Raw genomic sequence first — 144,179 nt, 5'->3', positions numbered from 1 at the left:
ATTAAATGTCAGCTAAATTAAAAACTAAAATGTGTTGATTGCACAAGTTGATTTGCTGTCTTTGCTATGAAAAATGTAAATTGGCCCAGGTGCAGAAAATTACTTAGATGACTATATTTCGTTTTTGGTTAAAAATAAGAATTAAAGCGTGAGCAGCTTATCTATTTCAACCAAACTTGACGTCATTGGAAGGGAGTGAATACTTTTACACAGCGCTGTATATTGTTCTGTTTTTTAAACAAATAAAAATGTTTAATTTTCTTGGCAGTACTTGTCTTTCCTTGTGCCTGCCAGACCAATTCCCTCTCTGTATATCCCGGTTGAAGTGGTGTCGCGCTGTTTGCTTATACAACAGAAGATCAATATGAAAGCCTGCTGGTCTGGACTTTTGGCCAGATTGTGCTTCCAGACCACTTTGGCCATTTCTGTAGGTGCACAGCTAATACAGAATAAGGGGTTTGTTTTGTTCGGCAAGTACTGTATCAAAACTCCCCTAAGCATCAAAAGAAACATCATGTGGAACTGCAGCAAATTCACAAAATGATTATCAGCATGACAATAAGATCTTGCTGTATACCATACTGACATTTTAATGAACGGAAGGTATTTTCCTGACGCTGATTAAAACTAGTCATCAACAGGTTTGATTAACAAGGTGTCTGCTGTGACATTCGCAGGCAATGAGTGACCACTGTTGGAAACAATACGAGCTGCACATCAGTAAAAATGTATCGCACCAGGGATTCTGTCACATTCCTCATGTAGAGCCTGGACAAGCATGAGGACGTGGGCTGTCCCTCTGGAATGATTTCATTTCAGGACAATCCTGTTGGATGGGCAGCAGGTGAGGTTGCAGGACCTGACCAGTGTAGTGGCATGCAGTCAGGCTGCCAGCAATCACTCTAAGAGGAGATCTCAGGTGAATAGACACTGCTCAGACCTTCACCTTTGGACTTCACATTCCCTGTTGATCTCGATGAAATGTTGCGATCTGTGTTGCCCACATCGTCTCTCATCATTGATCGAGATCGTTTAGTGAGGTGAGAAATTGCAGGTTATGAAAACACCCATCTGTGCTGCTTTATTCCAGCCTCCAGCATACTGATGGTATTGTTCTTATTATATGTGGGGTATATTGGTTCCTTTCTGTATTTTTCTTTCATTTACCAGGCTTGATATTCAACATTCCACCATCACCACTGCCCCTTCAACTCTCTCTAGTCAGTCAATTAATCAAAATGATACCGAAACATTTAGTCAATTTCTGTATAATTTATCTAAAAACAGACATGCATATGTATAAATTATGTGTTTTTGGGGCTGGTGGGTACAGTATATCTGAGGATTTTTTGGTTATTGCTATATATCTGTTTAAATCTCCACACAAATGCAGTTTGAAGTGCTAAACCTAAGTGTACTGGCTCTTTTACTGTAGCTCAATTTTTTGTACATTGGACTCAAATGCACAGGACCTACATTCACAGTTCAGGCTTCAAAGCAAAAGCATACAGTAGGTGGTGTCTGACCATCCCTCTCCTCCAAGTCAGTTGCAATGCTGAATATGCCCAGTGGTCAGTGCATTTCTAAAGAGACAAATTGCTTAGCAGTCTGAACTAATCTTAAGGCTTCATGAGCTCCGAACTCACCAGGATGTCTGGGATACCTCAAGCTGGTTACTTTAAGTCGCTTTTCCACAGGCCGACGTGGGGAGAAAACATAATTTGAAATATATTGCTCTTCTCCTTCAGAAGTAAAACCTCAAAATGGAGGATGCTTCTGAATGAATGAGAGTCATTTGTTTCTCTGCAATCCATCTTGTTGCTAATCTCTTATAGATGGAGTTCCAGCTGTGCTGGGTTTTGTCTGGCTCTGGGGAGAATGTGATGAATGCTGGGTAAAACTCCTTTTTACAGCTGTGCTAGGCAGGGTGGCTCATTTAGGATAGCAGGAGTGGTTGTGAGTCCAAAGGGCTGAGGTTATCTTTCCCCCTCGTCTACTGTTTTATTGCTGTGAATCTCTTTCCAATCCTTCTATGGGGACTTGAGCTGGAGACTGAAACTGATAACCACACCATTGAGCTGAAACAAAGCCTTCTTCGCATCCTTGACACAGTCACTGGCTTCGGAGGACTGTATCTTCTAAGCTGAACAAACAACCACTATGAAAATGAAAAAAAAAAGCAAAAATCTATTTTTTTTCCCTACAAAATGAAATGGGCTGGAAAAGCAGTGGTTTCCTGAAGGAGAAGAAGCTATTGGATCCCATTACTAATCCAGTAAGCCCCCTTTCTAGACCAGTGTTTGAACAATGAAAGGATAAGGCCCATCTCTTTAGTTTGCTTTTTTCAATTCCAGCCTTTATTCCTTGAAATGAAAGAAAGGGAATCAAAATTCAGCTGCCACACTTGTGTAGCACAAAAGAAAAGCAGAAAAAAAAAATCTTATCATCCCAGCTTACAATGGCAACATTTATATGGATGTGACAGTAACTGATCTATTTTATCTCTTCCTCTTTTTGTGCATCTGGTAATAGACCTTATGCTTGTCAGCTGCTATTTATGCACAGGCTTTGTCCTTTCTTAGGATATGGCTATTGAAGACCAATGTCCATCATCCTGCTCATTTATCCTTCATTGTTAAGCTCTCCTGTACCTTATTGGTTTCCCAGAAGGCAGAGAGGTTATGTGCATATTTCTTTCTTTGTGTATAGTTTTTTTTTACACTTCATCTGCACGGAGAAATGCAATTTATTTTAAAAAAAGGTAAAATCAATGTTATCCCTTAGAAAAAGGCAATTGGAGAATGCATTGTGCAGTTTGGGTTGATTGGTATTTGGATTCTATACCTGGTACGGAAAAGTGGAATTATCAGATATTATTAACTCCACATGAAACATTATATATAAATATATTCTGTTATATACAGGTAATGTATTTGTGACTGTTCTCACTGCGTGCAATCAGAATGTCAGAGCAAAGTTGCTATTCTCAAGAATGTGCAAGGAGTTTGTCGTTTGGAAGGGAGTTTGACACCTCACATCTTTGGAGTTATGCCAAAACTGTGATTTGAAAACAAGGTCTGACTGCTTATTTCACATATTCATAGTGTACGGCGGTGTATCTTATTTTGTGCATTGTCGGGCGCAGGATTACAAGAGGATTTACAAGCATACCTTTTAACTTTTGAATTCTGCTGACTGAAAGGCTGCAGTCAGAAGAGTTAGGAGTTAGTTCACGTTTGCGTTGAAGTGAAAGCCATTGACTGGGATTGTTAATATTCATTTTATAGGGCTTTCTGGGCTACTATTATAGGCTGCAGCAAAAAGTATTGAATGTGATCTGAATTGCAGACTTCAAATGTTGAAAAACCATTTCAATAAAAAAATTCCCAAGAAAAAAAAGATAAATGCTATTAAAAATCAGCATATTAAAAATCAGAACCTCACCACCTTTTAAATACACGTTTTAGTTGTCACATCCTCTCCTCTTCTTCCTCATTAGATCTTTTATCCCAAACATCATTTTCCATTCAGCGTTTGGAACATTTAAGCGGGATTCAAGCTCCAGCTTAGCCAACATGCAACAAGAAAGCAAAGCTATCGGAAACGGTACAGAGGTGTGTGTTGCTGAACCAAAAGAAAGGTATGAATGTACTAGTTGAGATCCTTACTGACCTAGTAAGCTAAAAACTAAAGCAATCATATTATCAATGATCTGTTACTTTTGTAATGTTTGGAACCACTAACCAATGACAGATTGAGGTAATACACAGAGGCTATCTATTTTAAGTTAATAGGTGGTTCTGGAAGTTGTGTTTGTTTAATTAGATGTTAAATGGAGAACATTATTTATATGCATGCTTATTCCTTTTTTTTTCTTCCCTTAGCTTACTTTTGAATGAAGTGTACTTTGTGGTCTGTAGTGAGGGAAAAATGGTGTTAAAAGACTGAGAAACCATAGAACCATTACCTCCTTTCCTCCAGAAGATGTTCTAAGAAAGAAATTAGAAGGCAATAATGACCCCACTCAGTTATTTTTATAGCCATCAGAAGGAAGGCACAGTAAGAAAGATGGAGTGTCTCATCCTTTCTTTTTGTGTTGCATTTTATTGCATGAAACTTTTTTATATCCAGTCTAGATTAAAATTTGCTCTTCAAGGAGACGTCTTTTGTAATATTTTTTTTCTCTCCAATATCCAGCATAATTTTTCCTCCTCCTTATCTTATATTTTCTGAGCTCCTTGATGGAGGCCTCACAATAATATTAATAATAAGAATGAATAGGGCCATTATCTCAGATTAGTGCGTACGTGGAAGTTTGACAGCCCAGAAAGCTGAGACAATTGCTCCTGTTTGCCGCCACTACCCAATATTCCACGAAGACACGATAAGATCTCTTACAGTCAGGTGCTAATCAAAAGAACAATAATTTGTTGGGGGAGTCAATAAGCTGTCCCAGACTCCATCGTTTTCAAGCCATATACAGTTTCTCACCTGTCAGAAACATCTAGCGTGTGATTAGATCACAAACACGCATTAACACATGTTGGAAAGGTGAAAGGAGAAGAACCTCTGGACCGTGGGTCAAGGAAGAAACATGTAGTGGCTGGCCTTTTTATCTAGAACACTAAGTTAACACCTTCATGTTTCCTCTTAACGTAATAGATCATGCAGTCATTAACAACACTTGGCTATTACAGGTTGGCACAAGCCAGTGGTCAGTCACTGTTTTGACAGTAACTATTAACACTCCTAATGATGCTTAGTAAGTAATGTCATCACTTATTCAATGGGTCTGATTACAAATGTATGGATAGTACTGAGTTGGGTAAAGTGTATCCATCTGGCCTTTGTCACCTCACTGTCCTGTGTGGTCTCTGAGTGTCTATATCAGGGCCTATATGATATGCGCTCAGCCTAGCTCAGAGCCCTGGTCCTAGACAACCTCTGAACCTTTAGTTTTAATTTCAACTTAGCTTTTAAATAATAAACTTTCTTGAACTCTAAGTGAACTTTACATTGCAGCTCTTGAATAATAATACATTGGAAATTAGCATTGGGGTTCAGACGTTGTCCCTTGTTCAGGTTTATAGTTTCAAGGTGGAATTGAAACAATGGGTTATATAGCACTAAGAAAGCTTATAATTGTAGGTTCAGGAGAAACAGAATACCTAAAGACAGAATGGAAGTTTGAAGTTATTCTGAGATTGAGAGCAATGACAGCTGAGTACCTAAAAATATATATACAGTATATATATTTTACAATTTGTGTTTTTGTATGCACTATTATTACTTAACAACACCAGCTGCTTGAGAACAAGAGGAACTGTAATAGCAATGACTAATTTTCAGCATATGACTAAAGAAAAAAAATGAAATACTGGTGAAAACAAATTGTTTACAGATGCGGCTTAGCTCCTTTTAGTTTGGAATCCTCTGTCATGATGACATATTCAACATAATGATCATTCAACAATAATCAAGCTATCAGTTTACCTGATAATTACTTTCAAGCTCAGAGCAGCATCCGATGGAAAATTCCACTCTGGCTCAACGTGTTCACTTTCTCTGGAGTCTAAAAATCCCCTTTAATGCAGGTGTGTGATATAGTAACCTTCCCCTCTCTGTATCTTAATTGATCCATTCATTTTTGACCACTTTATCTAACACAGGGTCAAGGGGGAGCTGGCTACTATTAGTGCAAGCAACAAGCACAAGGCAGGATACAGCCTGGATGGTATGTCCAATCACTCGCAGGGCACACACATACGCAGACACATACTCACACCACAGCCAATTTTCCCAGAAGCCAGTTAACCTGCCATGTCTGTCTTTAGATTGTGGGAGGAAACCAGACCACCTGGAGAAAACCCCCATGAACACAGGGACAACATACAAATTCCAGGTAGATAACACCCCAGAATATACAGGACATTTATAACAGACGGTGCTTGAGGGAAGCTCTAAGCATCATAAAAGACCCCACACACCCCAGCTACAGACTGTATGACCCGCTACCATCTGAAAAAACGGTACCGAAGCATTCGGGCCCGGACTACCAGACTCAGAGACAGTTTTTACCCCCGCACTATCAAACTATTAAACTCCCAGCCTCTCTCACTCTCACCTCACCTCTCACCTATGATCTGAACCTCACAGTGCCTTCTTTCTTACCAAAGACTCAAACACACATCTGTTGATGCATGTTTTTGCATATCTGATGTTGTTTTGCACATTACTGTTACCTTTTTGTTGTTTTGCACAATTCCTGTTGTTGTTTTTGCAACTGTCTTTCTTTTATTATACAATTGTATTGTTGTTTTTTTGTACTACTTACCATCTGAGAGCTAGCTAAATAGCATTTTGTTATACCATATACCTGTATATGAGTATAATGACAATAAACTTGAACTTGAAATTGTACCAAGGGTTCCAGCACTGCAAGGTAGCAATACTAACCCCTGCGCCACCATGCCCCCCTTTGCAAAAATCTCTAATCGCTAATCAATGAGCTCAGCTATTGTAGGAAGCAACCAGCCAAAATCGACATGGTGTTTCGTTTGCAACATGTCTTGAAAACAGCAAAACTACAGGAGATTATTTCCGTAATTATTTGGAGACCTGGGTGCAGTTAAAACTGTTAAAAATCAAGCAGCTGGTCAATTACATTTTCAATCGGCTTAATATGTCAGTAGATTGTTTGAAACAAATACCAGATGGGACTGAGCAACACAGGTACTTCTGCATTTGTGTCTGCTGTGCATTATGGTTGTATTCTGTACAAATCATCCCTATGCCAGTTCTGTTCATTGTAATATTGGGCTCTGTAAATGATTCAAGAGCAACCTAAGAGCACATCTATAGAAGACATTTTTGCAGCTAAATGAAAACAACTGATTCCTGGGCATAATTTCCATTGCTCAACAATGTAAGCCTTTCAGTCCTATGGCGTGTGAATTGTCCTGTTTATTTTGTGTTTCCAGTGAGCTGAAACCACATAGGCTGTGGTCTGTTCCCCTTTACACGGAAGTAGCTTGATAAAGAATTCATTTTTAAATCAGTCCTGCTTGTTCCAACAAGGCAGGATAAAGGTGAAGTCCTTTGCAGTCTTTGGACGCTGACAGGACTTGGGTTGATCATGGGTTTTGAAGCATTAATCCAACTGAAAGAGCAGGGTCCCACTCTGGCTGGGTTACCTCATTAATGGAACCTAAGCAATTGAGGCAGAGGAGACTTGAGCCACATGTGCAGTGTTAGTGGGGGGCATTGCTACACTTTGGGGAATAATGAGTCCCCAAAATTAAAGTCATCCACATACACATGCGTAAACATGGCTCAGTGGAGGAGAATTGAACGCCATTCTGGAATTAACTATTGATACAATTGATATTAATACAATGTTTTTCTTTTCAATTTCAATGTTTTGACTGTAATATGTAATGACTGTAATATGATTGAAATGAATGATGATAAATGCTATTATTTGTATCTCTAGTGAAAATGTGCATACACGAGATTTTAATGCGAGATATCTGTAAGTATATATACACAATGTTTTGGAAATCTTTGTACCTTGTTGTATTTGTTGGTGGGCTTGCGAATGGAAAGAAAAATGACCAAAATTAAGGTGCAAAACAACTGTGGCAGGGGCCGAGAATAGTGTACACATCACATTAACATTAACCAAGTTAAAGCAATACCCCACCGGAGTTTCTGAAGACTTGGTGCATACAGCTTGATCCCATCATCCATTGCTAATGTGTAATGGGCAGAGAACTCAAAACTAGCATATGACTGTTTTTTCCACACAATTTGTCTTTCTTTCTACACAAGTCGGGTTGCAACAGCACCTCTCTTTCAATACCAACTGCAGCACACAAGCACTCGGGAGCAAAGAGCTGGATAACACCGATAATCGAACCAATTCATTTTTTAGTTAGGCGTAACGAAGTCTCCTGTCTGCTCTATTTCATTTTGCAGCTGCAAACCATCTCTAAAATCTAGAAATATTCAGCAGGACACTGGGTGTTTTTGTTTTTTCAGCTCATCGCATAGTGACAGCAATCCCGCCATTTAGTGAACTATTCATCCCTCTCAACGTCTGGGTGAGCCAGTGCAAATTGAATGATCTGTAATTCAGCATCATAAAAGTCAGGAACTTGGCGAGTTGCCACTGAATTGTCGTCGCTAATTCGGGATAGGAGCAGGCAAGTACAGTATAATTGGGAAACTGGTGGAAGAAGGATTATCTGTCTTGTGCCCCCCGAGTTTACAGACACTGATTTCAAGTTGCTGACAGACAGAGTACTCAGAGACAGTTCACAAATGACCGGTCTTATTTCAGGCAAACCAGTCTGGTGCTTCTCTGATTATGTACAGCTCAGTGGAGGGCAGTGCGACACCACAAATCAAACAGCTATTTCTCATCCCTGGGGCTTAGTTACATGCTGAATGCTCCTCCATCTTCTTTGCTTTACATGAAATGGGCAATAAGACACACTGAAGTATGTGTTGGAGAGTCCCGACACATTGTTCAGAGACACAGTGAGATAAAAGGTCACGGAACTGGCTAACAGACAGTAACGATCATTTAGGAAAACAACAAGGTGGCTAATTTTAACACCCCAAGAAGGTTCCACATCTGAAATGCTGTGTCTTTGCTCCCTCTGTCTGCTTCTCAGCAGAGTCATCCTTAACCTCTTCCTGTGCCTGTACTGCTCCCCAGACTCAACATAATTGTGTGAATGACAGCCCTTCTCCCTCCCAACGTTGTCTCTTAGTGGATCGGAGCTTGTAAAGTTTCACAATTACTTTCAGAAAATGTAATGTGAATTTTTTTCTCTGCAGTGCCGACCTTTGACAACCAGCCGCTAAGGTTTTTCTAAGATAGCTTTTCTGCAACCCTCTAAAACTATTAATTCTCCACATAGCTGTGGCACATAGATCCTTTGCACCTTTGGGTCACCAGGATGACTTAATCTTGGCATCCACTGTGTAAGACAGCTAAGAACCAATGAAATATTTCAGGTTGAGTGTGGTCTTCCCTGCCTTTGGGAAAAGTCTGAGGTTGAACTTGCGCAGTGCTGATAAGAACATAAAGAAGCTTTCTTGCTCGTTAGTAGTTTATTGATCCACAGATCTTTCCCAGACATTTCTGTAAGGATCCCAGAGAGTCAGGTTCAACAACAGGGCAGCTAGTGTGTTCTGTCCTCTCCAGCTTCCAAAACTACTGTCTATTCTTCTTAGCTGAAATTTTCCTTCCTGTACGCTTATATTTGTGTTTCCGCACGAAGTCTAAAACAGTCAGTTAAGTCGGCTTTGTCTATACCTTTCAGGATGTTGAATGTTTATGTCCAGACTCCCTCTCATCTTTGTTCAAGGGATTTGCAAGCATGTATACACACAGAAGAACTATTTTCATATGTTGGCGGAATACACAGCCCCCGTTGCAGATGCACAGATTTAATTGTAGGCAGTTTATTGGCAGTTTGTGACTGTAATGTAGCAATATGAAGAGATCAACCTTTTTAAAAGGAGTTTTATTTTATTTTATTTGCCTCTCCTTGCCGATCTTTAGGGAGCACCACACATACCTGTGCATTTAATACATCAATAACATCTCTAATAATAATACTGTAGTAATCTGTTTCATGTAATACTCTGTAGTTCATCTGTAATTTGGCCATCTACACGTGAGAGGGGAAGTTATAGGTGTATGATCCTATTGATATAAGTGAGGAATGCAGTGTTTTGTGAGGGTTTTGATACCATGTGAACCTATTCATTCATTTTCAACAACCGCTTAATGCAACACAGCGTCACAGAGAGCTGTATCTTAAACTGGCCCGACAATGGGCTCAAGACAGGATACAACCTGGAGAGGGCGCCAGCCCATCTCAGGATTACAGGGGCCATTTACCTAGACAGCATGTGGACCGTGCACCCAGAGAAACCCTGCATGGTTGTAAGCAGAACAGGCTCGGAAGCCACCCCAGACGGAAATCGAATGCAGGAGACAAGGGCTGTGATGTGGCTACGCTAACTACCACACTGCGTGTGCGAATCCCTGTCTTTAGAGGTCCTACACGGAATATGACCACTTCTGTAGCACCTCTTGCAGCTGTACATACAGTATGATTAGCTCTTGCTAGCTCTTAATTGTTTCTGTCTCGTCTTTCATTTGCAGCCCAGTAGAACAGTTCCGATCAGAAGAGCAGCGAAACGATTTAATTGTCCAGGCTAAGAAAAGAAAATTGAGCCCTGCCAACACATAACATCAGAGAGTAATATGTATCATTTGGAGAAGTCAATATGCAACGCAAGCTGGAAACTATTAAATGAATTCATATGAATGTAAACATGATTCATATACTATGTAGACAGCATTGCTTTGGAGTGCCGAATACTCTGCAGCATTTTGATGTTTTTTTGTTTTCAGGACCTTGAATTATTGTTGGGCAAGTTTTTGTCAGAGGAACTTGGTCTCTATAGCATTTCTGCAAACATTTATTACACTCCGTATTCACCGTTACATCAACAATCACCACTGCAGTCGCTACAGAAAATTAAATATATTTCACCTTTGGTTTCGTGCAGACTAATATTTCAAATTGAAGTTCTGCCAACTTTATAGTGATATGGAACACCTCAAATGATCTAGCTTGTCAAGACGTTTGCTAGCCACATTCACAAAGATGCATCAGGACGTTTCACTGGAAATCTTTGCTTTAGTCATTTGAAGACAGGAGGTCAGCTCTTTATGACTTTAATTTGATATGTATTGTGTTACAGTGCTTGAAAATGAGCCTCCTGAGTTTTGGTCTTAGATGTTAATGACCGCGTACAGTTGGCCTCACATACACCGCACAGTAATTTATTATGAGAACAAAGACCTTAAAAAGTGCGAATAATAAAATTTGGAGTTTTATCCTGCCTTCTGAAGATTTTGAAGAACTCCTGTTTAGGACCCATTCCTGATGAGTAAATGCCCCACTCCTGAAATGTAGAAAAATGAAGCTGATGTTACAGCTCCTTGTTGTACAAAATACTTGTGAATTCTACTCCCACCTCAAAATTCTTGTCTTTGTTTGTGTTTTGCTACATGTTTCCTCACACATGACAGTACAATGCATAGAGGATGGCATCTCTCACAACTTTCTACGGTACATTTATCACTGAAGGAGCACACCTGCTGTTTTTATATGGGTTGGTGCTTCTTGATTTCCAATTGCTCATTACAGAAATCAGTGATCCAAAAGATTTTCACCTGAAAATACCACTGTCTCATACTTTTGTGATACCGGTTCTACCGTGGAAAAAAAAAAAGATCATTCCCTTTAAATGGCCAAACTTGACTGATGATATTGCAGAGAATGAAAAAAGATTCTTTTGAATTGTGTTTTTACTTGGTCACACACCGTTTGCTGAAAGAGAAAAGAAATCCCATCAAATAATAGTTTCTGAGGCACAGACAGAAAGAAAATCAATTTTCATACCACTTTAGAGATAAAGCTATCAGGAAGGAAGTGTTGGATCCTAGCGTTAATTAAGGAAATACCACAAATCCAAAAAGTAGGGTTTAAAGGACTTGACAGCATTAAAATAAATCCAGAAAATTTACCTTAAGTTCATTTAGCATTAACTATTCAGATTTGAATTCCTGCTGACAATGCAGTAATACAGCCACAGTAAGCACGCGGATGTAGATTTTTTTTGCCTTGCTACGAATACTGTTTGTGAGCTTACTGTTGATTTTCTCCCGTCTGGTGGACATCTGTAATGCATCTGTAGTCTAACATTACAGGTAAGCAGGTAAGCAGGTGTGGGGGTATGTCTTCTTTTGGGTCAATCTCTTCATCTAGGAAGATGTCATCCATGAACCGTCATGAGTGCCACGAGAGAGGAATTCCCAACATCCAGACAACCCTCTGTAGCTTCTGTTTTTCTTCATTCTGAGGCATGTTCTGTTAATTTAATTCCTTCTGAATGCCGGTAAGTGAATTACGCCACAAGCAGTCAGGAAACTTTATTTTAATTATTGTGCATGTGCATTGTTATTGAAGATAAAGGTGGAAAATGCAAACATAGTCCACAACGGAAGTAAAGATGTCTAATTCCTGTTTTTTTGTGATGAGTCAATGAATTTCAGGTCAAACACAAAAGTTGCACGTGAAGGATGAGCTACTTTTTTTTTGCGAGGTGAATCATCAGGGAAGTGTGCTTTGAGTCCCAAATGCTTAATAAGTTCATGTATTAAATTGCAGCAAACATCCTCCATTCATGTCAGGATTTACATCCATATGTGTATCTATAAACTATATTTAAATAAAAATAAATAAGCATTCAATAATATGATTAGAGACTTTTTTTTTCTCAGGGCATGAAGTTGAACCCACGCTTTCCTCCAGACCTAAAGCTCCAGACCAAGACCCTGCCTGAGATATTGAGGGGCTGTGCTATAGAGGACACTATCTGCTTGATAAAACATTAACCGGTAGTTTTTACTACCTGCCATTAGAGATCTAGGCTTCCTAAATTTTCTAGTATATTTTGCTATGTACAGTAATCTCTATCATCAGAGAAGCTGACTCTCCAGGGTACTGACTTTTGGAACAAAAACATTTTATAAAGGCAAGGTGTTATTGGTACTATCTGCTAAATGTGCAAAACAGGAGATAAGACAAATAGAAAATCCTTGAATGTTCAGAAAAGTTGATAACATAACTTAATATCTGAAAATTCACCCTCATTTCTGGCGACTGCCTGCTTTGTGAGATGATTAAAAGAGCAAATAAGTCATTTATAAAACCAAGCAATAAACAGATCTCTTGTGCCAATAGTGCGATCATTCATTAACCATCCCTTGTAATACAACAGGACAGGTCTCACGTTGTGCTAAGGCGCCATATTGCTGATTCTAAATGGTGTAAAGATACCAAGTTGGATCTCGGTATCGTTTGACTGTTTTAAGAATAGAATGCAGTTTTCAAATTCCCTTTCCCAGGCGGGTCTTAGCATGTCTGTTGTTCATTGTACCTGAAGAGGATAAGGAAAGTGTTGTATTCCCTCACACCAGCCCCTTCTCACAAATGCTGTATCTCTCCCATCAAATAAGGTGTCATCGCCTTATCTCACTCTTGTTTTGCCTTTCATGGGCATGCATCCATTTTCTAAGCGCTTGATCCAATACAGGGTCGCAGGGGAGCTGGAGCTTATTCCTGCATGCAACAGGCACAAGGCAGGATACACCCTGGAATGGACACCAGTGCATCAAAGGGCACACATGTACACACTCACACTGGTGCCAGTTTTCCCAGAAGCCATTTCAGCTACCAGCATGTCTTTGAACTGTCGGAGGAAATTGGAGCACCTGGAGGAAATCCATGTGAACATGTGGAGAACGTACAAACCCCACCCATATAGCACCAAAAGAATTGAACCCAGGGCCTGAGCGCTGTGAGGCAGCAATGCTAACCACTGCACTGCCCTGCTTCCCACCTTTCATGGACAAATAAAAGGAAAGATCGAATCTTACATTCTCACAGCAATCTTTTTGGTTTCAATATGAAGGTTTGCCACTAATTGCTCACAAGGTCTATGCAATCAAAAAGTCATGAGATCTACTGTATGAAATCGTCATTTTCAAAAGCAGAAGAAAAAGGGATTTTGCTAGGTATTTACTGCTTGGCAAAAATGCCAACAACAGCACTGAGAGCAAAACTACCACATTCTTGTCAGGTCTTAGAAGTTGAACAAGGCTGGGCCTGGTCAGTGCTGAAATGCGAGACCACCACTAAAAAACCAGGTTGCTGTAAGAGGTGTTATGCTTTGGATGAGAGGTTTAACCAAAGTCCTCATCAAAGATGACATACAGTACTATTTGTAAGTGTACAGGTGTTGATAGTATCTTGGTCCCCCTGTATAGTAGAAGTCCTGGATTCATGACGGCTCCCACACATCAAATATGAGGGCACTGTACCTCAGTTCTTCAGTGGGTGCAGTGCTTTTGGATTGGGATTTTTACAGTGCTTTAGGATCATTTGAGATTAAAATGCTATACATGTGCAATTGCTTATTATGAAAATGGCAATTATAATTAAACGGGTCATTCCTGTGTTACTCAGGTGATAGTTGAACAAAGTCAGCTGAGAGAACGGTAATCCCACTGTAACGTACAGCCTTTTAATTCGTGTTCGTAAAAGTTGGCAGATCTTCTTTAGAAATAGCTTCACCTAATTTACTTTCTGTCCCCCCTCTGTTTCTCCTTGGGGAATCTTGCAACCTTACACAAGGAGTTGAAATGGAAACCCTTGAACCTGTTTAGAATGGCTTATTTTGCTCACTGGTAATTCAGAAGCCCATCCTGAAGAGATCATCTGCCAGGAGTAAATTATTTAGTCTTTCCCTGTGCCCATCTGCATCTAGGCTTTAAATCAAATTTTAATACTAGACCAAATTCACAGATGTATCGATACACTCCCAGAAGCAATATACAGTAATGTGCTTTTATTTAGTCTTCTTATTTGGAATGCAACTGAAATGACAAGGGATCTGTGTTCTGTACAATGGGACATGGATAGCAGGCTGTCACATATTCTTTCACAGTATTTTGTATTGAAATAGGTCTGAGATTTCTAAACTGCACTTTTTCTGACCTTACTCACTGCTAATGTTGCAAGGTAGGTGCTAATAATCCCTCTTAAAAGCAATTAACCTCTCCTTTCTGTCACATATTATCGTATCAGGATTGTTTGTTGTTTTTTGGTTTCAACTTACTGTATATTAATGTCTATATCAGTGATGGCCATTTCTGGCTCTGCAGAATCCAATAGGCACTATAGCTCATGCATACATTATATACTGTATATGTTGATCAGTTGTGTTTTAACAACTTAAGAACATATTGTATTAAGTGATTCAAAGATCATCTAGAATGAAAAGAAATCCCTTATTTTTAAAGTTTGCCAAATGTTACACCAGGCATATTTAAGAATTTGAATGGGATTGAACTAATTTCTTGCTAAATGGATCTTAAGCATTTTCTGTAAAAAAGTGATGACTAATAAATCTCTGCAAGCCCCAGGCTAGAAATATCTGTCTGATAAATGTGTAAGGAGACCTAGAACTTTGTTATTGAACTGCAATGTCTATGAATACATTATAATAAGCGGTAAAGCACTAACAGATGACCATTCTGCAAAGTAAAGATGAAACGGACTATAATACATACTCGGAAATCCATTTTAGTTCTTGGGAATATATAAATTTTAACATTTGCTAGGTAATTTGAAATACATTCATTAGCATTCAATATTTAATCTGGATAAATGAGCTGGTCCAGGCCAGATGAATGTGACTGTGATTAATGTTTAAAAATAAATCAGTAATTTACCATAAACTGCAAGACAAAATACTTCAATTTGATTTCTACTTTCCCTATATTTTTAGAAGCTGGAACATGTGGCCTTATATCCTTGTACAGATAATTTAGGAATAAGGAGCACTATGACACTATGATTTTACACAGAACGGCACAAGTTCCAGGAATTCATTGACTGGAAGAGTGACACCCACACTGATGGCAGTGAAGATGGGAGTTGTGGGTGTTTGGCCTGTTGCGATTTGACAGCGAATGCAATAAACTAGAACTCGCTGCTGATACTTCACAAATGTCTGAGCTTCCACAGCCTAGAGTGAGTAACCATTTAATAAAGTTTTAAAAGAACGTTCAGGAGAAGGTCAGCCTCTCCCTACATATAAACATCAAGTTTCCTGCTGACTCATTTGCTCATTTCCTTTTGCATCCCTCCCTCCATCCCATCTTCACCCTTGAAGCAGCTCCCTGGCTCATTCCTCATAAAAGGGGAAGGGGTTTTCTAACAGACTAATCCTCATAGACAGATTGTAGTGGCTCCTTAGTCATGTGAGGTAACCCAATATTATATACAGTATATATAACCCAATACTCATTTGAATTATTCCCCTACTCCTTGCTCTTAGTAAGGTTTGGCCTTACTAATGAAATAACAATAATAATAAAAAGAATAAAGGAGGAACAATATCTCTGGGAGAAACGTTTGGTGAACTTTGGACTATGCTTTTCCTTTACAGATAATTTCTAAGTCCGTGTTTAGCTTGTGAGATCTGTGGAGATCTGTATCTATGTTCCTTAGGCTCAAATTTCTTTATCCCCGTGAACAGAGGCCAACCAATGAACACATTTCTAAAGCCGGGCTTGGTGTAATCTTTGTGAGAAAGTAACAGCCTGCCTTATTCTGTGAGCTGACACTGAGCTCATTCGCACTAGTCACAAACCCCTGATGTAAACAAGGGCTGTTTAATGTAAACAGTCACTTTGGAGACTTTCTTTGCACTTTTTTGTGAAGAGTGTTTTAATTTGTTTTTTCTTGTCTAACCGGCAAAGTGGGGAAAGATTTAAATGTGTTTGTCTTGTGGTCCATCACGATTGACTACATTCTGGTGGAAATGAAAGAAAAAGTGTGAAATAATACAACCCAGTTCATACTTTTAGTTTTGGACCTGTTTACAGTTTTGCTTTGGGGGGACTGGGGAAACATATTTTCACACCAGTCCTGACTGACCATCTTTTATTCTCATTTCACCAGTTTTTGTGCAGAAATTCTCTGCCCTGCCTAAATTTGGACAAAACAACGAAGAGTTTGAATGTTATGTCAATGCTTGGAGTACTTGATGAGAAAAGTCTCTCTTAATCTACTTGGTTAATGGGTAGCCTCCTGGCCTTTAGATGAGAAGGCTCGAACCCCTTTCAGATTGAGTGAACCAAGGGGCAGCTTGAAGGTGGAGACAGGGTGCAGGAAGGAAGCTTGAGATGAGTAAAAAGGAAAGCGTCTGGGTTCAGTATACGTAGCTAATTTCAAAATGATGGTGATTACGTACAGCGGTGTGAGATTGATTTGTCATTGTTATCCCTACCGTCAGTTAATAATTTCCATTTATCAGTGCTGATGGACTTCTTGAGGGTGGTAGTGCTTGGAGCTCTGTACATGTAGGGGGAAGGTTGTGGGATCACATCCTGAATGGGGCATTGCTGGTGTGCTTTTGTGCAAGGAACTTCACCTGGACGGCTTTAGTAAAACACTCAGCTATGTAAACGGGTACAACTGCAAGTCGCTTTGGATAAGAGCATCAGATGGATGAATAATTAATGTGTCTATGCCTTTCGTGGCCCTGTTTACCAAGCGTTTTTAAAGATTCATGAAACAGCAGTTGAAACACAGAGCTTCAGGGAAAGCTATGATTTAGGGGTGTCACAGCTGGCCGTGTGTTAAAAAAAGCCAGTGGTGGCTCAGTTCATACTCAATGGCTGGTCTTTATTACTTTAGAGCACATACCCGGTTACAGTTTTGAAAATTGCCTTCGAAATAGAATGAAAAAAGCAACACATCTCATTGAATTTTTTCTTCTGCAATGGTTGCATGAAACAAACCACTCACAGTTCAGATTTTTGAGGGTTATTCTGAAGCCTTAAAAGTTTTTTTTTTTGGAATTCCTGTATAGTCTTTCCAGTTCTAGAACCGCTCAAGTTTTAGATTACATGGAAAGAGCATTAAAGCAATCCTAGCGAATGCGGCAGAAATTTAAGTGCATTCTTTTTAAAAGAAGGAATTTGTCGGTCTGACTTGTTGCTTCTCTTTGCCTAGCGTCTTGTATTTGGTCCGCTGCCACGTTTTGAGATGGTGCCATTTGAGAAGCCGCCACAAGCGCATAAACAAACTCCTGAGCTCAGCAGTTCTCAGATTTATGACTTGCTAAAACGCGTACGTGATGTGAGGCTCAATCGCAGCTTTAATGAGTGGCTCTCATTGAAAGCCAGGAGAGGCAAATTTGCTGCTTCCTCCTGGGGAAATTTCGGATAATGCTTCCAAAGTGTTCTCCACATCCCAGCCTAAAACAGGACAAGGCAATGGGTTCAGTGATAGATGGTATACACTAAGCACCAATAAGCGTGTTCTCCTTAATACATGCTCTACCAATTGTTCTGGGTTCTTACACCATAGGCTGTGCTAATTGTCACAGAAAAAACCCAAACCTCTTTTGAGGCCAGTGACTTTGTAAAGTCAAAAATCAACAACTGGAAGATGCCATGAACATTTTTATACATTTCATTAGTCTAGTACTGTTCATCTGAATGTTATGAGTCATTAATGATATCTATAAGCTGTAATGGTGTCCCCTTTATAATGATCATAGTAGTCGCTATATCTGCTGCGCTTCCAAAGAAGACAATAATTTGCCACTCAGTGCCTATTAAGTCATAATTGTCAGTGCTCACTGCATTTCACATTATTACATTCCAACAAAGATGCTTTGAAGAAAGTTGTGAAATCCTGAGATGGATAGAGTAAAGTTTAATCATGATACCCTGTGTAACTTCATACTTCATACTATTCATACCTATGGGAGAGAGTCTCAGCTTAGCAGGCCTGCCCTCAATCATCAATTTCTATTGGCCCTTGGGATTCTTATGTTTAGAGATCATTTGTAAATAATTAGCATTATAATCATTGCTTCTATTCTGTCTCTCACTTTGCAAGAGGGATTCCACTTCTTTCACCTCTGAAATAGCAACCCCACTGCACAGCCAATCAGATGGAGAAGTGAGAGATTATTCCAATACCATAGTATTGAAAATGTGAACATGCCCTTGTGTTGACAAAACCAGCCATTACTGACAGAGTTGAACAGTGAAAAAGTGATATTGGTTCAAATGCACATCTCGTTTGTTTGTCCCTACACCTTGCTACAGAAGGACGTATAATCTTCAACCTTCTCTTTCTTCCAGGTTCATGGATCGTAAACCCCATTTTAATAAAAATTGGAACTCATCCGAGAAATTCATGCATATGAAACAACTACAGGTTTTGTAATTTTGAAGAGAACAAAATGATGTGCTAGTTTTGCTCGTGTGTTATACCCAGTGAGATTGTGATTTTACAGATTACATATGGAATATATGAGGCATGTCAGGAACTGCTTCAGCCTCCAAAGACATTAGTGAAGGCAGTGACAGAAGATTTGATTCAATGTCTTGGATCAATTGCTTTGTGTGCTCTGTGTAGGAGAAAAAGCTGGACTTCACTGATGGAGTTGTCATTGCTGTTTTCTGAGCCATAAGAGTAAATAAAAGGACCATGTTGATCGAATGGCAAAATAAGTCCACAGTGAGATTGAGGTGGGGGATGTGAAGCTGATAGGTTTGCTCTCGTTAGTGCACATGAACCTCATTAGCGCTGGGAGTGAATGTGGAAAAAAAATATTTCTGAAATAAAAATCCTGAAATGTAGACATAAATTCATGAATTAATTAGATACATTTAGGCGCTGACTAGTATGGTTACACTAAAAAAAAATATTTTTTCATTTGTTTGGTATAGTTAAATCATAGACGCAAACATTTTGGTCCGTCTCTATTTCTGTGGACTGACAATCTGTCCACTTCAAATTCCTCTGGGAATTATTCATACACCCTTGGCTCCTGCGTTCTGCACATGTCAGCTGCGTCTTTAAGTTTAAGTGTCAAAGTCTGAGGTCCCCCTTTTGGGAAGGATTAAGGTTCTAGCTGGAGCTCTGGTAGAGATTTGTAGATGCAGCACGAACTGCGGACATTCCTAAGATGTTTTTAAGCAGACACATTGAAAATATGTTTCTGTCTTACGCAGTATATCCCACAACAGTTACACTGTTTATGTATCTTTTTGAAAATAATAACTTATAAGCTGTTATTCTTATGTTTTTTTTAGAATCTGACTCTTTGTGGTCCTATAGCCTATATCTACATCTACAGTAAGTGTCAATGCAGAATAATTAACCCAAAGAAAAAATGAAACCAGTATGGGAAGTCAAAATTAATTATTATGATACTCTAAGACATCAATCAAACATGGGAGAAATATGAGAAAGCATAATTTAAACTGCTCTTATATAGTGTTTGAAAGAGAGACCCTAAATGATCAATTCCAATATTATTCTGTGTGACTATGATCTGTTGGAGGTATGATAATAGTTTTGTGTTGGAGTATGATTATAAAAACACAAATCACACAAAACTTAAGCTTAAGAAAAGACTTAGACCGATTTGAAGATAATCTTTCATGAAATCTGAAAATGTCATGAATGAAGTAGAAAACTAAGCGTTGCACATTTATTACTCTGTTATGTTCTCATATGTACACATCAATTGGATGTATGACAGTCCAACATGGAGACCTTTTGCTGGCTAACTCTAAATAGCACCTTACATTTGTAATGTTCAATTAGACCATGTGCAGGTTGCAAGTGTGTGTGCTGTCATGAAACCCTTCTTGTCTATGATCTTACATTCTCAGATCTCGCCAGTCGATATGTTTGCATGCATTGATTGTAAAGGAATACACTATGTAATCAAAGAGCATGATCAAACCGAGCAAAAACAAAGCCACCCACCCAGCCTCAGTATCGTGTAGTAAAACTGTGGATCAGCTGTGCCACATTCTTGGGATTCCGAACCAAAACTTGGGAAGACTGCCATAATGCCACAGTGTTGTTTCTTAGCACTTTTCCCTCTGCTTGCCCCCCGATATGCCACCAACTTGTGTGGGGGTCAAAGAATTCTCACAACCACATGACATGCTGGGCCAGATGGCTTAGTTGATAAATGACCCCGTGACCCCTGGCCTAGAGGCATTAGTTTAGCCCCGAGCCAGGCTCCGTTAACACTGGGGTCCCAGTTACATGATAGGAGCAATCGAGCTATTGGGAAACATGTCACCAACAGAAGCTATTATAATGCAAGCTCTCATTTATGTCTTCAGCATGCCTTCAACACTAGCACTACTAGAGACGGCGTTCTAGGTAGAGATCAGTCCCTGTGTATCTGTCAGACTGCACATCCAAATATGTTTCTAACACCTCCGAGTAGGAAATTGCATCTCCATACTTTTTGACCATGGTTAAAACACAAACGAATTCTAAATTATGAAAAATAAGGGAAAAAAAAGTAATGTGATAGTTTAAACTCCCATTAAATCTGACCGCAAGATCAAGTAACCAAACAATATTATGCGTTGTTTTCTTTCACCTTTTCAGAGACGGCACGTTTGTAATACCTTGAGTGCAAGCACTTTGGCTTTTTCACAATGTAATAATGAACAGCAAAACGATAATTGATTTCTATTGATAATTCTTTCAACAAAGAGCATTCTTTAATCCTCCCAGCGTTAACAGACTGCTTTGTTAGATCTACAGTATATCAACATTTGTACAAGAAGGAACTTTGCAACTGTCTGTCTGGGATTGTTTTTTTTAGATGTACAACAGAACAGTGCTCTTTGCTTCTTTGAAAGAAAGCAACAGGTGAAATACAGTTGCCTGTTTGACAGCACCTTTGGCTGATATCACCGGAAAAGTGTTTATTTTGAGGAGGAATGGATTATCAGGCTGGCTCCTGTCACCCGCACTCCCTGCCATTCCGGAAGTGTCCGTTAGAAAAAGCCCTACCAACCGTAATCAGACCTGTCTTGGAGATTGATGGTGCTGTACCCTCACTCTTTAAATATTTATATTTGAAACTGAGAATCACATCTGTCTGTGTAATCCTAAAGGAAAAAAAAAACACCTTTGTTTCCAACTGTAGACTTGTTCTTAGCCCAGCAAACATGACGGCCTCCAGTTCCCCTCCTTCCATATAAGGCTAAAACTGCTGAAAGAGATGATTATGTTTGGAGCGCCGCACTGGTATTTTCATCCATCCATTTTCTAGCTGCTTTATCCAAAACAGGAACACGGGTTAGCTGGAGCCGATTCTGGCAAGCAACAGGCACAAGGCAGGATATGAACTGTGGACGGGATGCCAGTCCATTGCAGGGCACACACAGACACAAACACGGACATACTCTCACACCGGGGCCAATTCCTCCCAGAAGCCGATTAACCTACCAGTATGTTTTTTAGACTGTGGGAGGAAACTGGAGCACCTGGAGGAAACCCACACAAGCATGGGGAGAACGTACAGACTCCGTGCAGATAGCACCCCAGGAATTGAACACAGGGCCCCAAGTTCTGTGTGACACCAAGTTTCAGACTGCAAAATTATGTGAAAGTGAGATTTAACATGCCATTTCACCTTTTTTCACTTTTCAGTCTTTTAGACAAAGGGGAAGAGCACAAGACCTACGGTACTGTGGGGAATGTTTAGGCACTTACTGGTGCAGCCTTTTGGCTGTTCACTGTCGCCTTGAAGACTCCAGTCAAAGCTGTTCTGCGAGTCAATTGCATCTTTCTCTCTCTTCAGACTCCCATGTAGTGCGTATTTAGGACCCTATGCAGACGGTAAAATCCGGAAGAGACTGGAGAAGGGCAACAGGGAAACAGGACAGGATCAGGACTGGATGACTGCAGTGATCCGGTGCTCAGGGGCCGTGGTGCAGGCGAACAAGTCCAGAACAATCCGGAAGGGGAAACCAGGAAACAGTCCAAAGTCCATTGCCGGGAGGTCCATCCGAGACTTACAAAGGAACAAGGAAGTAGGAACACGGAAGGGTAAAACCATAATGGAACCAGGCACTCCGAGCCCCGGACCCAGATGGTCAGGACGCCGTGGACCCGCTGGTAATTCAATTCAGTTCAATTCAAGTAAGCGGGCCTCCGGGTGTCCATCTTCCAATGCTGAGTGCAGAGCTTCGGAGGCACGGGGTTTAAATAATGCACACGGAACAAGGGGCAGGTGAACGTAATAATGAAACTAAAATACAAAAAAGAGGGTTGGAGCGCCCTCTAGAGGAAGGATGACGACCGTGACAGGATGTAAGCAGCCAATGGTCTTCAAAAGACTCAGTAAGCACTTGCAATGTGATTTTTAAAATTAAATATTGTTTGTAAACTAAGTGCCCATTTGAAATATCTGGAGCATGATCAGTGGCATGCAAAGTCACATGGAAGGTTTCAACATGGGGAAACTCTCTCTATAGACTTACCTTCTAGCCTGATGTTGTCCAATCTCAAAAGAGAAGAGCCAGGCTGGATCTGGTCAGTAATAGAGTGGACAAGTAAAACCAGATTGCTGCTGTAGGTAATGAGGATTTCTAAAAACCAATGTCCCTGTACGATGACTGGAGACACTGTGCTGTAGGAGTTACCATGCTTCAGATGAGAATACTTGGTCATTAAAGGTCCCATGGCACTGTTCTTAAATATACTGTAGATGTGTGGGTCCTGTTTTCTGGTCTAAATTCCATGTTGAACCTGCACAATTTGGCCTATACAAAACTTCACCCTTCATTTTAATGGTCCAATTTTTTTCTTTTCTCTGCGTGATCTGCTGTGTATTGGTGCTGTTATGTATCAGTCATGGATAGGCCAGTTCCAGTATGTAGAGTGCTTTTGTTTCCTTGGGATCAAAATGATCCAGAAATGCAATTAATTATTGTTTTTTGATTTGCTTCAGAATGGGTTTTGTATCATTGGCAAATTTCAGTTTATTTTTCCCTCTCATGATATCAGACTAATATTGTACCAAGACAAACCAAGAAACCATGTCGTATATAAATCCGACACAGTCATGTGCACTTGATGATTTGTCACCAAGGAAACAAGGAGACTGTGATCTTTGCCTACTGTACCTGACTCAAAATGTACAAAAACATTAAACACCTGTAACATTTGTTCAGTGTTGTATATTAACAAGTCAGGAGTGCATATTTTTAGGCATTTATAAAAGGAAATTAAAAATATTCACAGTATCGTGTATCTTAGTATACAATGGCAGTTGTGATGCAAATGATATATTAGAATTTACATTTAGAACACTACATTGCTGTTCCTCACTTTTTTGCTTGAAACAGCAACAGCAGAAAAAAAAAACAAAAAAGAAAAGACCTTCAGGTTGAAAAGTCCAGCAAAGTTCACCTGAACATCCTCCGCTGTAAAATAGGAAGATCCGAAATGCCAAAAATCTAAACAATTCTTCAACAAAACTGACGGCAATATCAATGTGATCTTAGTTCCACCGAAATTCCATTAACTTGGTACCAGTTTGACAAAATAGGAAGAAACACAGCAAAGCATGGAGCTATAACAGACATTATAGTTTGCTAAACAGTTTCTTGTAAGATAAGCAAACTATCCAGGGTATTTCCTTTTACAGCTATGTTAGGCACAAAGAAAGATCAGTGGCGTGTCTATAAATACTAGCTATGCAAAAAGGAGCGGTCTTATAAATATTCACTTATCCTGTCTGTATTTGGAGTCTTTCAAAGCTCCCTCTAGGGATACTTTATTTTTAATCCCCATTAGAAGAGTTTCAGCCTCACTTCTTCCACTCACAAACGACAGAAGGGGCCATAACTGAGAAGCTGACATTGGAGCACAAAAACCTTGGGAGTCTTTGCTTGTGGTAGCGCTCAATTCCTGAGTTAAGGGATTTTAATCCACATCCTCCCAGAGTCACTCCTGTGTGTCTGAAGCCCCCTTCCTTGTGACGCGTCTTGGCCCCTTTCAATCTCTCCCTCATCCACTTTTAAGTAGGACCCATAGTTTGTCATTTCAAGATCTTGTTCTCTCCTGTTGGTGGTTCAGTGTTCAAATCCAGTTGCAGGCAGAGATGAGCGTAAATGGAGGCGGGGGGGGGGTTGGGTCACAGAAGAGCATAGCAGATAGGGAACCGTTCACCGTTCCAGCCAGGAGAGATACTGCGGCGCTACGTTTGAGCAAGGAACCTTACCCAGATCACTTCTGAGCACCCAGCAGAGCAAATCGGTACCACAATTTCTGTGGGGAAAATTGACTATTGTAACCTTTGTGTGTTGGACGAATAAATTCGAAATATTTCCTGGGTTGATGTTGGTATCTAGGGAAAAAGCAGAATAGCTGCCACACTATAACAGGGTGTCTTGTCTGAGTGAGGGCTGTTCGTTCTAGAATTTCACAGGAGACCAAAATCGTGGAACATAAAGTCTCGTTCCTTCCCTTTTAAAATAACAGTAATTGTCGTAAAACCCAGGCTGTAGGGTCAAACAATTCCTTATTTGTTTCGGTTCTGCAATATTTTCTTCAGTCTATGTAAGCCAATCCATTTCAATTTGATTATTTTGTACACCTTTGAATGGATAGAATCCTTAGACGCTATAGAATAAAGTTGTTTTAGTCATCAACATTTAAGAAATAAGCATTTAATGGAGAACCCTAGTTTATGCATTGTCCACAGATAACAAGCCTAAAGGGAAGATTTACTTTGTCTCGTTTTTATCCAATTTTCAGTTATTGCATGTTGGGACTTCAATCTAGCTACTGTGTATGAAAGACCAGTAGGCACGCTTTATTTATGTTTTTTTTTTAATAAAACTTCAAATATCATTTCTACAGAAAACAAAGGGATTTTCTGCTGACAGCGCAGAAGGCATTATTTTAGCTTCTGTGCCTTTTTCAAGTGACAAGAGGCATCACCTCAGAGAGCCGCATTAATGTTTCGCAGCACAGTAGTCAAAGATGAGGAATATTTACCATCTCATAGCGGTGGTTGTCTCAGCGAATCTGTACCCCATGTTTCAGCAGGGCCTTTAAGTGCAGAGAGGTGTCTCTCACACCATGCATCAGTTACTCCCCACTCCAGTAAACGCTGGCTTTGTTTTGCAGCTTCAGTGAGTTTAACAGTTTTAAAAAAAAGCAATCCACTAAACATCCCACCCATTAATTAATTTATCACCTTCCAATGAGGCTTGGAGACATAGTCAGCCTGTGCAGAGCCTGCAGATTTCAGCTGGACCTTAAGACATTCAAAAAAAGAAAATAAAACAGGTTATTTAGTGTTTCTGATATTTCCTATCACTATATTCTATAGATGACATTATTAAGATTTAAAACAGTTGTAGGCCATCACCATAATTGAAGATTAATCATGTAGATATTTAGTCAAATTAATTGTTTGTCAATAAATGAGAGAGCTCGTCTTTGCTTTATAATTTCCTTTGTGGTGTGGGATCTTTGGAAAAAAATGCTATTACTTACGTGAACACATAAAAACCAGTATGTTAAACACACCACTTTCTAATATACATTTCAATAATGCAAATATTTACTCTTGACTTGAAGAACTGCCAGTGAATGTGGTTTTTCTCAAACGAAAAATATCTAAATTTGCCTTCAGAGCAATTCATCCTACTAAAACTTCCCCACTCCTCACTTCTGTTTTATGCTAGAGCTGAGAAACGTCTTTGCGGTTGTTATGGAAACAGAAGGAAGGTGCTTTGGTTGTGGCTGTTAAACACTTTAACTTGACATAGAATTGAAAGTATCATCGTTAAAAAGAAAGGAAAGTCCATTCTGAGCAATGCCCTTGACACTGTGGCTAAAAGTGTGAGTCTATTTGTATATGGGTTCTGTTTTTTTAATATGATGGTCTTATTTCTGGCAGGTGGTTCCAAGCACATTAAAGACACAGTCAAAAACTAATGGAGAAGGAAGCTATTATAGATGAGGAATGAAAAATCATTATTAAAAAATGTGAAAGAAAGTCGGTGCAAATAACACCATCTGATATGTGGAGTCTGACAGCAGATAACTAACCCCATTTCTCCACTATCACCTATCACCCAGGCTTAACTGTCATTTCACTGGAGAGAGAGGAAGAGTCACAGCTGGGCACTGCTGAGGTGAAAATTGTCCTTAAGATGGATTATAGAGAAAAAAGAAGCTCAAGTAGACAAAATGTGAATCTTGATTTTCACTCACATTCCAAAATTCAAAACATGAGTTACATGACACGATGAATAGACTGTAGTATTCGAAAAGAAAAAAAACAACATGTTCCTTCTAAGTCCCCTAAATAGCTTGGCAGGGTACATGGTAACACCATCACTATAAATAAGCAGACGTCATTATATTTATAATACCGACGCAAAACTAAAAGATTTGCACAGGCCTGCATCCTTTTTTGTCTTCCGAGATTCCTATCATTTTTCAAAAGGCAGTATTTAGACAGGTACCATCAAAAACTGTCTGACAGCTCTTTTGCAGCACCTGTGAGAAGTGTATCGCTCCGCTGAGGGAAAGACATAAAGATGTGCAGTTGACATCCTTTGGAAGTGTTCGCAAAGCAGGTCTGGTTTCAGTCACGAATAAGGAATGCTATGATTTGCATCCTTAGGATTAAGCTGCAATAAAAAGCAGATGAACTATCAAAGCAGGTCAGTTTGCTGTGTTTGGCACCTCCTGTCAGAGTCAAAGAGGTGATTCCAGTTCATGAATATATTAGCAATAATAGGGGCTTGTTTAGGTAATTATGATTCTCTGTAATTAGAAATATGCACGACCATCATACAACATGATTAAAGGAAACAGTCGGACACGAGACACCCACAAATGCTGCGACTTTATCGGTCCCATAACGTGGCTAAGGATCTGTGCCTGTGGCTGGAAGGTTGCCAGTTCAAATCCCGCGGCCGGCAGAGGAATCCTACTCCGTTGGGCCCCTGAGCAAGGCCCTTAACCCCAACTGCTCCAGGGGCGCTGTATAAATGGCTGACCCTGCGCTCTGACCCCAGGATCTCTCCCTGTCTGTGTGTCTCATGGAGAGCAAGCTGGGGTATGCGAAAAGACAAATTCCTAATGCAAGAAATTGTATATGGCCAATAAAGTGATCTTATCTTATCTTAAGTGAACTGGACAAGTGTTTGTATTGGAACCTGCTACAGCTATGGTTCCCCTCTGAAATCTATACAGATCCTTTGGCATATTTTTCATCCTGCTGCTCTTGAAAGAGAATGTTTTTGCAGGCATGGTTACATTTGTATTAGCACAGAGCTGGAAGTAAGTTAGTACACATGCAAAAAGTTCTGGCCATTACTGTAGTTGTTTCAGCCACCTTGTGTCCCAAGCTGCTTCGATGTACCACACCAGGGATTGACGCATTCTGATAATGGGTGGATGTAAATATATTTTAAAAAAATCTACGTATAAAATACAGCATTTTCTCATAAAAACATGAACTAAAAATAAAGTGTGCCCACTAGTGGTGGTCATTTAAACATTTAAATGTTCATCCTACTGAATGTTCTTCTTTTTCAATTTTTAACATGCATTCACGTGATAGACAGATGCTATAGGGATCCAATCAGAACCCTGGAAGACTTAATATGTATCCTATTATTTACACTTAGGTGTAGGTGCAGAAAACTGCCCATGAGTTTCAGCCTAATTATCATCTGTTTTTATGGATTTCCCAAACTCAGATCTATGTGAGGGGACCCAGAAGAATTGAGTGGGTGATCTGCAATGCTACTGTTAGCTTCTGACCTGGGTCACATGCTGTCGAGGTACTAATTCTTGAAATTGCTGCTCTGATTCCTGATTATATAACCTCTGCGCACTGGGAAAGAAAAGGGCATTGAACTGCAAGATCTTTTATGGCACCTTCTGTCATTCAAATTCGTCATCTCAATTTGAGTGAATTGATTTTCATTTTTTGTTCCTGTTTCACCGGCACAAATCACACATAAGGCCTTCAGCTTGCAAACCTTGAAAACAAAAATCCCATTGCTATGCAATGGAAGTCAAATCTGTTGCCATTACATTTGGATAAAGCCTTAAATCCTTATAAAAAATAAAGCAAGAGTGGTAATTTATCGTAATTAGAAAGCTATCCTCAAGATAGCTGATGGCTGTCTGTTAGTTTCTCTGAAGCTCAATCTGCCTATATATGATGAGGGATATTGTCTTAATTAAACGCACAAATGATTCTAATTTCTGTGTGTGACTGAAACCTTTCTCCCCTCTGTATGAGCCCCTGGCCAAGCTATTATATTATGATATTCTGTGTTCATCACACTTTCACACTGACCTCATTTTAATTGCACTGCCATTTAAAAGGGGTTCTATACTCCAAAAAAAGCCAACAGATTTTCTCACAATGTGTGACCACACACTGTAAACACTCCTAAGGTAAATGACGACTCACTCAGACTGAAATATTCCTGGTTTGCCCTTTCCACGCTGTATTTGAAATCAATAACAAAGAGAATAATGAGAAGGGGAAGGTACATTGGACTGTTTGAGCTGTGCCCTCTTTTTCTGTTTAAGCAAGAACATCTTGGATCTCCGAAACTCAAATTCATACCCGCAGATATTGCTGCTGTTTAAAGAAAAGCCTTCTCCACAAAAAAAAACACACCGTAAACACCAATGACTGCCAATATACTGTAGGTACTGTAAGCGGAAACAAAAAAAAATATGTTATCTACCATCATTTCTGCTGGTGTGAAAAGACTCTTCTCTCTGGTAGCCTGGCTCTTTTCAAACCATTCACCATTCTGCATGTGCCTTTGAAATGTCAAGTCACTATCATGGCAGTGTTCTTTTGTTTTATTTAAGTCTGTCCTTACTGGTGAATAATTGTGTAACTAATAAAAAATCTAAATAATTAACTTTTTTTCCCAAGCCTGATAAAGAATTTGGTGACTATGCGATTTAGGGCTGCATAGTGCTCTCAAGCCCTATGTGAATGAAATCTTCAGGATACTGACGTTGTTTTCCTATCTGGTTTTCTCACATTTAACCTTGGATAATGAAGCACAGTTTAGAAAATTGCAACGCATGATTGGGAACTAGTATGGAAACAGAAAAATCCAATTGAATGCCGAAAAACATTTTTTATTCAGACTGCTCCTCTACAAGACCAATTTTTGGACTGTTTGTGGAAAAGGAACTGAGGGTTTAAAATCATTACAATCATAAATTAAAGTTCTAGCATTTTTTGTTGTTGTTGTTGTTTTCTAATGAATGTGCCAGAAACATGCTTGCTGAAATTAGGGCAGTGCTTTTTTTTTTCCTTTCCAATTCCTTGCTAATTATTTTGCTGCTGTGCACCTTATTAGGGCTGAGTGAACTATTTAGAGTGCAATTGATATAGAGAGAATGGGACATTAATAAATGTGTTTAGAGCTAAGCAGAAAATTGATTGCTAAGTCACTTCTTTGATGTAGTGAATTCAGAAAGCTAATAAATTCTTCATTGTTCATAATTACCAGGAAATGAAGTGTAGAGGTGACTCTTCTGTAGAATTCTAATCCATACTTTCGCTTGCAGATGTGCAAATTGTTTTCCGCCGTTTGCTTAAAAAGCCAACCTGAAAATGCTTAGAACATATCATTATGGGTATATAGTTTATTAAATCAGAACTGATTCGGAAATAAGGGTAGAAGTTTTCCTAAAAAGCTCCATTCCCGATCCCAGTTAGGAGCCCAAAAGCCCACTGCTGTTTTGCACAGAGCTCCAACTCACATTCCTGGAATAACAAAACCTCCAACAGCAAACCACCCAGCCAAACGCTTTTGAAGTAAACATTTTTGTTCCCTTTTGAGCCCCTGCCCTTCTATACTAGGAACGCATTTTAATTCCAAAGTATTCTTAAATTCCTAAAAGTCAAAAAGGTTTACATTGCAAATTTCAAAGCTTATTGCTGTAAGGGAAAGCCATTCTTTTCTAACTCCACATAAACCCCTGTGTATGTTGAAATGAAAAGTTGATTTAGATTTATCCTTTCTCTTTTCTTTCATATACTTTTTTCAATTCTTTGCAGAAAATGGGGCTCAGTTCCGACTCTACTGAAAAAAGCTCTGAAATCTCCCATATTTGTTCCACAAACATAATGAGGCTAGCTGTGTTTTTGCCATGCTGCGGATCCTCCTCTAAATCTGACAGACTCTCACACTTGCTGTTGAGCAAATAGGTTTAAAGCAACAGCATGTTGCTCCTGTCATTATAGGGCCGTGTGTGAGGGCAAGTCTGTGATGGATTGCTCTATGGTTATTCTGTATGCAGCTCTACAAATGCCTGCCAGGCCTGACCTAAGAGAAGCAGTTCTCTGTTTGAGTTCTCTTTTGGAAGGTGATTGATTTCCCTTTGTGTTGAATGTCTCTTATAATGTTATGCTCTTCTGGTCATATTTCTTCTTGGATTATTAGTCCATAAAATATATTCTTAAGAGATTATCAAAACGTATTTGCAGGAAACACTGCAGGGCAGACAAAGGAGCACTGTAGAATGCAGTAATGCCCCTTACCATGCATTATCCACCCACACTTGTGCAACCCTAAAATACGTCCCCCGACTATTTCCTCTTAATCATCTCTGCAAAAAGGCTTTTCCAGAAGTGTTTTCGTCTTTCATCTGTATTATTGGATTTGCATTCTCAGGAGCAAGAAAAAACAAGAAAGATACATAATAGGATGTGGAAACATTTGAACATTAAGGAACAAGAGTTTGCAGATGGCACAGAGTGCAGTTGTTAAATGTTGTACAGTAAGTAGTCCTAAATATACTGGACAGCAGATGGAACAGCAAAATGAATTTTTAGAAGTTAGTTATTTGCTTTAGAATGGGTTGCGGTTAGTTTCGTCCCTTTCCCCTAGTTGGTGTTGATTTAGAGAGGAAAACCAGTTTTGCAGCCTGAGAGTGAAAAAGAGAGTTAAGATGGAATGAAGAATGAGATGCAGTTACAGTGACAGGTTTAAGGAGTAGAAAAAGGTGGAAGGATTTTCCTTACAGGGAACCAAGCAAAGGTTCATCCCAATATTAAGTGTACTTTGTAATTTTGTTGCAGTAAGAGGAATTCAGCACAGCTTTATAGACTGTGAGATTTATTTACTTATTGGTGATGGATCTTATTCTCTTCCTCTTTATCTTTTAATCTCTGACGCCTTCATTTTTGTCTGGATCTTCAGTTTAAAATGGAAAACAGCTGAAGTACTGGAATGCCCTTTTCTTTTACACTTAACTCATAGAGTGGAGAATCCAAGGCTGCAAATGGCTTTATTGTACTAGCAGGGTTATGAACAGATGCTGTAATACATGCTTTAAGTTAAGATTGCTAAGGCAGTTGTTAATAAATTAAACATATCGCACGGTCACCTTTGTTTGAAATGAACTTGTTTGAAGAAATCAATCCGTAACTATTTTTGATGGTAAAATTCCCTTAAAGGCAGAGGATGGCTGCTAAAAGGTCTTGTGATTTTATTTAATTTTTTAGATACTCCACTACCTAGGGGGCAGCAGTGTAACCTAGACAGTGATAAGTGGAACTTTATTTCCAGTCTGAGCTGTTGAATTCAATAATTATTCGACTCTCTGTGGTCTGTCTGAGCAGACTCCTTTTAAAACCTTTAATATCCTGCAGTACCTGTCACCTGATTTCACCAGCAGTAAGTCCTATACATACTGCTAAGTGCCTTGAGTAACCTATTACATTCCAGACATTTCAGTTTTAAAATAAAGAAACTGTAACACATCCTTCCATATTCTACTTCTCTGACTAATAAATCCATGAGCAAAAAAAATGCAATTTGCTAGAGCAGCCCTTTTCTCATATAATTGATCATCCTTATTTTCTATGTTGCTATGTGAAACGCATTAACGCAGATATGATCAAGATTTACAGTAGAAGCTACCAAAATACAAATAAGATATGGGGCCTTTGTAAAATGAATCTTCATGACTTCCATGAAGCAAAAAAGAAAACTAAGTTAAATACTGTCATCATAAGGAGCTGCAGGGCTTTTTGTTTTGCCAAGCACAGAAACAGTGGTAATGACCTTTTTCTCATTTTTTTTTAACATTATCATCAGAGCTGGCTGTCTTGGAATACATTTCTAGGGTGCACATTAAAAACAAATCTCGTTCTTGGCAGGAATCTACATTAAAATACCAAAGACAGAAAACAACAGCATACTTCATTTTCAGGATCTTCCCTTTTTAGAACAGCTTTATTTTCACGAAGAGACTCCTGGGATAGAAAGATCGCTACCCTTGATATAGTAGATAAGCAGCAGACACCACGACATTTGTGACAATGGATTTTTTGTATGGCTCAGTCTAAAACTAGACTTTAAAGATGGTCTATCGTGTTTTTATGCACTCACATGAACATGTGTGCTTGTCTGTCCTCACCACCAGTACACACTCCCAAACTCAATACCTCCACTCCCTCCCTTAAAACAAGGGGAGATTTCTACTAGTAGCCTCAATAGGCTTTCAGCTCTGCTGGTATCTTTTTTCACAGCTACTCAGTAATATCAGGGTGGTGGAGAGCAGGTGTCAGCTCTGAGTGACAACGTGGCTCTCCCTGGAGCTTCACTGTCTCTGACACTCACCCGCCTTTAGATCAGTCAGACTGTCGGCACATTGGAGCTGCATGTCAAGGCTGCGTCAGCTGTGCGCTCGCTGTTTGCCAGCCTTATCTTGAGTTTAGTGATTTCAAAAACACTGGAGATAGGGCATCCAGAGAGCTCTGAAAGCAGTAGTCTCACAGCCTGCTGGAAAACACCGACCTCTTTACACTCTCAGGAGTGCTGGTTCTCTGAAAATGCTGCCACGCCGCTCTGGAGTTTCTGGAGGGAGTCTTCGTGTTTGCAGACATGACTCGCTTTGGGAAAAAGTAGCTGTTTTCCACTCCTCCTATTGCTCCTGCAAAATCCACCAAAGTTACCTTCATTAAAAATGGCTTAAATGAGCAAAAAAAAAATGTTATTTTCCTATCCTCCCACCTCTTGGCAGTGTGGCTTAACGTAGGGTGTGTTCAGTGTGGAGGCGGAGCCCTGGATGAAGGGCCACGCGTTGCCTTAGCAACCACAGCTGTTCTGGCTCATTCAGGATGAGCGTCAGCTGTGGAGGCCCTTTAAGACACACTGAGCACCTCCCCGGAGGGACGAGCAGACCCCCGCAAGGGGACAACCCTCCAGCGACAGTCCTGGAGGGGATCGTGACGAGAGCGTTGAGGCAGGTTAATTTGCTTCTGGGAAAGCTGGTATGTGTGTGTGTGTGTCCTGCGATGGATGAGCACCCTGTCCAGGGTGTACCTCACTTGAGCCTGTTCTTTGCTAGGATTTTATGGGAAATGGTTTCTCTCAGAATTTATCCAGAAATGTCACCATTTTATCAAACTTTTTTTTATTGAGATAAAAAAAAACAAAGAACAAACAACTTATTGTAAATGTGCCAGCATTTAATTATCATGTCTGTTTCTCGGTATTTCTGAAGAGTTTGTACTTGGCTTCTGTGTCACAGAATAGCATGCACAGACCAGATGGAAGCGCTTTGTGATTTTTTTTTTTCACCGTACTGAACTTAGTGTAAAATGTAGTGTCTTGCCTGTTCTCTTCCTCGTTATATGCAGCAGCAACTGAAACTTTGATCTATTGAATCAATATTCTGAAACTGTCCACAGCTTTCGGAAGGAAATGTTGAGTTGCAAGAACACTGCCGGAGTTTCCTGAGCAGGGTCATGATTCCACCTGCCTGGCAAGAAGTTGTCTTTGATAAATATGAAGGGTGAAGCTATAGGTGCTACATTTCTCCAGAGCAGATCTGGAAGAAATATACTCACCTTTATGTATCCTGCATTGAGCAGATACTGTATGTTCATCATCCCATATCTTAATGTATGTGTATAGAGTGATTAATGTACAGAGTGATTATATCATTGTTTTGACTTGAATCCGTTTAACGAACAGATGTCAATATGGCCATGGCACATGTATTGTCAGCCAAAACCAAAGGTTATTCCAGCAATGGGATCATGGAGTGATCTGAAGAGCTGCAAACATGATCCGTACTTCGAGAAGACCAAAAGAGATTGCCTTCTCTGCCAAACTTCACTTTTGTTTTATAAACATTTTGTTTGTATTTTATTTTTTAATTCGTAATGGCTCCTGCACTGCATGAAAGAAATGAGGACCAAGACTTGAGTTTGGAAGTCCACTACGACAAACATCTCTTCCCCAAGCAGTCTGTGTATTCTCATTATTCGTGAGCAAATGGCAAACCAACAGACAAGGATCCGCAGTATTTCTGACTCCGAACTGAGAAGGTTCAGAAAGAAGTTTGCAGATGAAGTGGAAATATAGACTGATGCCTGGTTACTGAACAGCAACGTTCACCAGTTTAATAAGATCAATCGGGAACACCTTCCATCGAAATCAGATGAGATCCATCAGATGGACACAATGGCCTCCACACCTTCTCCAGCTCTGCTTTGTCGTGTTGAGACGGGGGTAAAGAAACACAAAACAAAGGCAGTAACCACAGAGAAACCTTAGATGTTCTCTAGATCAAGGGCCTGCTACACTGGTCCTTGGAGGTGTGATGTAGCTGTGTAGGTCAACCTAAATCACCCTCCCTTTTAATTTTAAGAACATTTGTTTTACTTGACTGTTCAATTGGGCAAGTCAAGTGTTAATGAAGGGACCAGTGGTCCTTGAGACTGAAACTGCTCCATGCCTTTAGGAGTTGGAGACTACCTACAGGTATAAAACTTGCTGGACTGGGGCTCACCAGAGCCTGGAATGGGGACCTCTGCCCTATGTCAATCCCAGCCTTTCACCTGCAGTAAACTAAAGGCCTCGTCCATTGAAGCCTGTCCAGGTTTAGACAGCCATACAGCAACTTTACAAGGGGAGTGCTTGTCATGTAATTAAAGTGGATCTGACAGTCCCTGGAGAGAAGGGGGGGGGGTATCACTTTGTCCCGCAAGCTGTTGTGAATCAGAGGCTGGAGGATTTAGCGTTAGAGCCTTTGCTGTGACCCCAGTTTTTCAACGGAAAATGATCCTCCTGAGTTTTGCAGGACTTTTTCATGAGAACGTCCTTGAAACTTGTGAGCAGACAGGTGGACAGAACGCATTACCGAGTGAAGAGGGGGGAACGAGGGATGAGAAATGGAAAAGAAAGCTCAGATACTAGGACAGTCAGTAGGATCTTTGTTTCTCAGCGAATCATTGACTTTACAGTAGATTTTTGGATAATAGGTAAAAAACAGAAAGCCATTCATTCACCACATATTTCAATACTAGAACTTAGGACTTGCACATAATTACTGTTATAGTTATACTCCTCTCGAATTGGGCTCTCCTTCACCATCATCAATGAAACCCACTTCATAGAAGTCCACGATGTATCATCCCTTCTCAATGAAGCTATCAGCATCTTGTCTCATGGAATTGGTTTCTAGGGTACCACATCCAAACCCACAAGAACACAATACATTCAAGCTCTCATTAATACATTTCTCATTCACTGTTTGTGCCTACACATAAGCACAGCACGAATAAGGGAACAATAAATCTACATAATTTCCGTGCATTATCTCATTCATTTAGCAAAAGCAGAACTGCCACTTATGAATCATTTATGATGAGTGATAATTGCCCACACCATCTGTGGCAGAAATATTCCTGCACACTCTCACACACTTACACACTTTGCCTAGTAATGTTTCAGTATAATAAGCTGTCAGAGAACATCATGTCTAAAGTGTATGTCAGCAACATCAAATATAAAGGCCTTTATTTAACATAGCAGGTATATGATGTATAGCAGCCAACCCACAGCCTCGTCAATACTTTTGATGTACAATCTGAGCCTGGATGGACAATGCAACCTATCATAGATTTCCCATTGAGAGAAATAAAACAGTTTGAAGGTTTGAAGGAGGAGGGACGGAAATTGAAATTGATGCCTTGAACAGCTGGACAGTGGCATAAAAGCTCTTCCTTCTGAGGCTGTTATTTAGATGTTTGCCGAATCTACTGCTTTGGAAAAGGCTGGCTCTCAGCACAGGCAGGGAAAAATGCTGTCACAGTATTACCTTCATAACTGAGAACTCTGGGGGTTCGAGGAGTAGTGAGAGGTAAAATGTCATTAATAACCTATCTTTAATCCTAAATAAAGTTCATTTTAGATGATTTACATGTGCTTTTCTTAAAATTATGTTTTGTGAGGGTTACTACTTTTAGATGTTAGCCCAGTTCCCTTTGGTTAACAACCTTTCTAGTTACTCCAAAGTCATTGGTGGTTCAGTATTATATAATACTATTGGATTTTTCAATGAAATATGGTAAAACCATATTGAAATTTGAATCCTAGTTTGTTAGTTTCTTGGGCATTAACTAAATGCATTCGACGTGTAAGGAATTTTTTTTGCTACTAAAGACAGGACTGTGTTGTTACTGTAATATTATTATTATTATTATTATTATTATTATTATTATTATTATTATTATCATCATCAACAACTCATTTGAAATTTGTCACTTTTTCTTGGTGTAACTCTGAAATTTCTCAAGCTTGCATGAATCTTGATTAAGTCTTTAATAATCTTTCTTATGTCCTCATTTATTTTTCCTTCTTGATGTACTAAAACTGCCACTTACTACTCACAGGGATATTTCTGATGAGGATGGGTTACACATATCATAGGATTTAGAGGAAAGTTACATTTTTCAAGCAGACTCTACTGAACTATTCACATGCACAGTATGAGGTGCCAGGGGACTTTGCCCTGCTGTGCTATCCAGTGGCTGATCTAATTATTTTTTAAAACCTAGCCTCATCTTTAAAAGAGATTAATACAAAATAGAACAGGGAACCAGAAAAAAATGGCTGGTAGTTTTGAGTGTAACATGGTATGAGACAGTGTAATGTACTGTATTCTCCTCTTTCTAAACATCTAGCACATTAGTTGATTCATTTTAAACGTGCACATATATTTTTCACAAAACAATACACACATTTCACACAGCTCTCTCATCATAGATGTACTCAGGGCATAACTGGAGCGCCTGTTGCATATCTTTTGGGTGTGCCCCTTTATACAGTGGTTTTGTTTTTATATAACTGATATGCTAGCTGGCATAACTATATACAAATGAGCATCAAACTCCGGCTGTTCAATGATGATTCCCAGATTTCAGATAATCTTGAGTTACAACACTTCCTATTGGCAGGCTTCATTGCAGCCAGAAACCAGATTTTGTATATCTGGATAGAGAATAGGACCTCTTTAAATCTTATTTACAAAAATCATTCATATTGAAGGTAGTGCAGTTACAATGTATGGTTCATGTGTAGCTAAATCAGCCCTAATATATGCTTTTGATCCTTTCCAAACTTGTCTAGGTGGCTCAGCCTTTTGTCTTCTGCTATTTGTTTTTCTTTTAGTCAGTTTTATTCTGTTTTTTCCTTTCACATTTTGACCTGTGGTGCTCCATTTTCTCAGATTTTCTGTGCAAATCTTTCTTTAAAAAAAAAGACGCGAAGAACTCCCTTAAATGCTTTGTGTTTAGAGAAGACACCAGGGTACTGGCTGCAAAATAATGAAACATAATTAAAAACCCTGTTCATAAACAGTGCCCAACAGCTGGTGATCTGGTTTCTTTACATTCACATATTTATATATATAGATTACATTTTAATAATGTGGTATGCCTTACCAACCTGTGTGTGTAGTTCATAAAACTGTTTTTTTCCTCATTCTTACGTTATAAACTATAAGATCTTAGAAAACGTACAGTAGTCTATTAAACAGTACAATAGACGACTTTATAAAAATATAAAGGTTGATTGAAACAGTGGTAGCCACAGATATGGCTTTTCAGATGAAGCTCTTTTAAAAATTAATTTGAAAAGTGCAAAAGTGACAGCTGTACTGTAAAAGACAACAGAGAGACCTAAGGGTTTTCAGAAAACTCCCTTTTCTAGTCTTTCTTTTTCGTTTTGGACACCGGTAATAATACAACTGTCCTAAAATGGTCTTTGCTGGATCCTGTGAGACTTCAGAAACATTACAGGGCATCTTTAAGCCTGATAACCTTTCTCTCCAAGAAAGGCACATCAGCCAAGACTAACTCAATAACAAATATTGCTGTCATTAACAGAAATGCCTTGACTGCAATCATTAAGGCTCCATTCCCTGCTGTCTCCATTTTAATGCCTTTTTTATTAATACTAGTATTTCAGTTGCCGTTCTGGTATTTCAGTTGGCTTTGATGGAATTTGAAACAAGATTTAATTTGCAAATAGACGTAACATTACAAAAACAAACTGATGCAAAGGTATGAAAATTATTTTAGTTAAAACTAGCCTCTTTCTTGGAAACTTTCATTTCCCAAGCAAGACCAAATGTTTCTTTTCTTGGGAACATTTGAGACGGTTTGTACTGAACATTTTTTTCATTCAAAATATTGTGATGTGTTGGATATACAGTGTGTATTTTCTCTTCAATTTTAAAATGAATTTAGGGTTTCTAATTATGTTTGGTTACACACAATATACCCACTCCAATCTAGAATAACCAATTTATAAACCTGTCATGCACTTTGATGTCATTGAAGTACGACTTGTATATAAGGCAGGAATATGGAATAGTGTTTTGGGCAGTGAGCTTATGGTTGGAAGATTGTGGGTTCAAATCCCAGGTAAGGCTCTGCTATTTTATTCTTGAGTAAGGCATTTCACTCAGGTTGTGTCAATCAAATGCTCAGCTCTATAAATGCTAATGTAACGTCCCTTAACTGGTGCCTGGATAAAGGTGTCCATCAAGCAAATTGATAAGAATTACCCTTTGAGCTGAACTTTTAAAAAGGCTGCTATCTTTTGCTTACATTGTTTCAATACCCTTGCACTCATATTAGCGTGCCCTCGGAAAAGACCGATGACTGCAGTGCTCTTGCTTCAGTTAATGGCGTCTAGGATCAGATGAATGTTTTTTCTTCTCATATTTGTGACGATCTTTCTTACTGTTAGTTAATCTTGACCTTTTCTGGGCAGACTCATCCGTTTGCTGACTTTTTCGTTTAGCTTCTGCTTCCCTTTCAAGCATTCCAGGAAGATTGATTTGTTAACGAGCCATGTGCTTATACAAGCTAAAACACTTCATAAGCACAAACTCCCAGATAAAGAAGATAAACATGAAAAGGGTGCCTCACATAGTCCTAAATAGTCTTTTGTTGTCTGCAGTTAATTTGACCCTATTTGACAGCTAAACACTTTAAAATAGTTCAATAACATGCAGCCATCTAGCAGTGTGGTCAGTCATGAAAAACTGTTGCATGGGGGGAAAAAAGCCCAATTTTCTTGGAATTTTTGTAAATAGAATTTCTTTTTAACACCACTCCACATTCATTAAACCAGAAAAAATAGACAGACCCCCTTTTTTCTACCTCTATACCCCAAACGGAAGACTTCTTTTGCTCCTGCCCTAATATTAGGTGGGCAGTGTTTGTGTGTGTGTGTGTGTGTGTGTGTGTGTGTGTATTTTTGTCTTGTTCTGACTCTGTGACTGGCTCAAATATACAGAGCAAAAATTGTCAGTAATGGAAATTCTGAATTATTTATAAAGGGAAGAGTAAAGACCGTCTTTAATTATTCACAGCCAAAATTGTTTCAGCATCGTTCTTGCGAAAAATGTGTTTTCATAAGAGGTACCGGCAGCTGTAAAAAAGAACAATCACAATTGTAATCTAATCAATCACATTTCCTTTTCAGAAGAAAATCCTTCTGTTGAAGCTTCATTTACGGCCTTTGAAAAGAACTAATCCGAACTGCTGAAAGCAAAATACGACAAAAGATTTTCAATTTAAAAAATGTTAATTTGGTATGTTGAGGGCGAGCTAATTATTTTACGCAGAAAAAAATAGTCCCAAAAGTTAAGTTGAAATCATTCATTTATCCATAATCTAAAAGCTAATTAATCCAGGTAAGGGTTGTGCCAATACGAAGCCTAATTCTACAAGTACAGGACACAAGGCATGACTACACACTCACACCTTTCAGAAACATACAGAGCAACAGTTTAGAGACACTAATTAACCAATTAACGCAAAGAAACAAGGAACGAATCAAGAGTTCCCAGTAACATCTTGGTTAGCAAGGCATGTGCGAAAAAACCATCACCCAAAAGATGACCTAATCTGGAATCAACTGAGCTTTAGCAGTGATAACAATCCTATATACAGTACAAGTGGTGCTAGCCATATATTCCAACTTATTATGCCGATTTCACTAGGATTCACGTACAGATAATTAAAAACAGAAATGGAAAACGAGTATTTGCAATAACATGCAGGGGAAGCGTAATGTGTTGGCCATCCTTAACTCCACTCGAAAGCTAGAGTCACGAATTGGCAGTGAGATGGCATTTTTCCCTCCAGTGATGTACCTATTGAAGGGGTTGGTTAGGACGGTCATTTCATTACTGTGGCTCTGCTGTAGCTCTGATAGGGCACTATACAGTGGTGATAAATACTGTATCTTACTAAACAGAAGGAGCTGGACTCTCTAGGTTACCTCTTCTCAGTTTAATTGATTTCATTTAACAAAAGGGGCATGTTGGTTACACATTTAATCTCCATTTTACCACAGAAATTGGACCTCTGTACCCATTTATAGAAAGCACCAAGCCTTGTTTCTGATCTTTTAGATTGGTGACAAGTAGTTTAGTCAGCCTGCCTGTACTGTATATTTCTACCTGAGTGAGAATTGAGAAATGGTTTGCCGTGGGTTAGGTTGATCAGAGCCACCAAAACTGTGTTCAGCCAGAACTTCTTAAGTCCAGTCCTCACGCAAAATCGTCCAAACTTTGCAGATCTCCCTAAATTAGCAACAGCACAAAAATCTCACCGGGAAGGTTCGATTAGCCTAAATATGTAACCCTCCTGCACAAGTCTAAAGTTGCTGATGATCTCGGAAGAACTACAGAATCTCACCAAGCCCAGATAGTCCTGACCAAGATCCTGCGCTCAGTACAGGACATTGTGGCAAAGGCTATGTTTCTACTGGTCGTATTCTTTCTCTACAGAACTGTTACGCATTCCGCACGCGTCTCTGACCCCTCTCGCATTCCCACGGCACTGTGTTTAACAAACGCTCACACCGCAAGTAATGTACCTATATCACCGTTCACCCCGACACTATTTCAGTTCCCCTCTTTGCTCACTATTGCAGCTTCTCCTCGAGCTTCTACAGTAAGTGCGCGTTATTTACTTCTACTATCTACTCGGTCTCAGACCTCCTTGCCTGCCCCCTCGTTTATGATTTAGTCTTGTGTTTCAAATTGTTGCTCTCCTGTAGTCTCTTCTGTTATTTGACCTGCGTGCTCGTTTCCTGGATTACGTTTTGCCTAGCGATTTGGATTAGAATTCTTTCTCTCCAGAGTCCTGCGCAGGATCTATACTCCATACTCCCAAGAACCACAAGTACACAACCAAAAAATAAATAAAATAAACAAATGCGCAGCAGTTAAACGTGAGCTCTGGGGCCCAGACATCTCTAGTCTTAGCCCGCGTTATGTCTTTGCTGTTCTAGAGTGCCGTTGTGGTAGAGAAGGAATTCTCTAAAGGCAGGGAGTCAGCTTGCTGTGTGCCTGCAGGCCTACAGCGACATCAGTGAGAGACTCGTCACTTCTCTGCTTGATGCTAACTCTCCTGTTAAGCACCACAGAGATTGCAGATTGCTGGATGACAACCAGCTCTCCAGGTGGGTGTGTCAGAGGAACATGTTCTCTTTACCAGAGGGTAGTACGAGTCGTTGTAGACCAATTATTCTTCAAAATTGGGTTGGATATACTGTACAGTGAAATATTTGGTGCTTCCATTTGAGGATTTTATTTGACAATGTTTTTTTTTATATTTTAAGAAATCTATCTGATTCCTTAAAATACCACATGAGGGACCCATTATACACCCTTAATACCGTACTTTTATTGACTTTATATCTTTATTAAGCTCGTATTTTAAAGATTTTTCTCTAGACATTTTCTAGCCTATGGTAATTTTTATGACTCAGGTCATAAAAATAATTCATCAAAGCCCACACTGAACTTATTAATAAGCCAGATCTACATCAGGACATACAGTAATATTATGATGATGGAATGCTGGAATGTATGTATTTATTAAATATATAATACATAATGAAATATCAAATTCATATTGAATACGTGCAATACTGTATTTGAGCAATGTGAAACAGACCAGGTATGCTTGGGAGTCAAAAGCATTGTTAAAAGTTACAAGTGAATCTATTAAATGTAAGCTGAGATACAGTAATATTACTGATCTTCACAAAAGTAACCAATGTAAAAGTATTCGGGAATTAACCAAGCAGAAAATCGTGCTAGGCTATATTATTTTGTTAGATGAGTCTCTCTGTTTCCTAACTACGTAATGGTGACAACACTCAGTTTTGGCTGGACTCGAACATACTGTACAAATTTCTTAGGTTTTCAAAACTGTGAAATGACAAACTGAAACAAAATCAAAATGACAGTTACTAGAGTGCAAATTATATTATATTATTATTCCATGTCCCAAAATGCCTTTTGTACTGCATGTGCAGTGAATGAAGAAAAGCTCAAAACTAAATGTTTAATTTAATTGAACACTTGGATTTATGAAGTGTTTACTTTTACAATTAAACCTTTACTTTATACTTGTGCTACTGTACATTTGTCATGTTTCTTTAAAAGTACTCAAAAATAAAGTTGTAATATTAAATGACTTTTATAGTCTTATTCAGTTGCCAATATTTTTTTCTGCATGTTTTCAGTTAATTGTAATCATTTAAAATAAATAAAATATAAGCACAGAGACAAAAGGATCCTTTTTTATTAAGGGAAGTTAAAATGCTTTATCTTTCTTATTATTTTGTCTCTGATTATACATTTCGTGACAGAAAATTACATCCTAATTTGAAGCATTAAGACACATTAACATAAAAGTCATATCTAGCTCTACATTTTCCCATTAATTAAGCACTTTTTGAAAAGCAGTAGCACACAATATTCCTACAAATGGGTGCACAATCTTTAATTAACTTTCTATGACTTTTTATCTCGTGATATCACAGAAAGCCCTTGGACAAAATTGTTACAATTGCTCTAAATGTTCATTACACATTAAAATCCCCCAGTAAAGGAGGTATAAAAATTATTACAATTTATCGGCAATGGTTTTAAAATGTTTTAGATTCCGCGTGCCTTCCTTACTGCAGCCTTCCACATGTGTGGTGATGACAGAATAGCTTTATGTTTTCTTATTCCCAAAAAAACTGTAACCAAATGCTACTTCTGCCATAAGCATAAGGTGTTAATATCCGGTGATTCCCTGTTTTAAAATATGTTGGAAGCGTAGCCTTTTATTTATTTCGATTAAGGAAAAGGTTCAATAGAGCAACTGCAGACCAAACATTAGGGAAATAAATCTAAGTTCTGGGCCTGTGTAGTAGGCCCAGTAGGCCGTACTATCTGAGCACCACACCTACCTGTCCTCAGCCTTTACTCCCAAGTTTGTTTTCTCACAGCTGGCTGCCAATACGCCAGGATATGTAAAGTCATTCCTCACTTCCTGTATCACGTCAGCACCTCCTCTCACCATGTCCATCCTTCCTGAAATTCCTCCCACATCCTCTTTTGGGACCACTGAGCCAACAGCATATCTTTTTCAATGGACTGACAACATGTTTTTTTACTCTTTTTTCTTTTGTTTCTGTTTACTTTTTTTGCTTTGCCTCAGTTAGTGGTGCTGATTTAGGCTCATAGAGCCTGTATGTGTAGGCTTCCAAAACACTGAGCGTTGTACTTTCAGAAAGGTGGCTATAGCTGTTTAGAATTAGACACAGGCAAATGGTCGCTCCACTTTTAAACCAAAGAGTATTCAGCAATAAAAGGATCAATCCATCTTTCAGTTTTCAAGACCTCATTTCTTAAGGACGCTTTTCATTATGGTGGAGGACGTGGACAGCATATCCCTCTGTACTGTGCTTCCCTCCCAGAAAATGATTTACAACACAAGTTTACAATTGATAACAGACAGCTCCACTTTCCCCCACTCCTGGTGACGGTCAGCTATTGATGTACACTTTCAAGAGTTTCCTCTTTAATTGAATCCTTAAAGTCAAGTTCAATAAGAAGAATGAGATATGATTGGTTCAAACCTGGGGGGAAAGTACTGGAAGGAATCGCTTAAAATGGGCGCCTCAAAAGAAAAAAATGTTCAAGATGTCATGTAATAATGGAGGCTCCACACCAGAGTTGATATGCATGAAAACGTACATAATTTGTTCTTGAAAGGGACCGTACGAAGCTCTTATAAGCCTAACTTCGCAAATATCTCTTACATAAATATGTCAGAAGCACCTGTATAAGGGAGTAGACAACATGCTTTATTTATTTACTGTATCTGAGCACTAGAAAACATAAAGGAACACATATGAGTATTCATATGCCAATGTATTATAATGAAATGCATTTGGTTTTTCAGTTGTCTTTGTACAAGTTAACAAGATGAAACAACACACATTCTAATGTGGACACTACAAGAACATGGAATGTTTTTTTCTTCAGAATTGACACTGGATTTCTCAGAAACTAACAATGTCCAACAAAAATTCAATTTAGGAATGTTTCTTGAAATGTAGGCCTTGGAGGCTTTGGGATAACCTGCTTGTCTTAGGGCCAACCACCTGACTGTAGGACATTCAGAAGTTCAGACCCTCATGCATAATGTGAGAGAGTGTCTGTATTATCCCAAAGGGGTCATTTGTTAGTGAGGAGCTAACCAAGTGATATTTGCAAAGGTGGGGATGGGATATATCTAGGATGTAAAAAGACAAATGGAAGGAATGGGGGAGTTTAAGTATTTATGGCTTTTGATAGGTAATGTTATGGACAAATTCAACACCTTTCCTGAGTTTTTCAGGTGCTCAAGACATAGAGTGCTGTAAGACATACTGATCTGGTCAAAAGCATATAGACTGTTTACATTACTTTAACAGACCTCTTTAAAATGGAACCTTGTGAGATGTAGACTTACTGTAACAACTTTCAGTACTTCGGTTAAATCCTAATTAAGAGGAACATCTAAAATAACTGCTTTATTTATTTGACGTGTACAGTACAAGAAGTCCTTAAAATCGAACATGAACTCAGGGGCCCCTTGAGTAAATATTTCTGGTAAAGACGACACATGCTAAAGCAGAAAACCAAGATGGGAAAATTGGAAATTTGTTTAGTGTAGCTCACCTGCCTGAGGGAACAGCAACTACCTGAGGAACGACGCTGACAACCCAACCCCCCTCCATATTTGTGAGGAATGATCCAGGGAGCTGCTACAAGGGTAAATATGGGGTGGAGGGAGAGGTGTGAGAGAAGCACATGACAGGTGTCCAGGAGGTAAGAAATAAAGAAGGCGAGATGTGAATTTGACCTCCTCCTGAACCTCAGTCTAACAAAATCCATTTGATGTTACAAGAATGTGTTGTTTTGATCAAAAAAGGGTGAAAATGGAATAAAAAAATGGTAATATGGCCCTAACTATAGCAGGAAAACGGGGGGGGGGATATTCAAACATGTCTGCCATAAATGCCTGTGCATTTGTCTAAGATGTTTCATCACAGGCTTTGAAAACACCTTTGTCAAAGTCTTTGAAAGTCTACTCAAGAAGAAATAGCAGGAAGGCAAGATCTGATGCTTCTTATGAGAACATTCTTACCAAAAATAATCAAAACAGTATTTTGTACCAATGTATGCAGAATTTGTGCTGCTAAAAATGTTATTATTTAATGGTACACACACTTTGAATTGTGTTTAAAGTATGCTCCAAATTTTCATTGAACTTGTGTTTCCCAATCAGAATAGTATACCCTTAATTGGTGAACAGGAAAGTGACTCTTTGAGGTAATAGAAGTACACAGAGTTAGCAAATGTGGGTGAGGAGAAATCAAATCAAAACAGAGAACAAAAAGGTAAGGTGGCCATGTGTGTAGGTTCAAAACACAGGCCCAGTGTTGAGGCCCTGAGCCAGGATAGCTGTCTGTTGATTGGAAAAACCTCTAGAATGAGACACAGCTGGTCAGAATGAGTAATTAGTACTCAATACTCTGAGCAATGAGCTTTTCATCTCTCTATATGCTGCTAAGTTGCTTGCTGGCTATAATTAAACAAACATCTCACCAGTCTGCATCACAATCTGATCTCAGTCTCTCCTATAAAATACATTTTATACTTTTGTTGTATAGTCTCAGTGGCAGATCAGCTGTAATAAGATCGATAGTTACGGCTATTATTAGGGAATGTTAATGACTCTATTGCCAGGTGTACAAGTTAATATAATGTGCATTGTTTATCTAATTAATTAGGTGGAGGGCTAAAACCCACATTCTCACATGGGAGGTCATGCAAGGTCTTCAGATGTAAACAGGCTCATGGTGAGTGCTTGGTTTGTTTGAAATGGATCTTTGTTGGTGTGTAGAGAAGTTTTGGCTAAGCAAAAACGGCTTTGCACTGGCCTTTTGCTGTCTTTCATGTGCACAGGATGCATAAGTCACCTATTTAGAGTGAGCCCTGTTCTAGACACACTCTATGTGTGTTATGTTTGGCTTACTTGTAAATTGGACAATGTTTTGTTTGAAATTGATAACAAAGCTTATTACAGTAGTGTATAAATAATACAAGAGAAATCTAAAATAAGCTTCAGACAGTGTATACCAATGATTTATTAGGAACTTTATTTGCAGTGATGCACTGCAGCCTAATTGCAACATTAGTTAAATCCTAGGCCTTGGACCTCACTTGTTGCAGGTGTACCCTATAAAGTCAAACTTCCTGTAGGACAAACCATGTCCTCATGTACCGTGACTGCCTTGTGAATTGACAATGTGGGGCTTGTAGGATGAGCTGGAGCAAATTATGACATCTAGGGCTCAAAGGCCAGTGAACAAGCACATGTTTGTCCAATTTCCATGAGAGGAATGGGACAGAATCCCACTAGATGACATCTGTAACCTTCCAGAAAGCCTTTGTTGCAGATGGACTCTTCCAAGAATGGTCACATACAATACTAACCTATGACTTTCACAGCAACTTTCAGCGTGAATGTTGACCCCCTGTTAATCAGCCATGCTAAGGACAAATGTTAATTGTATTCCAAACATCAGTGGCTTGAATCTGGTTGCCTGTGGAACATTAAGTTTGCAGCCGTTCCTCCTTAGAGTTTCAAAGGTCTTTCACTGTGGCTGGGGTGTCGTTGTATGGACAGAAAAGCAGATTTTCTAAGCAAAATCTTGGACTCTGTGGACAGGCGGCATGGTTGTGTGCTGCGCTAATTACACGTTGGTGATTCCAATTTGTGTCAAGTTAAAAACAAAAAGTACGACAGAGTATAAAAGCAGCCACAGAGAAAAGAGCAGTTCCCACTGAAGATAGTCTCCATGGTATCGTTCAACAGCTTCAGAGCTAAAAAAATGGAAATCTGACATACTGAGCATTGCTATGTACAGTAAGCTTAACGATCACATTTTAGAATGTTGGTGACAATTTTGAAATGAGATCAATATGTAAACCCTGAAGTGTTTCAGAACCCCCAAGGATACATTTGCAAATCTGGCTATTTTCTGCATGTTGTGCGTGTGTCGCTCTAGAAAACATTGCGTGTGGATCACCTGATGAAACCTGACACTACATATTTGTGAAGCACAGATCTGACTGTGCCAAACCAGAGAAAATGTCATTAAAATGTCTCTGGAAATCCAACTTTCTTTGTAAGCAAAGTAGAAAAAATGTAACAGTAAATAGGAACTGAAATAAAAGACTGTGATTATGCTGTTTTGCCTCTGTCTCGGCATATATCATGTGGGGAAATGGGTTAAGAGTGAACATTGTTACCCTAGCTGTAGCATGTTTCACAATAGGAAGCGTATGATGAAAAATTTAACAAGTAAGGCTGCAATCTTAAAGAATCAAATTTATGTTTGAGATGCAATGCAAATGATGCTTCTCTAATGCAGAGCGAAATTGATATGACCACATAATTGATGCTTATTTTTATTCGTTTTAATGATTCCAAGGCCCTGTACAAACAGTAATTAGATATCGTACCCTGCTGACAGCTCATAATGAACAGCACAGGTTTTTTTTTTAAAAGAGAATTCAGAATATTCTTCACTTTAAAAATTGTCATACTGTACATCACTTAATGGGGAGGAACCTGTTCAATATGTGTTAATTACAACATGAAATGCTTTCCCCTTCATTTTCAATCTGTACTTTATATTCAGTGCCAGACATTGATAGTGTCTTCTGACGATTGTAAACATGTAGCTAGAAGAAAGGGTGTTGTTTATTTCTGTTTAACATGATCGGTAACTGCAGATATATACTGTAGATGTGTTTGATGCTGTAGTACAAATAGAAGTTCAATATAATATTATACAAGAAACCGTTTTCTCCACTGTAGAAGAAAATGCTGTATGCTAACAAGCAGTAGAAATCTGGAACTACAAAGATGCATTGTCAAGTTCCCTGGTTCAGATTGCCCAAAGTCACCGAGACGGCACTGCATCAGGTGGAAAATGAAATGAAAAAGAGATGTTTTTTGCCATTCGCTAGTTCTAAAACAAGAAATTAGTTTTGCTCTGCTAGCAGTTGTCACAACAAAATCAAAAAACAAAATCCAGCTAAAGAACAGCACTCTCACCTGAATTAAGTCAGAATAAATTACTTAAGTTTATTCCACATATTTCAAATAATGGCACCTATTGTGCAGCCCAAACTAGGACATTGTTCAGAGTCAACCAAAAATACATATGGATAGATTGTGGACTTGAGCTGCAACATCAGGTTTCCTTTTATAATGTTTTACACTGTTCAAATTGGTATCAGATGTTTCACCTTCACAAATCCCATTAACATAGTATGTATTTCATCTTTAAAGCTGTCACTGCGGAGCTTTTGCAATGTCTTTCTTGTAATGTACATTATTCAGTTCAGATGTTTAATGCTTTAACCTCTTAACTAGCTTACCTGGCTTTTGAAGAACTAATACACACAACGGAAGTGTGATACAGTACACATTTTTTAGCTTTTGCTTCATGAAATCCTAGGCCTTTTGATGAAAATACTACAATTTAACAGGAATGACACACACAAAAAATATACCCTGCCCTGTTTGAACTGATGTGTTTCAAATCAGATTTTTCTTGGCATATCCTTTGTTCAGTTATAAAAATAATTCTCCAGGAAACCAACAGTTTTCTTTTGTATAAATGTTTACTGATCTCATCAGGAGACAGACCCGAAGTAAGTTTTAATGGAAATGCCTCTCTCCTTATCCTGACCTAAATAATTCCTTTGAACTCCTGCTCGCTGAGAATGCTGGGTGGAAGGCCTGATTTATGTATCCTTGGTTCACATGGGTGTTCTGGGGGTTCATTTTGAGAATACCGCTGGTCTGGAAATGAGAAAACACTGCACTGTGTGCGACTGCTGGACCACATTAAAAGCCATTCCATTATCGTTCATGGTTACAAACAGTTCCACTTCATAAAAAGCTGGCAGCTGTTATATCTACATCTCCTGGTTCCTTGTCTCTAGCTGATAAGACCATGTATGCCATCTGCTAATGGGATGCTTTCTCAGATAGCAGGATGATGAGCACAGCTATTTTTTTCCAGATTTTTTTTTTCTTGTATGAATTAATTTAGAAAAACAAATGACAGCGCTGTAGCCTTAACCCCCTCCATGTCCTATACAAGCAGTTTCAGTCGTCTTTAGCTTTTGTGTTTCTGCCTTCAGCTTGAGATTAAGATATGTTTGTGGCTTTTGAGTTATTTCCCCAGAAAGCTTTACTTTCCACAGTAATATTTATCCTTGACATGGGTTAAGACGGAAGGGAACACGTATCATTTTTATATCCCGTCTCAGCCCTGGCACAAGACTCAATTTATTTTTTCTTTTAGAATACTTTATCCTTATGGCAACAAATTGCTTCTTGGACAGAAATGCCACATGAATTCCTTAGTAGACATAGCTGAGCTTAGATTCAGTCACAGTTAGAACTCCCTTTAATCTTAAATATGGAAACAAACATGGGATGCTTCTAACTACTTTCAACCCACTCTCAGCGGGTGAATGCAATCTTGATACACATTATTTCTGGACAACAGCAAAATGCCAAATCGTCTGCAATCAAAGACTTTTTTTGGCCCATTCCTGTCGTCATCTCTTCTTGTTCCTCCTTCCTTCTCCCCTGTGTCTACCCTCACAGCTGGTGCTGGTCCTTGGCCGGTTGCTGCTGGCTACCATCCAGGTTCCCCAGTTGGCCATGAATGGAGCACAGTTTGACGAAGCCACTGGGCCAAAGCTGGGAACATCTGTAAATAAATTTGTACCCGGTGGAGATTTTTGAAGTAAGGGAAAGGCAAAACTCTTATTCGCTACAGACTCCTCATTGAGCATTGTCTTACCTGCAATGCACACTCGTGGCTTTATCTCTTGCATCTGTTGTAATACTCAATTAATGCACAATCCACCTATTACCCTATTTCTATTCCTCGGTGAAATTCTAATTGTGATTAAATGAGCCAACAAACATGAAAGGATAACGTTAACTCACCTGGCTGAGGAAATGACAGCACCGGTTGAAGATCGGAGCTGTCACAATGCTCCTCACTCATGAGGAATGAACCAGAGAGGCAGCTGCAATGGTGAAGTTGGAGTAGAGGAAGTGGAGCTAGAACGGATGCTTGCAAAGGTCTGTGCAGCCATGGAGTATTTATAGGAAGGGGAGCAGAAGTGTGACTTTAGAAGATGATTAACTATAACTGTCGAAATACAATAGTCAAAATCAGGAATTAAAGCTGGAAAACAAGAAAATAAATACATAAAGGACCCTTAGCCTCAAAAGATGAGTCTAGTAGATGTCCTCTAATTTAAGATCTTGCTAAATGATCTCCCCTGTTTATATTGGTATAGTTAAACCTACTTCTTCAAATCAGAGGTTATATCTTTATAAATCACATTCAAAATGTTAAGGTCCTGTATTAAGAGAGAAGGAAGCTCAAAAATGGAGAAAAACACAACTCAGAGCTGCTAGGCAGTTCATAAGGAGAAATGGTAAATGCTGCTTTATAAAAACGTGTAGTTTAAGTTGCATTGTCAAAGCTTCTGTGCAATCAAAGGGCTAATACATTTCAGGTATTTCATTTTCCTTTCATGTATTTATCTAGGTACAAGCTAGCAGAGAAAAATATCTGCAGAACCTGATGGTCAAAAAGACCATGCCTTATAGGTAGAAACAGACCAGTGGGCTGTGTGTGATAGTTCAGACAGGGAGTGATAGTTCTGCTTATTCCTGAAATGTGTTTCTTGGAGCACATTCAGACTTCTCAAATTGAATTATTTGGTTCCATGGTCCAGTAAATGTCTATTGTAAAGCCATTCACTATTTGAAGCATGTGATTCTGAAAAGACTTGAAACATAGTGACTGGTACATAACGTGTTATCCCTAAATGTTATTATACCAATTTTGGTCAATATTGGATGGCAGGGAATATCATTATAATTTATACTTGGGGCTAATGATTGCATTTGAACATAAATAACATAATGTTATTTTTTATACCATTGTTCAAAAGTCAAACCTTTCAGATAATTTTAAAAAATCCTCATATTTAACTGAGAATTCTTGGAGACACAAAAAACATTGTCACAGAATGTAAAAGACACAAGCTACACTAAGAGCTTTGACAGAAACCAGGCCTGTTATTGAAAATGCTAACTTTATGTCAAATAAGTTCATTCTTATTTTTAGTGACAGCCATTTGGGAACTTTCCCATCAGTCCCAGTGAGCATTGTGACAGAATGACAATCAGGAGCAAGCACATTATCCACTGGGCTAATAAAGTAATACAGCACTGCACACTTTACATCATGAATATACCGACTAGGAAGAAATAACACTTTATACTCCACCAATAAATTCCTAAACCTCAGAGTCCAGCCAAAAAGCTACAGACTGGTGAGGGTTCAAGTCTTTGCGGCAGGTGGTTTCCCAAGTGTCTCAACCTGTAAAGTTGCTGTTTCAGGATGCTGAGTAGCTCATTTCGTACTCCCACAACCTTTTGCATAAAAAAGTGCCTCCTGTTCATGTTTTTAAATGCATCTCCACTTCCTTCATAATAGTTTGTATGCGTGATATACAGTACATGTGTCTAGCTGGAAAAATATGCTATACCTGAATTTAATTTAAAATGGCTAAGCAGTTGACTATGGCAATGGAACTTCTGCCACCTCACTAGAAAGATGGAAAAGAAATTGCCTACAGTTACATTGTGTCTGTAATCCCTTTCGTAGCCAACATCTTCAGGAGAATAAGTTAAGTAAGTAAATAAGTAAATAACCTAAAGCTTATTAGACTGCAGTGAACACGGACCATATTTTTGAATAGTTAAATATAAGGCCACTTTATTGTAACATGTTTCTGCACTGTGAGGGCAGCATGGTGGTTAGCATCGCTGCCTTGCAGTACTGGGTCCTTGGGGGCCAATTTGAGCCCTGAGGTGCTATCTGTGTGGAGTTTATATGTTCTTCCTGCATTTGTGTGCGTTTCCTAAGGGGACTCTGGTTTCCTCCCGCAATCCAAAAACATGTTGGAAGATAAATTGGCTTCTGGGAACATCGGCCCTGGTCTGAGTCTGTGTTTGCCCTGAAACAGTCCTGTCCAGGATTTTTCTTGCCATGTGCCCATTGCTCGCTCGGGTAGTCTCCTGCTCCCCTTGTGATCCTGTATTGGATAAAGGGGTGAGAAAACGGACAGCTGCAATATTTCTGCATTGTACCAAGACATTCACCAGAAATTGAAGACAAAATGTATGAAAGTCATGTGTCCCTTACTAACTGCATTAAGTTGGGGTTCTTTGTAATGCGTGAACAAGACACAACTCAAAAAACATCATATTTAAAAAAATAATTGCAGCTTTTTTTTTTCGTATGAGTCCATAGGAGAAGATGATACTGGCAAACTGATGTTTGTGAAGTGAGACTGCGCTCTTTTGAAAGAGAGAAACGAAGGGCATACAAAAAGATTGACTGCATATGAGCACTTCTGTTACAGAAAGAAAAGAGATTGATAACAATGTGCTGGAAGCACGTGTATGTATTTTTGCAAACATGCCATGCCGACACTTCTTTGAATATTAATATCTTGCTTAACATCTGGCATTTTCTGCTGTCTCAACCTACCATTTGGCTATATTGCTTCTCGGAAAAAAGATACGTTTGGCCTATGTTTCTGCAAGCGGAGGAAAACTTAACTTAAATTTGCATTTTTTTTTTTATCTTGTAAGAACTGCAGAGCGATCAAGTCGGGCATAGTGACGCGGGGGGTTAAGATTGCTGCCTCCCAGGAACTGGACTTGGGTTCAATTCCTGGGCTGTTGTCTGCGTGGAGTTCTCTGTGTCCTCCCTTTGTTTATGTACAGTAGGTTTCCTCCAGGTCCTACAGTTCCCCCCCCAAAAAAATAGATTTACTAGTAGGTTTTGAGCCGTGGCAGCTCAGACGGCAAAGGCATCTAGCTCCTGACTGGAAGGTCCCGGGTTCAATCCCAGGTAGGGGGAAGTGAAGTAGCTTGCTCTAATTCCTTCAAGACGGCTCCCAGGTCCACTCAGCCTGCTTTCCAAATGAGTACTTAATCCTTCCGGGGGTAATAGGCCGGCCGGAGCGTGATGCTGACCACATCACCTCCACCTCCAGTGTCGGATGGTAAAGACAGATGGTGGCCCTTGCCCCCCATTCCCCATGGGCCTTTATGGCCTGGAAAGGGACCTACTGTACCTACTAGTAGGTTTATTGGTTTCTGGTCAAATTGGCCCTGGAGTGTGTGTCTATGTTTGTGTCTGTGTCTGCCCTGCAATGGACTAGCATTCTGTCCAGGGTGTACCCATTACTTGCTGGGATCAGCTCCCCTCAGTCCTGTATTGGATCAATCGGTTAGAAAATGGCAGATGGATGGATTCACTATTGTCAGCGTGTGTCATGTGGTGATTAGTGCTGTTGCAGCACAGGACTTGGGGGCTTGTGTTTGATTCTGGGCTGGTATGCGTTGTGTGTGGAGTTCACTGTTCTCCCTATTGTTCATGTATGTGTGCGCTCTGATTTCCTCCGAGCCTTCAGAGGCACACTGGCTAGTGGTAGATTGGTGTCTCCAAATTGTCCCTTTGTGTGTCCAAACGGGATATAATACTGTTTTACACCATTTCCTTCAGGGCTCCAGGATGCCACAAACCTTACCTGAAAAGAGTTGCCTTTTTTAGGATGTTGAAAACAACAATGTTTATTTAAAGACCTGAATAACGAGAAAAATAAAACGGAACAGACCTTCTTGGTGTTTTTTTTACGGATGTTTTCAAGTCTTTGTCTTTTAAGTTCCTTGCAGTTCGTTGAGTCAGATGTTCTTTTTCTTTCATTGAGTTACTATAGCAACAGCTGGGAACAGAACAATGGAATACTGCAACATGGAAGACAATAGGAAAAAGAAGATTGAAGCATACTAGCTGGTGTCTATTGTGAGTTGGTTTTTAAGTCCACCGATAATAATTGCATACCTTCCCTTGAGAGTATTCTCAAAGGCCATACTAGAAGGTACATATATTTGAAGACCAGGGAAACAAGTTAAAATTCATCTGCCAAGCTTAAAATACAAAACTGTGATTGACAGAATCTCCAAATGCCCTAAATCACTGGTTTACTTCTCTTTAGCAGAAAAAGGAAGCATGGGCACAGAATTTCAAAATTTCCCTTTTCGAAAAGCTGCTTAAACCCAGGCAACTTGGCAGAATCCCAACATGGGGAAGAACATGCAAACTCCCCACAGAAGACTTACCGGTGCAAGGTTGAGTGCAGGATACCAGAGCTGTGAGAGGCTGCACCTCCCAACCACAGTCTCATGAGAACACAATCTCTCCCACTGGTGTCCATCAGAAGATGGCTTCCTTTTGTATGAAAGGAGGACGCACAAAATGTTGCGTAGGAGTTTCATTTCCAGACGGCTTTGTTGTTGTTTTTCTTTTTTAGGCGCACCTTTGTACAACATTCCTGAGGATTTCACAGTTTTAGATGTAAATGTAGGCCAAGGTAGTGGGCTGGTGTGTGATATATTTTTACGCCTCTGAAAACAAGGAATTCCTGAAGTGTTTGTGAGCGCTTGATCTCCTTATGTCAGCTGAAGGTGGCAATATTAGACGTACTGTACTTGCTTCGCAGAAATACAAGGAAGAGGAGACTGTAGTAAATGTAGTGGAACTATAATGCAATTATTTTACAGCTTATGCTTAGCCTTAATTTTCTTAGCCTTAAAGGAAACTATGGCCAAGGCCACATTCTTTCATCATCATCATTTATTTTCAGATCCTGTGTGGTCTGTAACACAGAGCATTCCCCTCCTTCCCTCTCCTTCATCTCATTCTTGCTCCCTGAATAGCCCTCTCTCTTCTCAAATGGCAGCTTTCTTAGCCAAAATAAACAAAATGCTGGAGCTCAGCCCATACATGCGATATCTCTTGTTTTGCAGTGTTATCAGGCATTAATCGTTAATCACTATTTTAAGACCTGATAGTTGAAAGAATAATATTTAGAGAAGGAAATTTATATAAATAAATGAGAAAGCTTTGACCAGCCAGCATTGCAGGGTCTGGGGGTTTCTTGGTGTTAACAGTAGGCTACTTCAAAGCATCCTAAAGCTTTGATCTCTGTCTGCAGAGTTCATAATTAAAAGACTGAGGTGGTCCACAGTTTTGTGGATGGGTTCAGGCATATAGGATAGGACATCATGCCTGAATATACTATACCTATTTATGTACTGTATGTAGATATAAAGCTGTCCTACAGCGGAACTAGGATTAAAATTTAATATACAAAATTTGACTATGAAAAGAAACATCTACAGGTCTTTATTAAAAAAAAAATGCAGAATCCATGGAGAACACCATGACAACAATTTCACGTTATCGATTGTTTATTAAATAATAATAATAGAAAAGAACATTTCTGTACAAAGTCTATAAACAGTAATTGAATATCTGACCAGTGCCGGGATTACAGTTTTCCACCTTCTGTCCCAGACAGAAGACAATACTATCGTTTCCAAAGTAAATTTAAATCAGGCTTGATCCAAGGCACTTGGAAAAAGAGTCAACAAAGTCAAATTAAGGGCTGTCGAAGAAATGAAAGTTGGGTCTGAAGCTCCATTTCCAGTCACCAGCTGGGCAGAATTCAACAAGCAGCACTTTCAACAGTTTGTAATCGGTTCCTCAGACTACAAGCACGAACGGCTTCTCCCTTGGGGTGACATTTTTTTTCCGGATGTTGGCATTTGAGGTACATTAATGCGACCTGGAGTTTCGAAGCTTAAACACCGGAGTCCTCCAGTATGTGAGGAGACGCAAGATGCGCCCCAGATAAATTCTGTTTTCTAGTTAAACTTTCCTTTTACACAAAAAGAAAAAGCAAAAGCATAAGGCCTATTCCTCAAGGCCTCTTCGGTTTGATCCAGGATTTATTTTGCGATGGCTCTCCTCCAAGAACATTTAGCTTAAGGCTCATTAATATGTCCAAAATGTGAATTTCTTCCCCCCCCCAGACATGAAGTGGAAGTCTTTGTGGGAGGGGTGTAGTGTGAGTTCACTTCTGCGGGTTAAAATTCACATCTCCTTTGTCCATCTTTGAAATGAAGCTCTGCAAGGCATTAATGTCTCCGTTTCTCAAGCCACGGGCAATCCATAGGTTGCACTGAAAAAAATCACTGCCATTCATGGGATGCTTCGATGTTGCACCACATGAATCTCTTCTTTTTAAAAATAAACACCAAAAATATTCTTATGCTAAATCTATCTTACCACCATTACATGTTTCTTGTTTTGCCTTTTTTTTTCTTTCAGAACCTGGGCAATGATCCAAACTAAAAACATTTAACATCATAAACATACTGTACTTGGAACAGAGGATTAAGACCGTGGTACTTGACACATACAAAAAGAATGGTCTAAAAATAGCACAGTCTACATCATGGAGAAAAACATAAGCCGTTACGTTATAAAGACACGGATACCATAAAATTAACGATCCACCATCTTCTCGTTACATTTCAACGTAAAGTCCTTGGCCACCATTTTTCCATGTCGAGGTGATTTGAATTAGACTTGAGCAGCGTGCCAGTTTACTTTAAAAGTAAACGCTTCGAAAGTATTTTTTGTTTCCGTTTCAATCTGTTGTTTTTTTTTGGGCTAGGCATTTTAATGATATGTTTTCGTCGTTTTTTTTTAGCACCCGATGAACAGTCAATCAGGGACTGCCAAGTGTAACCGGTAACCCTGGTAACTCGCCGTTTTTAAACAGCGGTGGTATTTCTTTTTGGGGGGGTTGGGGGAGAAGGGGTTGATTCATTCGCCGAGCGATGCGCTCTCTTCGGGCAGTTCCGGGGCCGTTCCAAGTCCCCTTCAGGCCTCGGAGCAACATTTCTGCTGGTTGATCTTGACTTTATGCTTAATGCCGTCGTAGAGCTCGAAGTTGTAGTTCTCCAGCGTGGTGGAGCTCCGCGAGGACAGGCCGTTGTAGGAACACGTGCAGTAGAGGAGGAGGCCGGCGCAGATGGCCCCCAGGAGAACCCCCAGGGAACTCATGGCGATGATGGTGACCAGGATAGGGTCCAAGGTGTACAGCCAGGAGTTATCCTTCTCAGGCGTTCGAGTCGCTGCGGGATCTAAGGAAGGCCTGGCGCTGGGAAATCCTGGAGGAATAAACAGTGGAAAACATCATTCTTTGGCATATGGTTAACGTATATTTCAACAGAATCCAAGTTTGATGTGCAGACAAATGTTTTTTTTGTCTGCAAATCAATTAATGAAGTTTTTAAGGAAAGTTTTAAGAATTCGATTTCCTAATTTGCAGTGGCTCTGTGGCTGAAAATCTGCGCTTGTTCCTGGAAGGTTGCCGGTTTGTATCCCCCGGCTGGCAGAGGAATCCTACTCCATTGGGCCCCTGAGCAAGGCCCTTAACCCCAACTGCTCCAGGGGCGCCTTATATAAATGGCTGACCCTGTGCTCTGACCCCAAGCTTCTCTCCCTGTCTGTGTGTCTCATGGAGAGCAAGCTGGGGTCTGTGAAAAGACAAACTCCTAACACAAGAAATTGTCAATTGTAAAAAGTGATCTCTCTCCCTCTCTTATCTAAATCTGATGTCATTTCCTCACCTAAAACATTAGAAATACTATACGTAATCCCATTTTCTCCTTTTGCATTCTATCTCCTTCTTACCTCCACCTTTGTAGCCAAAACGGTTAAGCCGACTTTTATTGTGACTAAAACACTCCGTAAATTTTTCAATAATACTTGATTCTTTGGGTTGTTATTCCTAGTGAAGTGAATACTGTGAATATTATTCACTTCTAGTAGTAGCATGTTTTTTTTTGTTGTTTTGGTGCTGATTTATACTGTTTAGTAGAACAATTTTGAGGAGCAGTACTGTGGTCAATGATATAGAAGCAGTTCACCACCTGGGATTTCAATGCACAGTCCTACTATAATGATCCCAGAGTCCTAACCAATACTTCCAATCGCCACCCCGTGTTGGGAATCCTACAAACAGAAGATGAAACATATTGTATACACTATATAGTATATAGTTTTTACCAAAGAAATATACTGTAAAAAAAATGAGGCATGGTCAGTTGGAAGTCAGTCTTTTGAGTTATTATTAATTTTACATAGGCCAATAGCACAGAAAGGATCTTTTGCATCTGGGATACCAGAGCTTGCGAATATGGAATTTCACGGACTGGTCTTGTAAGGAATTTTCAATTTCTCAATTTCTGTCTCCACCCATACATTGAAGGCCTCAATCCACCCAGCTGTGGAGAATTAATATGTACCCACAGTATTTCCTGCTGTTTTCAAGGTTAGGATGTGCTTCCACCATAGCCGATACCACAGCAGTGTTCTGAGACTAGGGAAAAACGGGCCATTTCCTATTCTGTTGAATGATACCTAAAAGGAGAATGTGGGACTGTCTCACCAGCTGAGATATGTCTTCCTAGCTGTGAATACTAATGCATTCCTGCTAAGGTGATATGGTTTAATGTAATAGCTCTGAGTTCCTTAATCTGTCCCTGGGTGTCAGTACAGCCAAAATGTCAATTATTGTACATTCAGCTTCAGCCTGGCTTCTATTCCAGTGCTTAAGAATGAAAGAAATCCACTAGTATTGTATACAGCGTGAGCTGAGGTAAAATAATATGTACCTAAATAAAAAAAAAGTGCAAGACAAGAAGAAAAGTAAACAACGAACATTATTTTTTCTGGCAGCTTCTGCCCTCTTTCACCTCGGCAGGAGGTTACACGAGGATAATGTGAAACTGAGACCCTTTGGTACCCAACGCAATACCCTCCACAGTTTCTGTTTGTGGGCTCTCGCCAAAGCTAATAAGAAAGTCCAAGAGATTTGTTTGTTGTTACTATACGTTTGGCTGTGGGGATACATTGTAATTCCACACACTTCAGCCAAGAAAAATGAAAGTTACAGATCATTTTTACAATTCTTAAGAATAAGGTAATAAATGACCCAAGTGATGGTGCTCCAAACGGTAATTAGTTTCATGTTGCCGGCAGATGCCTTTTGACATTACTGTGATTTCAGAGTCGGTCAAATGGTGATTTACAAGTGAGCGTTATTGCATGAATTAAAAAGAATTCTATTGCACTGTTACCCCTTGTAGAAATAAATCTGAATCAATGTGTAAACAGCAGACCACTTACCGGTTATACATTACTCAAGGAAATGCGGGGAAAATAAGATACACATAACCTAATGAAATCTCTTTCCCAGGCCTTTTTTATTTGAGACATATTTCTTCTTTTCACTAGTTTGCGAGGCAGTCTGTTAATCTTCAGACAGAGACAATTGCATTACCGTAGCAGCTCTCCTGGCTGTCTCCTGAATAATAAGAGCATTTTCTGGTGCACGGTTTATTTAGGCTGTTAACTCTTCTAATTGGCTTGAACGGAGAAAAACCTCAGAAGTTGATTGGGCTGAAGGTCTTTAAGATCTCATAGATGAGAATTCAGGCAAAAACGTTTTACACATGAGTCAAATCTCAAGATATTTTGGTAATATCTTGCCACGGAAAGAAAAGACTTAAACGTACCTCCATCTGGCTCTTCCTTGCAGTCTGGTGTCCTGTCTGTAGCTTGGCTGTGTTTTATTCCTGTTCAGGAAGACAGAAAAACACCAGACCTTTCAGTACTCAAGCAGAACCACCAACAGGGGGAAAACAGTGATGTTGTCTTCAATGAGTTTCTACAGGCAGCCATGCAAATAAGGGCATAAACATACAAAAATCCACTGGGAAAGGGAGTTCTACATTCACAGGGCCTTGAGGTTTGGACATTCTGTGTCCCAATATAAGCAACATTTGGATTTGCATAACTCACTTCTAAATCTACAGTACATGCATTTCTCCTTTCTCCAGCATGGATCACTTTTATGCACCTGTGTTATTAATGCAATTACAGAAAAGCAAGTCTTTTCGTATGCATAATTCTTTACCGTCCACTGTGTGCAGTATATTACAAGCTGTATTCTAAAAATACACTATAATGAACTGCCATTTTGAATAAACCCAAGTGTTTTATAAGTACTGTGCTAAAATTCTTTAGCAGGTAATGTGCAGACATGAAACAGCCATGGAGATCTGTATGGTTGTAACAGCTTCCCAGCAGGATGGAAATTAGTTTGTATGAGGTCCCTGTGGTGGCTAGCTCTGTTTCCTCACAGATATGGGCTATGGATTATCGACTTTCGTTCTATAGGTTAATTGTTGCATCTTAACTGTCTCAGTATGTGGCCAAGCAGTCTACAATGGTCTGGTGTCTAGTACAAGTTGTGGTCTTGTCTTGTCTACTGTGCTTCCAGGTTAGGCTTGGGTTTCTCTGGCCCTCAGCGGCAATAACTGTCTGTCTGATACTGATTGGCTGGATGGACGAATTGGGTCCTGGAGTTAGCAAATTAAATAGATTAACTGTCAAGTAAACATTACAAACTGATGTAAGTGTCTGTCAGGCTCTAACCATTAGAATATGAAAAAAACAACCTACTGGATGAGGACCTTATTGGAAAACCAATGATAACGTTAAAATCATATTTATTTTCCAAGTAACCCAACCACAGATCATAATTCCTTAAGGGAATCAAAGATTATGGCAATACAAAAAATATCAAGGCAGGGTGTTACACTGTGAACTTAGAATTGCACAATCTTCATTTGACAGAAATAAACTGCAGGGGAGGATACAAAAGCGGTAATTACTAAATGTAGGAGGTTTTAGATGACTAGGTTTAGAAGATTGAAGATGTGGGGGGAAAGAAAAGTTTCTTCGGCATAGTAAAACAACACTAACCCAAGTTTTTTTCTTTACGACTTGTTATAAACAACCCACAGCAACTGCGAGCTTGACAACTTTTCAAGAAAGGAAAGTGCATATATAGAAAAATATTATTTTATTACATTCCACACAATACATCTTCAATAACGTAAATTCCACAAGCTGAAATATTCCTCATATCTTTTTTTTTCTCTCTTTTTTTTTCTTACAAACAGGCCATAAGCTGAAGAGCGCAATGGACATGGCTCAGGATATGAATCAATCACAGTCAAAGCGTTACATTCACAAAGAGAGGACACAAAGTTTACAGAAGGATAACAAACCATCCTGGTGAAGACTCATTTGTAAATTGGATTTGGGGAAACATGAAGTAACCCAGTGATTAGCTTTAAATCAGTCGTCATCTTCCATGAGTTAAACTGGGAGAAAAAGCTAATAAGATCTTAGGTTCCTCTAGCTACAATACTGTCTGCTTCAGCCTTCAGTTTTCTTAATACTTTCAGTACACAACATAAGCTTCCACCTGAAGCAGAAAAGTCAGCTATAGCAGGGATACTCAATCTTGATTTTGGAAAGTGACATCAGGTGTGTAGTATAAACACTACAGCAGGTTTCATAGCTAAGGCCTTGAACACAGTGACAGTTTAGGTGAATTCAACCTTCAGGAGCTCAGGTGTGGCAAAACAAGAGGGTTACCTTCTAACTATCCAGGACCAGAAACAAGTTTTCACTGAGACGGCACTAAATCAAAAACAGTTCTACAATATTTTATCAGGTGGAATATTTTCACTTTGATGAATTGCTAATTCCCTCAAAAGTCAAATCGGCCTCTTAGTCTCTTACGAACTTGGAATTGAGTTGTTCGCACACAAAAACAAACAAGTGCATGAGTCATTTTGTGCTATAGCAATGACTGCAGGATGCATACAGCATTGCGGGTTTTTTTTTATCTTTCCAAGCAAGAATGCAACAGTTGAAAGAAAAAAATGCTCAGCCAGGAGCTACACCTTGGCACTGCTCATTCGTTTTAAGCTCGAAGACCAAAGGAAAATTCAAACTGTGAGTGCTTTTTCTCATTAATATTTTGTTCATGAACGGGGGGAGAGAAGGGAGAGAAAAAGCTTACTTCAGGTGTAATAAATGTTATCTGGTCCATTAACTAATTAAAAATATTATGAGCTTTAAAGGAATTTATGGGAAGTAACAGAGCCTGAAGTTGATTTAAAAGCACATTATGGGAATATGCCAAAGTATTCTAAGTATCTCAGTCTTTGCAAATTCCCCCAATGCTGCCTTCAGCAACATTTTTTTTCCTTCATTCCCGATAATGGTATTATAACTAATTCTTTATTTTGGGGGTTTAACTGTAAAAAGGAACCTTCTAGAATAGTGGTTCATGTGTAGCCTCTGTATTGGAACCTTTATTAAGGCCAGTTCAAATAGTGTGGGGTTCGACAAAAGATTTTGCTGCGTGTCATGAACTTGTTTGAAAACGTACTTAAACAGAGCATTCACATTACCAGGGATAGGACAAGACAAGAACAATAGACTGTTTTTCCATCAACTCTTTTACATTTTCGTCCGAGAAAGACAAAGAGATAGATGCCTGAATCACGAAGTTCACAAATGCAAATGTCAAAATACCCTGAGCCTAATATCACCTGTACTGAAGCTATAAAGACACAGTGAAAGAGCATAGGAAAAGCTGTGTGTTGTACATTTTCAGGAAAATTGCAAGGTCTTCTGGTTATAATTCCAACCATTTCACCTTTGATTAAACAGAAAAGTAGCAGTAGTATCTAGGCCTGAGAAAGGTTTAAAAAAGTGGACCTTGTATCAGGTGCATCTGGTAAACAAAGGATAAGCAACCACACTAATCAAGAGCCACTGTTTCATTTGATTATCTGGAGAGATGTGAAGCATCTGTTAAAGTCTTAATCACCTGGTAACTGAAAAAATCCTGCATACTCTGCTGGATATTGAATTGCCCATCCCTACTTTCAAATGACTGCATTTAACAAAATCCAAAGAGTCATCACCTCCACGTTGTTTCCTGGTTCATTCAAATTACCTGTTGTGAACCTGCACTTATCTGCATGGCGCCACAATTGTATAATTTTGCTATCTGTAAAACTGAGATGCCCTGAGGGAACAAGCGTTCTGAAGCAGAAAAATGGTTATCGAATTATGTTCTTTTTCCACACAGTCTTGAAAATGAATTATAAGGAATATGGAATGATTTTGAGATATTTTGGTAAACCTAATCCTTTGGCCTTCAAAATGTCCAATAAACTAGGTAAACTGAGTCAATACAAAGTTTGAGGTGGACCAAAAACCAGAAGACCCTGCAAGTCTTCAGCAACCTAGTATGACTGCTGTAGACCTCTGTACCTAAATAATAATTTTATATACCGAATCCAACAGGATTTTCTTGACAGTCCAGGTAGGATAGGATCACAGATCCATTCAGTGAACAGATTTTGAAACACAGCTTAACACAGCTTCCTTAAGGCTGTTTTTTTACTTGATCATTTGTAATATGTAGTTGAACAAACAGAAAAAGACAATTCTAAGTACAGTAGCTGCTTTATAAACAGGACACTTAAGTCAGAAGTCCTTGTCAAAAATCAAAAGGTTGGCCAGTATCACATTTCACATTACCCTATTATATTGTAGTTGAGTTTGAAATGAATAGATGTGGTTCACACTTTCCTCAACATTTGTCATTCTACATTACAATGGTGACAAATTCTAAAATGTAGCTATCAAGTACAGCGCTTCATCAAAGAATACGTTCTTATAAAAGGATTTGTATGGATAAATAAAATCTTTTAAAATCTTCAGAGAAACTGTCCTGTGTAGGACCAAATATATCTGGGTATATGATCAACAGATACTTTAGGTTTATCCTATGCTGGTATCTGTGCTACTGTATAGTACAATCCCATTATGTGACTGATAAAAAGGAGACAATTCTTTTAACTAGGATTACAGAAAACCCTGATGTAAATCTCCTTTTATGGAGATATTATCCAAGGCTGGATGAGACAGGTGGTTGTAATATTTGAGATTATTCATGTGCTTTCATATTTCAGAAATTCCATTTGCTCATGCTTTGTGAAAGGCTCTTAAAAAGGTCCTTTGATCTTCCCTATTCTTTCACATGCTCTATTATAAGCACTGGATTAATAGGAGAATTTTAGCGAAAACACTTCATAAAAAGATTATTGTGATCTATAGCCAGATGTAGAATGTAAAAGATAGTGTCGCTTTTTTTTCCTTCTTGTAAAACCACAATTGGAAATGTTTTCATTTTTAAAACTCCTAATAGAGCATGTGGATCAAAGTCAAGCACCATTTTAGATAGATTCCTGGATCTTTCCTTTCTGTCTTACGAAGACGATAAGAAAAAACTTAGTAATGAAATAATAAGCACTTTGAACTGGTTATCAACCCTTGAAAGAAAACACAACCTTGACTGGTATTTAAAAAACAAGTCAGCTTAAAAAAAAATTGTGTCCAGTAGTTGCAAATGTGGTCCTGGCCTGTATTTCTTAGAGAATCATACTCTCTGCAGATACCACTTCTGTGTGGTGACTGAATGACAAAATTGTGTGCCTGTCAGGCATTGTGAAGTGAAAGTTTTATAGAATCGTTACATTTCCACCAATTGTTCTACAAACTCCACCCCCATACCAGCTGTCCACTGCTTAGCATCACTCCATCTATTGGAAGATAAGCTCAGATCAGAAAAAGCTTTACGAAATGTAAAACAGTCTAGCAAACAATTTAGAATACTAGGAAAGAAGCAACTTGCCTATACATGTGAGATGACACTATTCTGTAGGGGGGGGGGGGGAAGCAGTGGCTTTTGAGACACTACATTAAATGGTATTTGTTTAACAGAAGTTTGGGAGGAAGTCAAAATCTTTGTGTCATGCTTCCTCTTGGCTACATATAAATGCTCACTGGCTGCACTCAACTCTGTGCTCATCTGTTCTGGCTCCCTTCCCTTCACTCCAACTTCACCCATGTAGCTGCCTCACTGGTTCATTCCTCATAAGAGGGGTGGTGACGGCTCTGATCTTTGACCAGTGCTTTCATTTCCTCAGCCACTCAAGCTATCTCCAAAGTATTAAGAATGCTGTCCCTTATATTCGTCGGCTCGTTTTGTCATGATTAGAGTCCGCCCAAACTACTGTAAAGCGTTTGTAATGTGGCTTCAATTTCAGGCCTACTGCTACTCTGAAAGTGCAGAAACAACGAGGTTTTGAATCCTTTAGATTTGTGTATCATCAACACTTGGATGTTTGTGAAGGTGATGTGAAATTACTTGGTTTTGGGCTGCATCATTTTAAGGGGACAACCCCTGGTTTTGCATCAAACATGCCCGAATTGAAAAGCCAAAATCATACTGGCAGAAACAATGCTGTCTTGCTTTTAGCGTAAGGGAGCACCCTATCTACATCCACAGCAATACAAGTGCTTGACAATCCTATGGTAATGCAAAGACTTCACATGGTTTTAACATTCGTCGTTACTCAACTGCGAATTTTAAGTTAGCAAAAATATACAGTAATTGCGAAGGCAAAGTTAAGAAAACAAATCTAAACTTTCTCACAGATGTTTGGTATCCTCTCACCACCCCCATAGTTTAAGGCCAGTGTCAAGTAAAAGTGGCGTCACAGGCTTCTCAGAAACAAAAGGCTACGTAAGGCAAATAGAATTCTTTTTGCATATAGTAAACACAATATCTCAATTCACAGGTGTGCAGATGCAAAAACAATTGTTTTGTTTCTTCTCGTCTTTTTTTTTTAATTAAATGTCTTAATGGTCAAAAACAGGTTGGGACCTCTCTGCTCATAAATGCAGCATGAAAATGTTAATGCTGTCCTAGGCTATGCCTCTCATCTTTCGAACACAGCAGGTTTTGAATCCCTCTTGAATACATTTCTGTTCTCCGAGAAGGCTGCTGTAAAAAGCTTTCCATTTTCCGAGACGGTACAAAAAAAAAGAGTCCCGTGTCTCATAATTGTCTTAGAGCTGTTGCAGAACTGTAGGCAAGAGTGCACTTTTGTTCCCACAGTTCTTGTTGTGATCGGGGGAGTTGTAGGTAGAAAGAAAGATTTCGAGATTTGGATTCCAGCTCATTTCAGCGCTGTGGCACTGTGTGTCTTGATATCGCTCTCTGTAAAGTGCCTCACATTGCTCTGTGGAACACCGCAAACCTCCAGATACCTGAGAACATCTATTCTGAGGTTAAAAATCAAAGGGAGGGGTGGGGTACCTGTTTGAGCAAGACTTTTTTTTTTCTCATGCAGCTCAAAGTGGGAGCCTGAGACCATAAGCAGTCCTCAGTACGTTCATACATTAGGACTCGGTATCACATGAGCTTCTGGCTTGGTTTATGATTTTTGCTTTCGGGTCCAAACCGCTTACAAAGAAGGCGGGCAGAAATGTAAGGTTAGCAAACGCATTCCTTCTTTCGTTATCCAAACTGCACGTCCACGGCCGTCCCGTATTTTCTTATTTATATATCATTTTCAGATGCAGCATCCAATCGAAAAAAAGGCAGTACATAGATATTTTATTCCAACCCATCAAAATACTTAGAAAAGTGCAAATATCTTAGGCAAGATCTCGCTGTTTAGGTGAGAGATCTAGGTGGGAGATCTTTGTTAGTTCTGTGAGGTCCTACTTCCTCAGCAGTGGGAGTTATGGTCCTCCTTCTCTACTCTAATAATCAGAGTGGGCTCCACTCCGGGGGTTGTAGCAGGGGGGTAATGCGAGTTTTTGTAGGAGACAGAGAGATGGCTCTTCTTGGCCGTGTAGCAGTACCGGTGACAGCAGAGCACCATGGCCAGCACGACGGACACCAGGACCAGGAGAGCGCCTCCCCCGGCCATTACGTAATACCAGTAGGTTGGAATGGGTTGCACTGACACCGAGTCTACAGTGGGTTCGCTCCCTCCGGGAAGGGTGCCCCCTAGTGGAGAGACACAGAAGAATTGGCTTGGGTAGGGAAGCATGCAGACTACTTTTTTTTTTTATTGTTGTTGTTTTGCATACAAAGAAAAAATAAAAGACATTTACCGCACATGGACAGGCAGGCACGCATGCATGCTTTTCTTCCCTTTTATTGGTTAATTCAAGCCAAAATGTTGTTTTTTTTTGTGCTGGCATATTATTATTACTATTGAGCTAATGAGCAATATAGCTTGTGTTTTAGGGCAAAAGGCTGCAATTGAGATGTTAAGATGTCGCTTTCAAATGCAAAAGGGTCTACTATAATCACAATACGAACATCTGGAGGTCTATAAAGTATATTGCTTGGAGCAAAGAGTCACTATTTCAGACGTTCTAATATTAATTTGGCCTTGACTTGCATAAATTCAGACTACTTTCCAGTATTTTCAGGCACTGACTCTTACTCCCTAGGGCACATCCTAATTATTCTGGTGAAGCACAATGAGAGCTGATGTCAGGGTTGAAATGCTGCTATGAGACAATCAGCCTCACCTGAGCTCACATCCTTTTCAAGAAATGTGTTCCCCAAGTTCCTCAAATGTGATGTTTTTGGTTATATAAAAGGGGAGCAACCTGGCTCTGACTTGAAAGTCAGTCTGGGTAGCTGGGTGATACACATTCTCCTATAGTGTTAAGCTAAACTACACAGGGTGAACCACAGTTAAATGACTCCACAGACCAGTCAGATCTTAAACATTTGTTAGTAGTTTTTGGCACAAGGATGGGTCTTTTCTGTGAGTGAATTCTTTGCAGGAATGGCTGGAGGTGCTTTTATCTGCATGCATGACTCTCAACTGATATCCTCTGCCTCAAGCCAAAGTCTTCCATGGAAACCATCAACAGCACTTACAATGGTTTCAGTGCAACCTTCCCAGGCCACTAGTGTTTCAAGATTGGAATACAAACCCCAAAATAACACTCTACATATCACTTCGAACACATTAGTCCATAGGCTTTGTGGGTGCACTTATTTTTATTTGATTTTTCTAAGGAATACCAACCGAAGGACAGCTGTCTTACTCAAGAGTGCTACTGTCCTCTCCACTAGTTTAATCAACAGTCTTCAACATAGCATGGCTCCTTTTGTTAGAATGGTGAATGGTATTTGAATGCAAACCAATTGCATTTCATTTTTGTCAAACTGGCCGTGATCACGGTAACATTTATGGCTGTGAATTTCGTGTGTGTCACTAATGACATTTGTGGAATTACAATTAAGTAATTACTGGTTGGAATACTGCATACTTGCTACCTGAATATTGGGTGTAGATAGAACACATTATAGGGCTGAAGAGATTTCAATTCTTGTCCACACAGTTGCTCAAACAACTCGACTCCCTTTGTGTATATAGGGCTAGGACGTACTGTCCCTTGAGACACTCACATACACCAACTGGACACTAGACAAGCCTAAACATGAAAATCCTTGTGGACTTTTAGACTGAAAACAAAGAACACAAGGATACAAATTAGAGCTCTACAAGGTGTATTTCTGGTGCTGAGCTCATTTTGTGTTTTAAGGTGAATGAAACATCCAATAGCTGGGAATTAAAACTGTAGCATGCACTTTACTTGTATCAAGGCATGCTTTCGAATCGGATGGCTCAAGAACATTTGCTTGTGTGTGATCGCCAAAGCAGCATCTAGCTGACAAGCTGCATTTTCACACAACTGTGACCGAAGCCTTTCGTAATGCAGGGAACAGACACTTGCTCACAATTGTTGCATCTGTAAAACCGGCAGAGATAGTTTTACTTTATAACCCTGCTTAGTTGTCTTAACCCCTTGCCAGGTTTTCTAACTATGCTGCATATTGAGCAGAAGCACAAAGTTGAGTATAAAAACTGGCAAAAACTTACCGGTCATATCAGGTCGAAATGCACTGATGGGTTCTGAAAGACAAAAAGAACATTATTGAGCAGGCAACCTAAGAAAGTAAGCAAACTGCAAAAGGAACTCTGAACTAAGCTAATCAAGTAGGGAATATTACACATTGCTTCTTTGATACGCAGAAAGAAAAATCTTCTGACTTCATCAGAGCTTCACTGCACTACTCTCCCTAAATATCGAAAGAAAAACATTTGTTTTATTTGCTTAAATTTACAGCTCTGTTAATCTGGGATCCGAACCAACAGGTTAAATGAATTAAAAGCAGTCAATATGTATTAAACATGGGCAATTTAATTTTTAGATAAAAATTTTAAAATATTTTAGCTAGAATGTATTGCTTCTGTGTATAAAATACTATCATAATTGGCTTTATAGGTTAGAAAACCAGCACAATATATGCCCTGTACAAACACCACCATTAAATAGTGTATAAGGAGAAATTGGACAACACACACAGCTTCTTACTGTCTGAACCCTGTTGGAAATGGTCAGTTCAGAACCCTAAGACAAATTCCCTATGCTAGACCTTTAAGCTTTAAACACAAACCCAAAACTTAATTACAAACCGATCTGACTAGCTCTTTTAATTCTGAAGACTCTGGGAGCCTTTGTGTTTACAAATAAATACAGGAAATGAAAACACACATTCGAAATCGCAGCCTACTGGGCATTTGTGCCCTAGTTTTGGTTTTTTAAAAAAGAGCACACATTAAAGGGCTTTTCTGCTTTGAAAGTCTCCCAAAATGCCTTTATAGCCCTGAGAATAAATCAAGAGAATCAATGCATCTTAAAATAACTGGGTGTGGTGTGCTGCCTTTCCTTCACATGATTCTTGTAAGTGTTAGCAATTTTTTTTTTAAATGTTAGGGTAACTTACGAGTGCATTCTTCCAGTGGGATGCTAGAGGTCATGTCGATGTTATCTATCCATATATTCCCTCTTGTGCCATGATCAATAAACCCATCCATCACAACCTGAAATAAAAAATTGGAACATTAATAAATAGTGACTTACAAGATATGCATAATTACAGCCGGTAAAATACATCCAGTGTCATGAGACAGATTTTACAACATCACTGTGTTAATAATTAATCACCTCCATATTGCTTCTGATCCTAATACACGAAAAGCTCCTGTGGCAGTGTCTAGTCTTAAACCTTTGCGGTAAATGGAATTCTGCCATTTGAGCTCTGCCATTTTTTTATTGCTGTCACAGACAAAGGGGTTGTCAGATCTGCATTTGTCTGTTTGTGATTTAGACAACACACACATGGTCTGGTAATCAATGAAAGAGACTGTTGCCCAGCAGAGAGAGCATCAGCTTCCATTAAGTACAGTGAGATGTTTTTTGAGTAAGAGTGGAGATCAAAATTTCACACTATTACTCCTTGGCATATTTACCCTTAATAACCATAAGAAAGCCCAGCAATTTGCTTCTTACTTGAAAGCCACACAAAGCTACAGTGTTGTGCAAAGAACAAAGTCAAATCCTAGTGGAAGCTCTGCTTATGGAGCTTAAATATTTCGAGTGGAAATGCTTTGATTCTCCTTTTTCCAGCTTCTGTGTTCTATATCATAGAAAGGAATGTCGGAAGACAGCCAGCCTTTTTTATTTCCCCAATGCAAAGGGCTTTCTGCATTTCACACACGTGCAAGTTCTGTGCACTGTAGGGTTTAGGAACACAGGCTATTTTCTGATTTTTTTTTAAAACTTTCACTGCAGTAGTCAAAGTGATGAGTCCCTTTAAAATACTCTTCCTAATCCACAGACTGACCACCTCTAACTGCAGAAACGCAGAGACTGCGTCTTCATTCTACTTTTTATGTGGGAGAAGGCAGCAGCTGCAGTCTCTGCAACCATAATGCTGGCCAACAGGTCTGACCCCCTTTTTCTGCCCGTCCCATTAATTTCTCTTTTTCTCACCCCTCAGTCTTCATATAGTGTGTTAAGTAGTTCGCTGGCATAGGTTTGTAGTTCTCTTTTATCATCAGAATTGGTCATGTTAAGATTATGTCTTGGTTCTTTGGTGGCAGTGAAAATTCTGACACTGGCTGACTTTCATTTTTAATACTGATGGGCACCTGGTATTCCTTTGGTGACCTAGGCAGGACGGTCCGGCCTTCACTCCATGAGGAGCCCTGGTCCCCCTTCAGCTCCCACAGAACGGTCTCCTCCAGATCGGCATCCCTCATGCGGACTTGCAGGGGACCCACGTCATCCCCCTTCATGCGGTACCAGAACACCAGGCAGAGCAGCCCTTTCTCGGCAGCAACTACGGGGCTAACCAGCCTGGCGTGCTGCCCCTCCGTTTTCTGGCTGCCTTCGATGTACAAGTAGTTTCCATATTCTGAAGGAACACCCCCAAAAAAAACAAGAGAAGAAAAAAATAATAATTAAAAAACCCAGGCCATAAGAAGAGGATTTGATATCTGGTTCTTCCAGTCCAATGTCACCTGGGCCTTTTAAATCCCTTCACCATTACAAGCTTGATTATGTCGATTAATGCAATTCGGTATTCCAATCTGGTGTGTTCAATTGTGTTCTGGACAGCTTGCAGCATGCCCAGGACTCGTTTGCTCAGATTTTACAACAAAACTACAACACAAGATGTTGGTAGGTAGGTTCCTCATACTGGAGGACTGTGGATTTCAGGATATGATTTGAAGCACTGCTGCTCATTTTTAAATGGTGAAAAGGTCTGGCTCCTGACTACATGGGAGAGCTAGCTAACTCCCTACACATTTACAGTACACTGCTGGTCTCCTAGATCAAGACTCTGAACACTGGTCTTCTGTAACCTCCCAGGTGATGTCGGACTGTACGAGTCAGCCAGCACTTTTAAATCCTGTCCTAATTCATGCTTTTGTAGTCGCTTTTCATTTTAATTTATGTATACCTCTTTTATTTGATTTGTTGTACTATGCATTGTTATGACGCACCATCATGAGAGGCACTATATAAAAAGAAAAATATTAATACCAGGTATTAATTTGGACAGATGAAAGGTTTTTATTTTGCGGCGTGTCAGCTTGCAAGGACTTCACACAGCCTAAGAAACAATTAAGTTGCAGAATTCTGTACACGTATCTTATTTAACCTGATCTCAGCTACCACGTTGGATGATGTTGCATATTGCAAATCACATTTACCTTTTATACATTATTCTGTTCAAGGTATGTGGTTGACACTGTCCAAAAAATGAATAGCTTCATATTCTATCAAAACCAAGAAGCACTCAGATACCCAAAATGATTAATAATACAAAGGGCAAAAGCAGTGTTATCTACAGTATATATTGTAGTCACTAAAGAAAGCATTAATGTCTTCAAAATAATGAGACTCCATTACCATGATAACCACTATGTTGACTGAACTTATTATTTAAAACAGGTACTGTATGAGCACTTATTTCAAAGCAACCCTACTCGTAGCTAGCATTAATCCAGTTTTGTTTAATTCAGTTTGATCTTCATGCGAGATATATTAATGTGTAAGCACTAAATGGCTTCTGATTTTATTTTTATCACCTAAAACAATGAGTCAAAGAGTTACAACATGTAAAGAAGCGACTTCAGGAAATACCAAATGCTTGAGAACCAAGGGATAAAATCTGAAACTATATCGGCACCTAAGTGATCAATTCTTATATGTACTGCATTTATTGACCTTGGCACTCCGGTGATCGAAACAACAACAAAAAAAAGTCCTCTTTCCCTGAATTTTGTAACAGCACCTGTTAGTGAATACTGTGCTCGCACTCCCTGAGTTAATTTCCAGATGCCAAAATATATTTTCTCAAATCCTGGAGGCAACAAAATACACTGAATCGCTATTCAATACTTGCCCTTATTGGAGATGGTTAATTTATTGTTATGGCAACAGGGTGGGCTGTAAGTCCATGGAATTCTATATTGTACACATTTGTCAGCCTGCAGGGTAATGGTAGGGTATGCCTGAACCATAGGGAATATTTCTTTCCATTGTACAGGAGTTAATTAGAGATAGCAGATTTAACTCATGGCTCTGCCGTGCTTTTCCTATAACAAACCATATGGGAGTACTGCAGATGTGAGTAAGTTTAGGGTTGCAAAGAAAAACAGGTTAAACAAAATGTTCTTCTGAGGAGGAAAGAAAAACATATTAAAAAATATCTGCTCAGCTGAGACGTGTACAGGGAATCCTTTTCAGAGGCACAACTTCTTCAGGAAGCACCTGTTACTCCGTTTCCTCTGGCATATTAAAATAACTACTGTACTTTGCATATTTATTTCTATATCGTGGCCGATGAAAAACCTTAATATTGGTCAAATTACATGCTTCATTCTGAAGCCTGATGCTGTGTTTTAAAATATCGAAAACCGACATATGTAAGCAACATCCAAAACGAGGGTCTCTTTGTGGTTTTGTGTTCAGACCAAGATAAAAGCACTTAAAATGAAGCTGTGTTAAAAATGTGGGCGACTTAAAATGAAGCTGGTAAAAATGTATGTTAAAAATAAACAATGTAAGGCGCTTTCGAAGGTTGCCCTTTTCACGTGCTTTAAGTTTGCATAGTGTATTCAGGTAAACATTGATTGACATACAGAACAAGTGTGTTAACGAAACAATACCCAGCCATTCAATAATGATTATTAGGGCTTGGTAACGGGACTAGACCCTGTCAAAAAGAATCACGCCTGCACTGCCTGGTTTGAAACAGTAACAGCTTGTGGACAACAATCTCAAAAATGTGGGCGGACAAGAAAAAAGGACTAAAACAAAATCTTCTGGAGCTTGTTCAAGTATAAGACAGTTTCAATTTCACATCGCTAGGCTCTCATGGAAAAATGACAGGGTTGAAAAGCAGGGTTGAAAGCAAAATAAAATGTTTCGCAGGTGAGGGCTGCCCGTTTTTTTTTCCTGTAGCGTTAAGGGACAAAAATAACTGCTTTTATTTTGTACTGACACACGAGTATACTCAACACCAACGATTACAATGCTCAAAAACAAAAATCGGAATTAGTTCTTGCCCACAGAGCATTTTTATTGTATTTACTATAAGTTGGCATTGACATTTTTAGTTATGGCTTTCAGTGCATGCCTTCAACAACGGTTACAAATTATTTAGCTTTTTTCCCCCTATTTAGACCTGCCTGCTCATTGTTGGAATGTGCACCATGGCAGTTTCAAGATTGAGCAAAAAAGTAGCTTTGCAGTTTTTCTCATTTGGCACTTGGGGAGTCAAAGGCAAAATTAATTGAGGTTTTCATATGGCATTTTATAAATCCATCTATTTTCTAACCGCTTCATCCAATTCAAGGTTGCAGGGGAGCCTAACCCAGCAACCGATGGATGCAAGACAGGGTACACCCTGGAGAGGGTGCCAGTGTATACACGCAGACACAGTCAAGCACACATTCATATTAGGGCCAATTTTCCCAGAAGCCAATTAACCGTCCAGCATGTCTTTAGTCAGAGGAAACAAGAGCACCAGGAGGATGCAAACAAGAACATCATACACACAGATACTGTAGCACCCCAGGTCCGGAACTGAAACTAGGGCCCCAGTGCTAACCGCTGCGCCGCCGTACTGCCCATTATATACATTATGTGATAAATATCAATAATTACTTGGACTTTTCTGGAAACATTAAAGCAATCTTGCTCAATATGTTCCATATGGCAATTAGTCTGTTTGCAGTTATTGCTACCAAACATCGCTAGTATCAATTACTAAATCTAAATGCAAACTAAAGTTTTAAACAGACGTTCAGGAGGAGGTCAAAGCTTAGTCTCACCCACGTCCGCCTACCTACATAAAAATATCGCGGTTCTTTGCAACCCTCCCTCCACCCTATCTTGACCCTCCCAGCAGCTCCCTGGCTCATTCCTCGTGTAGGTGGAGGGTTCCTACAGCCTGTCATTCCTCTCAGCCAGGTGGGATAAAAATTGCACCTCTTCTCTGCCTTAATTAGGGTTTTCACCGACCTACTAAAATAGAGTTGAAGCAGGATGTGAAAGCCATCCAGTCCACAACCTTTAAACATAAAACTGTGCTTTGATTGGATTTTCGTCCTTTCAAAGACACAAAGACATGTCCTAATGGGATGTGTATTGCCTCTACAGAGTTACCGAGCAAGGGCTCAAACAGGAGAAGACAAGCAACCAGTTAACAAGCAGCTTCACCCTATAGAGGAACAGACGCTGTAAGTGCTCAGAAAGCAGCCAGATCAGACCATTTTCTAAACAGACATTAAAGACTTATTATTGAGGTGGGGGGAGAGACAGAGTGAACAATTACGGAATCCCAGAGGAGGGGAAATGAAAAGTTCAGCCAGAAAGAAGAGAATGGGGCTCTTGCTTCCTGTGAAGGGTTATTATATTAATTAAACATCATCATGCTGCCAGGGTCTGAGCTGGAATCTGGAGAAGCGCGTGGCAGACTCTCTTAACTGTGATCTGAGCCACTGTCACCAACAGGCACTGGGCTTCATTAGTCAGAGAAGAAATGACTTCTAAAAAAAAAGTAGGCAACTCTGCCCTGAGAACGAGGAAGCGTAGCAGCGTGTCTTCTGGTAGACAAAACGCTCTGAAGCTCTTTTTTCTTCCCCTTTTACAAAAGCAATTAAACGGTATGAGTTTGTCACAGAAAAAAAAAAGAGAAAAAGGTCAAGATGACCCACCTCAAAAATCTCTCGCTTGAACCTCTCCTCAAACTAGTGATTAAATCTTTTTTTTTTTGGTAAAAATTACACAATACACGCGCGCTCAAGAAAAACAGAGGGAGGGCAGGGCTTCGTCTACAAAGACTCCCCACTGGGAAGGAAAACTGGCAGCAGTGAAGAAAGAGGCATGGACAGTTCTCAGTAATGTCGGGCCAGGCTCCTACGCTCAAAGACCCAAAATGGCTGCCAGAACCATTTGAGAACAATAGCTCTGTTCTAACCCAGAACCCATAATGGGGAAAATAAAAATTCCACCAGCTGTATTCAAAGCAGCTTGTAGCCACACCACCTCAGAAATTCCATCAGCAGAGATCTATGAATCCCTTATTAGACATAACTATAACCTCTAAGAGACTCCTTCAGGTGAAGAATGGCACCATTGGAACCAATATATAGGCATCCTTTCATCCGCCCTGCCTCTGTGAAAGCAATCCATGAAAAATGCACATGGTAGTTTCCCCCTCTTTCAATTGTTTCACACTAATATCTTTGCTTTTATCATTTAGCTTTCACCTTTTTGTTTACTACACTATGGTATCATAAAATCAGGTTTTATTGTGATGTTATTAAAGGTTGTCATGTACTATAAGAATTGACTACAGGGGATTATAATACCATTCCAGTCTAGAGTAATAAAGCACAGTAAAAGGACCAATGGAAAACAATGTACAAGCACAAAAACAAGACCGAAAAATGAATACAAGTCAAATTAGTACAAAATGCTAAGAATGTGATATTACCACGGATATTGACTAGTGCAAACTTACTTAAACCCAGTGCACTATACAAGTTAGTTGACATGAGGCCCTCTCCTGTCAATGCGACTGCATTTTGGATGAGTTATCATACCTCCTATGTAGACTAGGACTAATATGGAAAGGCATTTCTTCAAACAGTACAGGTGTTCATGTCTTTAAAGTACAGAAGACTTCACATGCCAAACTACCCAACTACCCTATGGAGTCTATTTCCACACGTCATAGTTTTCATCTTCATGTTGTTTTGCAACATGCTTGAGCCATTCTTCTGCATGGCCTCGTGATTGGTAGAGGAATTATTCTAAAACACCATGGGAAACTAGTTGGCAATATTTACTCAGGTCCTGCAAAATCAAATGGAGATATAAAGGCTTCTGCATGACTATCTATGTTATCATGCACTGTCGTGTTGGTCCCTGCTCTGCTTTGTGCTTGCTGTTTTCTGGCTGCTGTACTATCTGTGTCGAAACTCTGAAAGTTGTTGTCACCGAAAATAGAGAAAAATGAGGTCCAGAAGTGGAGCATAATTGCTCATCAGTTACATTAATAGTTATGCTCCAATCCTATTTTCAAGAGTCTTATCTAGGCTTGACCTCTGGAGACCAGACCCAGCTCTGATCAGCCAGTTTATTTGAACTATAATCTTTATAATCCTTATCAGCATATAACTTAAAAACAAACAAGTAGTTCCGATAAATGAATTGCAATAATACTGTTTTCTTTCTATAACTGCTGCTCTGGAGGAAAATGTTTCAGCCTAAATAAAAGGAAAACCTAGATATGCTGGCTGAGGACACCATTTTGCATGTTGGGAATTAAGGAATAAATGCCTAAGAAGGACATGACTGTTTCCCCCTTGTTTTTTTCAGGTTTCAGTCATAAGTCATTCAGCAGATGTTGTTAGCGAAAGATTTACAGTAACCAAAGGGTAAAGCACAGATCACCTCCCGCTACTGCAGCTCAGCTAACTGTAACAGCGCTGTGATTTTATTACTCAAGTGCACATGTCGGTTAAGTGACTTGCTCTGGGCGGCTTCCACCAAGCCATTGCCTAAACCGTGAGTGAAACTCCTGGTCAAGTCCTTTTCCTTAAGTAGCCACCTACTCCATGGAAAGGAAGAGCTCTGGCCTGCATTGGATTCACCATTATACAATACAGAAGGGTAGGATGAGGAGGGAGCGAAGTTATAGGATGTGGTTTTACAGGAGTATCCCATGTTTGTTGTTTCTAGTTTCTCTGACCGTTGCACGTAATGAAGTTAGTTGGAGCTTTGACTGGGCACGGAGTAGCACGCTTCCTTCTTGGCGAATGTTTACTCTCTGTGGAGCCCGAGCCTTTCACCCAGGGTGACCACCGGTGGTCGGCACCCCACTCACCGTCTGACCCCAGGAAGAGGTCCTGGCTGGGACCCAGGCCGAGAGTACCACTGCCGCTGTGCAGAGACCAGTTGAAGTCGGACACGGGGTCGTGAGTCCAGCCACAGAGGTTTTGCTCAAAATCGCAGAGGGAGTTTCCGCTGGAGGCTGTGGTGGTCACTGGGACTGTAAGTAACAGTGAGGGAGATGCAGGCACACACACACAGACACAGAGGGGAGAGAGAGAAAAAAAAACGCATCTTTTAGAGACATTACCCCCGGAATAATTAGTGATCTGCGGAACGTTAATGAAATCCAGACGACATTAAAAAAAGACTCATGGGAACTGTTTTCTTTCTAGATTATTTCCAGTCCTGAATGTCACTTTGAAACAGATGGGAAGGAAACAAACATTAGGAGCAAAAGGAGTAACCAGGCCTAAAGGTGTTAGCTCTATAGCTTTGTAGCACTGAACTACAGAAACAGATGTCACAAGCTCTTTAATAACAAGAGGGCCTGAAGCTCTCCCTGTATCATTTGAATTCATCACCTTCTGGCTTCACAAACAGCCCACTTAGAGCCAACCTATATCAGCCAAGAGACAATGAGGAACATCATCTGCCTATTTTCGAAGGCTTGCAGCATAACAGTTGAATGTCTAGGATCATGTAATAATAGGCTTCTTCCATTTAAAAAAAAATAAAGCAAAGGATATATACACTGAATGGATTTGATTTGCTTTCAGAGTGAGCTGCAGCACTTGCTTTGTTTTCTCTCTCAAATTTTAAGCCTGTCTGAAATACGATTTGATGCACTGTTTCCAAAATGAAATTTCTGCCTTCTGGCGCTTCTCTGCGCCTGGTGTATAAACAAAGTTACTTGTCTTCTCCAGGTCCTGCACTGTGCACAAGACCAAGCTATCCAATACTGATGGGTTTGAGACTGCTCTGTTATGTGTCTGGCATTGTGCCCATGTTTTGTATAACACATCTGTACTACAATAAGGAACAAGTAATAGGTTTATTCCATGCTGAAAAAAAGAAGAAAGAGAACACAACGTTTCGGCCGTGGAGCCTTCTTCAGGTGGAGCCTTCTTTCTTCTTTTTTTCAGCATGGAATAAACCTATTACTTGTTCTTTTGCAGCCTACGCATGCTGATGCAGCTCCCCACCTGATCTACTACAATAATGTCGCTTGTTACCTTATCATGGAAGGGATGACAGTGCATCTTCAATATATGTGTTGTTTAGTTTCAAACCCAAACAGACAGGTTAGCTGAAAAGGAGTAGGTGCCACATACTCGTATTGGGGTCATTTTCTTCCCCTTCAATTTCAGAATAAGTCTCAGAAAGTGCTACTGCCCAACAAGGCATTTAACCATTCACCCCACCTCCCCCCTCTCCTTGTCCAGTCTTTCACTGTCAGTAAGCAGGCAGGTATTGATTGGGTGAAGTGACATCAATCAGGAACTCCCTCCCCATTAAGACTCTCTAATAATGGAGGGCAGGTAATCAATTGTTACACTATGGCAGGAAAAGACATCCACTTGTCCATTCCTTTCTGCCCCGTGACCCCCCGCTGGGGTCATGCAGCGACGTGACTCTCATTTACCTAACAGGATACCCACAATGAATATATAGCCTGACAATAAACACTGAGCACAGCAGAACAGAACAGCAAAAGCAGTCCCAGCGCACAACCCATTGATCCATGTCAGGTTTTCTGGGCTGCCGATGGGAAATGCTGCTTCCCATGCAGAAGCAAAAGAATGGCCATCAGAGACCAATCTTGAGTACTGCTTTCGAAAGGGGGTTTATTTCACTAAATGACTGCAGGCTACTACAAATTCAGGTGCGATTCCAGTATTAAGTCCCTTTGGTGATTGCAGTTGTACTATATGGGATCCTTCAAGACACAGCCTAAAGGGTTTCTTGGATTAGCAATCAGCAAGCAACCAAATGAACTAGATTGGTTCTAATTTGTGACCTTCCTAGTGTCCTTATTTTATTGGCACAGAAACTGAGAGAATCCTGTGTCACTGGACGTATTCAAACATACAACCTTTACATGTTCAATGACGTTATGTTTACATGGAAAGTGGGAGCTAACTTCAACGCAGCACGCTTGACATTGCAGGCTCACCTTGGCTGTCTTTTGAGCACCGTGACGGATCTCCTACACATGGCGCCTGGACCGTGGTGGTGTGGTTTTCTCTGTGGACAGTGGGTGTGGCCATGTCAGCGATGGAGGTAGGTTCTGTGAAGAAAGGAAAATTGAGATCACCACTTAAATAGGAAAATGGGAAGAATTCTATAGGGAAAGGATATTATGAGTAAGTTTACATTCATACAGATTATCCAGCAGAGGTGACACTGGGTCAGTTCTGTAGGAAGTAGCCATTTTGGCTCTTGGTTTACATATGAGCCAAAATAGCTACATCCTACGGAAGCCTCTTTGGGACAATTCAGCTGCATAGTTTAATCAGGATTGTACACATAGTTTACTCAGGTAGTTACATTTCTCTATCCCTATAAGTCTATTTTATTCCCTTTAATTTACATTTAAACAGTTGTGAAAGTTAAATACAACCATTAGATGTGTACTGGCATTTAACACAAGCTCCTCAATATTCACAAAGGATGAATATCTAAAAGCAAAGTAGGCATGAAAAGATATACTGAAATACACATTGTGGGTCAACAAAAACAAACTGCAGCTCCTCATTCATATAGTTAAAACATTTTTTTCTTGTCTCAGAAGCAGAAATCACCTCTTTCTTAAGTTCATAAAAACACAATCCATATTTCACAGAAAACTAAGATTTTGTAGTCTGTAGACTCTCCACTCCTTTATCTCCCCCCCATTCTGAACAAATGGAAAAGTACTCAAAAGAATATGTCATTCATCGGTGGGTTTAAGGAACACTGACCAGGGTTAGAAGTTATGAGCAAAAAGGAAAACTTTATAAGAAGGAAATTGTTCTTCCAGTGATGTCAAAAAAACAAAGACTCTTTGAAGGCACCCTTGAGGAACACGCTACACCATCCATTCATAATCTGCCTTCTCAGTTACAATAAATTACATTAAATAAAAAGCTGCAATATTGTTCTTAAACTTTGACCTTGTACTCAAAACGCTTTCTTTCAAAATACCTTAGTGCAATGTATGGTAGTTGGCATTTTTAAACTCTTCTTCATTTGTCATTACTAAAAGTATTGGCAGTTTCAGGTATCATACGTTTTGGGTAGGATACCTCCTAAGAATTAGGAGATGCTGCTAAAAGGCAGCCAAAGATCATTTAAAAGTGGCGCTGATGCTTAAGATGAGAATGGCTCAATCACAGATAACCATTAAACCTAAATGGATCACTTAGTCTGGAGACCATCGGCAACTTCTTTCCTAGTTTCAGGGCAGTTACAGTATCTCGGAGAAAGTTGGGCTAATGACCTGATTAACGGGGGGGTAAAAAAAGAGAGAATTTAACAATCTAATTAGCGGGATCAGAGAATGCTAATTTGGAAGTAATTGGCAAAAATGTGAAAGGAACTGCAATCAAAAAATCATCTTAGGCGAAACATAAAAAGAGAAACCATACAAACACTGCTGGCAATATTTTGACATTAAAATGTATTAATGCCATGCCCTTTAGAGACACAATTAACCCTCTTGGAGGCCACATTGCAGTGCTGTGTAAGAGGCAGAGTGCACTGTCTGCTCCACTCCACTTGAAGATTGACATTACCATTCCATACAAAATTAATGTAAGATAGGGCGTTTAACATAAAATAAGACACGATTAGTATTAATTTGAACTTTTTCGCTCTCCGATTTAAAGGTCAGCTGTTGTCACAGAGTAAACAATCTGACCTTTCGCAGCATTTAGCACGCTGGTCCGATGTCACCCGCCTGCAACTGAGAGCAACCGAACGCAGAGGAATGAGGGAACGAAGGGTCTACCTTCCTGGGTGCGTCATTATGACAGTTCCTTCAAGGAATTCAGTGGGCCCTCTCAGCACGTTTAGCTGTAATTTTTTTTTTAAAAGTTGCCCTAAAGTTAATGTTATTTCTCTGAGAAGTGCCGTCTCAAGTGGTTTAAAAGGTCTGGAAGTAGGATACAAGATGAGGGTTTCTGGATTCTGGGCTCTATGTCTGTTGTAATTTTACGCCGGTAACAGGGGAATTCTAAAGTCCTGTATTAGCTTTGGCAGGCCAGAAAATCTCAGAATTGTTCCATTTTCCCACATGCTCCTCTGTTATGAGATCCTATCTGTTGCTGGGTCGAACAGTGATTGGTGCCTTATGAAGAATGTATCATATGAGCAAATTTAAGTATTATTGGGTTTAAGAATCACCGGGTTAATAACTGCATCATTTAAAACCCCAAATACCAGCAGTTTTACAATCCCGTAAAATCCTATCCAGCTTGAATGGCTTTCACAGATGGGCTGTTATTCATTTAAATTCCAGTTCCTATCCTCATGCAGGTAAAAACTACACATTGGGATTAAAACTTGAGTTAACATCAGATTTACAATTGCATTTAATTTCATTGAGAATGCAAATAATGCCAATTGCAGAGGACTGAACATTTGTCGGATAGCTAACTTCTATCCGGGACGGAGTGGTGGCACTATGGCTAAGGATCTGCGCCTGTGCCTGTGGCTGGAAGGTTGCTGGTTCAAATCCTGCGGCCGGCAGAGGAATCCTACTCCGCTGGGCCCCTGAGCAAGGCCCTTAACCCCAGGTGTTCCAGGGGCGCTGTACAATGGCTGACCGTGCGCTCTGACCCCAAGCTTCTCTCCCTGTCTGTGTGTCTGCAAGTTGGGGTCTGCGAAAAGACGAATTCCTAATGCAAGAAATTGTATATGGCTAATAAAGTGATCTCCTCTGCAGAAAAACAATAGAAGGAACTTCTACCGAGCAGTTGACAATTTCAAAGTCCGCGTACTGGTGTTTTGGAGAAAGGCAATTGGAAACACATGTTGTTTGCTATAAACACAACAGCTGCCAGCAGACTGAGGCCTCACTACCTCTGCCTCTGAGTCCAATTTCTGCTGGAAGCTGTCTGGAATTTTGACTGCAAAGCTACTGACGCAGCAATTTCTTCCAGAGGAGGTAAAAAAGTGAAAAATTTCTTTAATTATGTAAAGAGTCTTTCAGTAAAGCTTTCTCTGGCACAATACTGATTCTTCATATAAGATCTGGCCTCATCCAGCTTTGAAAAGCAAGGTCCGGGAACAAGTAATTGCTTTGTTTTAAGGGCCTGTTGTGATATGAGCATTAAGCAAGAATTAACAGACTGGAGGCTAAATGTTGAGGAATAAGACATTATCCATGGGGCCCTGAGTTTAATGATGTACATTTAAAATGTGTTAATTACATACATATACAAACAATATATAAAAACACTTATTGACAATAAAATTGTCAGTGTTCCATTAAAAAAATAGCTGCCCTTCGGGTAGTATCCAGAGAGAACTATAATAATAACCGCCTTCAGTAAACATTGAGCTGTTTTTTTTTAATTGACCGAAATGAAATGCGAGGCGGAGTAATTAAAATTATATGCGGTACTTTCAATTCATTTGTGCTAAATCTAAATCTCGGTGCCACTGGGACAACATTTGTCCCACCCTGCATTGGTGAAACCTGTAACTTGCGAAAAACAAAACCTGCTTGAGCGTCAGGTAAGCCTATAGTCAGGAGTTCATGGAAAGCCAGGTATTTAATGGTGATGCAGACTGAACAAACTGATTGCAGGGAAATATAAAACAAAAGTGAGTGTTATTTGTAAGATAAAATATAAGGTTAAAAGGGGATGTAATTAAAAAATAAACAGTTATTATATATAAACTTGTAATAGCATGTGTGAAAAAAGATAACAGTCCACAACTGCTCTAACTCAAAGGAAGAGTGGTCCTTTGGCATCCATTATCTCATTACTACCACGTCTTCTACTGGTACTTCTATTACTGCTACTACCAATATTGCCTGGCTGGAACCTTCACTTGTTCTCCTATCCTCAGTCATTCTCCTGTGTTTCTTTCCTGTGGCAGAACAAGTTGCCTGTGATGATTAGGACTGCACCATCTGTGACCGACATCCTCAGATCTCAGCTGCTCAACCAAAAGCTCTAAATCCTGCAATCTATCTCCGTGCCTCGACAGCCTGTGAATCGTCATCGCCAGCATTTCCTCCCTGTGATGCTGCTGACTTTTTCCATCTTGCTGTGACAATTCCCAGCCTCCCCCCCCCCACTATTGCGAAGACTTTAATCTCTGTTCTCCACTCTTTCTAAACAAGACCCCGTTTTAACTGGGGAAACAGCTCAACTCAAGAGTGATTTGGCCAGTACATTTGGATTTTTTGCCCACCAATATTAGCCAACCTGCTACAGAGTATTTGAAATGCACTGACTGTATTTGCTTTAATAAGAATCCAAGTGCCTTCTCAGTGCATGTACTGCACTGCAGTGCATTTTTGTGTCATATTTGTTTTAACTTTAGCATCAGCCAAGAAAATTAAATCATTCAGCAGAAAGAGTATATCACATTTCTTCTTAAACTGAGCACATAAAACTGAATAAAAATAAGCAACTTTTTATGCGCAGCAGGTTAATTCTAAAAGAACTGAGAAAAGAAGGAACAGACAATATCCTGAATGTTGAATTTCTTTAACTCTAAGATAGTAAAGTGTAGAGATGATTTATTTTTTCAACATAACCTGAGTCAAAATTGTGAAAGAGGAACGATATTTACACAACATGGATATCTCTGTTCTCTCAAGAGTGTGTGAACCGTGGTCCTACAAAGTCAGCTAAACAGATCCATATGTGAGCAAACTTCAAAGACACAAGTGGCGGATCTTCTTTAAATATGTGATGTGCATTCAGAAGGTATGATTATGAGCATGCCTATCTGGTTGCAAACCCCCTTGAAGTAAATTATCCTAAAGATATTATTAGAGTAAACTGGAGACTGGAGGAAGGGATGTTGAACACGAGCCAGACTCTGATATACAGGTCTTTACCTGGAAACCAGCCACGGCGTATTATTAATGGATTATTCTGTTCTGTGTCCTGTGCACGTTGTTATTCTGGAGCTTAATCAACAAGAGCCTGGCTTGGCACCACAGCGAAAATTATTACATCCTATGCTTTAAGAGGTCGTCTTTCCATTCCATTACTTAAAGGGAATATCATCCAGGAGCATAGCAAATATTAGCACTAGTGCTCCCTGACAGCTGAAGCTATGCATCTGTTCGAGCACAGCGTTTGAAAGTCATCAGGTTAGGTTCCTCTGCTTATACAGTGAATTCCTATAAATCCTGCAGTTTATCTGCCTGTGGTTTATAACAGCTCACTCGTGGGGTGCGTGAGAACTGACTTTGTGTATTTATTGCCTGAAACTCTGTTTATTTACTGAAAATGTATTAAACAGTTTAATTGCAAGAAAGTGAAATCGGAAGGAAAGAGCCAAAAGCCGTCCAAACTCGTAAACAAAACGTGAAAAGGCATCACTGGAGACCGGAAAGAGCTCTGTTGTGCAGGGCTATATTTTGTCAGTTGAGGAAGACATTATTCTGGGAGGAGACAGCAGAAGAAGTATGTTGACAGGCTCTAACCTGACAACATTTGACACCTTTTTTATTGTCGGACGCGGGGCACCCTTAGCAGGTCCTTTTTTGACAGCATTAGTATTTCTGGTTTGACTAAATTTTCTGTGCAGTTAACGGAGATCTAATGTAGGGTCAAGTTTTTAAATTCCCTTCCTCTTGGTAGAAAACAATTTGCTCTGAGATAGCATATACACATATTTATGGATGCATGGTGTAGATAGACTATTGGCGGCTTTTCATGGTAATTTCAGCTTGGAAATTGTGTAACTTCCCTTGAGGCTAGGTCAAGTGTCTCGCTCCTGCGCCGATCCCTTCCTAAAACACAGATCAGCCCTGATGTCCCATGCTTGGAAGCAGGCAAGACTGAGCAGGTCCCCCAGCTTGTGATAGAAAGCCATGCAGTGTAACCTAGGGGCCACCTGTTTGGTTCGGAGAGTTCCCCACAGGCCAGTGGAGCTGGGCATACAGGGGGAGCTTGTGTGTGTTCTCGGCAGAGATTGATAACAGGCCTCATTCATTCCCCAGCTTCCTGCGATAGGAACTGTGAAAGCCCAGTTGTCTATAGATGTGGTTAAAAATTAAAAAAGCTGTCCCCCCCCCCCCCCACACACACATCCCCAACATCTGGTGCACAGCCCTGGAATGAGCAATCACTGTATTCCCTGAACAGCTCGGCAGCCCAGTTTCTCAGGCCTGTGGCTTTATTGTCTGCTTGCATTTTAAAAACCATCAAAAACTCAAGCCATCACCTTCTTTTAAGTACAAATTTTTAAATGAATGGGAGACGTTTGCAATCAGCTCGGACGCAAAACCCGACAGACAGAACAAAACGTGCCACAGTGACTTTCAAGTCATTGTCAGCTTTATGTCACAGATCAAAGCCAAGCCGATACTCATGAAAGGATTTATGATACGTCATAACCTTTTCGGGTTTTTTTAGAGCCGCTAAAAACGGAGTTCCCTCTGATCTTGGACGCTCCATCCTCTAAATTCTCACCTTCAAAAAAAAATCAACCAGAGAAAAAAAGAACCTCAAAGGATCTTGTCTTGTTGAAAAAACAATTTCCAGCCATGTGTCCACATATTTACCAGAATATTTAAAACATCAGAGGAAAGTCTGAAGACTTATTCAAAGGAAAAGGTTCATTCACATCTAAAAAAAATGCTTTTGAATTCCATGTTTCACAGAGTATTAGATTGTAGTCATCATGATCAACATCATGATGCATCAACACTAGTTTGGCCGTTGAATATTGAGGAGAGAAAGAGAACTTAGCATATTAGCATTGTAACATCCTGAGAAGGTATGTCACTGAAGGAATGAATATCAATCTTACCCAACGGATCACAGCCCACAATCTCCAGCCTCATTCCAATCCCAGCAGGGGACCATCTCTCTGGATAGATTCGGACATACTGAGCCATCACCTCTTCAAACCGTCGGATCTCTGGAGTGTCGTAGTTTGTGTTTCCTTCAAAGATCTGGGCGCCACACAAAAACCAGTCAGCTCTGATATTTATGCACTCACCACATTATCAAGTTGCATTACCAGGTGCTGTCATTTTTTTTTATTCTCCCACACACCAACTCAACATGGAGTTGACCATTCTTGAGCAAATCCATTTGCCGCTACAACCCTCAGGAACGTGATGTACTCATACGCTCCTAAATATGCCAGCCACTTCTTATGCCTACTGGGAGCTGCCAGTAGCAATGATGGAACTAAACAAAATCACGGGTTTGGTATCTGCAGCTCTCCATAATCCTATCAGGAATTATTCCCAGTACACACGTGCTAAACATGACATCGGACAACAATGCCAAAAGACCACAGAGTTCTACACTGTCCAGATTTCAGCAGCATGCATAACTTCTGTAACACATTCAATGTCCTGAGCTCTCTGACAATTGTATGCCATACTGATATATCAGTAATGCAATACCAGGATATACCAGTCAACTTAGATCTAGCAGCACTAGGTACTGTACACTGCACCTGATTCCATGAGGAATCCTAGTATCCTACTTGAATGCAATACTTCCATCATACACAGTAATCAAACATTCCAAGCAGGTGCACAATGTGTAAGAGCTAATAATTTAAGTAGCTACCCACAACCTTTCACAGTAATTGTACATAAAGGTACAAAGGCCTCTCTACCCTAGGTGGGGAAAAACTCAAGATGTGCACAAAAAGGCCAGAATTTGATGACCCTGGCAAAAGTGATAAAAATTCAATAATGTATTTAATACGTGTATTATGGCTCAGAAAAGCAGCCAGTTAAGAGGCAATGACAAAATAGGTGGTTGTGCCCATTAAACTGAAACAAAAGTCCAAAAGCAAAGTTTCTTGTAACCTATCAATCAGTTCACCTTTATCAATCTATGATCTATTTATCAATCAGTTCACCTTTACCATGAATAGTTGTTAACATGACAATATGCCATGAAGGACACTATACCTATTGAAAAGCTTTACTCAAGGCTCTTGAAGACCACCTGGTTGCTCATTAAAAGAGAAATGGGGCACTCCGTCAGCCTCTGCAAGAGCTCACCTTGTGGTGCATGGTTCTTGGATCGATAATGTAGTCCCAGTCCTTGCCATTCATGCTGTAAGCCACCCGGTACCTCCTGACAAAGGCGCGGTTTTCGGTGCTGCCCTCTCCTCCACGGGTCCCCTGGGTGATGACGCCCCTGACCATCTTGGGGAGTCCCAGGTCCACCTGCAGCCACTCCTCCCCGGCCAGCGGCTGTGAGGCTCTGGGGAACCACCCCGAGCGGCTGGCAACCAAGCGGGCGGCACCGGGGGACCAGTGCATGTCCCGCGTCGAGGAGGCGGAGATCTGAGAGTCGGGGATGAGTCCCGAGAGCATGCCTTGCAAGTCGGAGCAGGGGGCGTCTGTGTATGGGTGAAAGAGAGAGGGGTCAGGAAAGCACAGCATGGCCATTGTATGCTAGCAGACCATGCTAGCCAACACCAGAGGTTATTGCTATTTAAAGCATACGAAGCCTCACAATCAGTGACAACCTTTGAGAAAACTCCTGATAGGAACAATCGGTGAGGATATGGAATGGCTATCAAGAAAAGAGTGAGCTTTCAGCCTAAACTTCTCAGATACATCCCCACTAAGTACCCACATTATTGTGCAAAGCATAACAGCGATCTGCTTTTCCAGTTACAGCACTCTAAACCCTACCCAGTTAGGCATCAAATTCTCCTGCAGATTTGGTGAGGACAAGGTATGTGTGTACATGCTTCTCATGTGCTTATCAGGTGGTGACAAACTTGCTCTGATAAATTCCCGTACATTAACCCTGAGAGTTGTTCAACAGCTGAAGGACACATATTTCCAGCTTAGAGTAACCCTGCATTCTTACAGTGGTTCTCGGTGTGACTAGCCAGCTGTCATTTCCCACAAAAGGACACCAAGGCTGACTTGGGAACAGCTCACACAGGCACTACAGAAGCCTTCTTGTAGTAGTTACAGTATGCAAAAAGACACCAGATTTTATTAAACTACTAGGCTAAAATCCAATTTATTTCTTTGGTTACTCTTTTCTAAAAGCCTTAAATTCATCATGAGTTCCTACTAATTAGTATCTCACTATATTCACATGTAAGGGGAGTGTTCTGCTTGTTCAGGTAACGGAAATGTTTAGCTGTAATTCATCTGATATTCCTCTATGTTCTTAAAAAAATGTTATTTTAATTATATATAAAGACAATTAATCATACTCTAATAGATTCATACATTACTTAGATAACTTGGAACAGCACAGCATGATATAAGGGATTCTTCCAAAACACAGCAATTCCACTTATGTTTCGATGGAGAAATTGGAGCCCACCCAAAACAAATGGATATTTTCATTTTCGTAAAGCCATCTATCTTGGTATTTAAGTGATGGGTTTTGTGGGCAGTAGCAGGGTGATGGCTCCATGAATTCAAAGATAAAACCATCTGTGTTACAGAAAAGAGACCATGTCACTTACATATCAAATAGCCCAGACCCGATCCAATATATTGCTTCCCTGTGAGGGCTATAACTCAGCAGGCAGAGGGGGGAAAAATTGATTGAGCAAATTACATCCCTGAGCTCTACTTGTAATGAATCTCTGAGAGCATGTTTTATCTGCTCTTTTATGGTGCTGTATGTGTCAAGGTTTTATGTTGGTGCACGAAGCTGGTTGGCATCTCTTTGGAGATAAAATTATCGTCGGACTGCAGCATAACAAATAATCTGCAATGACTGAAGGATTTCCCACATGCCCAAATTCTGTTTGCTCACTCCTTAGCCTTTCCTGGCCTGGAGAAACAATGTGAACAGAGAATGAGGTGGCAGCCGCATGAGAGGGCCTGCACTAGCCTTTTGGACTCCTACTGCATTCCAACAGACTTTATTATGACAGTTTGGGAGGAATGACAACAGTTCAATCAGACTCAGCTGTCAGGAATTCACAGTCACTGCACATGATCCCCTTCTCCACCTCTGCAGTTGCCTCCATGTCACTCCTCACTCTACATGAGCCTCCTCATCCTATCGCCAGGAGGTTGGCGCTCAGCCAAGTGGGTGTAGACAAAATTTTGACTAAACACTCCATAATCCTTTCAGTACACTTAATTGTGTGTTGTTATTCCTGGTGAACTGTTAAAAAAGTGTCACCCCTTCTGAACGCCACACTGGAAAACGTCAAATATCTTCACAAGTGATCCCTTGTTCCTCGAGACATCCCATGATGCTCATCTGCACTGTGTTTCGAATTGCCTTTCTTGAGTCATTCGCTGATGCACAATCGCTCTCGAAACGCACTGTGGAGCATTTCTTTTTGAAGCAGGGAGAACTGAAATACCCTGCATGACCTTCCCACGCTGACTCCACTGTCAGGAAGTGATGCATGATAACCTAGAGTTCATCTATTTCATATGTGCCAAAGGCCGTTTCAAAGTCAAGTGCCAAAGAAAAATGAAAGGACAGGTAAACACAGGTAGAAGTGTGGTTTTAGTAATGACATTTGAAAAAAGGTTGGAAGGGTTTTGCAAGGCCTTAACATCTATGAGGCACATTAATCTTTTTTTGGTGGGCCACTTGAGCATAAAAATGACTTCAAAACACTTAATGCATGTTCCTCTCACACATTTATGGAGGTTGTAACAAAACCTCACATTTTGTATTCCATCATAAGAAATCACAGCTGGAGACAGACCCCAAATTGCTCTCTCACCCCTGAACTGAATTTTCCTTTTTGAAATAAAACTGACAAGCCGACAAGCCAGCAAACAGAAATCTGTCTTGGAATGTATGGGGAATTTAACTGGATCATGGGTCCATCACAGGCTTTCTGCACACGTACCTGTAATCTGACATCCATAAAGTTCAAACCGGAGGGCAATTCCGTTCTCCCAAGTCTGGGGTCTGATCCGCACAAAGCGTGCCAACACCGGCTGGGGGATCCTGTTCAGAACCACTTCCGTGGGGTCTGTATTTGCATGGAACACCTGGGAAAGAAACACACCCCTGTTACAAATCACAGAACTGCTTTACACACCAATAGACACCAATTTGGAGAAATCTGGACCTCCCTCACCAGACTCCTCTTCGGAAGTGAAATGATGGTGTAACTGTGGGTGGGGGGGAGAAACAAAAACTCCGGACAGCGGATCAAATCGAAAAGATAAATAAACCAAGCAATAAAATAACAGCAAAACCCAGCCAGGCTTCTCAGTAAAGAGATCAGAAGAGTGAAAGAAAAAAAAACAAAACAAAAAGCAATAAGGCATGGCACATTCTGGCGGATGGTAAATGAACCCTTTTCACAGAAGTGACTTGGGTTCCCCCGCTCTTTTCCTGACTTGGGAGTGTGCCTGTGGTTAATATTCTCCAGGAAACAAGACAACCGGAGTCATGTCTGAGCGATGGGCAGACAAGATGACAAAGCCTGATAGCATCCTCTGCTTTTGTTTTCTTGCTCTCAAGAGGGAGAGACGGGTTGAAAAGGGGGGAAAGGGAAGACGAGCTGCTCCGATGAACCAGGAGAATAGCTTTACTCTCTGGGGCCATCTCTCACAGTGACCAGCAAGGTGTCTGATAACAGTTGCCAGCTGGCAGAGTCTGCGACAGGGCCCGACTACTTGAGTGGAAGAGCCTGAGGGGGTCTGGAAACCTTTTTTCCCCCACTTAATGCAGGCCCACTTTCAAAGCCCAGGCTACCTCTCTAGAGTTTCTGCTGAAACTGAGCCTGAGCGATGAGGAAGAGGCGGCGACGGCACAAACAAAAGGCCACAGAAGGAACGTCCTCTTCTGAAGAGCACACAGGTGGTGGAAGCCTGCCGGAAAATCCGACGGGATAGTTTCCGTAACGTACGCTGGTGGGGATTATGCCTCTGTCAACCACAGCTTCTCGGTGAATGAGTGAGCACTCTTCCGTTTGTCCTTCTACGCTGTGTTCCTGCTTGTCTGCTTGCCAGCAGGTTTGTAGCTCCCCCTGCTTTGTGGGAAGACAGCAAATCTGCTTCAAATGCTTTGCTTCCGATGTGCTCCTCTCACACGGGGTCACGCACACTAAAGACGTTTTTTTTTTACAATGCTTAGCAGTCCTTCTCTCTCATCTTTTCTTTTTCAAGTCGACATAAGGATCGGTTTACTACACAGCGTAACTGAAGCAGATAGAAATAAAAGGAAGTACCTGGATGTTATTCAGTGGAAAGGGAAATGGGTTTTTTTTTACATTTTCCATTAGTAGTTGCTTCCAGGGATTTATTTAACTCAGATGCAACATGTAGGCTTATCCCAGAGATGAGGTTTTAGACAGATCCAGCGAATGTTCCCTCCAAAACTGCACCCTTCTTCAATGAAGATCAAGAAACCCAGAAGATCAGAGGGGAATAATACTTGAATGGATCTGAAGGACACAGTCTTTAAATGTCCCAGTGGAATCATAACTAAATGAAACAATTTTTTTTCACTCCTAACCCCAACCTAAAAACACCCTTTACCAGAGCCTTGCCATATCAGTAGCCATAAACGTCAACCAATGCAAGCAAAGCAGTAGGTAGCCAAATGTGGCCTAAGTTTATGAAGGTTTTGTAGAGGTTGGGAAAGTGGGAGGACTGGGGTACCCCTTCGAAAAATGTCTTTTCAACAGTAAAAATAATACAAATGGCAATTACCTTCCAGCTCCATCCCCCCCTTATTACTTACATCCTCTGACCCCCCTGACAGTGTTACAAAGTATCAGGCAAAACCTTTAAAAAGAACCCTATTACGACACAGGGAGAGAGGAGAGAGGATGCACTATCGCCAGAGAGCTGATGCTGAATCAATACTTGCCACATGGTTACAATGCTTGCTAAGCACAAGCTGCTCAGACTTAATTATACCATTGCTCTAAATAAGCGGCCTTTTCTCCTATGTGAATGTAAACAGACATACCTGACAGCTGAACATGGAAATGTTTATCGTGGTTAATATTTAACAAGGGTCAAGGACTCATCTATCCACAGGGTGCTGTTCTAGAGGGAAAGGTTAACAATATTTCACTGGAGTTGTCTAAGAACTTGTCTCTGGAATAAACCTACATGTCACGTACACGTTACACAAGCCCCTGAACAGAGTCACGGCAGAAAACCCAGAACACGCTGTCTCCCTCACGTACTCACACAAGGCACAGCGAGGCTAACTGGAACAGCACTGAGAAAAGACACTTAAAAGCCATTATGCCGATCTGCCTGTAAAGAGCTCAACAGTGTGGGATGTCTCTAGATTCATGCCTGAGTTGCCAGTTACCTTAAAACCAGTTCCATTTATAAAGCTGTCGCATGTTTTTATATCCCATTTAATTTTTTCTGTGGTGGTGATCTATTGCCCCTCTCTTGCAATTATCTGTGCATTAGTACTTTATTCATAACAATGATAAACAAAAACACCCAAAATAAATAAAATGAAGTTTGTAATTGTGAGAATTTGATCTTTTTAGTCCACAAGACAAAGTTTAGTCATCTCCCTTTCACGGCTCTCTTTCTTTTTCTATGTTTTTTCAGTTTCTTTTTTTCCCATTCAGTTCCACCCAACTGCGGAGCTTTACAAACTGTTCTTTTTATTTTACACATTTTATATCTCAGACTTTCCTCTCCAGAAATATGCATAAAGGAATATAATAAGATAGGATACCTTACTCGGTTTGAGATTAAACGGGCACAGCATTAAAACCTAGAGAACAGTATAACAGCTCATCAAAAAATATAAGATGTTCGGCATGTGCCGAGTTATAATTATATAAAGTGCCCCTCGGGGCCTACAATTTGCCTGCAAAACAAATGTAATTTCCCCTGACATTCCTCTTTTGAATAACACACAATGCTGAGCAGTTACAGGTGCCACTGACTTTAGTTACACTAAACAGCTCTGTCATGTCTGGGCCTCTTTGAGAACAGAAGAACAAACAACAAACTAACTTATAAGCTCACAGTGTTGTGGATGTGCATGCACATAAAAGACACACTGTATACACATATGTTTCCTGTTTACTGAAAAGATGGCATTTCTTGGCCTCATACATAAATGTGGACAGACGGGACACATGCTATACGTACAGAATAGACATTAATGACATAATTCCAAAGACGTGAATGATGGGCTGTCAAATGTCTGAATGGTTACAGTGCTCTTGACAGTTTTGGCCCTCTGTGTACACATAATAGATGGCACACCAAGGCCGAAGTCTTATGTGGGGTGTAAGTCAAACTTAGCCCCACATCCTGTCTGATTTCTGTGTCCCCATGGTAAAGCACACATCTGTCTGTGGGCCTCAATTTACACACAACCTGGCCTGTGCAGTCTTTAAAGAAGACGGATATAGCCATCGGCTTTTTTTTTAGTAATATGTATCCAAAGTACAAAGGGCTCATAACATGTCAGGCATGGGTTGCATTAACATTGCCATCTTTGAACTTTTCTTTCTGTATTTTATCACTCCTTGCTCCACAACATTGTCAGCTCGTGGATATTTCTGGGTTCTTGGCGGAAGTCTGTAAACTGCTATACTTCTTAACTCTCGTCTCTTAAGCCTAGACAGTAAAGCCTTAAATAATTCGCACTCGGGGCTGGAATTATTTACAGAGGCCTTGTCATCTCATTATTCATCCCACTAAGCTGGAATTCCAGAAAAGACTAATTATGATTTGGGGAATAGTACTAGGTTCAGCAGACAGGCAGGACAAGCTGGTGCGCATTATCCAAATTACGGATGTTTCCTCGTTTCGAGGACTGAACTGGATGTTTTTCACAGGCAGTTCACACGTGCAGCTCAAGGGTCAGCTTCAGCATGGCCCAAACGCTTGAAGGGAAGTCGAGGTCCCCACCAAGAAAATCTCTATTTCCACTAGTTTCTAGAACATTCCGGCTGACTGGCTGGGAGCTGGTTTCTGGTGTGATATGTACAGAAACATTTTAAATTTAACAGTGCAGGTGAGACAGGAAGTTTGAGTGGAAACCTTCAGGTCTTTGTAGCCCACTGCTGATAATAAGCACTTTCCACACATGTAGTCAAGCCTGTCAAACTAAAAAAGCAGAGACCTGTATTTTCGTATCAGGCACCTTAATATTTGCCACATATACAGTTTAACCAACATTATTCATTCTGCATAGAAATAAATGAACTGTTAGAGATGGAGGATGCATCTTCCAACATAGAACTTCCTAGTTTTCCAAAATCATTTGCCCTTTTGGTAAAATAAATATGTTGGAGATTATGATGTCTCCATTTTGTGATTGGTGCTGTCGCATAACGTTAGTTTAAAAACTGCAAATTGTAATATGGCATGGTGCTGTACATGTTTGGCTGTTGATCTTTTCTCCTAATAAGCAGGTTTCTCTTTTACTCCACATCTACAACCCAGAAACCTCAAGCGTCAACCACAGAACCACAACTCGTCTTTTCCGGTTCACGACAGACTCGGTTGCTTCATAAAAAAAAGCCACACCAAGCCGGATTATTTCAATCACACAGGTGACAGCAAGAACAGTCCTGTTTTTAGGAGTCAGGGAGCCAATTAAATAGTTTATATGAGCAGCTTCAAGCTGAAATAATCAAAGCACCAAAGGAAGGAAATTATCTTGTGTGTGTGGCCTGCGTTGCTAACACACATCTATATTATTCATTGTTACTCAGTTTTAATCACAAGGGAAAAAGAGGGGGTCCGTCATTTCATAACATCATGTTTTATCCAGCTTTAAGTGTAAAATGCGTGCCTTCTTCTGCTGTTACCTACCCTCAGTTGGCTAATATTATTTTTACTTCCCTTTTTGTGTTCCTTTTCTAAATTAGGGGACAATTTTTTTGAATAGCGCCATATACATTCTAAAACCTACACCCTCCCATCTCCCCATTCTTACAGCACACACCTCCCCTCCCCCTGAAAGTCACATTTCACTGCCTTTACTCAGAGACATGAGTGGGACTGGACTTCTAGATGCACGACGCTCTGCTATTTACCTTCTCCAGAGGGGTCTTGACCCCCCCACTGGACATGATATTCAGAGATGCCTGTAGGGGAAACCACGTGCATCTGAGAGGATGGTTGGGGGAGCAAGTCATATATGAGCTGGACATGTGACCTCTGAACTTCTGAGGGGGGAAAAAAGCTTTTTGGTGACACTGACGCTGACGTCGAGGGCGGCGGCGGTGGAGGGGACCCTGCTGAGAATCATGGATAGCCCTACTGATAACGTCTGTCTCCTGCTGCCTTTTCACAGCTGCCAGTCTGGCTCGTCAAGGCCCTGTGGGTCTTTGGCTTGCCCAGTTCCAGACGACTCCCAAGCTAACTCTCGGCAGCGCACACCCAGAGGAAAATGTACAAGAGGAAGAAACTCCTTGTCTGTTTCTCTCTCCCTGGAGACGTTCAGTAACCCAATTCCAGTAGGCACTCCTAGCCCGTCCTTCTCTTCCAGTGTAATTCAATGCCGTTTTTGAGAGCAGCCAAGACCACCTCCTGGCTGAAGGTTACCTCACATCTGCAAAACAAAATGCCTGCCAAAAGCCTTTCCTTGATTTTTTTCGAACCTCAAATCCACTTTCCTCTTCCCATTTCTCATTCTTAACCTAGGGGACTAACGATTAAAAAGTTTCTATTAACAGGCCATCATTTTAGTTTAGTTGTCAGGTCAGATTGTGACAACTTTTACTGTTAATTTACCTTCCTGGAATAGCTGTTATGGGACGGACTGATATTTACGAATGATATTTTTCTGCTTTTCTTTGTCAGTAAGTGTGTTATGAAGCTCATATATTTAGGGCACATTTGGCCTGCAAAAGCATTTTGGTAGCATGAAAGCAAACACATTCATGGGTCCCCAAATGAGTTTTAATTAATGCAAATGGCAACTCTTATCTGCAGACTAATGAGAGCTAAACTGAATCCTTTCAATCTGGGATCCACTCTCTCACTTGGAAATAATTTTATTGTTTATACACTGATGTGTGAGGTGTGTGGAAGGAGGAGGGATATTAAAATTAGCAATTTAGCAATGGTTTTGCAGGCAACTTGCCAACTGTTATCAGTGGAAAAGCAAATTCTGCTTCACGCTTGTCTGGGCTGAAGGTTTCCTCCGTCTAACCAACAGGCTTTTTTTTTAAAAAAAAAAGCTAACTCCAAACCTCTGCTGCAGAATTTCTCTGTTAAAAAAACCCCACTGAATGGAGAGTCAACGGAGTCAGCTGAATTATTTATACACGGTAGGGCCAGGAGTGTGAACAGTGTTGTGCTTGATGGTGTGGCTGGAGATAAAAAAAAAAATCTCCACTCCTGCCTTATGTTGCCACCAACCTCGATAAAAAAAAAAACGGAAAAGAGGAGAGGAGGAGAAGCAGCTGTACAGGAACGGATAGTCAAACAGTAAATCAGGCCAAGGAAATCTCAGAAAGCCCCTGGAGGAGTGTGAAAATTCCAGGCTTCCATGCCTAGCAGTGGAAGTGATGCAATTTTGCGGAGAGGAGACTCGATGTTCAAGTAAACACCAGCCCTTGGAATTAAGGGAGTGATGAAAAACTTCGTCTGGCCCGGACTCTACAAATCCACTCCCCCACAGCCCTCCCTCACCTTTGTTTCGGGCCTGCCGCCTGTGTGTTTTTCTAGAAGCTGACAGCGGTACAGGGGGCCGTGGTCAGCGACGGCAAACGCTGCTGAAGACATTATTCTCCTTCCTCCTCTCTCTTTCTCGCAATAAAGACATTGACAGTCAGAGAGCATGGTTCCAGTTGGCTGGGTGCCAGGGCTGTTTCCCAAATGGCACAGGGAAGGGAGGAGGGTGGGGGTGGCAGACAAGCACAGGGTTTTGGGGAATGAGTGTAGAGAACAAGATGTGAAACTAGCAAGCTGCGGCACTCCCTAAACCGCTGAACCATAGGTCTGCTGTCACGCATGTCGGAAGGGACGAACCGTGGAATGGCAGGAGAGCGAAAAAGACCCTATGCGTAGCGGCGAGACGGGGGTTAGCCCGGGCTCAGCTATTCAGGGAATGCCGTATAGAAACCTATGCCTTCACGTAGCAGACGTGGGGCGACCTGGTGCTAGGAGGGTCTCAGGACATCCGAACCTCAATGCTGAGCGAGTAGCAGAGCAGAAGCAGGAAGTTAATAGGCTATACAACAAGACCCACTGGAAAGACATGAATAATCACAGGGAACTAGGAACAGGACAGAGGTAGAGCGCCCACTGGGTGTACTAGGCGTGACATCTGGGGCCTAAAACTGCCCCTGCCCACGTCCACCACCGCATGCACAACCTGATAATGGAGATAAAGCAGAAGTGGTGTCTTTTCAACTCATCCCTCTACAGCAGGGGCAGCACACTGATGCTCACACGTTCTCTCTCCTGTAAGATTATGCAGGGGTCACATTTGTCCGGCTCACTATTCACATCGCTCAGGATTTGCGATTTGTAGCAGCCTTTTGCGTGCAAACTCAAAACCAAGGTGCCCAGTTTCAGTCCCTCACATGGGAAGCATCAGTGTACAGATGCATTAGCATATACAAAGTTCCATCAACTAGCCTAAGCACCAGAAAATGCAGCTTAATATTGCACAACTATAATTAAACAACACAAGAGCACTGTTTAATAATGCGGTCTGTTCATTTCAAATATGCTGCACTCAAGTGATGGTGCTTTTCATGTTGTTTACAGAAATAATGCTATTTTTCTAGCGAAACACTTCAGAAAAAAAAGACAACAGCGTACATCTGATTACACAAGAGCATAACTAGTACAGCTGATTTTAGAATACCCACAAAATCTGTATTTAGAGACCTGTCTCATACCAGTTCAACCCATTTGTCTTATTATGTATGTTATCTACCCTCCCAATTTGGAATTTGCCAACTGCATGTTTTTCACATCTCAGCACTACAAACCCTGCAACACCACATGGGAAGAATAAGGCAGAGTACAAGCCTGCTCTAACCTGCACACCACTGTGCATTTATGACATCACAGGAAGCCAAGAAGCACCTCCCTTGCCAACACTACCACCAGCCTGCAGGGGGCGATGTTTTGACATGAGCTGAGGGAGCCCTGGATGAACGATGCCAGCCCTGCTTAGGGAATCCCAGTCTCAGCTGGTGTGACGTGAGACAAGCTCGGACCCATGTCCCCTGCAGGACAGAGCTCAGCCTATGTGACCGTGCAGTGCAAAAAAGGCAGTTTCAACAGCATATGCCCCCGTGATGGAAGTTTTCTTTCTGACACAGTATGCAAAAATTTAAAGTACTTTAAAATTAATCTCCCAGCAAATTACAGGACATAGCACACTGTTATCTTCTAGAACCTAAGAAGAAGGGGGGCCCCGTTTCTTATTTTTGTTTTCAATTCCCCACCAATTGACAGAGTAAGCATGTTATGGAGCCCAGGAGCTTGTTCTAAAATCCCAAGGTATCTAACAGAGTGAAGGAAAATAATCCGCAATCATCACCAAAAGAACCGCTTCAAATCGAAGCAACTGTCTTGGTTACAAGTAAGAGTATTAGAGGATTAAAAAAGCAATAAGAGTATTAAAATGTTGTGCTACTTTTTCAAGGAAAGGAGATCGAATTAAACCACCCAGAGAAAAGCTTGCATGGCCTTACTTGCACGTAACTGTCCGAGAGTTGTGCCTTAAGTTTAAAGGCACTGTGAAGCAATGAATAATGTTTCCTTTTATACTAAATGCTCTGTAAACTTTGTAGGAATGAAAAGTTTCCCAGGCAGAGAGTTGGAAAGTGCCATTGTACTGTGGAAGAGACGCCTGACTTCAGCAATGCTCGTCAGGAGACACCAGTGAAAGATCAATCTTGATGACAGCGTAATATTCCTTCCAGGCAAATCGGAACGATTGGTTTACCCTTCACCTGTTTTACGTCAGTATTAATCGCCAGTAATTATTCTTGAAACCTATCTCTTTCGCCCGTGAGAGCGCTGCATGCACCTGCTTAGTAAAGATAACATTTAGAGAAGTGATGAAAGCTGGAAGCCGGTGCCTCATTACTCAGTAGAAAATCTAAGCAGCAGTTTGCTGAATACGGGATCCCATAGTTCCTACGTGGCAGATGCTAAACCTGAGACCTGATCCAAGTCTGAGCATTTCTTATCAAACTGAAATGCACTTCACAGTTCTATCGAGGCTCCACCAAAATCAGCAGGAGTGAACTGAACTTCACAAGAAAGGGTCTTACAATGGCAATTGAATGAAGAAGCATAAAAAAAACGTTTCCTCCTTCCACCAGCACTATGAAGACTTCATCACAGCGTACCTAGAGACACCCGGGCGGGAATTTGTACTGTAGCAGTAGCATGTCCTTCGACTGCCATACAATTGAGTTTTTTTTTTTCATTGAGGCTGGAACACAACATCTGCATTGCTGATATTCATCTTTTTTTTCGAGGCAGCGAGATGACTTTAGCAGATGGTACCTTGTAGAGAGCAACATGGCTATAACAAGATCTCTTTAGCAAAACCGCCTCAGTCTTTCCAAAGAAAATAAGACTGCGAGGTTGCACAAAATGATTAATCCCTAGGCATGTCACAGTTTATTAAGGAGTGGCTGAAAGATGTGATCCTATCTAATGTCTGCTCTACTGAAGGCACGGACTACTGGCAGCACTTTGCTTTTCCTGACTAATGTGAGGCCATGAAAGCTATGTTGTATTGTCCAGTATTAGGAAAAGACATGGCTATCGGTAAAAGGCTTGAGCTGTGGTAATGTTGACTCAGCATTAACTCCCGCACTGATGACACACTGGTTTTTGCTAAAAACAGAAGTGAAAAACCCGTTTCATGTCAAAAGAAGTGTCTTTCTTGGACAATGGTTATAAACAGGATGTACAGCCGCACATTTAGAAGAAGGGAGAGCTGGTATAACTGGCACAGCCCCTGCTTCTTTGTAACCTTTTTAACTGTAAACTACCTCTCCTGTTGAACTTCATTCAGACTGAAGTGGCAGGTTCTCAAGGTACAGTGAAGGCTCAGTGGCCTGAACCAGGTGAAAACACAGTCATGCTTTTCACAAATCTGGCAAGTTGCCATCTCACTGTGCATCACTGTAAAAAAGCAATGGAAAATAAAGCTCGATGTTACTATATAGAACTTCCATTAAACTGGAAATGGTAAACATGCAATTTTCACAAAATCAGTAAATGGTTTGTGTATAAGATGCTGAAACACATATTCAATAAAAATCTAGAATCGCTCATTACAGATAATGCTGTATTAAGTCAGTAAATTCGAATTTTCTTATTCTAGGCTTTCTGAGATTAAATTGTATGGTCGTTCAGCATCTTGTATTTCCTGTTTTCTCTTTTCCAATCCACACTGTGGATAGCCCAAGTTCTCGTACAAGTCATCCGTACATAGTAGGAATTCCTGTATTTTTTTTTAAGAAAAGATTAGCAGGTCATGACCGCCCTGGCTGTTCCACAGTCAGCGCCGAGCCTGGCCCAGCCAGGGAGGCCCCCCAGTCCCTGTCACCAGAGATCTCACTGTGTCCCTGCCCTACAAACACCCCCCCCCACAGAGAGCTGGCGTGTGGAAAGTCTGGCCCTGTTAATTACTGGCTCAGGCCCCTTGATCACAGACGCTTTTCAAAGCTCCTCTATTACTTCCACAGAGCTGAAATCAGTGCATGTCTCAAAGAAAGTCTATAAATTACCCTGAAATCCCACTGGCCTCACACTTGGAACAAAGCAGAGAGTGTACGAGTAGAACACAAACATAATGTAACTGGAAAAGAAGTGGATGGCAAAAACAGTGTCCTCTGCTTCCTCCCCGCAGACAACTCTATTACTGAAGCAGCAGTGCGGCTTGTCCTCCCCACTCCTGTTACTTCTGCAGGTGGGGTATTGAGTGTTAAGAAAAATATGATAAATGACTGACAGGACTAGGGAGAGCTGAAAAATAATGCTGATAAATAAATGGACCCTGGCCAGCTAACTGAATGTTTGACCCATTCAGGCATGGCCTTCTAGAAAAGTAAGTGATAGATCAAAAGGGAAGTCTTGTCTCTGCACGATATGTAGTTTCCAAGGCCGATGGTTAAAAGACTTTCATCGGGGCTGCCAGGTTACTTTCATTTGCGTCTCTCCACACAAGACAGAGAGCCTGCCACCAAAAGCTGTTTTCAAGCCGTTAGGGTGCCCTACCTTGTGGTTTTTGCCATGTCGATATATCATCCAGTCTTCGCCATTGGTGCTGACCTCCAGCTTGAATGTTGTGACATAGTAGATCCTGTGCGTCTCCTTGGAGATAGCTCCCTGGGTGGCAATACCAGTCAGAACCTTCAGAAAGTTCAGGTCCACCTAAAAAGTTGGACACAGCCGGACATCAGCTTAGTTATCATGTTCACCTCCGAGGGGAGTTGTTTTAAGGATGTAAAATCCTACATATAGAAGTACAGTACAGAGTTTTACCGTCTTCTAATCTCAGATTAGTTTCATTATTTTTCTTCCTGCAGCTTTAAAAAATACATTTAAAATGATTTCTTCTCCTATCTCATACCCTGCCCAGGGCTACGGTACAAAAAGCCCCCTTTCGCAAACTTTCTGTTTACTTGTCTTTGCGTTACCCATTTTTTGCCTCAGCAGCCTCGATGATACTAGTTCTACTTCAACAGTTAGTGCACGCTGCTGAAATCTACCTTTGTCCACTGTTTACAGGGCAGAAATCTAAAATGTTTTCACCCCCCCCCCCCCCAGAATGTTTGGGAACAACGCGCAGTACAGTAACTATCAAGAGGCAGCACAGTCGTCTATCGCCCTGAGGTTTAGAGCTAAACGCAATCCATCTTGTCAGTCGATGAGCCCACATTTTAAAACTTGTTTGCAGGTCGAACAAAAAAAAAAATAATGCACCTAGACACTGTAATCAATAGGTGAGAGGAATGCTGTAAACCTGTTTATTCCCAGGAAAGGCCTCTCTCATCAATCATATGATAGTTAGCATCAAACCTGCAGTGAACCACCAGCCAATGCTAAAAAATGGTTTGGTTTTCCTAGGTCACTGATGGGAGATAAAATAGGGTTCAGACAACATACCTCTGCTATGAATAATGCTTTAACATCAGCAGAAAAGCTTGGGGAAATTTAGATGCTTACAAGCGTTACAATCAGCTACGTATTAGTCCCACTGGCTAGTGCTCTTCTAAGTGGCAAACATCATGAAGCCCAGAGACTGCAAGCCTATAATAAGGTGTCTCCTGCACCCTTTTGCAATGCAGCACGAGCCACTACCCTCCTTGGGCCTGCCAGCAATCACACAGATCACAGCAAGGAATTGGATGCTGGAGAGGTCTACACTTCTACCATTGTGCTCTTTAAAGTTGCAGTTCTAGAGCGCAGGCAGTGCTACTCTGGCTCTTCATGTGTGTGTTAATGCAACAGGGCAGCTGAACGATGGCTGGCACACGAGAATTGCCATCTGATGGGATCTGAGCACGTTGACTTGGCCATGCTAGCAATAGCCTCTGGGAATACTTCTCAGTCAAGTGTGTGCCCACTATTTTCCTAGGGTTAAACAGGTTACTTTTACCCTGGTGTTATTGCAGTAGTAATCCTGTTCAGAACGAGAGGAACGACAGGTTCGGACACTTGGTGTGCATGCTTGGCTGGGAAGCCAATCGTGCCAATCTCCCACTTGTGGGATTATAACTGCACACCTCTCACTCAGTATGCATCTTAAAAGGTGGGATCCCAACCTGTGGTCTGCAGACCACTCACAATCCATGCCTAAATTCCAGGTGATACACGAGTCCCAATATTTCATCAAGCTGCTTCACTATAAACTCAGTGTAATACAATGGAACATTTTTGACTTTCCTTCAGAAAAATAGTCATTTTCCTTCACAGGGAATAAAAACAGCACTGAACATTTGTTATGTTAGGTAAAAAGATTGGTAGGTTATACAAATTGATTTTCTATGTGTACAAAAATAGAGGATATACACAAAAAGAATGACTTTCCACTGACTCCTGTGAAAAACTCTTTGACGCAGGGGGAAATCAAAATATCAAGATACTTTGAGAAAGGTTGAAAACAGGTGCTTTACCTGATAAAATCTCTAAACCGGTCTTGTAGTTCTACCTCCCTGGCCTATTGAATTGAGTGTGCCCAGTATAGACATAGAAAACAGTGTTTCTAACGGGCTTTCCAGCACTTTAAGCAAAAACAAAAAGCAGCCTCACAGCTTCATGTCAAGAAATTCATCTTCCGTGTTTAAATTAAATGTTCTTGCTCATTCAAGTGGTCAATCTCTCCGTTGTGATTAAAGGGGCCATGTGGAATTGAAAAGAATTTTGTAAACTTTTTTTATACATTTCCCACATGTTTTGCCTTTGATTGCAAAGTCATATGTTCAGCTCTTGTGCTAGAAAGTACATTCCCCACCAGTGGGATTTTAAGGCTGCTTCTTTATACACAGGAACAAAGAAAAAACAGCATTTTAGCTGTGGAGCCGATTTGTCAGTTTTCTTTTAGCATGTAATTAACCTCAGCTAGGTTCTTAGGTATGGCTTGCATGATGACACGGCTCATCACGCCAACCTTTAGGAAAACCTGCCATTAATCATTCAGCCAGCAGGGGTCTCCCTTCCAAAGAGACAGCGTACCTGAATGTACTCCTTGTTGCTGTCTTCAGAAGGAGTCCAGGCATTGTCTTCATTGTTCAGACGGGCCTGCTTTGGAGACCAGCGACCATCATAGAAAGTTGAGGAGGAGCTGATCTGCTCGTCAGAAATCTCCCCAGATTCCATGCCAAAGGGGCTGCTACAGTGAAAAGCTGCAATAAAAGATGGCGGCCGTTTGTGAAAAGGAAGGAGTCACTTCCAAAAGCACTGCCTAATTCTGAAAGAGCAAACTGCCTGGCAATAGAGAGTACAACAGGTAATAGCAGACTCAGGACAAAATATTTTTTCTGGAAAGACAAACCTGCTCTGTTTTACCTTTGCACCTCCGTCAGGTGAAGGGTGTTAAATGTCCCATTTAAAAATGAGTCCCCTCTAAATCCTGAAACGTAATCCTATTTTTGAAATTACAGCCACCATTTTGCCTTATGCAGCTGTTTATCTTGTGGACAGTTTGTCACAGAATGTGATTCCGAAGTTGCTCCTAAACAGAATAAAGCTTTTGACTTGGCAATATTGATATTACTGCAATATTGCCAAGAGGCAATGAACAAAATAATACAGTTAAGGCTGTCACGTGTCCCCAGCAATACCGAAGGCCCCAGCTGTGGTTTCATGCCCGTATCCTAAGTACAGGCTTGTTGAAAACAAGGTTATGAAAGGCATTACTTCTGACACTGGGTTTGACTGAATGTCTTGATTCGTCCACTCTTTGTTCCATCAGCTGGAACTTCCGATCTGTATTAATTATGCAGTTTAAGCAAAAAACATCACAAATTCAGGCCAAACACCCACAGAAATCAACAGCATTTCAAGTTTAAAATGCAGTGGACGGCACTAAATAAGGAAATGCCATATTCACAACGAATTAAAATATTTAAATAAAAGAGTACTGTTCTGCCGTGGTTCCTCACACTCAGTTTATCCTCAATTCAAGCCCTGAACCGGGCCTCTGCTGTCTAAACTTACAAAGTTATTGCAAAATGTTTAAAGGGACATCCTTCCAGGTGGGAACTGACACACGACGATGCAAAAAGGTGAAAGAAAGTAGAGGCGTACTCACTGTCGCTGGCCTCCTTGTAGGTCATATTGTAGCGGGCCGAGAAGCCATCTTTGGCGACGGCCATATCAGTGCGGAAGGTCAGGGAGAGAATACCTGTGGAGGAGTGGATCTCAGGAGGGATTTTGACACCGCAGTACCTTCCGATCACAGGCCCCACTGCCAACAGATAGAAGAGACATCTTAGTTCCGGCACCAAACACCAGGCCGTGAAGTCTGCTTTCCGACCTGGTCACCAGTATCTACACTGACAAATTTAAATTAGTACCAACAAGCCCAGTGGAACTATTGGGCTAGTTTAGCATTTGAACTATTTTTAAACTATACTCATATCGCGGACTTTTCTGGACACTCCACACAAAGCACTGTACAAGTGATGGGGACTCCCTTCCACCACCACCAGTGTGCAGCCCCACCTGGATAATGCGACGGCAGCCAAAATGTGCCAGTACACTCCCCACACACCAGCTCTCGGTGGGGAGGAGAGCAGAGTGATGAAGCCAGATAGATTCATAGATGGGGATTATTAGGAGGCCATGATTGGTAAATGCCAGGGACAAAAAGACACCATGGTTAACACCCCTACTATTTTCAAGAAGCACCCTGGGATTGTTAATGACCATAGAGAGTCAGGACCTCAGTATTATGTCTCATCTAAAGGATAGTGGCTTTTTTACAGCATAGTGTCCCCATTACTATACTGGTGCATTACGGCTCACACAGATCACAGGGTGAATGCCCCCTACCGGTCCCACTAACACCTCTTCCAGCAGCAACCTTAGCTTTCTCAGGCTCACAGATGCTTGGCTTCACAGGGTTGCCAGTTGTGAGTTGCAGGGTGATAGTATAGCATAGCTGCTGGCTATGATTATCTTCACGAACACCTTCAAGAAGCACAAGACTCCAATGGATTTGTGTAAACTGTGTTAAACTCTTTATTTACTAGGTCACCCAGATATGAACTCTTTGGGGAGAGATCTGGTTTCATTAGGGGGAGATGAGGTTTCTACTGAATTGCACTCGCTGGCTTGGATAAGACCACTGGATTTGCTTGAGCTTTTTTGATTAATGTTCAAAGTGATTTGTGTTAACAGACGCATTTTATTGTAAGCCTTTTCAATGGCCGCCTTTCTAATCCAGTCCTTCCTTGGACTGTGACAGCTGTACTCTTCAATATTGATTGTGTTTGAAGATGAAACAACTAAGGAGCAATTATTGAAATGGTATTTCTCGGAAAGATGGAACAGCTGAAAGATGGAACAGGACAGTGCTGAAAGTTCACCTTTTTCCTTCTTCATTAATGTCTTACGTGTTGCACTTGCTGCTACATCCACTGTGTGAAATTCACGTGAACTCTTTTTGCTACTTTTCGCAGGACCCAGGTGAAAACAGTTAAAGGCTTCTGCAAGCAAGGAATTGCACCTGGGAGGACAGATAAACAGGCTGCCTGTGGAGCATCAACCATTTTAATGTGTTCCCAGTGGAAATATTTTATCATATTAAATAAATACCACTAATCCTTCATGATGATGCCATTACTCTGTGACATTATTAGAAAAAAGAAGAATCACTGAACTTCTGAGCATGCCACGTCCTTGGAGAGTTGCACAAATGCAAGTCAGTGAAAGCTAAATGTCGCATCACTAGGGGGAGAGGCGTAGTTGAATGCGGTACCAAAGCATTATTAAGGCGGATGTGGGGAGAGTGTATTTTATTGCTCTCTTCCCGATGAGGATGAAATCTCTTCGTGGTATTATTCACACCCTATTTTTATACTAGTGATAAAGGTTAACGGGGTGGGGGCTGATATTTAATTTCCCCCCTTAACGGAATAATAACGCTGCAGAGCCAGCCGATAAGAAAGACTGGCAGCGTGCATCTCTCACGCGTTTTCAAAAATAGCTGTAATAAAATAGGGGCAAATACCATTACAGCATTCTGCCCTGGTGCTTGACACCAGCTTTGGTATGAAGCCCACTAAAATAGGCATGACGCCGTCTTTTGTTCCTGGACAATGCCATGCAACAAGTTGGCTGTGTGCTTGGCTTAGATCGCCTCTCTGTCGTTAATTTGGCCATTCAATTACACTAAGCGAAGGCAAGCACTTGAAAGTAAGAGGCTATTCATGCGCATTAGGATGAGGAGATGAGTAATTACTCTATATACCATTTGGTAGTGCATTAGTAACCCATGATTCATTCGTTGACATTCAATCAAGTCAGTACAATATATCTCAATAGCCATCTATTTTTTTCCATTGTATTTTTATGCCCTTTGTTGTCATCTAGCAGTTGGACTGACAGTAGATAGTGAAATGATTGAATTATCCAGGCCTCTAATATCAGAATCATTATGCATATTAAACTGTAGTGATACGTCTGATCACCGTGAAGCAAAGCAAACAGAAATTGTTAAATTAAACAAGCTTCACCGAACTAGTCCTGTCATCAAGTGTCAGATTATTCCTGGTTCTGCACTGCACATGACATTTTTTAATTCTTCCCTGTTTTCAGTGCATCATTTTGCTGGAAAATTGTGTTGGATTCCCACGGCAAGCTTGTGTACACTTTCTGCCCCCAAGGAAAAGGATTAGCAAAATAAATTACACATGCTTCCCTCCCAATAAGCATGGATAGTTTTTTATTACTAGCTGATGACAGAAAAACTACAAAAAAGAGAAATGTGAACAATTTCCTTGTCTTACGATTTTCTTACCATAGTGCAATAAAGTTTTTATTGACCTAACCCCATGACTGGTAACAAACGCTAACATTATCTTCAATAGCATTCAACAGACGTTACAGCTGAGTATGTTGGTCCCAATGAGCCATTCAGTGAACACAAGACACATTGATAGTGCACAGACAGTGCTTAAGCCTTGTTAATACAGGGCTTTATATAATGTGTTGTGAAGTAATGCTATTTGGTACATTAACTTAACTACTTGATATTTTACAGGATGCGCTATCATCCAGTAAACCTACACCATTTGCAACAATGAGAATCCCTCCCAATCTGTATATACGTCTGCTAAATTGTCTCGGAAGGCAATCCTATAGAAAAAGTAATAGTCTGTTTTTCTCATGAATGATACCCTGGTCATGAAAAGCTTTCTTTCGGTTTTTCTCGGCAGGGAAGGAAGAGAGGGGTGAGGATCTGTACCTTGAGGCAGCCCATCCCAGATCTCCAGCCAGTCGTATTTGCATTCCCCCTCGCCCACATTCAGGGGGTCGTTCTCCAGGTCAAAGGTCAGGAACTTCAAGGTGACTTCCATGCGCGGAGGGACGATGATGATGAAGACACACTCCAGGTTGTGGGGGTACTTGTCAGGGAACCCGGGAGATTCAATGACACCAGACAGGCTGGTGAAGTTTTTGGAGCAGTCTGAGCCTGTAATAATAAGAAGAAGAAGAAAAAGAAAAAGTTTGTAAGTTCTCCTCGTGTTTGTGTGGGTTTCCTCCAGGTGCAACAGTTCAGAAACATACTGATAGGCAAACTGGCTTCTGGGTAAATTAGATCTGGTGTGAGTGTGCGTCTTTGTATCTGTCAGCCCTGCAATGGACTGGTGTCCCATCCAGTCCCATCCTAACCCTGCCTTACTTGCTGAGATATGCTCCAGCTCTCCCATGACCCTGAACTGGAAGAAGTTGCGTGCAAATGGATAAATAACGTGAAGAAGGTCCTTATTTTCACTATCTGACATATACATATAGCAGCTACAGCTATAATTGTCTAATTGCCAGTGGGTGACGGGCGTTTGGAAAGCATGTGTAGCACTCAGCTTCTTTTCTCCTCCACATGCTGCTGGAGAACGGAGCAATACTGCCTGGAGGGAATTCTTCCCAGAGATCATTGATCTAGACAGGTGTCTTTGGAGGGCGGTTATTAGCAGACTGAGGGTAATTTGCTACATTGTTAGGCTAATAGCTTAAGTATATTGTGGAGAAAGCCGGAGAGTGTAAATGGCCTTCTCTGTTGACAGGCCAACAGGAAAGCCTGCTGAGTTCTGGAGACACAGAACAGGACTTGGACTTAAAGGGCAAGTACTGTCTTTGACAGAGGCACAGCTGTCTGAGGTTGGGGTCAGTGGGGGTGAGCCGAGAAGCTGCAAAGACTTGACCTTTCCTGTCAGTCTCTCCCACACACACTTAACGATCCTGTCTGCACACCCATCTGCTGCTCCCAGCGGTTTAGGAAATGGATACAATGAAGAGTTCATGGGATGTCACTGGCAATCACAGACAGCATCTATCGATGGATGTACAGAAAAATAGACCTTGTCCTATCACACCAATGCACCTATGTAATGTGATTGCAGTCGTGCCAGAGGAGCTGCAGCTTCAAACAGGAACACTAAATAAACCCCCAAACGAGTGACTTGTGCTCCTTTTTTGACGAGCCTAATCAGCTGATGTCACAAGCAATTTTGCAGTGACTCAAAGCTGATGTGACACTCCAAGTGAGCAGTATTTTCCTGGCTTTACACTCTGAAAAGTTTTCAAAACAGGTAACCTATAAGTACAGGGCAAGACCTTTAGGAAGTGAAATCTTTCTGCATGGGGCTTGGTCCTCACTGTCATGTTAAAGACATGTTTGTGTCTCGTGCTTCCCAGAAACTCAATCAAACATCTTGATTGAGAACTCCTAGCTTAGGAGTTACCCTGTCCTTAACTCTTGACCTGGGGAGGGAGGTGGGGGGCAGTGTTTTTTTCTGGTTTTCATTCCATCCTGATCTCTTAATGACTTAATTTGAATAAAGAGTTCACCTAAATGGTCCTTATTACAACTACTTCCAGGTCTTTACTCACTGAGGCTGGTGACCTGATGAACTGCAGTCCCACAGGACCCAGGGTAAATATCGCTGGAGCCTGTTATCAGATGTGTTGTTGTGTGCAAGAATAACTGAACTGAATGCTACCAGACAAAAGGAACGCAGTGTCTAGCCATTTAATTAGCATTTTATGGAGCCTCCTAATAATACATCTGCAACACAGTTCCTTCCAAAACAAGATGAAGAGGAGCAGCAATGTGTTAAGAGCATGTTGCATGCTGTATGTTTCCATTAATACTGTAGCTGCCTTAGCCTAGGAACTCTGATCCTTGGCCTCAGGTTTTTAATATTGACGGAGGGAACTGAACAATCAAAATCAGCAAGTAAGTGAGTCAGTCAGCCTGACTTGAGCCCAGATGAAATGACAACTTCAATCCTCTCACTAGTCTCAAATTCCAAAATAGTTCATGGAAGCTTTACCCTGGAATTTTTATGCCTCTGGAATTTCAAACTGGCAGATGGCTAAAGGTTTTGATCTCGTTGGAGTTTGAGGTTTTGTAGCTTACCAATCGCAAATGCGCAACTATGGTATGTTACGGCGTTTAAAAGAAAGCAATCCACAAGTAATCGACATTACCAATAAAAAATAATCCAGTTAAATTAAGGTTTTAGGTCAGGGGTCTCCAGTCCTGGTCCTGGAGAGCCGCTTGGTGTGTCTGTAGGTTGGCCAGGGCTCCTTAAAGCAGCAGGAGCAGTTCTTTCACCAGTATTAAACTAACTAAAGTTTTTAAGTACCCTGCTGGACTGAAATCCCCTACACACCAGCCCTCTAAGAACGGGATGGGGGATCTCTCCCTCAGATGGCTTGAGGAACTGTTTCCCAATTCTGGTCCTGATCCTGGGGAATCAACTACCTCCTGTTTTTTGTTCCAGACGAGCTCTTTACTTAATTGAAACCTTAATTCGACTACCCGACTGTTTGCCATGAGCCTTTGATGATAAAATGCAACAGTTTAAAGGCAACCACCAACATGTTTAGAAGCGGAAACTAATTAGAGAGTTCAAATTATTCCTATTTTTAGGCCAATTAAGGGTTTCTTTTTTCTAACTCTGAACCAGCAAAACTCTGGGTCCTCACGACTGAAAGAGAGAATTGCTAACCTAGACCATGCTGCCGGTTTCCTCCAGAAAATAAAAACAGAACTGGCCTGTATTTACCCATTTCCATGCTCACAAATACCTGTCAGGTAAAAGGACCCAGCTCTTTTCTTTCCTCCTGGCCAGAACTGAGGGGCGAGGAAGCGCTCATGTGCTTCAAACAGCGGGTGTTCTGTTGCACTAAATCAAATACCTGCAATAGCTCAGCTATTTATACGCTGCAATGCAAACTCTGACATGAACTACACTGCCTGTTAGCCACTTGTCTTGATGGAGCTGGCAATCAGAAATTCAAATGAAGCTGCTTTTTTTTTCCAGTTGATTTGTGGGTGCTGCATCTGTTTCCTAATAACATTACGGAAACGAGAGCCCTTCCAGTTTTTAGGAAGCCCCTAGCTCTTCGTCACCACCACAGATGCGTCAAGACCTGCCATTGTATTATGGTCACACGTGAGAGAATTAAGAGCCGTGACTCCAGGGCAGTCCCCAGAGTAAATGCCTTTCACATAGGGAGTGCACTAACATGGCCCCAGGAAGTGATAAGAATGGAGAAGGGACTGTTCCCCTCTGGCAGATTAGACAACCCTCCTGCCTGCCACGGCTCTCTGGGTGAACTGTCACATCTTATTCACAGGGAAACTGCGTTTAGGGATTCGCCGGGGTACACAGTTTTGTAGGAATGACTTCATTCTTCCTTTTTTAATTTGTCTTCCCAGCTAGCGGGCAGAGCACGGGCTCAGAATCAATATAAAAGCATGGCTTGTCAGTTTTGAAAGCTTCTCTCCTGCCGTACCTATAACATAACCCATTACAGCAGTTTGTGTCTTAAAAACAGCGGCCACAGTAGAATAGCTTTACATAAACACCCCTGCAGAGTTTCACTAAATCAGCATGAATGTAGAGGTGTGTGTCAGGTCATCTGGAATTTGAGTGGCACACATGACTAGCTGCTTTATGAAAAAGCAGCAGAGCTTTCCTTATTAGGTCATCCTTGAAGAGGTTCTGCTCAGGCATTTCCAGGTTTGCCTATACTACTACGACTCACCGATTCAAGAGTCACAAAAACATGTTTCTGATGCTGCCACAAGTGCACAAGGCCTGAATTCTAACCACACAAATCATCCTTCGCTTCTAGTTTGTAGACCAAGGCAGGGCCCGTCACTCCAACGGTGATTTCAATAGTTCTGTCAATTTGTTGAGTTCGGACAAATATCAAGTAAAAGCCTACGTTAATATTTTAGTGTTTGACATTTAGTCACACTAATGAAAAAATGACAGCCGTGACCAACAGGTGAAGCCTGTAACAATCCCCCTCATTTGCAAGGAATGAACCAGGGAGGATGCTGCAAGGGTGAAGATGGGGTGAAGGCAAGGGTGCTTGTATAAGTATTTATAAATAAGAGAGTGAAATGCAAGATTAGTAATGACTTCTGTTTAACAACTCCATAGCCAAGTTTTTAGCCATGAGTGTGACATGGCATTAAAGACATTAAAGACAGAGGCCACATTCAGGGCTCAGACTGTGCTCAGAAGAAATGGAAAAAAAGTAAAAATTAATTGAAAGGCACAACATCTAAAAAACAAAAGAGAACATAGGGTCCTAAGTATTATGTTTTTGAGAGCTAGTTATGAAATATTTAACTGTTGCAAATTGAGAATAAAAATATAGGTTAATATTATAATATATCTGATATACTGTATATATTGATATTTACAGACAGACAGAAGACACCTGGGAGAGTTCTTAAAAAGTTCGAGATGAATCCATAAGGTTGATTCCAGCAGGTTTTGCAGTTCAGTCAGAAAGACATGGGAGAATGAAAGGTAAAGTTCGTGGAAGAAGATTAAGAAATAAGATGAAGAAACACTTGGAATGGTTCGTACTTGGAAAGAATTACCAAGCCATGGCATTAAATCAATTTATACAAAATTCCTTGAACTGGCCAGCTTGAAATGCTTATATAACAATTCAGATTCAGTTTTACTAGGAGAAGATTATTGACTAGGGGAAGTTGATAGAATTTTTGGTGTATCACTCAGCAGGCTATTCAGCTTAAAGCACCACATGAAAATTACTGTTATAGTTCAAAATAGGCTTGCAAAGGATCAGGACCAGCAAAGAAAAACAGATAAAAAGTTACATGAAGAATTCATTTCCCCTCTAGTCTCTTTATTTTCTTCCCACAGAGAACCGATTAATACAAACAATACCAAAGTCTTGCAGTTCTACAGTTCTTAAGTATCAATCGCTTCAGCCAGCGTTAATCTAACCCAGAAAGCGCCATTCAAGTAACTGAATCATCGATTAGGCACATTATAGGATTATTACATTTACAGGATGGGCCTGTTCACATTTTTGCCTCTTCTCATGTAGTCATATACCGTACACGGTTGTGTAATTGTGGAAACATCAGCACCCATCTGGCATGCTTAAAACTTGAAAACTTTTTTTTCTCATTGGAAAAAGAAAATTGCAGCAGCAGCAGCAGCAGCAGCAGGCTGCTTTGCGGCATGGTGCCCTTCCAAAATCTCCGCCGAAAGAACACACTAAAGAATCTACTAACCCAAATAAGAAACGCTTTCACCCCAAATCCAGCAGTATAACCCAAATAAGAAACCTACACCAAGGAACTAAAGGCACACAGGTGCAAACCTGCTGTGGAAATTGCGCTATTACGACCCAAAGTCAGACAACCGCTTTAGGAGAGGCCATTAAAGCATTGTGTTGGCTTGATCTCTTTTTATTGGTGTAGGTGCCAAACTGGTTCAAAGTGCCAGTTAAGCATGTGACAGCGGTACATTTCCTCATAAATGAATAACTTACAAACTAGCGGCTTCAGGTGAAGCGCCACACGGCCTCAAGGCAGTTTCAAAGGGAGCCGGTGGTAGAGTGAGACCGGGGGACACGTCTGGACAAACCTAGCAGGATGTCTTCCTGAGGTAACCGTGGCAACCTGAGTGAACTATTTAAGGCCTGTTGGGGTTAAACGTTTTAGCTGTGAGACTAAACCTCAGAGATCAGTAGTGACAACAGGACAAAAGAGTCAAGTTTCCTTTCACTCCCCAGTCCAGAGGTAACACGACTGAGTCTCTGTTCTTCCTTTATATCAAACCCCAAAGAGCTCGCAGAATTAAGCATGTCCAGGAGGAGGGGGTCTGTAAAGGAGGTCAGAGGACGAAACCTTTTAATTAACCTCTTCCTCTGGACCACAGTGTAGCCAAGAGCAGAACACTGCTTTGTGGCCTGCACACTTTGGGAATCAAGAAAAGACATGTATCATTTTGTAACCCTTTTGTCGTGACAGCCCTTCAAATCAGTGACAGGAGACGGAGCCCCACAATTCGTTCAGCACACAAAATGAGAGAGCTTTGAGAGCTGAAGACAATAATTCATATATGCAGGCCAAATAACTATTTCCAAGGAAATCCAGCTTTTTTTTTCTACTAACAGAGCATAATTTCCTGTCATACAGGAAAAGAAGGATTTGATTCAGTTTTTATTCCAGCTAATGGCAAAGCAAAGCCGGCACACCTCTCTGCTGTGTATTTATTTAACATCCTATCAATGAGAAAAATCACTGGCCCTCCCACAACAGCAAGCAGGGATAAAATGTATACAGGCGGCCTCCACAGTATTATAAATAAACAGATTTCACTGGGTTTTTGGCAGCTTTGGGCTCCCTTTACTCGTAAACAGCGGTTTTGAAAATATTTGGCAAGAGGCTAACATGTTAAAACAAACAACAGGAGAGGGAGGAGAGAGGGGGGGTTTTATTCGTTAAGTATTAACAAACCAGCTTGACACACACAAATACAAGCTCCCTGCCATCACCACAGCAGAAACAAGAACCTCTTAATGCCATGGCAACCGCATTCATATCTCCACAAGCATCTTCACAAAAACAAAAACCCTTCTATTTCAGAGAAGGGGAAAGTTTAGTTTTCAGCATTTTTCTGATGCAGACTAAAAAGTAATTGACAACGTGAATAAGTTTTCCTAGAACACAGAAGAGCTCTGGCAGTTCTGACATCATTTACAGTAATTCACAGGACTCCGTCTAGTGGCGATTTGTTCCAAGAGACGGGTCTGTTGTCTGTGGAGGCTTCCTGGGTACCCAGTTGTAAAAGGTTTAGCATGGATTTTGTAACTGAATCTGCATGCCTTTTTTTAAGTGGAAAACACAATATAATATCATTTCTATCCACAGTCTTTCTGAGTACCTACTGAAAGAAAAAGATTTGAACTCAATTCACAAGGTGAGAAAGGTCCAATAAGAGGTTTGAAATTTGATTTTGAGGCACAGCATTTTAACATTTTCCTTCATACCAATCACAAACTCAAAAACTGACACAATCTCAAATATATTTCTGGTTATGAATTCCTTCAAGAGCACAGACCACTTGTTACTACTGTAAGAAGGACACGGTCAATGTTATGCTGACAGTGTCTGACACCGGACACATCTACTGTACAACTTGACAAATCACAAAATGCCCAAATAACAAAGAACCAACTGGAAGGGCTAATCACCCGTTTGCATAAAAAAGTGGATTACTTCAGTTGTAAACGGAAGAAACAAAACCATTTGCCTGTTAAATCACAAACTGCTGATCATCAATTGGCGATCTTTGTCAGCACAAGCAGTCCTCAGAAGAAAGCTTGCTAGGAATATATCGTCAAAGATGGCCGCCCTATCCGCGACTGAACGATGGCACTCACCGGTTTTCAAGATCTCGTAGCGCAGCGAAAATCCTGCCCCCTGGTGCGCGTAGTCGGACACGAATTTGATCATGAGCACAGGCCCTGAGGAGATGATGGCGGGCGGAGCGATGTTGCTGCAGTGCTTCCCCAGCAAATCCGCCGAATCCGAATTTCCGTCGCGGATCTCGATAAAATCGTACCTGAGGAGAAGGCAGGAAAAAGACCATTTGAGAGACCATTTGATTTCCACTGACCATTTCATTTCCATCATTCAGCTCTATGATCCAGTCAGCCAGCCCACTATGGGGAGATGGGGTGGAAACTGAAAGAAAGTGCCGTTTCAAACTATTTGGATTAGTTCTGTTACAGAAGTCACAAAGGCTAGCAGGATATCTACCAGGTGAGGCCACGCAGTGAGACTGGAGTCAGGTTTAGTAATAGGGTTGAGTTTATATCATGTATTTCTAATTAGGAGAAAAGGAAGGCCAGCAAACCTCAGTAATTGTGTAATTTTCTGTGTTTTAAGTCCATACATCTTCTTTTGATTGGTTTTTCCTCTTCCTGTGTTCGCCTCAGCCCTGAACAGCAATTTAACAGCCCGTAACTTCTATGCCTCTATCCATTTAACACACTAGTATTTTAAAAAAAAGTTATTTATTTCCGTGTGTTCCTAGTTGGAATATAGTACTACCTGGGCAACCGAAAGTTTTTCTCCAAATAGTACATATTTTCTGTCTCTATAAACAATGAAATATGTTGTAATTTTATGTCCTGTGCAGTACTCAGCACTGTTTCCTTGCATTGCTTATATGTGATCTTTGAAACCTCCAGAGTTACATTCACAAAGCAGAAAGTAAATATCCCTCTAAATTCACTAAAATTACAGGTATCCCAGCTCTGTTCTTTAAGTCTTTAATCTCCACCCACGGGAGTTCACAAAAGCCTCTTCAGCCACCATCAGTTGTTTTAGCCATTCTGTTGAGTAATCATTATTTGACAGGCTTGCATTACTATGCTATTGTAGCAGTTCCTTGTGTGTGTTTTAGATCATTCCTTGGCTGTACAAAGAACCTTTAAGTTCTACAAAAGACACCCATCCACCCATCCATTGTCAGAAAGCCTTCTTCCTGGGATGGGTCGTGAGAAACCCGGAGTCTATCCAGGAAGCTAAGGGCACAAGGAGAGCCCTTTGCAGGGAACGCACACTCACGCACACAGGGAGAATTTAAGGACACCTATTAATCTAACCAAGATGTCTTTGGAAGGCAAGTGGTCTCCAGAGTTTCTGGACAAACACCGGTCTCCCTAAGAAGGTTCCCCAGTCCAGACAGAAACCTGGAACCCAAGAGCAATGACAATGACAGCCAAACACAATACCTATAGAATGAAAAGAGGACACCGTTCCACCACTGCACACACAGACTTCAAACATGCTAAACTCCTTTGGGCAAAACCCTGGAACTCCAAAACATTTAAAGGGACCTTTGAAGTTGTGTTATGCTGTCAGCCACATGCCTTTATACTCTACACATTTATAAAATCATATCCTTTGCTGTATTACCTCAAGACCTTTGTGAAAGAGGTGTTTGCTCTCAGTTATAAATAAAACACCCCTCTATATAAAATGGCACTTCTTGGTCTGTTGTTCAAGTTTTATCTGATTGCATAAAGAATTAAAAAAAACAGAGAACCCCACACACGGTCCTGGAATGTTGGTACAATCTGTTGGTGTTCAGTGTAGTTGAATATAACCAAGTTAACACTTCTCAAGTCCTGGAAAACCCCCAGACACAACGGACCTCCAAGACTAAAGATTGGGGACCCCTGGTTGAGAGAAAGCATCCCCACCCTACTGAAAACAGGCATTTCTGTTCATGTTCAGTTTTGTCCCAGTGCAAAATTTGACAGTGGTCTTAAAATACTGGAAGACATTCTCACTGATTAAATGGAATGGAATTGCTGGGGAAAGACATGAATTAATAGGTATTTATTGTCCCTAGCAGGATTCAACAGGTGTCTACCCTGGAGCAGAACTGATCTACAACTTTAGCTAAAAAAAAATGGGTGGCTCGATTTTATTATACAACTGAACACATGTAGACCAAAAATTTCAGCTTAAGGAATGTGATACTTAGTAAGGCAACACCAAGTAATTGAGAGGGTTTCAAGAGCAGATGGCTTTTTAAACCTCACAAAGCTTGTATATCGCTATGAATTCTTGCACTGTACAGCACAGAGCCAGAAGAATGCTTTGTTTTATAGCCAGAAACACTGCATGCTGCAAGGGCAGATTATAAAATCCTCCAGTTCCTATACATTTTTGCACTCACAATTAGTTATTACTCCAGTCGCAATAATGACATTCTAACTAGGAGTAGTTTAAGCAGAAGCTATTTGGTATCCATGCACACGATGTGCATTTGCCAAAAATCTAGGCAAACAAAGGCAGTTCCTGGAAACTTCTGTACGTGAAGTGTAATTGAGTTGTAATTGATTTTACTGTTACCAAGGATTAGTGTTCGGAATAAGTGTCTTTTATGTGGGATTGCCAATCTCATTGTCTCGCTCAACACAGCATGCCCGAGGATGAGCACTACAGAGACCAGGGACAAGAAATGGCAAACCTGTTCCCTGAATGTCTTCAGAGAGACTATAATAGTCTGTTTACAAGTACGACGGCGACACAGGACATGGGAGAAAGTTCATGGATCTTTGAACACTAGGAGCTGTGAAATCATTTTAAACGTGTCATTCCTGACACCTCAAAATATTTCCTTGACAAGAATTTGGGCTATGATGCGGAGAAAAGAAGTGGTAGTTGTTTTTTTTTTAAAAAACTCACCCGTGTAGTAATGTTGTCATCTCATTCTCCCGGTCACAGGGTAAACAGAAACCACACAGTCCCGTGGGCTGTAAAAACACTTTTGCGTCTCCGTGTCTCCCTGACATTACCAGGGACCAGTAGACGCCCGGGTGTTAATTGCCTTTCTCAGGTTTTGTGTTGTTTTTTTTGCAGATTTTTCACACCTGCACATTCCCCTCAAGCAGCAGGGAGCCTGAACCTCAGGGAGCTCTCAGAACGGGCCTTTGTTTACAGTCTGCACCTTCAGCCACCCGTGCTGGGGTGAGATTACACGAAGACACAGACAGCCCCGTCTGATAACACCTTCCCCCCTCGCTCCCCACGACCGAAAAACTTTGAATACCAAGTACAAAAATATATGCTGCGTCAAAGATCTTTTTCTCCTGGCAGGTCACTCTAAAAATGGCTTCTGATCCATGAATAAGAAATGATATTATAAAAAAAAACACCAGGCCAAAAAAAAACACAATCACCTAAGGGAACCTAATATGCTATAAGTGCCTTTAAAATATTAAGTAGATGTTTGAAGGAATTCCCATAGAGACTTACACTGCTGCCGTTTTCAATTCTTGCTGAAAACAAATACTAACCTCAGTCTCTTTCAACCTGTCATTTAGAGCTCATCTTAAAAAAACCAACAGGAAAGATATATGATGGAGTCCATCCTAACAGGTATCGCCAGGGGTTATCTCTGTAATACTAACGATTGCAAGAAGCGCAAACGCTTGCTATAGACTATACTTTCGCAAGCACTCAGATCCACAGATGTTCTTTTTTTCACAATAAGAGACTTTGTGATCAGGAAGATGCCATTGCAAAGAAAAGGCATACTGGAGTAGGTCTTTATCAGGAAGAAGACTACTGTAGCATTTCTGCACTGGTATCTGCTTTGAACTTCGCAGCAGCCAAGTTAATAACAAAATGAGCAGAGTAGTGTCTAATGAGAGCAGATATGACAGTCAGTCCCCAATGCAGTACTTCACCCGGTGGAGACAGTGGCAGTCTGCTTCATTAATGTGTGAGGTAATGGCAGTCTTCAGACAGGGGGAAAGGGCAGTGCTGACACACACAGCGCAGGCATAACATCACTGCTCCCAATGTGAACTCGGTGAACTTCATATTGATTCTTCATTAAAACAGGAAAATTGATTAATTTAATTCCTCCCATTTTTTTTTTGGTTCGTCCCAACCAGTTACTTCCGGAGAATTACATCACTTGTGTACCAAAGACAGACACAGCCCCTGCCACCCCCTCCTCCCCCACCATTCCAGGCATGCTCCCTCCAAATCAACTGCAGATCAATTCTTGTAATAGACTGATATGCAAGTTGGGAGGTGGATTTGAATCTCAAGTGGAGACCAGACTTTTTAGTCTGTTGAGTCTTAATTGTCCTCATGTCTTTCATATTTTGGGAGACAGTTTCACAGTTGCTGTTCCTTTGTTTTGTGTCTGTTACAGATTCATTTTCTGTTTGTCTTTTTTTTGTAATGCAAAAAAAACGAAAGCTGTAAACGCATAATAGAGTCAGGACAGCCAGTATAGTTGGCATGTGTGCTGGTCCACAACCAAAACGGGTGTGGTTTGTGATGAAATCCATTTTCCCTCAAAGCTCTGTACCAGTTCATCACCAACATGTGGTTCACAGAAGGCAGTGGAATGAGGAAAAACAGCCATGGGAAAGAGAACAGTTTTGTTCCCACCCCAGAGAATCCTGGTTAAGGTAAGGTTATACAGTAGGCTGTTATCAAACAAGCTGTGAAGTCTCCGTGCATTCTTGAAATAAGATAAAGGTGTCAACAAGAAATGCAGCAAAGACAAATGCACAAGATATTCTTTTAGAAGACACACTGGACTTTGTCAGCTCACAACGGCGCATTAGAGTTCGGTCTGTGGGACAACTCACAACACCTCAGACTCTGCCTTAATCGAGAACACCTTCCTCATCCTCTCTCCATGCTCCTTTTGAGATGTGCAAACAGTAACAGAGAGCACCGAACCGTGGCAAAATAAATCCGTAGTCTTGACTGCACCAGAAACGTTGCAATTTTGTGTAAATTGTGCAACTTCCGGAGGGCTTATCTATCCCGAAATTAAGATCAAGCCGTGCTGGAAGACTTTATCCCTTTCGTGAGGAGACCCCATTTCCATATCTACCTTCTCCTGACGCGTTGCGAGCGAGAAACCTGTTCCTGGGCAGCTCGCTCTTCCTATAATAGTCCACTGAGAATAATAAACCCAGACAGAACTAATCTCAGCACAGGCAAGAAAAAAAAACTTGTCTGCACATTTCCATCGGCTGTTAGCCATCTCATCCTCATTGCTATGCAGCGCCCAGCGTGCAATATCGATGTAACTGGAGTACCATAATTGCATATTACATTACGGATATATCATCTTTTCTAATAGAAACTTCAGGACAGTAGGCATTTTGCATTTCATTTGACGTCTCTTAAAATGGAAAACTGAAATACTACAGAGGTATCGTGAGATGTGGCTGCGGAAACTCCCCTTTTTTCCCCTCTCCTGTTGGGAATACAGTTTCCAACACCGTGCTTGCATGAAGTTTTAATTTCCGCCTGCACAGTGACTTTGATTTTCTTCCCTTCCAGTGGCTACAATGTACGGAACAGGTCCAGAATACGGAAGAGAGAGGGGACTGGCCGATCAGCGAGACAGCCCACGAGCTCTGCCTTTATGTGGATCTGGTGCAATGAAACACCAGCAGCGAGAAATGTGACAAAGCACATCCTTAAATCATCGGAGATTACTGCATCAGAGATGACTCACTTCAAATAAATATTAAACAAAGCGCTGTACCAGTGGAGAAAAGGGAAAATCTCTGAGCTGTATTATCAAGTAAATACACCTGCCTACCACAAAATAAAGAGTCAATCTATTGGCATGCTATTATTGTCCCCTGACTGAACCTTTGATCCTGTTTTACAGTAAAACAAATCATATTGATGAACGTAATTATGGCATTCAGACACTTTGAGCTGTGAGACACACTGGATTTGTAATCAATGCTTCCATAAAAACAAAGAGATAAGCGCAGCATAATACTGTTTGCCTCCTGTCAAAACAGCAGAGAGGAATATCTCCTCCATCTAATGAAATGAACAATTAGATCATCTTAAAGGATTGTTTTATAAAGGGTACCAAACAGATGAACAAGAGGTATTAACCCCCAGCGAAGTCCCTTTACGCATATGTTCTTATGTTTTGTTAAACACCAATTTTTAGACAATGTGACCATTCCAAGGGAGTAGCCAGACACAGACCTATTAGCAAATGGATTATGAAGGGTTGCAAATCATGTGGTGGAAATGAAAACTCCCATTCTATAGCAGTTTGATCCATTTCATTTTTTTAACAGGGACTACACTGAACTGTTGAAGCAAAAATGCAAACATCTGCAAAACCACTAGAACAACACTACGTCTGTCGGTGCAAGTTAATTCAAGAGAAGGCAGAACAAATGAAATATTCAGAACCTGATGTAAGAGTCTTGCAATTCCTTACAGATACTGAAAGGACACACACTGCTTAGTTATGGGATTCTTTCATTTTCCCTAAATGAAGAATGCTAATAGTTTAAAAGGAGAAGCTCCCAGGTGCAGAGCAGGATTGCTTTCCTGTTAATTTCATATAGTGCGTAACTGTGATATGAAGAACAGAAGAGTGTACATGGCTAAAGAGACAGAGAGCTTGTAAATGCCCTTAAGCGCTTCCCAATCAAACTTAACCAGCAATTCTTGCAAATCTTAACTGCATGGTCTTGAAATCCAGTGGACTGTTGAAGTCAAGTGCAATGACTCTGACTGAAGCAAATAAAAGAAGACTGGGATCATGTAATTTAGCCAGGACACTACTCTTATTATTTGTACACTGCAGAAAGGAGAAAAAAAAACTCCTCTCTGCATCTCCATCTTCAGTCAAGCTTTGTCTCACAAAGGAAATTTCTATCAGAGGTCTCTTGTAGCCTCATCCATGTTTTTGGCTCACAAAGACACTTTTGTTCCTTGCAGTCTTGGTCCACATTTTTTATTCTCTTTATGCAGTTGACGAAGAAAACCTCAGAAAACCATTACCAGGACTAGAAAACAACATCTTTACATGTTTCATTCCACTTCATTCCTCATTCAAGATCTCACATTCAATAGCTCAATAGTCTTGGGACCCTGTATTGGATAAAGTGATTGGAAATCAGAAGGATAAATGGAACTATTGAATTGTTCAATAGTTCAGTTAAACCCCAATTAGTGTGGTGTAGAGGCAAATTGAAAATTTATTTGGCATAAATCAACTGCATGAAAGGAACAACCTGACCATAAGGGCCAGTTGGACAACCCCTCTCTTGGAATGAGCCAGGGAAGCACTGAAAAAGTGATGATGGGGTGGAGAGAGAGGTGACAGTACATGCAGGAAGGCGCGACATTTATATGCAGGAGAGCGAAAGTGGGCGAGATTTGGGTTTGACCTCCTCTAGATGTCTTGTTTAAAATGTAACTTTGCATGCACTCGCAGTTTAGTATTGCTCCCATCAGCCTCTCATGCTATGATTACAGGTTTTTTAATGGGAGAGGTCTAGTCCTTGCTGCTTTCTACCTTTGATATCTTACCATGAAGGGATTATTAACAACTTATAAATGATGTGATCCAACATTTCACATGTTCTAGAGAAGTGTTCTGAAACCCAAGGACATTCCAAATGAGCTCTGAATGATTGATTTGGGTCAGTTGCTAAGTTGCCTTAATAGGAGGACTAGAGGCATTGACTCAAGTTTAAAACCAACTATTAAACTTTCAAGACTGTGTTGTCCCCAGGCCAGGGCTGCACAACCCTCTTTCAGAGAGAAATGTCTAAATGTTTTATGCTCATGACCTAAGCATGTTTGAATGGTGAAACACCAGATAGGCTAGTGATCGAATCCACCCAGAGGCATAGCATAACTCTAATGTTAGAATGAAATAATTAACTACTTCTACCTCCTCTGAATAGTTTTACTGTGTAGTAATATAATAAAATCAGAGTACAGGGAAGTTAAGCCACGAGAAACAGTGGTAATGCAAAAGAAAATGCATGGTATAAGCACTGTAAAACCATCCCATAGAAATACCATAATAAACATTGCTAACAATCCACACAGGGTCTCATGTATCAATGCAAGCACTACAGACAAAAAGGCATTCTGCCTCAGAGGATGCTCACTGAGATCGATTCATACAAGGGTCTGCAGTAACTGGGACTGAAACAACGAATTCCAGGTTTGAAATGGTCAGTATTTCAGAGTATATTTCCCTTAATTGAAATATATCTCTTAACCCATGCAACCGGTGTCCAAAGTATTAGGGAGAAATTTCAGTACTCCTCTGGGACTCAAGCGATGGTTCAGTCGCCTCATCTAAATTCCGAGCCCGTTCTACCGTTTGTCTACCAACGGGTGCAAATTCATTTGTTGCGTGTTTCTTCTTTAAGCCTCCCACACTTCACCCCTTACACATGTAAAAACTCTGAAATGCCTTATTCCTTACAGATGCTCAGGGTGGCACGGCAGGAAATAGCAGAGAGTGTTTTCAGCTGCTGTGGATGTAACTGATTCAGCTGACCAAGACAACCTGGAAGTTGACAAATGTTTGAGAGAACTGAGACTGGGCAATCACATGAACCAATAAAAGTGTGCATTTATGGCTTTGTTTACTAATGGATGTTCGATATACAGCTCTTTTTCCCTAGGCGCTTCTGTTAAAGGGCTACTGCCCTTAAACCCCAAAGTTTTGTTTTCTTGGTTTGCTCTTGCAGGTCACGCATATGTATATATTCTGGATTGAACTGTGCACATTATGTTTGATTTAGTGGGTCTTGGATTTTACTTTGTAATATGGGCCTTTTTTTTATATACAGGGGGACTTCACATATCAGCAGCAAGCATCTTATCCTGCGTAGTGTCATGGCAAGTCACAGCAGGATGCAAAACAGACCTGAGCATTTTCCTTGAAATGAGACACAGGTCTGCCCCAGGGCTGCTGAGGATGGGACAACATTCAGTATTGTCAATCATAGAAAGCTTGTCTTTGGAAAACTGCAGGAAACCCCAAACACCCAGGCAAAAGCAATATGAAGGCAGGGAAACATGCAAACTTCACACAGATAGATGTCCAAAAGCTGGAACTGAATCCAGCATCTACAATGCAGCAGCACAAACAGTCACACCAAGGGACTTTCACAGTGAATAAATCTAAAAGGAGCTTTTTATTTCCATTTTCAGCTTTCTCAAGTACTGGAAGAGGCATTACAACCGCAGCAAGAAATGTCTGCAGCCAGAAGCATCTCAAGATGCACTGTAACAACCCAATTTAATAATACATAAGTATTAAATACGATAATAAGGATAAGGCAGGCAACATGATAAATATGAGGGTCTTTATTTGCCCTGTGGGGAAGCTGGCAATATCTATTCTCGAGGAAGTGAAAATGAATTATTGTGAGTAAACGGCCTGCTCTTTGTCCATTGTGAAACTATAAGCTCAAGAACTACAATCCAAGCCTTCAGCTTTCTGGTTGGTGACCCAGCAAAATCCCTCGGCAGATGGCGGAGACAGGTCTTCGTCAGCGCGCTAGCGCTGGCTTTGATGCGCCCAGATAACATAGTCGGGTGGTCCTTGAAGCTGTGAACACAATCGTGCAAGCTTTCCACCCTGCACAAATGGCACTTGACAGGAAATCAGTGGTCTGGGCTTTCCGAGGGTTGAGCTGCTTTCTGAGCTGACAACAATCTTCAGGTTATCTGCTTTGTGACAAGATGTATCCCTCAACTCTTTGACACAGCTCCCTCGGTAAGGCAGGCATGCAGAGCATCAGCACTATCTTTTGCTGTAACAGCAGCCCTGGGTACAACCAATCAATCCTGATTGAACCGGCTTCAATTCCTTTGGCACAGCTTCCGACTTGGAATACGGAAGAGCATATTAAGCATGTGGGATTCGGGATGTCCCACGAAGGCAAAAATCTGACGTGCATGCCTGTATCCTTAAAGGAATGGCGCTGCTTTTTTAGGGTGCAACAACCTGCTGGATGTGTCACAACATCGTTTAACCACCAAGAAACTCTCTGATTCCCGCCCTGCTTGTGTTTTTATTTTCTTTCCCCCAGGCCTTAATACAGTTTGTCCTTTTCTTTTCATTCCTGTCTTCCACCTGGGTCTCCGTGCAAAGAGCCTCTCTCCGCTTCTAAGCCACTCTCTCTCTCTCTCTTTTTGTGCAACCACTCTCTCCTTGTCCCAACACCTCAACCATAAAGCCTTAAAAGCTCGAGGTTTTCCACTCCAGTAGCTCTGCCTTCAACCAAAGAGGTGGGGAAACACAAGCAACAACACAAAAAAGGAGTTTAGCGTTTGCCAGAAAACCAATTACCCTGGATGGCACTCTATTACTGTTTATGACATACTGCTGAACCTGACCGTATTAGAGATGGAAAACTCCTCAGCTGAGGCTGTCAGTGATAACAGTCTGGAATAGGGAGGGATCTTCAGGGTGAATCTAAGCAGGTTTCAGTGGCCTCGTTGTCACCGCAGACTCAGGTTCTTTGAGAGGAAAATTACAGATTTTGGTAAAGAACCGTTTTGGGTCATTTGCTGCCCTTTCTCCTCCACCCTAGCTAATGGAGTGTAGTTAACTACCTCCTTGTGAAAGTTCACATCGCTTCAGAGTTCATTAACCAGCACAGAGGGGGGACAATCTGCCTTTTGGTTTACTCACTTTCTGGAATGCAGCTCGAGTGATGAGAGAGAGCCGGCATAAAATGTACGTCCCAATTATTTCCAGAGGAATGTAAACCAAAAAAGCCAACTGAAAAGGCAGGCGACCTGTTCTGGCAGTTTTGATGTTGTCAGTTACGATGGTCGGGAAGAAAGCTGCGCTTTAATTTTTAATTCGGGGTCTGCTGCTGCTACACATGTGCAAAAATCTATCACTCCCTGGGAGTTACAAACAGGCAAGTTATGTTAAATACTGCATGAGGTCAAAAGAACCGGGCGCGCCTGTCGGAATATGAGGGGTTTCGTGTGGCAGATAGTTGAATTTAGGGTATGTCACAGTACATAAAGAGTAATAACACCAGCCATAGTCATTAAGAATTTTAAATTACAAGGAAATGGGAGACTTCGTGTGAGGCCTACACTACAGAACCTTTTTTACGTAAGTTTAATGGAAGAATTTTCAGTATAAATCTGTACTTAATGTGTACAACTAAGACCCTCCCCTCTGTCACTTTCAATGGTCGGCTCTGGCTCACTTATCACTTGGGTACTTGGAGGTCCCAAATTTTCTATTTTTAAGGTCCCTGTTCGTACTTCATGACAAATGTTTTGGGTTTTGGGTTTGAGTGCTTTTTTGTAAATTCCATGGTAGGAGCCTGCAGCACAACTACATTGAGTTGAGGTACCGAATTTCTTTGGGCAAAGACCCCTGTTAACTTTCAGTTAAAACCAGAATCGAGAAAGTCCTCATTGGCCGCAAACAGGTATGTAGCTTAATGACTTCTTGATAGAACATGTCTATGTGCTCTCTACATTGCCAAATCTGAAAGGTCTATCTAAAGACAACGGGATCATTTAAAACTAAAAATACGCCTGGAAGTGTATCAGGATGCTGAACGGGTTGATCCTTGTCCAGGTCACGTTTATACCACCCAGTGCATTTCTTAGAGTGACCACCAGAGGGTAGTCATAATACTTTGAAGAAACACAGCCAAAGCAGAACTAATCTTAATATTCATTCAACGTTTTTAACAGTATTATTAGTATCATCATCCCTTAAGGTATAATTTTAGAGAGTGCTTAATTCCTAGTCAAAACTGTCACTTTAAGTACCAAAACCTCTAGTATGAGAAAGGAGACTTACAGGAGACTAACTGGAATATGGGAAGTTTTCATAACTCCAGCAAGCTTACTGTATGTCTGTTTTTTGTCACCTTTAAATCTGGCAAAAAAACAAATTGACCTGGAAAGTATAAGGAAATGAGAATGCAAAAGCAAGACTCCAATAGGTCCCCTTTGCAGAGTCTTGATTGTGCCTTATCTTACACATCCCAGACGCAACAGTTTAATTGGAAAAAATTGCCGTTTTCATGCCCACTTTCCAGGTGTTTTGATTTATATCACCCATGTCCTATTTATTTCGCATGGAAATGGCAACTGTGGCTTTAACTTTCCCCAGCCAACGGCTGCCTAACTCGCCCAGGCAGTGAGCTAGTGGATGTTTAACCACCTCTCCTGCGGCGCTAAAACCCAAAACACAAAGGAGGCGTTCTAGAAAGGCGTCTCACCTGCAGTCGAGCCGCTCGAGTTCAAAGTGGGGGTTGAAGTTCAGCACAATCCTCTGTGAGGGCTCAGGAGCAGTTATGATCCATTTGCAATGCTGGTGAGGCGGGTACTCATGGGGGTAACCGGGGGAGGTGATGTAACCAGCCTGACTGGCATCGAGTTCTTCTCCACAGGTTTCCTCTGAGGGGGGGGGGAAAGAAATAAAACTAGGAATGAAAACAGAAGCGAGCTTTGACACATTCCATGTGGGCTGTCACAAAGTCGGAGGCATTCTTCGATTTCTGATGACTTAACGAACACGTTAAAAGATAGCCCCTTGCATAATGTCAGCAAATTTCCCACCCTCCAGCACACACACACAAGATAATGGATTTCATTAGCATTTTCACTCCCTAAGAGCACTGAGTGCAAGGATCTGCAGTTCCACAAAGGTTTACCCATTTTCTGAGAAACGCTTCCATTATAAAATCTCCCAGATCCAAATCTCTCTCTCTCTTGGTAAGCTCTGTCGTTATACTGGTCAGCTGAAAGAAACGGGCTCGGAGGTCAGTTTTACCAAGTATTTTAAGTTCAGAGGCCATCTCAATTCTGTACTGCGATAATATCTGCCACAATGCAGCACTTCTGCTGAAGTGTGAAGGTTTTGTTCAGCGGCCGATTCTCATCTTAATCGAGCTTGTGCGCGCATTCTCCTTGTGTTTCATCGGAGAAGAAAAAGCCCTTTCATTCTTAGCACTTGATATCTTTTTTTATTCTCGGTGAAAGGCAGACCCAGGGACAGAAGGATACATTCACAGAAGAATTTATGCACAGGAATATCAATGTCGGAGCACCGCAGTTGTACATTCAATGGTTTAACCTCTTGAGGGCCTGCGAACGGTATGAAAAATTCAAAGGGCCATCTTAACAACTTAAAAAGCGTTGATTTAAGCAGCTGACTTCTGAAATTAATCTAAATTAATCTTTTGCTGTCCCGAAATTAAATATCACTTGTTGCTTCCCACCAGCAACAGGAAAAAGTAACACACGCATGCTTAGATATTTTGTTTAGATTGATCGCTTTTAGAGCTTTTTCATAGTGGCCTAACCAGGGACGTTTGGAACAGGTTCTGAAGAAAAAGAGGCTGTAATTGACAAGACTGGGATTGTGGCTCTCTTCCCCAGATGACTGGTAACAATTACACTCTGCCTTTGCCGGCATCCATTCCTTTTATAGACTATAATGCACCCTGTGGGTCAAATCCATTCAAAACCATTTCATCTCCTAAATACCAGAAACATTATTAGACACATTCCACAAGAGAAACACAACTCGTTAAAAACACAGAATACCATGACTTCGGACCTGACATTGTAGGCCTCTCCTTTCATGCATGTGTCATCTATTGAGATGAAAAAATATCTGATAAAATCTTTAAATGTAATAGACCAGCATGTGATGACATTTAGAATCCTATTATGTCTTTTTATTTTAAGGAGAGCTGTAGACTTGGATTATATTACATCTGTTTGTTTTTGCCTAAAACTCTAATCGATATATGTTACCTTTCAGTCCCCTTATCAGATAACCAGTTAAGTCCCAATGGCATACTGCAGCAAAAATCATCATTTCCCCGCTACGGTTTCTCTTAAAAGGCCAGTTACTTAGGTCAAGCAGTTTCTGAAAGCTGCGTGCTCAGCACTTTGGAGTTCTTGGACTTTACTGACACTGCAGGAGGAACAAAGAAAACGGGGAATCTAATTATCGCCATTTTCGACTGCCACGCAAGGCAAAGATGGTTGCTCATGGAAAAAGAGTGTGAAAGGGGATTAATTTCCACCCAAGAGGAAACGACGTTATAACTCATCGAGCTGTAATCGGTGTGTGTTATTGTGTCTTCCCGGCTAAAATACACTCTGCACCTCTCTGACTGTGGAATGTTGCTGTCTTGTCTATTTCATTTATGTAGTGTATGTCTTTTCCATCAGTAGATGGGCAATAGTGAAAAATTGTATCTGTGGCTTCAAAGTTTGCTTGCTCTACCTTTCCTGCTTGGAAAATAAACAGAGCTCACACACGGTAGCAACGTACCATTGTATGAAAGTCTGTATTAAACTGTGTTTAACATGGACTTGTGACTGGAACTACTGCTATCAAGAACCTCCTTACTGTTTTTAGAGAAATAAATGTGCAGGCTGCATTTCATTCAACTAAACCTGGACTGCTGTGTGTGCAAACTAATTTCTGATGTAGGAATTACCTCTCCGCTGTGTTTTACTATGGCAATCAGATATAAGGACTGAGGGCATGATAAATCTTTCTATAATTTCTTCTCCCACCTTCATTTGAAAAATAAGAAGGGGTCATTGCCTCAGGTAAGAGTAAATCACTGCTGTGTAAACTGTTTGAAAGCTAACAAAGCAAAGTTCCTGGTTGCTGTTGCTGATTTGTAAATGGGTTAAGAACACAAGAAAAGTTTAGGTTGGTGAACATAAGAGCTTCGCTTTAGAAGAGCACAGGAACATAAGAAAACGTGTTCTGGTTGGCATGACCAAACACTTTCAAAATGGTTTTCGAAAGGCAAATAAGTTAAGGAAAGAGAGTCCCACTCTCCAACATAAATAATCTTGAAGAGTGAGAGTTCCCTTTAAGAGGCGCACTGAAACCGAGACAGTCATTTACCTCTCTTCACCCATGAGACAAACGGGAAAAAAACATTTGTGGTACAATGTTTTCTGAGGCAAATGTCACGCATATTTACAGGGGCAATTTAGTAAATCACCTTACCTCTTCAGCAAAGACATGACAGTGTAAAAGAGCACACTGGAAGCAGAACGTTCTGATTTGGTGTTAAAATTCTTAACATGACTGCCATCCTTCCAAAAGGCATATGGCAAGCGTTTAAAAAAACAAAACAATTACAGAAACAAAAGTTTGAACACTGTAGCAGGCAGCTTTAAAAGTCAGCCTCAGCAAAAGCAAGGCAAAAAAAGCCTGTTTTATCAGCCTGAATGGATGAATGGAACACGACGTCTGCAATTTGGTGACAAATTGAAATTGTGAGGCTGCTGATGGTTGTCACTCAGAACGTCGAGCCTAACAGGAAAATGTGCTCTCTGCCACTACCCTAATTCGTTCTTCTACTATTTGCCTCACAGTTAATTCACCTGAAGGTTTTCTTTTTTCATTTTACTATGTGTTTTTGCATTCTGTTCGGAACCAAGCTCTGCATCCAATAAATATCTGTAAATGCTTCTAAGCGACAAAGGGGAAAATAATAATGTGACTGCATTATTTATAGGATTTTTTTTTCTTGCTTGTTTTGAATTTCATAGTGATAGCATGGTTTCAGCACTTTTCTGTGCCGCGGAAGATTAAATAGGCACTTGTTTGTTGCCCTGAATGCAAATACGTGACCTTGTTTTTGCACATTTAAAGATATAGCTCCTCTGTGTGGGTGGATCTCTACATACAGTAAGCAGACTGTTTGTCATGGATTCTAACCAAGACCAATAACGTGTCATCTACTGTATCTCAATTCTTAGAAAGCAGAGCAGTCTTCAAACAAGCAAAATATGTGTGCGGATGTCTGTCTTTAAACTTATGATGCTCTAAGAGCCCATAGTGCTGTTGCAGATCATATGCAGGTCTTACACATACTGTATATCAAAGCAGTAATAAAAAAAATACTCAGCCTTCAATTATACACTCCTATGGGAATTGTGTTTAAAATTAAAGCTTTAATAATAATGTTCCTGATTACAAAATCACTGAGTCTGTTCCTCCCAAAGAGGTTTATGAATAGTTATATAAATCTAGAAGATGTATATAAATTCAGCATTTTGGTGCTGAAGTTTATATTGTTCTACATATGTATGTTGTTTATATATGTATGTAACGGTGTTTGTCTGTCTTCTGTCCTATTGAAATTTGTACTGTATATGTTGTACGCATGTCTCACCTGTGTGCTTGCTGTACCAATAGCAAATTCCACCAACTATTGTTGTGTGGCAATAAAGAATAATCTAAAGAATAACCTAATATTGTCAAAAAGGAGACATGACCACTAGACATTCGGGGTATAACAAGGTTCTTTCTGTGACAAAAAGATACACTAATGCAAAAGTACTATTTAGTTTTGTGGCGTTAGGAAGGATCATGAAACATCACAGTTTATCTCGCTTATGAAATATTTAATTCTCTCCAAAAGCTGAAGCTCTTTACAGGCTTTTGTTTTGGTGATACAGAGGCAAAATGGCACGAGTCTGGTACTGTACATGCGTTAACGACAAGGTACTTTTAAACTCCTCCGGGTGTGGGCATTATATGCAGGTTTTGTCAAGGGAAATATTTTTGGCTGTGGCTGTGGTTGCACTATTCTCAGGCGCTCTGTTACTGTCCAGTTCTCACAGGATGAGAAGGTTGCACAGCAATTGTGACTTCTATGACACACACTTGTAAACCCCACCAGCATGCATGCAAGAGAAGAGGAGGTACCCCTTCATTCATCGGCAGTCATTCAACAAGACCTCATGACCAGCAGCCATATCACTCTGCAACTCACAACTGGCAACACACTGAAGCTCAACAGGTGTGAGCCTGGTCAGTACCTGGAGGGGAGACCTCCTGGGAAAAACTAAGGCTGCTGCTGGAAGAGGTGTAAGTGGGGCCAGCAGGGGGCGCTCACCCTGCGGTCTATGTGGGTCCTAATACCCCAGTATAGTGAGAGGGACACTATACTATAAACATGTGCCGTCTTTGGGAGGAGACGTAAAACCGAGGTCCTGACTCTCTGTGGTCATTAAAAATCCCAGGACATCTCTCGAAAAGAGTAGGGGTGTAACCCCGGCGTCCTGGCCAAATTTCCCATTGGGCCTTACCAATCATGGCCGCCTAATAATCCCCATCTATGAATTGGCTTCATCACTCTGCTCTCCTCCCCACTGATAGCTGATGTGTGGTGAGTGTTCTGGTGTACTATGGCTGCCGTCGCATCATCCAGGTGGGGCTGCTCAGTGGTGGTGGAGGGGATCCCCATTACCTGTAAAGCGCTTTGAGTGGAGTGTCCAGAAAAGCGCTATATAAGTGTAAGCAATTATTATTATTATCATAATGCAGAGCACCAAAATCAGCCCCTGTTTTTAGACTGTTTTGCACTGCTTCACCTGTTCTCTGATTTCAGCGCCAAGTGTCGAGGTAAACAATCCTTCACCACAAAGCTTTGCCGCGGTCCATCGGCTTTATTTGTCTATAAATTATGGGTAGAACTGCTCATGTGACTCTCCAGCCAGTTACCAGACTGAAAAAAAAAACGATCTTGAAGGAAACTTCTGCCATTCATCACGGTGGCTGACTTATGCTCTTCAACTCAAGCTGCCATTAATCTATACATTTCTGGGATGCTTTGGCCCTCGTGTTAAAGCTGAAGCTTCACTTTGATCCAAAATGTCTGACACATTGTTTTTGCAAAGGAAGGTAGAACATGAAGTACTTGGCAGGATGAGATTCAGCCTTGAGAGCGGCCAAAGACGCACATCTGAATCTCATCACGGAGGTGTATTTTAGTGGGACTTGACTTCTTGCACGGCAAGCGATCGACGTCATGCATTCCTCCAACCATACAGTTTAGAAGGAGGGTGGGCCCGGCCGTTGGACCCAGGTGATTTCGATTAAAACAGAAAGCGAGGAGACGAAAAGGAAAGAAGACAGATACAAGTATGAGGTGGCTGATTGGAATATGAGCAAACACCCTGGGAAAGTGGAAAACAAACGGGTTACACAAGGCTCAGGAAGAGGATTAAGTTTTAAAGACGTACAGTATTAGCCATCCTAACCGTCGCTGTGCAGACACGGCGGAAACTGTACACGACAACAAAAACTAGAACGAAACGAAAAAGGGAAATGGGGAGAAATTGCACAGCGCACGATGAAGAAAAGCACAAATTTAAACAGAAACCACGCGAATGTACCATCTACTTGGGAGTTTAGAAAAAAAAAGGCTAGGGACCCTGTTAAACCCGGTTTTGCTGAGATAAAAATGTTCATAGATAAAAAGGCTATCGGGGGAATAAAGCCTTGTAGGGTTTTCCGTTTATAACCAGCAACCGAGCCTTGAAACACGGAGCAGGTGGTTGGTGTCACACCAAAGCCCACGGACTGGAAGTTAGTGGGCGGCTCAGAGCTGTAAACTGGGCACTAGCCAACTCCATTGCAGATCAATACTATTAAACGTTCAAAAAAAAAAAGAGGAGAAAGCACGTCGTGTAGAAATCACGTTGTAACACAGCCTCTACCACGAGTTAAGAATCCCTGTAATTCTACCTGCCCGTGAACTGGAATAGTTTAATGGGCTAGAGCTGGCCCCGGACGCGTATGTGAATCTCATTTCACCCTATTTCGAATGAAATGACTGAAGAATCAAATGTGCTGCAAGTCCTATCCCTGCAGAAAGACGCCTGACGGACTAAAGAACCCCCCCCACAAGTTCAATTTTGTTATTCCCTACAAAATACGTGTACGTAGATCTCTAGCGTTTCGCCCGATGAAAGGTTTATAAAATTGAACCTAACTGGACTTAACATTCCGAACTTCTTACATTACCGCGAACATAGCCTAACGCAACTAAATGTTACCGACTTTACTGCCCTTAGCCCGAGTGTACATTTTTCAAAAAGTACCGCCACTTGGTAACTACTAACGGCGAATTATTCCGATTTATTGCAAAAATCACTTAAGACGGTGAAATGGATAATTAACCCATTTTCATCCAAAACTTATCAGCCTTAGACCGCTGTTGAATAACAGCGTATAAACTGACAGGTAAATCTAAACTTTTGCTCCAATATTGTTGTCCCCTCATTTACCGAGTTCACAAATGACAGGATCTGTAGTTTTTCTGTTACCGAGATGGACTGCGAGTTGCGAATTCTTCATTGAAACGCATGTTTTTCTTTAAGGATTTGATATTGGGGGACTGGATATTACTGGCTGTACCTTGATAACAGCACAATCTATACACTTTTAAACGACGTAAGTCTGCTCAGGTTAAAAGCGTGCATTTTTGTTTGAAGGCATTTCAGTTTTTCGGAAGGAGAAGTTGAAGTCGATTAATAGCCGTTAAAAATTACACATTTGATGTGGGGACGCAGGACTACAGTCGAAAGGTTAGAGCTGTTGCTAGCGATGTGAAGTATTGCTCTGGCGAAGATTTTTAAAGCAGATTGTCTGCTTTAAAGGGGTCCAACCCATTGCCAGGAACTGAAGGCGCATTTCTATGAGGACAAATCTAGAGTAACGTTAATAAATGTAAAAGTGTGACATTTGGGCATTCGGTCAGTAAGATATTTTAGGGGAAATTCTACAAGTATTATTAAAGGTTGGAAATTCTCTTCGCGCCCTTTCTTTTAATAGCATGTAATCGTTTCATCTTTTTAATTTTTTTTTTTCCCCTGGAAACCAAATGCACGCTTCAGCAAAAACACAGGAAATGCCTCAATTGAGCAATAGAGAGCCCCGAGGTCTACCGAAAACATGAACGAAAGAGCTTATGGACACGTATTTGGTTCTATCAAACGAAGGAAATATTCAATACTCGACGGTTCAGTCCTCTGTCGGTCACTCCAGCCCAACGGGCTCCGAACAACGCTTTCGCCGCGGATAACGGTGACGTCCCTTCGCCTGTACAGTAGGCTACACACCCGATTCAACAGCTAGAGACTCTCGCTCAGTTCCTTAACTAAGTGGCGCTACTCTGTTGCTGGTCAGGCTAACGAGGTCTTAGTGTTTCAGTAGTCTCTGAAGCCTGTCTTTTCATTTTCTGACCCATTAATGACGCCAGCTACTGCAACTACATATACTAGTCCAGTTACTACTACTACTACTATAATAATGTGTTAGAATTAGGGCGTTACATCGCACGTGTATTAGAAGTAGACGTTATCATTCATACGGCTTTAATTTAAGGGGAAGGGGTATTACGAGTTGTCGTCTTGCTTTAAACGTGTAACCTGCAAGTACCATCACTTACGAGGTGGCTAGTTGTTGTAATTCTTCCAAAACGACTCCCAGCCAGCACACATGACCAGACTGCCGAGCGAACTAAAAAAAAACCATAATTAAAGCAGCATAATTAAAATTTATTGTACGTTAAACTCCTGTGGATTTTTTTCCGGGGTTTTGTTTTTTTATTTCTTGAAACAAAAGATCAACGAAAAGGCTTATTTATTGAAATATTTAACTGGAGACGCTAATATCTCATTTCTGAGGATCTGGGTGTTGGAGAATTTTTTCCACCTCTGTACGAAGCATGATTTAGCTACCCTGACAGCAAGCCTGCTTGCTTAGATTGAGGGCCACGATTTCGCATTTTGACTGCTTTAGTGTGAATCGAAGAATGAAAAATGTCTTCTAGATTAACAGATGCGGTAGAGACCCCTTCAGCATCTATTCACCCCCCCCTATCGTTTTGTTTTTGTAAGGTAAATTAGGTGTCCTGCAAATTTATAGCCAGTCGAAGTTTATATAGATAAACAGAACGTGGCGCTATGTAATAATTGCGGGGTTGCTACTTAAAATGTAAGACAAATAGCAATCTCTAGTACTGACGTTTGTCTTGAATTGGATTTGCAGTCCACACAAGACACCGTGTATTATAATGGGCGAGAAAAACAATCGCTTTGTTATTCTTAAAATAAATCTCTTAATCATCTTAAAAGTGTCCCTGATTTTTCCCCCAATAGATAAGGCTTTGAAAACAACTTTCCCAAAGGCACTCGTCAGAAATCTGATTGTCTGCGACAAATGTTTACATTGTTAAAAAAGAAAACCAGACCCTTGTCTTTGAAGTATGGAAACTGTTTTCACTGACCAATTAAAGAAACGTCTCCGGTCCGTCTTACACACAGCCCTTCACGAACAATCACGCAGTGAAACTGCATGTTGCATTTTTCAGGATTGAGGCTACTTGGTACTGTTAGCGTGGTTTTATTTGAGATCTGTAACTTTCCCGTTGAAGAATGAAACAGCAACATCAAAACACATGGTACTGCTTGCCAGAAAACAATGACTATCTGAAAATATTTACCAGATTTGTGTCTGTTTAAAAGCTTGATTTGTAACAGATGTTGCGATTACAGCGAAAGGAGGTCATTTCTGGCTTTAGAGAAAACAAAGCGTTCACAGTTGTAAATAAAACGCTAACGGGCTGCATCACACTGTATTCGGCACATATTTCAAGTAACAAAAATGAGTTTTGGAAGTCCTGCGTGAAACATTTCAGCAACGCCTCAGAGGTATTCACGAATTTACTGGAAAGCGGGCTGGGAAAAAAAAGGCAAAACAGCTGAAAAACTTACTTTCTTCTCCGTGCACGGTTGAGGTTAAAACACAAATGAGTAAAAATCCAAGCTGATATGCGAATATATCCATCTTGTGGGTATTCTGAGGGGGGGACTTGCTGTCAAAGTCTTCGCTTGATGTTTTGAGGAAATGTTTATTTTCTTTTTATGAGCCGCACACTTATCCCAACTTGGTTTGTGGCTTTTAGCTTGAGAAACGCGACTACTTTCCTGTCTTTCCTTCCACCTTTTGCGTTGTCCGTCTCTTACGCGGCACAGTTTCCTTGGTTTAAGTGACTAATTCATAAACGCTGAATTAGTCATATTACAGACTTAAGATATGCGTGAAACAAGCGTTAAGTCCCACAATGGACAACTTTCTATCTTTGCCGTTCTCGAAACTGGGGGGGATTTATGCCAGTCTTTCAGGTTAGCTCCACAGTTTATCAAACTCCAATGAATTGAAGTGTCCAACCAGTTTGTGTATCGCGCCGCGTATATTATTTCCAGTCATGTAATGAAGAAGATAGTTCTCCCTCTTTCTCCCCAAAAATATACCATCTGTTGTGACTTAAGAAAAGCCGACGGAGCAAGGCTGCATCACTGCTAAAAAAAAAAGGCAGGATGATCTTCCTTACGGTGAATCGGGAATCAGATTCGCCTCCGTTCTCTTGCTTCAGATGACTCGCTTTGAGGCAAGAGCTGCGGTCCGTCTGCTGTAGCAGCGTCTTGCACCACCAGTGCTTCTGAGCCGACTCTCTGCGGCAGCATGTGGATGTAATAGCATTAAGTCAGAGCAGCTATCGGATTACACTCCGCGCCTTGGACCGCCTCCCTCAGTCTCTGATTAAAGAGAAGGACTGGCGCTTGCTTTCTTTCTTTAAAGTTAAAAACGGAGCGCACAGCCTTGCATGCACCAGACCGGTGCGACGCTGATACCAGTGATACCAAACCGCAGGCAGTGAAGAGGAGTTCCAGATAACCAAAAAAGCCCGTCTACTGGCTAGATAACGTGACTCCTAAAAACCTCGTCAGTGATGATAATGATGATGACAATGACATTAACTATGATTAGGAGAACAATAAAGTTGCGTAATAGACGCACACCGCCCGACAATTTGATTACTTTTACCGTTAGAATCAAATATAGGGTGACCGACAGCTTGATAAATTCCCTAGTTACACAGAACTGTGTGTGTGGAGTGCAGTATAAAAAGTAGTGTAACAAGTACAATAAGAGATCTCTGTTTCCATAGGCGGAGCCCCGCGTACAGCGACGTTCGTGTGAAAGGAGCAGTAGGCAAATAGCACCTTTTCCACAGAACGTATTGATCCCGAGTTATTAGTCCCATTTTCGAAAACAGAATACTTATTTTAGTTCTCTGAAGCGTTTAATTTCAACCCCCCAGCTATCGCTTTAATAGTGCAGATAGAGTAAAGTCACGTGTAGGCAAAAAAGGCGAGGCGCGAATAAACCTACACCTGAGAAGAGGCAAGTGATTCAACTTCAAAAAACACAAAAACTAGAGAATCACGAGAAAAAACGCCATTTGCTGTCGTAGCAAACCCACCAAAACAAAATCGCTATGTACGTTTTAATGTTGCACATTTCTTTACTTTCATCTTGCATTAAAAGTGTGCGTAATGAGATAAAGATAAACGGACTAATGGCTTGAAAATATGCAGTGGTATTTTGCCAACACCTGGTTAAGTCTCTTCATAAAACCCAGTGCTGTTTTTTTTTGTGTTATTAAAAAATCCTTTTTGTTATTACTGCACTTGTGATCGGATTATTAAATGAATCTGGTGCTCATTGAAGTCGCCAAGACTTGTCAAACGATTGTTAAAATTCACAATTGTCACATAAAAGGGAAAAAATAAGTCTCCAATGATATGTTTTTCGGTGAAAACTAAGCAGACAATGCTCCTTAGACTGAATCCTATACAGGATCCTAAGTGACAAAGGGACTTTCTTTAGAATATTTCCTACATGAGGATTAACGAAAGAATCTCATGACCACATTCTGGAAATTTGTATTATTCACTATCCAGAGCGACGCTGAACGCGTGTTTCATTTAGACCCTTTCAGTTTCAAAACTGATGGCAGGGTAGATTTGAGAGCAGTCTGCACTTCCCTCTGTAACTAATTTAAAAACGCCCATTTGGATATCTACAATGTTGTTACAACAAAGTTTAAAAGTTTCCTAGGCTATCATCCTAAAAGAGGGAGAAATTACACTTGCAATCACACCGGGCACAGGCTTAAATCAGTTCCTCAAGTGAACAGTGAATCCCAAAGCAGCTACCGACCACGGATCACATTTTTTTTTGTCATTTAAAAAGAACCATAAGGATCAGACAATGAGAAACACTAGTATAATAGAGCTGTGGAGGTGATACAGTTGGCAGTTATTGGCAGCAATATCTGCAGGCAGGCAAATTGCAAGAAAGACTGCATGCTATTTTGTATGGGAAAGTCACAGAGCCTGCTGACTTTTATTTTGTACATACTATAACCATTATTTGAAAGTCTGATCTCAGCTTTCTGTTGAATTACTGGAGACCAACAGGGAAAATAACTGTAGACCCATTATTTTTCCTTGTTTAATAAACATGTTGATTTGCCAAGAAATTGCTAGCACTGTTGCTGCACCTAAATCGTCCACATGTGCCTCAAATACGCTGGCAGGGTACGCCCTAGATGGGACACCAGTCCATCACAGGGTGGACAGACACAAACACGCACACCGAGGGTTAATTTTCTCAGAAGCCAATTAACCTACCAGTATGTCTCTGGACCGTGGAAGGAATCCTGAGCACCTGGAGGAAACCCATGTGAACACAGGGGGAACATGCAAACTCCACACAGACAGGTAGCACCCTAGGTCTGGAATTGAACCCAGGACCTCAGCACTCCTAGGCACCAATGCTAACCACTGCACCACAACCAGCAGGACTTCTCTTTTCTCTCAAACCTATTTTATTAGTATGGCTTGCAAAAGATGTCGGAGTTGGCACTGCCTATTTTATTTTCGTCCCAAATCTAAAGTCCTCAAATATATTCCCCAACATGTGCAGCGGAGTGGACGTACTGCTGCCAGAAAAGCGGTAAAAAAGACAGCTGTAATGAGGTACAGCACTTAGAAATAAGAACGGCTTTCTCATTTTGGAGCTGAAATGATAGAAGAGCTCTGGCTTTGGGCTGGCGGTTTGAGCAGACTGTTCAGTTTGGCGCACGAACGCCAGATGGGTGCATTGCAGCAGAGAAGATGATGGCTTGAGCCAGCAGTCAGTTCCCCTCATGCTCTGTGCAGCACGGAGGCTTGGCACAGTACTAAAAAGGCAGGGTGGGAGAGTTTGTTTTGACTTGTAATTTTAACTGGGGCAGCTCCCTTTTTTACATCCGAAGGGCCGCCATTCTCCAAAACACACATGAAAACTGCGGGGAAGAAAGCATTCGCAAATAACCCCGCAAAATGGAGGGGAAGGCATCGGGGCTTGATCATTCCCTGTTCTGCACTCTTACCACACACCACACATCAAAGTCTGGCGCTTTACATCCAAGAAAAAGCACTGCCCTAATATTATCTCCTCAAAAAGGCACACCAAACCCACTGAGACAAGCAGAACAGTAGCCTAAAATCAGGTTCACTAAATACACAGGCTATATATTGTAAAAATGCACATCAAAAGAGGGTTATTTTGGTGGTATGCTGGCAAGTACTGGTGCTTCAGAGCATCAGGGTCCTGGGTTCAGGTCCTCTCCTGTGTGTATGTCTACATGGAGGATGTACTGTATGTTCTCCCTGTGTTGGCCTGGGTGTTTCTGTCAGGACACGGTGATCAGTTTTGCATGGGTGATCTGCATTTCCCTTTCTGTTTCTGCGACGGACTGGGAAGAGTTGCATGTTCTCAATCCGTGCCCTGCCCTCCCTACATCGTCTGTGGCCCTCACCAAAATTAGTTGCCTAGCAATGACCGAGGGCCACAAAGGCAATGTCCACCCCTCAACCACAATAAAGAACATTGTTTAACATATGCTCATGAAACTGAGTGATCCAACAGCCAGCAGGGAACTGACCTAGTAATACAAGCCTGCTACTGACAATACTGCAATGTGAATATACAACTGCAGTGCACTCTCAGCTGTGCACACAAGACTGAACAACTTAATGGAAGAAATTACAAGGGCAAGTCGCTGTTGAGCCATATTCATATAGTTGACCAAAGTAGCAAAGTAATACAAAAACAATATGCTTTGTTGAGCTGTAAGGAGAATTATATAAATCAGGACCACCAGTCTCTGACAGCAATTAATACATAAAGAAACTGTCACTGATTTTCAGCTAGCAATCAATTCTATCACTCAGGTTTATTCTCAAATTCAGAGATTCCTGACACATTTTTTGTTGTGTATGAAAAGTGTACTTTATAATAAAATGTATAGATCATTAAAGTCATTTTACTTCATTTCACATTTGGTAAAATGCTTTCCCCTCCCTCCACTGAGTACTGTACTTGCAAAGTCTTTTTTTTCCCCATAATGCACAAAATGTCATTTTTCTCACTTTGGCCTGTCTGAATAAATGTGGACCTTCATTCAGCTCTGACTGCTACACGGCAATTTCCTGCTCAGCATTCAGTCTATGCTGTTATCTGACACCCCTCATAAAATCCGTGAAAAGGCAAATGACGAAAACATTTGCTACCACACGAAATGTTTTAAGTATTCTCCAGATTAACACTCTATCAAATTACCTGAGGTAAGCAATGGGGCTCATTCTCAACTCAAGACTCATACAGTATACCCCATTCTGTATGGAGCTGCTTTGTCATACTGTACCTGAGAATATCTGGCACGAGGCAAATTGAGTCAGTTAAGGATAAAAAAGAAAACAGTTTTGAAAGTACAAAAGAGAGATAAAGGTAATCAGGTTTTTTTTTGTGGTAGGTTAACACGCTGGACAATTTGTTTTGGTATTTTCAGAAGGCTACCAGCCTTTGGATTTTCAGCGTGGTGACAAAATATCACAAGGCTTCCAATTTTACTCGGGTTTTGTGAAAGTGTCTGCCGGGAAGAGCATTTTGTAATCACACTACAGACGTTACAGAAAGCTGATGCATTTTGTTGGCTTTTTATGTATTTGTTTCATTCTTTAAAGTTACAAATGGCCATATAGAGATCACTGCGGGTCTGGAAAAGTACCCGTTAAGTACAGATCCTGAGACACACCTTCCAGGCTTTAGGCCTGATACAGTATATGCTGGGACAAATGGATACTGCTGTGGCCAGCGCAATATCCACCTGCACCTTACTGATATTGCTATCTTACCCTGTGTGTGCTTTTCAGAATTCAGATACTGTAATTTTGTGTGCCTGCACACACACACACACACACACACGTTCAGGTTTTGCTCCACTCTCTTCAGAAGGAGAGGGTGGCCCTATCAA

The 144,179-nt window shown here is 40.8% G+C and overlaps 1 protein-coding gene across 2 annotated transcripts; it reads right to left on the bottom strand.

Annotated features, from left to right (window-relative positions):
- Positions 1–56,601: 56,601 nt before the first annotated feature.
- Positions 56,602–139,695, bottom strand: nrp2a (neuropilin 2a). 2 transcript variants are annotated; one of them, XM_088929964.1, is made up of 17 exons: positions 138,745–139,695; positions 129,414–129,591; positions 117,243–117,424; positions 109,756–109,983; positions 106,597–106,752; positions 105,519–105,688; positions 103,059–103,214; positions 91,748–91,892; positions 88,950–89,293; positions 87,731–87,875; positions 80,919–81,032; positions 78,798–78,962; positions 72,040–72,305; positions 70,833–70,929; positions 69,925–69,957; positions 60,802–60,861; positions 56,602–58,389 (listed from the first exon to the last, which is right to left on the bottom strand). In XM_088929964.1, exons 1-17 carry the CDS (start codon positions 138,815–138,817, stop codon positions 58,100–58,102), a joined length of 2,802 nt encoding a protein of 933 aa, XP_088786090.1. In that variant the 5' UTR covers positions 138,818–139,695; the 3' UTR covers positions 56,602–58,099. The 2 variants fall into 2 exon arrangements, with proteins under 2 accessions (XP_088786090.1, XP_088786091.1); XM_088929965.1 differs by lacking the exons at positions 56,602–58,389; positions 60,802–60,861 and adding an exon at positions 66,376–68,024.
- Positions 139,696–144,179: the final 4,484 nt, after the last annotated feature.

This window comes from Atractosteus spatula, chromosome 13, assembly GCF_055471065.1.
Source record: "Atractosteus spatula isolate fAtrSpa1 chromosome 13, fAtrSpa1.hap1, whole genome shotgun sequence".
NCBI lineage: Eukaryota > Metazoa > Chordata > Actinopteri > Semionotiformes > Lepisosteidae > Atractosteus > Atractosteus spatula.
The sequence above is the reverse complement of the archived record's forward strand: the minus strand, read 5'-3'. Positions and strand labels throughout refer to the sequence as shown.

Excerpts from the sequence above, each read along its gene's own strand:
- nrp2a (XM_088929964.1), bottom strand. The coding sequence starts at position 138,817 with ATGGATATATTCGCATATCAGCTTGGATTTTTACTCATTTGTGTTTTA. Across the intron at positions 105,689-106,596 it reads CTACAAGGAGGCCAGCGACA|CTTTTCACTGTAGCAGCCCC; the intron begins GTGAGTACGCCT and ends CTTTTATTGCAG. Across the intron at positions 58,390-60,801 it reads CAAGGAAGAGCCAGATGGAG|GATTTCCCAGCGCCAGGCCT; the intron begins GTACGTTTAAGT and ends TTATTCCTCCAG.